Source organism: Seriola dumerili, unplaced genomic scaffold (genome assembly GCF_002260705.1).
Source record: "Seriola dumerili isolate Sdu_G_001 unplaced genomic scaffold, Sdu_1.0 BDQW01000621.1, whole genome shotgun sequence".
Lineage (NCBI taxonomy): Eukaryota > Metazoa > Chordata > Actinopteri > Carangiformes > Carangidae > Seriola > Seriola dumerili.
This window is the reverse complement of record NW_019174876.1, coordinates 369,261-484,803: the sequence shown is the minus strand read 5'-3', so window position 1 is coordinate 484,803 and position 115,543 is coordinate 369,261. Positions and strand designations below refer to the sequence as shown.

At 39.2% G+C, this 115,543-nt stretch overlaps 5 protein-coding genes and 1 non-coding gene across 12 annotated transcripts; 3 read left to right on the top strand and 3 right to left on the bottom strand.

Annotated features, from left to right (window-relative positions):
• The first annotated feature begins 5,079 nt into the window (after positions 1 to 5,079).
• Positions 5,080 to 59,223, top strand: LOC111236314 (myosin-10). Of its 3 annotated transcripts, XM_022765005.1 has the most exons (43): positions 5,080 to 5,427; positions 12,366 to 12,522; positions 23,355 to 23,382; positions 25,570 to 25,672; positions 26,139 to 26,168; positions 30,672 to 30,764; positions 31,446 to 31,509; positions 32,094 to 32,192; positions 32,518 to 32,661; positions 33,557 to 33,652; positions 34,614 to 34,732; positions 35,932 to 36,084; positions 36,269 to 36,442; positions 36,704 to 36,877; positions 38,246 to 38,360; positions 38,613 to 38,675; positions 40,454 to 40,647; positions 41,095 to 41,216; positions 41,321 to 41,390; positions 42,170 to 42,330; positions 43,096 to 43,204; positions 43,636 to 43,767; positions 43,872 to 44,078; positions 45,171 to 45,308; positions 45,475 to 45,598; positions 46,132 to 46,303; positions 48,984 to 49,196; positions 49,441 to 49,585; positions 49,840 to 50,046; positions 50,220 to 50,324; positions 50,673 to 50,825; positions 51,560 to 51,808; positions 51,898 to 52,110; positions 52,300 to 52,512; positions 52,722 to 52,883; positions 53,032 to 53,160; positions 53,318 to 53,406; positions 53,596 to 53,719; positions 54,008 to 54,097; positions 54,548 to 54,666; positions 54,882 to 54,990; positions 55,122 to 55,294; positions 56,044 to 59,223. In XM_022765005.1, exons 1-43 carry the CDS (start codon positions 5,083 to 5,085, stop codon positions 56,189 to 56,191), a joined length of 6,027 nt encoding a protein of 2,008 aa, XP_022620726.1. In that variant the 5' UTR covers positions 5,080 to 5,082; the 3' UTR covers positions 56,192 to 59,223. The 3 variants fall into 3 exon arrangements, with proteins under 3 accessions (XP_022620726.1, XP_022620724.1, XP_022620725.1); XM_022765003.1 differs by lacking the exon at positions 38,613 to 38,675 and having other exon boundaries at positions 5,083 to 5,427; XM_022765004.1 differs by lacking the exons at positions 26,139 to 26,168; positions 38,613 to 38,675 and having other exon boundaries at positions 5,083 to 5,427.
• A 386-nt stretch (positions 59,224 to 59,609) lies between these two features.
• LOC111236326 (ubinuclein-2-like) lies at positions 59,610 to 81,801 on the bottom strand. 3 transcript variants are annotated; one of them, XM_022765021.1, is made up of 17 exons: positions 80,757 to 81,801; positions 79,715 to 79,831; positions 78,930 to 79,031; positions 77,953 to 78,063; positions 76,521 to 76,624; positions 74,162 to 74,714; positions 72,969 to 73,039; positions 72,471 to 72,600; positions 70,839 to 70,945; positions 70,401 to 70,511; positions 69,590 to 69,733; positions 68,578 to 68,628; positions 68,400 to 68,442; positions 66,048 to 67,562; positions 65,758 to 65,965; positions 64,529 to 64,597; positions 59,610 to 62,406 (listed from the first exon to the last, which is right to left on the bottom strand). In XM_022765021.1, the coding sequence occupies exons 1-17, from the start codon at positions 81,057 to 81,059 to the stop codon at positions 62,360 to 62,362; spliced, it is 3,786 nt and encodes a 1,261-aa protein (XP_022620742.1). In that variant the 5' UTR covers positions 81,060 to 81,801; the 3' UTR covers positions 59,610 to 62,359. The 3 variants fall into 3 exon arrangements, with proteins under 3 accessions (XP_022620742.1, XP_022620743.1, XP_022620744.1); XM_022765022.1 differs by lacking the exon at positions 64,529 to 64,597; XM_022765023.1 differs by lacking the exon at positions 78,930 to 79,031.
• Positions 81,802 to 83,992: 2,191 nt separating this feature from the next.
• On the bottom strand, positions 83,993 to 93,707 carry ttc26 (tetratricopeptide repeat domain 26). Its single transcript, XM_022765018.1, has 18 exons — positions 93,446 to 93,707; positions 93,153 to 93,296; positions 92,166 to 92,258; positions 91,858 to 91,972; positions 91,084 to 91,133; positions 90,480 to 90,625; positions 89,532 to 89,703; positions 88,994 to 89,068; positions 88,787 to 88,889; positions 88,248 to 88,303; positions 87,735 to 87,788; positions 87,574 to 87,637; positions 87,401 to 87,489; positions 87,020 to 87,103; positions 86,865 to 86,934; positions 85,686 to 85,792; positions 84,578 to 84,711; positions 83,993 to 84,335 (listed from the first exon to the last, which is right to left on the bottom strand). The coding sequence occupies exons 1-18, from the start codon at positions 93,446 to 93,448 to the stop codon at positions 84,221 to 84,223; spliced, it is 1,674 nt and encodes a 557-aa protein (XP_022620739.1). The 5' UTR covers positions 93,449 to 93,707; the 3' UTR covers positions 83,993 to 84,220.
• A 513-nt stretch (positions 93,708 to 94,220) lies between these two features.
• On the top strand, positions 94,221 to 94,293 carry trnar-ccu. Its single transcript has one exon. It is a non-coding gene; the product is annotated as a tRNA-Arg (tRNA).
• Positions 94,294 to 95,820: 1,527 nt separating this feature from the next.
• Positions 95,821 to 100,666, bottom strand: LOC111236321 (CD209 antigen-like protein E). Of its 2 annotated transcripts, none has more exons than XM_022765015.1 (6): positions 100,517 to 100,666; positions 98,328 to 98,414; positions 97,812 to 98,087; positions 97,398 to 97,561; positions 97,192 to 97,298; positions 95,821 to 96,566 (listed from the first exon to the last, which is right to left on the bottom strand). In XM_022765015.1, the coding sequence occupies exons 1-6, from the start codon at positions 100,611 to 100,613 to the stop codon at positions 96,404 to 96,406; spliced, it is 894 nt and encodes a 297-aa protein (XP_022620736.1). In that variant the 5' UTR covers positions 100,614 to 100,666; the 3' UTR covers positions 95,821 to 96,403. The 2 variants fall into 2 exon arrangements, with proteins under 2 accessions (XP_022620736.1, XP_022620737.1); XM_022765016.1 differs by having other exon boundaries at positions 97,848 to 98,087.
• Positions 100,667 to 104,580: 3,914 nt separating this feature from the next.
• On the top strand, positions 104,581 to 107,969 carry LOC111236337 (CD209 antigen-like protein E). Of its 2 annotated transcripts, XM_022765038.1 has the most exons (6): positions 104,581 to 104,740; positions 105,591 to 105,680; positions 106,288 to 106,380; positions 106,638 to 106,780; positions 106,930 to 107,030; positions 107,132 to 107,969. In XM_022765038.1, exons 1-6 carry the CDS (start codon positions 104,650 to 104,652, stop codon positions 107,277 to 107,279), a joined length of 666 nt encoding a protein of 221 aa, XP_022620759.1. In that variant the 5' UTR covers positions 104,581 to 104,649; the 3' UTR covers positions 107,280 to 107,969. The 2 variants fall into 2 exon arrangements, with proteins under 2 accessions (XP_022620759.1, XP_022620760.1); XM_022765039.1 differs by lacking the exon at positions 105,591 to 105,680.
• Positions 107,970 to 115,543: the final 7,574 nt, after the last annotated feature.

The window sequence follows — 115,543 nt, the reverse complement described above, 5'->3', positions numbered from 1 at the left end:
TTGAAATGAGACTAACCCCCAACTCCATGGAGCATCCTTGAGATGAGCTACTAAATTCATCAACTCAAACTGCTGAATTGTCAAGGCACCAAGCAATGTCAACATGTCTTAATGATATTAAGCCATTTACTTTAAGACAACATTCCTGAAACTTTGCAGTGTTGCTTGCACTATCTTTATGATGACACATGCTAAATAATGCTAATTTTTTCAGTTCAAGCAATGCTGTTACAGTGTATTTGTGTATTTCTTTAAAATGGCTTGACGTATACATTTTTTGAACAGCTTTTGGCAAGCATGGTCTGTAGATGATTCACATTGAATTTCAGAGGAATCTAACAAAGACTCAGACAAGTTGGCAGTTTGGAAAGGTAGAAGAATTTTGTCAAATTTATGATTCAAATTGAAAGTAATATTTTGAGGAAAATTAGAAAATGTTACTATGAGTCACTGTGTAAAATTTGAACCTTTCCTTATAATCTGTCAATGAAAAATAAAAAGAATTTTTTTGTTATGGTCTATTTGTATGAAACTTGGGGATTGTCCACAGAATATCAATGTTTTCTTTTCTTGAAACTGAATGCAGTTGTGACAGAAATGCAAAAATGTTGAAAGCCAAGATTCCCTTTATTGTAGCTCTTCTAATGCGTTGGGCTCTAGGTTATGAGTGGAGATTGGATAGGCAAGATAATGCTAAGACAAGGTTTTAAAGTCACATTTTTTATATGCAAAAATATGTTGTAGGGAATGCACCCATTTTTGGAAAAATAACAGATGCCTGCATGAGATGAGTTAGTAAACACTGATAAACTAATGTTATGTCACATTAAACTTCTTTGGAAATTATTTGGATTTTAGTGTAGTTTTTTTTTAAGTTATTCTGACAACTACTGACTGAATAACTTATTGCTCTTTTTCAGCTATTCATTATGAATCTATTTTACATGAAGGCACATGGTGGGTAGTAGTAATGTCTGTCTTTATGCAACAGAGGGCACTATTTAAACACGGTAAGATGTGTTGCCAGTCTGAATGGAAAAACATATCCAGACATATTTAAGGTAACTGTGTTAGCAGGATAGGCTATATGTTAGATTCCCGGGTCTCAGCTGGTGACTAAGCATGACTGAGCTTTTGCAGCCGAAGCTCCCAGACAGTTGAATACTCTGTGCATTGAGATTATTGGCAGTGTCTTTTAAGTCCTTTTTTTATATGAAAGCTTCTTGTAAAATACATAACCTTTTGGTTTACCTTTCCATTCTTTCAATTCATATTCTTCTCTGTTTTTAACTCAAATTTTATCCACCTGTATCTGCTGATCTCAGGGTTTATTTTTACAATCTCATACTCCTGTTGTTCTTATTTGCATTTGCCTTTCTTTAAATTGCTTGCTTTGTCTTTTCCCTGTAAAAACTTAAGTCAAGTGCAATTCAAACACAATACAATGAAGCTTTATTTTCCCTGGGGTAAATTAAAGCTATATAGGCATAAAGGTATAAATAGGCCTAAATAAATGAATGAGTAATAAGACCTATTTGCATAAAGTGACATAACATGTACTTCAATAAAGTAAGGTGTGTAGTTTCAATTGTTCTAGGATTCATTATTTTCTATAATGTATGTGTCTATATGAAATTGATAGATACAAATATGTTTCCATTATAAATGCTGTCAAAAGAATCGGTGACAATTTGAAGATCCTACAGTATGTGCAGCCGCAGCAGCATCCACTGGCTGCAGGTGTCGGTATCTTGGGCGGCAGTCGTCAACTATCAAAGTTTTGGGATGGAAATTATTTTGGACCAATCGTGATGAGGCATGAGACTTTGCTATCCAATCACATTCTAGATCTGTTTTGTGGGCGTTACCCAAAAAAAAAAGAGTGTGCGGCGGTGCGGTGCATCCTCCTTGGCCGGCAGGAGTTCGGTTGAGAGGGTGCTGGATGGTGGGGGAGTACCACTGATGAGAGAGCCGAAAAGAAGGGACACATTTAGCACCATTATACTTATCCACTGGATACTGTTAAACACCTGGGCAGATTTTCTTCCTCTACTGTGTGTGGTGAGTTCAGCAGAAAAGCCAGGGCCGGTCATTTCGGTAGGGATGTGGCGGTTAGCAACAGTAACCGTTAACGTTAGCTAGCGGATTATTGTGCCGTGACTTTTCAATGATGGAGGACCGTCAGCTTTGCTAATGTTAGCCGGCGCCACAGAGCCACAGTGCGGTCTCTGTTAGTATGAAATAGTCATGAATTAATATTTGTGTCGCATGTATCCCTTTTAGAAGTTTAATCCTGAAAAGCTGCTCTGAAACGGTGTGGTCATTGTCCGCCTGCTTTTATCCCCACCCAGACGTCTGTGAGCCACCCACACCCATGATGGGATTTTGCTTGAGGAGGCTGCACGGTTCATCCCTAAAACTCCCATCTGCAGAGAAATTTGACCTTTTTTTTTTTTTTTTTTTTTTAGAGTTTCTTGTTCGCGTTATAATGGCATAAAGTAATAAAAACGTCAGTATAGACCCCCTCGGTTGTGCTTAGTTGGTTGCTCGGTGCTGGGTCCTTGCAGGCATCTTTTCAAGCGGGTTGGATGTGAAGCACAGCAAGCCAACTTTGAGCTAACGTTAGCAAGCTAATCTAGCCGATGCAGCTGTGTGGCCTGGTCGGGATTTATCAGTCCACGACAAGCAATTTTCACAGCTAATGTTGAAATATCCTACTTGGGGTATTATGTGCTACATAGTCCCAGTGGTCTAGAGCTATCCGAGGGATATAAGTAAGTGTTTTCCAGCTCAGAGTGAGGGGATGCAGTGACACGGCAGCCACACTGATCTCTCCCCCATCCCGTGACCTGACCCAGATTCATGTCTAACCAGCGGCTGATTTAAGCATGGGACTTGATTGTAGGTTAAATATCTCTGAGCGTTCATCAGCTGAAGTTGTCTCAGATTAATAAGAAGCAAGCTGGAGTGGTGCTCTCTGTTGTGCCTAACATTCAGACTTGTCCGTGCATCAGCTGTTGAGGGCATCAAGTGCCAAGTTTTACAAAGTTACCCTGTACTGTCTGCTGCTCTATGTGCTTTTATTATTTATTATGCTTTTAATTATGGGGTGATTATACCCTCTATTGTAAATGTAAAAGCACTGGCCAGTCTTGTTATACTGCATGTATAACAATTATCAATTAATCTGCTGATTGTTATTCATGATTAATAGATTAGTTGTTTGGTCAATAAGGTGTTGGGAATACTGGAAAATGCCAGTTGCTGTTTAATAAAAACCCAAGGTGATACCTTTAGATTAGAGCTGAATGTAGCATTTTTTTTTTATCTTCACATGTGGATTATTCTGTTAATTAATTGGTTGGACTGGAGAATATTAAAAAGTAAAAATCAGAATTTCCTAAAGCCCAAAGTGACATCTTCAAACTGCTTGTTATGCCCAACCAACATTTTAAAACCTGAAGATATTCAATATACTATCGAATAAGACAAAGAAAAGCAGCAAATCCTTACAACTGAGACACTGATACTGGAGAATTTTTGGGATTTAAATAATTAAACAGTCATTAAATAGTTGCTGATTAATATTCTGTCAGGCAATTATTGCTTCTTTTAAAAATCTTTTAAACTTTAATAATATTTCTTGGATGGCAGTTCCAAATTTCTTTATAATGGTAAGTAAATTGCTTTGGTATATGGATAAAAATTGTTGCGGCCTTATTTTGATTACACAACACAGTCAGGGTTTCTGAAGAGGCTGAAATGGCGAAGTTACTGTACATGTGGGTTGGTTATACACAGGGATGGAGGTGCAAAGGCTTGACACTCACACACCAGTCAGTGTGGGCCAAACAAAGCCATAAGCAAACGAAAGACAGCAAATGAACCCCACTACAAGACAGAATGCACATAATTCACACTAGATTTTTATTTTACTAACATTTCTCTCATTTGGTCAGAAAAAAATGCTTTTGGTACTCTCTCATGCTCACTCTGTCACTATTTATAAGAAATGATGATTGAGACATTGGTATTGTTCAATTTGATGTTCACTCGTTCCGGTGTTTTCAGATGACCCACATTTTTTTACTAGCAGTATTTATATGTTAGTCATCACAAGCCCCTGCTGAGTTATGACAGGCGAGCAGCAACCATCATGGATGACTGTAATAAACTGAGACACTTGTCATTCAGTCAGACATGCCGTGAAGTATGCTTGCTATTATACCTTAATATTTCCTCAATGAAACAATAATAATTGTCACTAAGGCAAGCTTTAGAAACAATGGCATTAGCATTGAGACCATAACTTCTTGTGGAAGAATTGCAGGTTTTTGATATATAACAGATTCCAGTCACTTAAGCTATGATCTGAATGCTTTCGCCAGCATTTTTCTTTCTATCAGTCATTAGAGCAACTGCAGATTCATTAAAGCAATTAACCACCAGCTTCAACATTCAGATGTATATGTTGTATCTTAGTCAAATCAGTGATCTTTCCTGAAATGGTCAAAATGTTAGTTATAGTGCTACCACCCAACATAAGAGATTTTGCTGTCCATTCCATTCAACATATTTGATCGTATTTGGCCATTGTGGTTGTCTCTGAGCAAGACTGCTTCATGGCCATATTGGAATTTTATATAACTTGCATCAGCTTTGATTTTTAAGGTATTTAATTGGCTGGATTTAATGATCCAGACTCTCTCTGGTATTTTAATCCATAAACAATTTCTCAGTTGATTTAACAGAAAATGTATTATGGTGATATATTGTGGTTTGAAATAACATATATTACATTTAGTTGTTATTTGTTGGTTCAGTGTCATACTCTCATGGTTTGGTGGATCACTTGATCACAAGAACAGAGCCATCATCAATGTTATTAGTAAAATGTTTTTCTACTTTAACAAGACTTTTGTACATTGGTGATCTCATCTGTGCCTTACAGTATGAACAATGCAACATTAGTCAGCTGTATGAATTTTAAATGTAGCATTTTTTTATTGGTCAGATGATCACTGTACTTTCTCTCCTCACTCCAGGTGGCCAAGTGTGTTCTGCTTCTGGTTTCCAACAGCAATGTCACAGAGGAGTGGGCAGGAGGACCCGGAGCGGTACCTCTTTGTGGACCGCGCTGTGGTCTATAACCCAGCCGCCCAGGCTGACTGGACTGCCAAGAGACTAGTATGGATCCCGTCAGAACGCCATGGCTTCGAAGCTGCCAGCGTGCGCGAGGAGCGTGGAGATGAGGTGGTGGTGGAGCTGGCAGAGAATGGGAAGAAGGCGGTGGTCAACAAGGATGACATCCAGAAGATGAACCCACCAAAATTCAGCAAAGTAGAGGATATGGCGGAACTCACCTGTCTGAATGAGGCATCTGTGCTTCACAACCTCAAAGACCGCTACTATTCTGGCCTCATCTACGTGAGTATTTATTAAGAAGTGCAGTCACATCTAAGAATTTGTTATCATCTTCTTTTACATTCTAGAAACTAACTTAAAGTCTAAAAAATTACAATTTGATAGTTTAATTCTAGTGATATATCACTTTGTCAGCCTAAGAGTTAATGAAAGCAATGCTATTGAATTGTTAATGTCATGCAGAGAAATTAAGTATTATTATTGCTATCACTAAAATTTTTACACTGCCCTAGTAATTGTTCAGAGCGCTGTGGTCAGCAACAATAACTTCCTCCCTAAAAATGAAAAAGGTCATTTTGGAAAATAGTGTGCAGTTTTTGTTATATGTAAGTGCATCCATCTTACTGGCTTTGATCATTAAGTGGAGTAACAACAAAGAGAAGCTTCCCACCTGCTTAGTTAGGAGTCCATATATTCAGCCTATTTGTCCCAGTGATGGTTATGGTGTGGTTATTGGCAAAACCAGCAGCAGAAAGATAACAAGCATTGTGCTGTGTTAGTGTTTCTTCTTTTTAATTTGTTTTTGTAAATACTATTGATAGTTTTTTAAGATTACTTGGTCCACTTGACAATATACCTAGCATGCTTATTAAACAAGTCTTGCCCATTGTAAAAACCAGAACCTCTACATATCATATCCATAGCATTTCACACTTGAGTCTTTGAAGAGGCTAAGAAACAAATTTCCTTCAACGTACAAGCCGTCATGTCCTACATAAGCTGCCGATTTCCCCTGTGATTATGCCCCACTTAGTGACATGCATTCCTGGAATAGCCCAGACACGGAGCTTGTGGGGCACTTGAGACCCAAGGAGGAGGCAGGGGCTGAGGGGTTCACACTTAAAGGCCCAGTTGCAAAGACAGAAATGAATTTGCTAAACCAGATTTTAAAATGATTAGAATGTCGACGCTGGGCATGAAATAATATCAGAAAAACTGGTTAGGGCTGGGATTGTCTGAAATCATTTTCATCTTATATGTACATCATTTTAAGATATCCTTCGGTTTAGGTCATTATTTATCAGCTGTTCCAGTTGTACTGGGTTTTAGTGGAAATGAGCTGCAGTTAAAAGTATTTTTCTGGTTTTCTGCATTGGCAAGTGAGACGGATGTTTGGAAGCATTGCGGATGAAGTCATGACATTTGAACGGTTAATGAAGACACTATGTATTCTTTGTGTTGATGAGGCATGAATACGTCAGTGTCATCATTTAGCAGATGGCCTGCCAAACCACCAGCATTATGGCATTATGTCCCTCAGTGGAATAATTAAAGGAAAGAATCTACTTGCAGGTATTCTTACTCTGCTTGGATTCAAATTGTCTGTCATCTTCAATTTATCCCAAGACCTATTTTATAGTGATGTGTTTGTACTTAATATTTTGCACATTTTACTTACCCTACATTACAGCATACTGTATATTTTAACTAAAGCCAGTATTTACTACATTTCCCCATGCTTTTAAGAGCTCTCAAAATGTCTTTAAAGTCACTTTCTTGAGTCTATAAAATTAAAAATTGTGATTTAAAATTTCCCAGAGCTCATAGTGACTTATTCAGAGAGCTTGTTTTGTGTGACTAACAGTCCAAACCTCTAAAATATATTGTAATGCACTTTTGTAGAAGGCAATGAAAACCAGCAGCTATTCACATATAAGAACCAGTGAATTTCTGGTATTTTTGCTTCAAATATGGTTTCCCGAATAATTATCAACATTGATTAGTCGATTGACAAAAACATAATTGAATCAATCAAAGGGCTAATTGTTTTTGGTCTAAATATGTAACATCGCAATCTATTAAGTGTACTCTCTTTTTTGTGTGAAATATCAGTGAAGATAAGTAACGTATAATAAAGTCCTTAAGTCTATAATAAAGACCTTTGAAAAGCACAAATGTGATAGAAATAAATAATTACAGCATTATCAAGGGAAAGAAACCACACTAAAACCTAATACTCTCTTTTGAATTTGCTTTGATTTTTTTTCTACTCCTCCACTATATTGTACTAAAATATGATGTTTAACCACGATATAATTGATTTTCACAATAATTTCACATCATGTAATCATTTTTCAACAAGACAAATAAACATTCACTAGCAAACAACACAATAGACCCAGAAATCCAATGTACTTTCAGAGTAGTTTGTTCTGTAGCTAAGGGGGCAATTGCTAACATAATAAAATCTGAAAGTGTTTGCCTCTAGCTTTTGTTGCAGCAAAATTAAGAAAAAGAAGTATTAATGACATCATAAGTTGATGTTTAGTTAATAAAAGGCTTACCCTGTTGACGTCAGCATGGTGGGGGATGTTAGCACCAGGCAAGGTGTAGCAGTGTGAGCTCTGCCATGTGGTGACTGTCTGCTGATGGCTCCCTGCCAAGAGACTGCTTGGTATGTTTGTATCTCCTGAGAGCAGAAGCTGTTTGCCACCATATTACAAGAATGATGATCTTTTCATGACCATGACCTTACAAGAATTTTCAAAGTTTTCAAATGTTTTTTTTAACATAAATGAAAGCTTATTGCTTTGTAGAGCTGTTGACAAAAGTTAGTAATCGGTTCCAAATTCTCACTCTGCAAGTGCTGTGAAAAAACTCTGGGTACAGTGTGACCTCTTCAGCCTTTTTCCAATATGAGCTACAACAATATTGTCATCAAGTTCACTTTTTATTCTTTCAATTCAAAATACAGCCCAAGTAAAAAGAACATCTTTGTATTTTTTTATATTTTCAGAGGGCTTTTAATGGAAAAGGAAGTGACCCCAGCCCCATCTCTTAGCTCTGGGAGGCTTGTGCTGAGTCACACTGTAACCCTTAACAGAGTTCTTTGTGTTCTCTGATAAGAAACAGCTGTCTGCTCAAATAACTGAAATATTTTTCACTTTTGCTGTCAAAAAACTGCTTATGCTTAATTAACAGCCAATCCATGCCGGCTTTCGAATGTTTTTGCTGTTCTCTTGGGTCAAAGACATGATTCTGTTCTGATCCAGTTTGCATGCTTTGTCAATTTTTGTGTTGTGTCCCCAAAGTCCCCAAGTGTGAAGCTAATGAACAAAGACTTTAAGAGATTTGAATAGCTTGCATGAAGATCTTTGCATTCCTGACTCTGCATGTTTTCCTGTCCTGATCTTGAGGATTGTGTGACCTTTTAAGTCAGAGCAACATAGCATAGCCCTGACATAACCTACTTTATGACTCCCACCCACACAGAAGGCAGTGGATGGAAATGTAATAATAACACTTCAAACTTGCATCATAACATAAAAGGAATAAAACTATTTATGGACTGGAGAAATTGGCAACTTCTTGAGCTCAAAAGTCATTGAAATTTTAATGGATATACAGCACAGACCCATATACAGCCCCATATCATGCCTGGCTTTGCTGATTATTGTGGTTGACAAAATATGGTTCAACCCAGTGGCTGAGGAGAAAGGAGGACTGGATATAGTAATGATGTCACTGTGATGTTTTATTGAATGCAGGCCACTATGTGTTCATCCTTTGTTACATTGTTGGTGCAGAGTGTACATCCTGAGGAGGATGAGTAGCAGCTCCAGGCTGAGAGCTTTGTGTGAATATCTGTATTGGCATGCTGTTTCTCTGTTCATTAAGCCTTCCTCTGACTGCACAACTGGTCTGTTTGTTCATAACTGAAACCTGATCAAGATCCTTTCTCTCTTGAATATATTTTATCAAGAAAATAACATCAGGCTTGTCCAAGATTTTTACTTTTTGTCCACATGATAATGTTTATGAGTCCGCTGAGGAGAAATACTTTATCTGGTTTCTTCACTGGTTCCTATTCACATGTAGAGCATGATGTTGCACAGTATCATCCGTAGAAATCATTATTCTTGGTAATTACATCTCCATCTCATCCAGCTTTGCCTTGATTGTGACTCTTTTGTCAGTTGGCTTGGCTTTCTCTATCTTGTGTAGAGGTAAAGACTCTGTTAAAACCCCAGCTGAGTGACTCACACATCCCAGTTTCTGTGCAACATCACACTCCCATGTGTATACACTAGTAGAACTATACTGTTTCATGGAGGCACTACAAGATGTTTTTCATTGAATTTCCTCACAGATTATTGGCATTTATTTATTGAAGTAAATTTTTGGGTTTTTTTTTTTGTTTTTTTTCATCATCCTTGTTACGCTTTCTCTATGTAGCATCTGATCCTCTCACCTGTTCGAATTTAAGTTAGCTCCCTCTCACAAGCAGCAAGAAGAACAGTAGTGTACTGTTGAGCAGCTTAAGATTTAGAGCAAATATAGAGTTGCTCTATATTTTCTGAGTTGCAAATGGTGAAAATATTATTGTTTTAGGCAAATGAATTTCATCATTTGCTTGGGAAGTCAGTAAAGATACTTACATGTTTTTTTAGGGTTTATAGACATTTAAAGCCCAGTTAGCCCAGTTATGTCAGAATGGAGGGCACTAATTCATGCAATAGCAGAGACCCCAGAAATTTTTCCCATTGAGAGGGGCCCTGTTGCTAAGCACTGCTTAGTTCACAGACATTTATTTGGACATTTCCGGAGAGCTGGGAAGCCTTTCAACTGTGTCAGAGTTCTCATCTGTTGACCATAGTTTATCTGGGTAGTGGGCTCAGGGCTGTGTTGACTAGCTCCAACTCATCTATGAGCTCAAAATAACCTGCGTTTAGTACTCAAAGATTCAGATGTAGATATTGTTGACTGACTAGATGTTCCTTTGTGCAAACTCTCTTTAAAAGAAGGAACACACCACAGCACACTGGCTGGCTGGTGTCTTGTTATGCCTGGTTGTTAAGGCGTTCAACCCCTTGCCCTCAAAACACCACTAATCCCCCAAATACCTTCTGGGGTCCACCATCAAGGACAGCCAGCAGAGTCATCCCTTACCTCACTGCATGTGGCCCATGCTGGGTCAGGGGCACTGATCTGTCTGCCTGGCGCTATGCCCACCATAGGGGGCCTTGGGTGGGGGTTATTATGGCAACAGCCCCACAGTACATCCTACAAACTGAAGTTGATGTTTACAGTCAATGCCAGTTAGCAAGGTGTAAGATTTAGTCTTAGTAATGTCAGTGCCGATCAGGAAAGGTGATCAGTGTCAGTGTCAGTTCACTGTCAGATACAACTGGTGATTCCAGAGTAACAGATGTCTACAGTATATGACCAGGTTGCAACACAGAGTTGTTTGTAAAGCATCTGTGCACATGGAAGAGATTGGGGAGGGGGGGTTTGATGGCCATCTGGTGATCTTGCCTCCACCTTCCACACATGGGCTACAGCCACACATCCACCACCAGTGACAGCCTTAAACTGTGTCAGTCTTATACATGCATTTCTGAAGGTTATACTTTTAACCCCCTTTTAGTAACTTTAGGCTCATTACTAGCAGTGTGTGGATTTAATTTAAATTTGTAAAGTTGTAGCATGAGCTTGATACTTATAAAATCCTACTTTGTTATGTGACTAACAAGGGGTGGGTGGTATACTGTCAAGTTCTGCCATGACATGGATTTTGCATTACTGTCATTACCATGATAAATACACATCTTTTAATTTATCACAAGACACGGTTTAGTTTTAGCACACACACAAGGGAGATCTACTTCCAACAACACCTGATGAACTATGTCACACCAACAGGTTACACACAGGCAATAGGCCCATTCAACTTAATGTGGCGCTGCTAACTTTTACTATGTTAGGGTTGCATACAGACATTAAGTGATAATATTCAATAATTACCAAGTCCAGCTTCAACATTACAGTAACTTCACAATGTTATTTTACGCTTCACAGTATCAAAGTGTAGATGCGGGGTGTTGTGAACCTCCAGCCAGGTGACAGTTGAGTTGTGTTTTTAGAGGTCTTTCTCTCACTCAGTCACACACAATCCCACAGCATGCTTTGGTCATGTCACCACTGTTCCAGTTCAACAACTCAGTTAGCTGGCCCTGGGCCCCCAGCAGCCCACTGGCTGCCACAGACAAAATAATTAAAAGAATGTGGTTTTGCAGCCTGGCCTAGCACAGAGATCAGAAAGGTGGAAAAAAGATTTAAGGATACAGTGAAAAGGAGTAGAGAGCAGATGGAAAGTTGGGACCACATCATGCACCAACAGAGTTTATGGATGAGAGAAAGTTTTTATTGGCAGGTGAATCAAGACTTTTGATCTCAGTCATTGATATGTGATTCAAAAAGTTTTAATCCAGCAGCGTCTTCTGTTTACTGTGTATCACCTAATCACTCCTTGCTCAAGGAGCAGCAGACATGTCAGGGATTAACCCTGTCCTTGGTTGTCTGTCTACATATCTGTCTGCATTATACAGCTGAGGGATGGATATTCTTTTGTGAATTAAAATCACCACCCCTTCAGTCTAATTTCTGATATCAGTCAAAGGATGTCTGGCAAAATTTGCACCAGTTAAATGTGAAGAACAAATGAGATAGGGAATTGCCACATACTGTATAAGGAGGATAAGTGAGTGGACTAAGAATCTTAAATACATACTGTTGGATAGTAAGCAGTGTGCCAGCAACCTGCAGTGATGTAACATTCTCTGCCATGATCCATGAATTTGTGCACTAATTGCACAACACAGTGTCTTTTGGGCAAACACGAGAACTATGAAGTTGGACAATAATATTTGGCTCTGGATGCACTGTGCTAACTACAACAACCATTGTGATAGCAGTAACTAATAAAAATTGTAAAATTGTATTTTAATCTCTCCTGGTAGCAATATCTGTGTCCAATAAAATTCACACTCAGCACTGTTCTCTCCAAATTCCTCATATGTCATTTCGTTCCTATGACAGTGCACTACAAGGATCTCAGAGTCCTTTTTGTGCTTATTCATTGTCTATTTAGTGCTCAACATAATCAATGCATATAAATGTAACAGTATAACAGTCAACCATGTTTTCTCTTCCTTTTATAGACATACTCTGGTCTCTTCTGTGTGGTCATAAATCCCTACAAAAACCTGCCCATCTACTCAGAGAACATCATTGAGATGTACAGGGGCAAAAAAAGGCATGAAATGCCCCCTCACATCTACGCCATCTCAGAGTCTGCATACAGATGCATGCTACAAGGTAAGTTTGAGTGGTGTTGTTAGATTATAGCCTGTTTTTAGGGTTAAGAAATAGTCATTACATTCATGAAGTATTAAGTGTTTTATGTGTGTGTAACAGTGTTACATGGAAATGTTAAAACTAATAAATGTCACAATCAACTTATTATCTCCTTGTGATTTAGGCTACATACTATTAAGAGCTGATTGTTTTGATCTTGGATTATCTGTGCTATGGTGCCTGCTTTTGTTGTGGTGTCATTGTTCATGCTGAACATTTATTTGGAAAGTATACAAACACTGAATGGTGTTTTACGTCCAACATATATTTTTACCAGTTGTTCTTTTTTGCTCTGCCGACACTCTGTTAAAATAGCTCCACAGCATTTTGGTGGTACTTTTCTGGCCTCATCAAGATTTTTAACAGGGGGCCAAAATATGTTGAAGTAAAGCTATTCATGATGCTAAAACATAAATTCACCTAAAAGCACTTGGTGAAGTATCTTGAGTGATAAATCCATGAAAGTAAAGATATAATTCACAGATATTTAACTTATTTCAAGCCTTCACACAGTCAAAGCATTAATTTTACATCAGTGTTACTTCCAAACACAACAGATATGACTAGTGTCATATTTGCGCTGAAATCTTTTGTAGATCTTTTTCAGTTATATATTTAGGTGGCATCTTTTGGAGTTCAAGTTAATGCATTAACAGCTTGACACTGTGGTCATGTGTGGCATCCAGTCTGCATCAGTTGTCACATTTATTCAGTTTTAATTCATTTAGGAACATAAAATCTTGGAGGGGAAGGCTGTCCATGGTGGATGATGTCTTCAAACATCCTTGCCTGTAGTTGGCAAGCTTCCAGGCTCTATGAGCAGTGACCGACTGGGATCAGACCAGCGAGAACAGAGAGGGTGACCCCATTGCACTCCACAATAGGTCCTTTGTGTGATTGTGAGGGCCGACCAGTGGGGGTGGTGACAAACTGGACAGTCCCATCAGTCCTTTAGGCTTTGCTTTTCCCATGTTGGTACACAGAAGGAAGTTTCAGTAGTGTCAACAAGTAGCTGGATGATACCTTGGTCCATTTTAAACTAAAAATACAGTCAAGACAATTACAAGGCATGCATTAAATACGAATTAAAATGCATAGCTTTCATATTTATATACTTTGTAAACTTTAGTCTAAAGATGCTCGTAGCAATGTTGATTGATGTTGTCGCTTTGCAGTTGATGATGTCGATGCCCAGGAGAATATTTTCAATACTAGCCTCGCTGTAGTTGTTGTTGAACTCTGCCAGCTTGTCATTTTGTCCAGCTAGTTTCTTGCTGTCACCTCCTTCTCTTTTCTTCACACCCTCTATTCTCAACACACTGCGTTTCCACATGGATGATCATTGATGGTCATGGGGGCAGGGCCGGACAACCTGTCAGTTAGTGATGTTTTCATTGCAACATATTTATGCATTTCCTAGTTTCTTTAATTTGAAGCAATGACCTCTGCCCTCAAGCCTCTTAGAATGCTACATGCATTTACTGTATGTCTCTGAGAACACAGGGCTGACCTCTCATTTTTAATGCAGTACTACTCCAACCCATTTCTGGTCCTATCAGAATTAACAGAGTTTCAGTTGAAAAAGAGGTTTGTAGGTTGGAGATTAGTGGTGGCCAGCTGTTGTTCAGCTGTGGCCCTGAGCATTTCAGTAACCTGGTTAACATAAGTACATAACCAGCTGTATAGATTAGCAATGGTGTTTTTTTTCTCCACTTGGCATTAAAGTCATCAGTAAGCTAAATACTTGGCCAGATTGTAAAAATGACCAGCAAATTAATTGAAAATTAAAATAATCATTAGTAGCAGCCCTAGTCAATTATAAACAAAGATTTTAAATTGATAACTACCACAGTGTAAACTGTCTGTCTGTCATCATCCCACATTACTATATTGCCCAACCCTAGTCCCTCTTATCTCTTTTGCAGTGTCAGTTGCCATCTGAATGAGAGATCATTTGAGGCAAATAAGTTATTGCCTCTAATGTAGGACCATTGGAGCTGTGCTGATGGCCGAATCATATTTACAGCTGAAGGGTGTCTAAATCTTGCAGGGGTCTGTTAATTACTGCAACATTGCTGTGAAGCCAGTCAGTGCTCAGTCAGGAGGTTAAATGAGGTGTTACCTAACAAAGACAGGGTGTGTAAGCAGACCTCTAGAACTTGCTGCACATCTGTCAGTGATTAGAGGTCCAGATACTTTACATAATTTCCCTCACTGCTCTGCTGATGTGAACTCACTGACGTACAAGAAGCTAATTTTATCATATCTGGAAATGTGTAGTAAGGAAATGCAGATGCGTGCTTGAATGAAAACATGTGTTAAATGAACCGGTCAACCTGTCAGCAGTTGTGATGGATCCCAAGAGTGGACATACATCAGTAGCACTGCAAGTGTCCATAGATGTAGTTGTGAAACAGGGGGACTTTGTTTCAGTGGAAATAGAGAAAGACCCCCTTCTCGAGTCTCTCCCTGGTGTTTAATCAGGGCATTAGGTCAAGTCCAGCTAGATCCATCTTGGCTTAGTGAAGTTTTTCCCATAGCACAGGTCTTTGATTTCTCTCCTTGCGGTGCATTTTATCAACAATGAAGAAAGTGCTCCTCACCTCATATGTCAGCACCATTAATGAAATTTAGATCATGAAAAATGTAAAGTATGTTCCATGAAGTTCTCGGTGAACTGTACAGTGTAACCTGTCCTGTCAGGAATGTGTGATAAAACAGGCTTGGGAATGTTTATAATGGTACAGTGTACACTCTTCACAGACACTGGCCCACCTGGCACTAATAAGGTCTATAGCAAACAGTAATGGCTTTGATGGCCTTTTGAACTGAGGCTTAATGCCGGGCTCTTTCAACCTCAAACCTCCTCCTTCACTTACAGGACATTTTTGCTTATCTTTTTTTTTTTAAACTTATTTAGTTTCAACAACGGTACATTATACATATTTTCACACAATTACTTTTCTTTCTCTACAATTCTTTTTCCTTTTACAACTGTACATAGCCTTTATACATATTAAATTTAAGTATTAAGCAAGAAAACAACACAAAGAAAAGAAAAGAAATATTAAAGAAAGGCATAAGTATCCACTCTGAAATACATATATACACATACAGTACATACATACATACAAACACACACACACACACACACACACACACACACACACACACACACACACACACACACACACACACACATACATATATACACACATACATATACATGCATACACATATTTACGCATATATAAAACAAACCCATCAATGAGAAAAAGAAACTCCAAGGTATAATAGCTTAGATAAAAAATACAGGTGGAATATTTACTCTTGAGAGAGACGGAATGTCATGTGTACATGTGGTGCATGCACATTTTTGCTTATCATTTGAAAAAAGCAATGCATTACCACGTTTCAAAAAGATACTGCAAGGAGCTGTGCATGAGGTACAGATTTACAGTCACTGAAGCTATTGTTCTTTTTCTTTCAAACAGTGCTCTTTTCTCCTAGAACAGATGTGGTTGTGGACAGTGAAACTGCTCAGTCAGTAACTAGCGGAGCACTCGTGTTTCCTTTGTAATAGATCAAAATAAAGCCAATAGATTTTATCCTAAATAGTACAAGCACAACTGGAACTATAACTATCACTGCTATTCTTTTAACTATCGCTTTAAAAATTCTTCTATCCCCTTTAAATCAAATTGGACAGGTGACTAAGACTACCAGAAGAAGACTGCAAAATACAGATGTATCTACTCTGTGCCCCTGAAATTGAGGAGCTCTGTGGAGACCTTGTGTGCATCAAGCTAATACTTGCTCATCTGACAAACAGAACCAAATGCGGTTTTACAGAAGCACTTACTGTATTATATGTTCCATTAAAAATAAGATCTGCCTAATGACATCAGTTTGATTTTCAAAGGATCAAAAATGGTAGATGTAACTTGTTGAGGGGTAGTTGTATCAAGTGAAATAGTGTTTTATGTCCACTTGTCTTGGCCATTCTTGGGGATTTTGAAGCTGAACTCAAGTTGACAGTTGAGCATTTGACATTTTGACATTTTGTAATGAAATGTCTCTTCAAAGAAAGCTCACCAAATTTGTAGTTGTTGTGGCTGCCAGTGCTTGTTGGTCCTCCATTCATTCATCTTAGAAATGCTCAGATGTGAATCCACAGTACAAATACTGCTTCAGTGTTGTCAACCAGTGTGAAATTTCTGGCAGACTTGGCTTATATGAGAGTTGAACATAAGTCTCAGATAGTTTTTCACATACAGACTTCACCTGGTGTCTGTTTTTTTATATCAGCTAGTGGAAGGAAGACAGCGTTTCAGACCAATATTTTATAATATAATATTATGCGCTTAAGTATATTTATTTCTGCTGTTTCTTCTTCTTTTTCCCTTTTATGTATATTAAATATAACCATCAGTATGTCTTATATTCCCTTTTCCACTCAGTGATTTCCTGTCCTCTTCCTCCACTCACTTTTCTTTGGCTGCCGCAATAGCTGTCTTCACTGATTCATTTTGCACCTGATATAGATATTAAGTGCAGACTGCCTAAATGATTTCCATCAGTTCAGTTTGCATGAATACCTTGGATTAAAAATCAAAATTCTGTTGTCGGTGTTACTCAAACACAGTTAATCTCCCTATCAGATTTCATTACTTTCTTTCTCAGAAATGCTCTCCATAAGAAACCAAACACTCTGGATCTACACAGCATTTGTTTCCATCTGTAAGCCCTCGGCTGAAGCATCAGCCTCAGTTATGGCCACACCAGAGCTCTTTGCCATCATAGTCTTAAAAGAAATGCTTTATAATGATTCATTACTTTGACTTTTATAACAATATTGACATATACCTCTGTGTCAAGGGATATTGTAACCCTTTTTGACCAATAGTGAATGGTTTTCTTAAATTTGGAAGGTCAATTAAGATGACAGACAAGTATTGGTTCATGCCACTAAAAACGTAACTACAGCCTTTTTTAAATAGGCTCTAAAGACCCTTTGGCTCTGTGTCATAAGTATAACTACTCTGAGGTGTTAAACTAATAAACAATCACAAACCCCTTCTGCATTATGAGATTACTTTTTTCAGTTCCAGAAAAGACATTGCAGACACCCAGAGTTCTTCAAAATCAGCAGTAATTCAGTTTCTGTTTTGTTGTTATAGTTTAGATTCATGGTAACTCCTCTGCTCTATCCAAGTATGCTTAGAAGCAAATCCAATAATTGCCACAGGGGATTCTTAACCACTACTTTATTTTAGTTGGAAAATAGGAAAATTAAATATATGGCAGTCCATGCATGGTCATCATGCAGCTTTTGAAGTGTTTTTATCTATCTCTGATATTGGTCACTGTAGCTTTGAGCCCGTGGTGTGTCATAGCTGAATAGACTGCACTGATTTGTAGATTTATAATTTAAAGATAGATTGCATTGAAAAATCATGGCAGTATCTGTTTGAAGGATGCAACATTAAATATCACTGGACTTGTGTAAAACTTTCATCGTCCTTTTTGCAGTTACATAAAGTTAAATTGGAGCTGTGAGGTTTCTGTGGATTTTGGGTTGTGGTTGAAAACTTAGTGATGATGAACTTTGACCTAAAGGTTGGTGGTGGCCAGCCAGGTTTATGGAAAACAATTGGCAGAGCTGTGCACTTTAATCTTAGAACTTTGTGTAACTGCATTAATTCAGAGTACAATACAGTCCATGGTGCTGAAGAGGAAATTAGGTCTTTGATATTCATTTTACAGTTGAGTGTATTTTCATTTCTGAAAAAACCTTTACAACTGTTGATTACTTAGGTAATGGCTTAATATGTACTCTCTGTACCTAAGCAAACGTCTTGAGTGACATTATAGCAGCCCTTTTATTCACAGGCAGCACAAAGACAAAGATGCATTTTCTTCTGAGATGGCATCATAGTGGTCATGGATTTGTCATTATTACCCTGAACATTCAGCTAATCTGTCCTTTTATTTACACCATGGTCCTTTTGTGGAGGTTTTTGTCGTGCTGTGATACTTTAGTAACAGCTAGATCAGCGTGCAGGACTGGTTTCTGAGGTGAGTGTTTGCACTTCATTCCCACTCCTAAATACAGGCATTAGCCATCAGTGATGGACACTGGCCCAAGCCCAGTGTGCCACAGCCTCACAATGAGCTCACTGTCGTGAGCTGAGATCAGCTCCCCCCCTTTCCCTCTCTCCTTCTCCTCTCTCCTTAAAGGGAGAAACGCCACATGCAGAGCTGCTGTGTTTATGTCAAAGCCACAAAACATCCTCAAATTTTTCACTCTCACCACTTTGTAAAACCATTGATGCAGACCTTTTCTATCTGAGGACTAATTTTATCGACAACTGTGTAGCCCATAGCAATTCTGAAATATCTTTTCAATCTGTGAATCTGAAACACTTGTCTTATTTCAACTTTTATACAATTTTACTATCGTGATCTGACAACTTTTTTGCCGTTCAAATGATTGAAATCAAGTATTAATGATGATATTCAAACTTCTCAGCTTTCACTTTAACTAATAATATTATACATCCTGGGGGAATCTTCACCGCCCTCAAACATAATGGAGTCATGTGAAGCTGGCAAGAGCATTACCAATCATGCGAAACCCACAAAACAGTCCTTATGACCATCAAGTAATGTTACGGAAATAACAGCCCCTGTTTGGGTAGTTCTCATCTGCACAGACCCATAGTGTTCTGCCAGTAATCAGCGCTTTACAGTCTGGAGAGGCTGTTAAGGGTGCAGCCATGCTGGTAAGTTGGTGAAAGGCATTGAACAGTCTCACAATGAGTGGATCATATCATTCCACTGTGTCTGCAGCCAGTCTGATAAAGAAGACACCAGCTTTCTGAGTGGTGTTGTGTTTGTGTGATTCAGATAGGGATGTGAATGTCAAGAGATGTGAAAGAGGTGGGGGCTAATGGGGGATTGCATGTGTGCTGTCATGTATGGAGCAGCAGTTGACGTCATGGCATGAGCTATCCTGAAGGATCGGAGCGGCTTAAGTGTGTGTGCTTACATGCATATGTGCGAGGTCAATCCCCCTTGTTACAATAATTAACTGCAGGAAGTGCCTGGTTGAAGTCAGGAAACCCAGGTTGTCCCTAATGAGCCATCCAGCTGTGTCCTCAGTCAGATAACCTTCCATCATTTTACCCCAAAGGAACGCAGTCAGCACTTCACTCCGGGGTTTCCCTTCACCTCTGGCAGCACAGTCCAGCCCAGGACATAACGCATGTGCCATGAGTTATGATAGTCATAGCATGGCACATGCCTTATGCGCTTCCCAACCTTTTTTGGCGTGTCACCCTTCACGATGAAGCAATGTGTCTCCACATCACAGGTTATGGTCTTCATTGCCAACGTGAAGTGTGAGCAGAGTGATTTTCTTTCTTTGATTGTGTTAATTTATAGATTTTAAGAGGCCTGAGGCATCAAAAGTATCCAGTATTTCACAACAACAGAAAAATGGACATTGTTTTGTTGAACAGATTCTCCCTTTAATCCTCTTGTGACTCCTTAAATTTATATTGTGACTCCCTGGGGGGTTTCCAACCAGCAGGTTGGGAACAGCTGGTTTAGAGTATATACATTTAAGTGTTCCTGCATGTTTTAAAGTAATCTGGAAGTCTGAATATGAAATGAGTGCTCTACTTCTTCCTTAGCGGTGACAAGTAGATCAGAGAGCCATCAGAATAACCATGCTGAACTAAATTTGTACAGTCATGGATTAGACCATTAGCATTCTGCAAGTGTGCTCTGCTGCTCCATTTGGTTAAAAGATCAGGCCTCTCTTCTAGCCACCTCAGCTACTGTGTTTTAGTCATGTATATCTTGCTAGCTTGTTGCTGAAATGGGAGCCACATTGAATCTTTTCTTCTCTAACAGTTTCTAAGGAAACAATAATTTCTTCTGAATAATCTAATTTTTATTCTGTTGTGCAGGTTGTGATGGCCCATCATTCTGAGATAGAGTAGGTTGCTTCAGAAACATGTCACAACAAATTATATTGTAATCAGTAAAAATGTAATAATTTTCCACCTACTTTAACACCTCAGATCCAAAGTTAATTCATTTGCAAGCTCACATTGCCTTCCAAACATTTGCCCCAGGCAATATTTGAATACATTTTAGAAGACTAAAAAGCCATCTTCGGATAAAAGGCTAGAATTGGCCAGTTCAGTGATGCAGCTATATTTAAATTCAGAGAAGATGTGAATTTCCCTGAGTTATTGATGTCTTGCCTCTCCCAAGTCGATCTACTAATGTACCATCTTGCCAATCACCAGCCACTGGTAACTCCCTCAATTATCTAACATGCAGACTTTGCAATACAGTTACAGTATTAATGGCCTCTGAGCTCAGCCCCCTTGATGAGCAGGCACTTGCTCATCAAATGGAGGTAAAGGAAATTATCTTAGCTGGAATGAAATGGGGATACAAGATGCAGTATTAATCTGAAACTGTCAAGCCTGTCATGTGTGTTTGTTTGCAGCACATTTTGATGAGCTACCTTCTGCCTCCAAACATGTTTACAGAGACAACCTGCAAGTATATTGTAGCCGTTTTATGTATTTGAGGATAAATCCATATGATTTTATTAGATCTTTTGGTAGTATCATTATAATTAAGCATTTAAGATGATACTGGGATTTCATGTAAACAGTTTTATTTCCATTCAAAGATTTAAGTATATTGTGAAATTGAAATGAGTCAATTTTAAATGTTGAAGTGAAATACAACTATTTACAAAGATGAATAATCTTGATAGATCTCAGTATTCACTTAATCATAAAATAACTGCTGTTTGTATTGAATAAATTGTACACAGTTGCAGTTCTCATTGCCTGAGACAGAGCCAGTGTCAGGGCCAACATTTTAGCTCTGAATGAACAGTGCAGCATCAGGTCAGTACATTGCAGAGAGTCTGATGAATTTTATCTAATCTTTGGACTTCTTGCTGCTCAACCAGCCATGTGACTGGACAGGGGGCCTGATCCCTGTACAGGGTGGGGCATGGATGGGAGGACAAAGAACTGTTTTCCCATGACATCAACACCACTATTTTCCCCTATAGGGCCTCTAGACGACTATGATATACCTCAATCTGAGCTCACAAGGCGCACCACTGGGATACCCCAGAGGTTTATGAAGACACATTAGATGTCATATTTTATTGCCACATGACCACAGTGCAAAGCAAATTGCCCTCAGCACAGCGCACATTAACATTTTCAGGATCACTATTTCTGTCATTACACTGTAAGTGGTTGATGTCATGTGCAGTTTAACTTGTGCACTTGTCATTTTACTAATCTAGCTCACATTTTTATAGATCTTCCATTATAATATTCTACACCCAGTATATCCCAAACAAATTAAAAAAGTACAGTTTAGGTTTCATTAACCTCATTCAAATCCAGACAGCACTTTAACTGAGATTTTCTACCCAGGATTGTCCATGTTGAATATCAAAGGACATTTGAATGTTCCTAATTTTGTAGATGGACACTGTTGGTCTAACTGTGTGTAATGGGACTGAATGCAAAGTTGATTCATATGGGCCCTGCCTTTTATAGTCAGTTTATTCAATAATGACTACAGAAATGAATAATCCATTAACTTCATTCAGATTCAGCAGTTATACTGTGGATTTAACTATAATTACAATACAAAGAGGAAAGAGGGATGGAGGACAGTGCATTAACGGGATTGCAGATGAGGAGCCTGTATTGTAAACCAAATAAACATAATGGTGTAGACATGTCAAATTTGTTCAGCCACTCTGTTATATAAGGGATGAAAATAAGACTTCAGTTGTTCCTATTAACAGAAGAAACGTTAGCTGAAGCCTGAAGGGGTCAGTACTGCTGCCTTTGTCATGTCTGTGCTGATTTGGTATGCGTCAGAACACATGCACGCTGTCAAACATTAAATTAATCGTGTTAACTTATGAAAATGAAATTACAGACTAAGTTACAGACAGACAGTTGAGAGTAGTCAAACAACTTATCCAATTAAATCTTTCAAAGCAGACCAAATAGTCACCCATTCTAGCCGTCATTCTGGATTTGCATTAGACATGGGCAAATATTGCTATGTTATAAAGGCACAAGTACAAATGTTGTATAGCATCAGTTTTTCTTACTATGCAGGCTATTCTATAATTATGTTTATATCTTGAAAAGTATTTATAAACTCAATTAGGGCACCCTGGTGGTGTGTGGGCATTTTCACTTTGTTCCATTTTTCTAAATTATGGAATCTGTATTTGAGTTTTATGAAATCAGGGATAACTGGCTAGAGACCAAGTCTCAAAATTATACTCACAGTCAGCACCTTCTGTTTACCCATATAAAGCTGACATTACAGTTGGCTTATCTCTCCTGTGCAGTGATTTGACTTCACAGTGTCGCTTTTCTGCATTTCTGACATTGCATCCCAGGAAATACCTGTGGTTAAATGCTGTGGTGCCTGAGCCTACTGAAAAATATATCCTCATAAAAATGATTTTGCTATTCTGATAAAAACGAGTCTCAGGCTGTGAAAGATGTGATAATTTAAAACATTTGATGGCAAGCTCACATGCACATACTAAGCCTGACTTTGACCTTCAAATCCACAACCCGCTGATAAGACTCTACTTTTGGCACTGTGTTTTTGTGATGGGGTTGTCACTCAAACCTTGTGACAACAGAGTAGACTGAATCAAAGACAGACTGCTGAGGTTTACTTTTTTTCTCCTCCTCTTGTCTCCACAGATCGAGAGGACCAATCTATTCTTTGCACGTGAGTATACAGACTTATTCCACTACTGCATGACTTTAAAATTAATAGCCCAGGTTCATGGTTCATTCAATATTCTCATTCTCATTCCACTCAATATTCTTGGAAATAGCATCACAGGGGGGAGTATATTCCCCTCTAGTTTTTTTTTTTTGTCTGAATTCAATGAAATTAAAAGTGACAATCATACATTCACCGGCTGGTCACTGCGCAATTGGGGACTTGATAGATATTTTAAACCACACTGGTAGTCACTGACCAGACTATCACTACTTGAACAAAAGGTGTGAAATATGGGGTCTGAGAAATGCCCGACATTTTTGCTACACAGGCCTCTGGCATATTTTCCATGACGTGTGTCTACAGATGACAGGAATGTCGCCAAAGAAAATGCCAGAGATGGTATCAAGACATAAGCCATGCAAAAGCCTTGTTCCCCATTCTGTGTGAATAGTTAAGTGTTCGTGTTATTTCGTTCCTTCAATATACAGTACATGCAATCAAAATAACTTGTAATGCACACCTTACAAATAATTCACTTTAATACAACACCACTACAAACAAAAGCTTAAAACATATTGTAGTGTGTTGTATTAAAAATAAAATCAATTTCGAACTTCAGGCAAATAGAGCTTAGATGTAAATCAAATTAATTTGAACAACCCATGATGTAACCTAATCCTAAACAATGTGTAAAGCTGACATTGTTCCCTTCATTTATATTTTCTTCACTGAGTGACAAGCTAACAGGCAATTTCACATTTGTTATTGCTGCAACTCGACAGTAAGGTATTTTCATTTTAGAAAATGGGCAAACAGCCTTACCATTATTGACGATTTTTCATCTTTGGTATCAAATCCAAAAATTGAAGAGAACAGCAATAACCTAGATTACTGAGGGCAACGGGGAAGTGATAGTGAAAGTACCTTTTATGAGCACCCACTGGAGGGTAAGACAATGACTGTCATTTACTTTGAATTTTGAGCTTGGAAGTTTATTTTTGACCATGAGATTCTTTTAAAATACCTAGTATTTAATTCTCTATTTTTACATTTTTGAATGAGCCCTAACATTCTCTCCAGAATTTAATTAACACGTCACAATTAGTAAAAATATAGAAATTAGGTAGGTTATTATTAACCAGTACATGGTTATTCTGTTGGATTGAATTGTGTGGCTGAAAAAAAAGATGATGCACTTTATCAAAGGCTTTTGCACTGAGATAGACAAACTGATTGCAAACTAGAATGGAAACACTAAATATGGAAATACTAACAAAATGTTATAGCCTCACAAGACATGATTAAGTCAGCACTCCCTGTTTAAATGGCCTGTCTTCTGAAATGGGGGAGCTGAGGAATGTAACACCCAGCAGTCCAAGGCCAACAACAGGGACATTGACGCAATCCCTCCATGATTACCCTCTGTGTACAGTAGCCAGTAAGACTGACAGCACTTGACACACTACTCTGCAATTGTTTACTCTCAGCCACATCACACTCACTCAATCTGAAAGCAAAACAATATTTTGTGCATATTTGGTGTATGCAAATTTGCACTTACTGTAAAACCGCTGGTATGCTCTAAATCTAAACTGCTCCCACAAAGTTTTTGTGTGGCTTGGAAGACTTGAAAAGATTTCTTTCGGCCACTGTATGAGAGACCAGTGAAAAGCAGGCTGAACATCCACACGCCCGCAACCACAGGTCTAAACTGAAACTTAAAAGATACATACATGCATCGTCAGATATGCACCAGTGTTGGTTTTGAGTTAATGTTTTTGAAAGACAGAATATTGCTGATCCAAGATCACCTAGTGGCTCATGTATAAATATAAAGGGTTTTTTATGTGAAAAAAGGTGGTAACTGGTTTGGTTTTACTTGACATTACATTATTCACAGCACTTTGAAGACATAAGATGAACACAAATATGGGACAAATTGTGTCTGATGCACGGATTACGATACAGTGCCACTACATTGCCATAGGGGCATACAGCCGCAATTGCAATCACAAATGTCAAATCCACCGAGTACCGAGAAGTACCAAGGCCTACTAGAATTTTGTTGGGAGGCGGAGGCGGCAGGAAATTTGATGGAGATGGCCGCCTCCCAATTCTCTATGCAGGAAAAACCCTAACTAATCTGAAGATGTCTGTTTTTTGGTGTGTGTTCTTTTTTTCTCGCAGAGGTGAGTCAGGAGCTGGCAAGACTGAAAACACAAAAAAGGTCATTCAGTACCTGGCACATGTTGCCTCCTCCCACAAAGGAAGAAAAGACCACAACATTCCTGTGAGTATTCTCCATATACTTTACTCTAATTTAGACTAGCTGTGCCTGCTTTAAGCCATAACCTAAACATCCCATAAAAATGTGTTGAAATACTAATGTTAATGGTGGATTTGTGTGAAAAATTAATTACTACTTATATGCCCTTTCATACATTGTGTGTGCCCCTACAACTCCTTACGACAAAGTTATTCTATTAACACTTACAGATAAAAATGTACATGTGCATCATCAGAACACTGCATGTGGAGTAACAGTCATTAGAAATAACTAATGAGCAGTTTGGCTGAGGTATTGTTGTGGGGTTCCCTGAGATCATAATAAGGTCATAAGTGACTGTAAGATGTTCTGATAATTACAAATAGTACAGGTAAAGATACCAATCCCTGTAGTAGGCAACATGGCTTTGTGCACCCGACCTGTGTGCACACAATCTAACCGTTTGCATTTGTTTATCTGTAACAAACAGCCAGAATCACCTAAACCAGTGAAACTGCAGGCAAGTCTTTATGCTTTTTTTATACACCATGTTCATGTGCATGCTCTCTAACATTTTCCTCTTAAATAAAAACCCATTTTTCTATAACTTGGGTCATAATATATCTGTTAAACATGAGCCTACTAAGGTCATTCAGAGGAGGTTTCATCAGTGATTCCAAGGATATTAGTGATTATACTTAACAGTTTAGTTAAAAAATCCTGAAAAAAAAAAAAAGAAACATATTTAGCATTTACTTTTATCTCTCTGACAGGCTCAAAATGCAGTTGTAAGTAAATTTTCTAATTGGCATGATTATTCAGACTCTATTGTGTTTTATGTAGATGTGCCATACTGTAAATAATCACATGCATGTTTTTATTTGCTGTAGTAGTCACATGTTAAGTCTTAGTGGTCATCTTGTGCTGTATGAAGCATAGTCATTTATGCTGCCAAAGATAGTTAAAATGCTAATTGTACCCAGTACAGTAAGTGTTATGTGATCTGTGTTTTGGACTGTTGAGATAGAGCTGCTGACCACACCTGTCTTGCTAAAGAGCGTCAGCTGATAGAATGTATATGAAACAAGGTTATGTTTTAAGTTTACCTACAGTACCGACGTGATTTTCTGTCCTGGCCACTAGGACCCAGAGCCCTGCAGGTAGTCTTTATAGCTATCTAACCGGTGATAGAATTATACCTGAGATACAGGGTGCCAACAATTAACTACATGTTAACCTAGAACACCAGCAGTAATCTGGGTCTTGAGGGCCAGGATTACAGACCACAGAGGTATTATAATTGCTATTTCCATTTACAGACTGCTGTAGGTTTTGTGCTTAGATTCTGCTGTAATGCATCATTTTAGAGATGTTCTGCATAAACTACAGGTTCACTTGTATCCATGACATTAATGCAATTTATTATTTTCCATAATAACAATTGAATCTCCCCATATCCTACAGAGTGGACCCCTGTTTTATGTGAGTAGTATGTAGTTTCTCACCTATCTCACCTCACTTACAATATCAAAGGGGTACTTTACCCACTCTGTTGCCACTTACTCCTTAACCTCAAAATAGCTGACTATTAACTCTTTACTATTTCCTGAAGTTGGGTTGTAGATGCTTTCCATCCACTTTAAGCCACCTGCTGTAGTTTTGCCTTAACTTTTGCATTGCATGATCTGAACTTTTGTCCTGACTAATTTGATAAGAGCTGTCTTTTTCAGATATTTAACGTTTATATTACAATGTGAGGACATCTCCTCTATTTTAGAAATAATCATTGCTTCAATCTTCCTTTAATAAACAAATGTGCATCGTGAAGCTGATAGATCCCATGTCATTGGCCTGTAAAATGAAGTTGTTAACTTTACATATACATGTATAGTAATTTCCATTCCGTTTCCCATGTATGAACCCCCTGTTGACATGTTATCACTAAGATTTACAGTTTAGTTTATGGTGTGCTCTAACAACATCAATATATGTCTAAATTAAACACAATTATCTGCTTTGATTATTATTTTTTGTCACTAATACTGTGATTGAGGTTTGAATTGCTGTCATTTTCTATAATGTAGTTAAGACATGTAAGTTCAAACATAATCATGAAATTCAAAAGTGGTGTTATATATATTGATAAAACTGCATAGCTGACCAGTTATAGTACAACTGCTCGTAAGTTTCCTCTGACATGATATTGGACTGACCCCAATTAACACTGTTGACAGGTGTGTACTGTAGCTGCCTAAGCTAACTTTAGCTTCACAGACTGACTGGATAAACAGCACGGAATACTTTTAAGGTGAAAAGCTTAAAACGATGATATGATGCACTCCCTTCCTTACTATAAAACTACCATGCTACCAGCTAGCTACCTCTCTGAAATTAATGTGAGATGATCATATAGATCATTTCTCTAGGAAATGACAGAGTCCAACCCCTCTTAAACCTCAAAATGTCATAGATGGTGTTCTTCCATCTTTGGCAGCTACTAAATAGTAAAAGCACTGGCATATAGAGAGGTTATTAACCAGACTACAGCCGAATTTCTTTTTTCCTTAACTACAGCTCAGTAGAATTGCAGACATCATTGTCATTATAGACAGTGAAATCAACAGCTACTTGCTTGAACTTTCACTTGCTAGAGCGTGTTAACACTAACAATGTAAGTCAAATATCTTGCGATTTAAAAAATAAACTTTAAAATTGTGATTTTAATACAAAAACAGTAAATGATTTAGCCAAACTGCTCGCCTAAGTGTACACTACACACCTAAAACATCTGGCCATAAAGGATTTTGTATATTAAATCATCAGCGCTTTTAATTTCACAATAACCCTCCTGTGAAAGAAGCTAGATAACAGTTACATTACAAAGCGTTTAGTCTATTTTAATGATAAATATGAATGGAGTGGTTCACTGGTTTTCATCTTGATCTAGTGGCCAATGCAGAACCTCTTGAACTTTCTTACATTAAGTTGGAATCAGCCTAAAAAGACTCTGGTGGCCTTGATGTGTTCTCCACATTAGCTTGTTTCTGTCCAGATTTAAACTCTTTGTGCAATTTCCCAAGAAATGCTCTAATTTTTCTTGCGGGTGAAAAGAGCCACTTGTAATGTCTCTCAGGCCTCATGACCTCTGGAGCAGATGTTGAGCAGTGAAAACACATCCACAATTGGCCTCTGCCTTAGAAGATTTAGTGTGACAGTTTTGACTGATCCTCTTTTGCTTCACTCCCCGTCTGTCCTAAAATACTGCTCTGGGGCCTGCCAAATGTACAAACTTGTAGCTACGACCTGTAAAAAGTTTTCTATAAAGGCGAAAAAATTGTTTGAAGGACAGGATTAGGATATTTTAGCTTCAAAAGCTTGGGGATATTTGTAGTGTTGACTGATAATTAGTCAGATTGCTTACATGTTAACACAGTTACTCAACAATTGGCCATTCCAAGTAGAGGAGCCAGCTCTGTTGGCTGTCAGATGTCTGACACTCTCATTTTGCAGTAGGAATGTGGGTCAAACTTCTAATGCTGCTAAATTGGACCCCCACTGGTGTTTGTAATCTGCTCTTTGTTTTTATGTGCTCACAGCAGACCACACAGATGAGTAGAGGTTGCCAATGAACAATTTTAACTACCAAGTTTCACTACAGGCCTGTGTTTATGTAAAAACAAAGGCTTTCGGTTTAAATCCTCTGGCCTCTGTGGACTTTGCCGCTGCTCTGAGACCTGGAAAAGAACCAGGTTTATCCAGTTCAGCCCTGCTTCATTCCAGCTGCTTAGAAACTCAATTAAAAGCAGCCCATCATGCTCTCCAGCCAAAGATCACATTACATGTCTCACATCACTAAGCGCAATGCTGATTCCTCAATTCCCTTTTGTGGAAAATGGCCTCCACAAACCCTTCAGTGTGTGCACCATTTTTGACGTAATGGGAAAATATTTCACGTAGCCACAAGAAAAAGAAGTGCAAAGAAATTATTTTTCTCTCAGTCATTTTGGTTTCTCTGGTCATGACAAAGCCCACAATGTGGCTTAGATGGAAACATAGCGGGCCACCTGTCCAAACATCTGTATAAGTCGTTTGTTTGTTTGTTTAGTCAGCCTCTCAATGAGTCCAGTCTGACAAAAAAAAAAAAAAAAGCCAAAGTGTTTCTGTTGTGTGTTGTGGACACATTCGTCCAAACATGATAGAGTGCCTGTCTGGCTTTTGTCCCAGCAAAAAGTTTCCCCAGATATTTTTCCTTTATCACTATAAAGCACAGTAACACATCATAGTGCTCCATCAGCCAGAGCAGGGCTCAGATAAGCATTGATTTTCTTTGCAGTCCTAACTTCTGCAAATGGAATTAACCAGGTTGTGGAAGGGTTGAGATGTAGCTTAACAGTAACTCTGTTTACATGATTAGTTTATATTTTATGTCCTTGAGCAAATACAGAAACATTTTCTGCTTTTTGATTCATATATGTTCAAATGAAGGGTTGCAAATATCTATTATTTTCTGTCAATTGTAAATAAGTAAAATAATGAAATTAAATGCCAAAGCGAAAAAAAAACCCAGATGAATTCTCAAATTGCTGGTTTTGTTGAAACAACGGTCCAAAACCCAAATATGTTTTACTTACAATGTCATAAAACAGAGAAAAGTAGTAAAATTTCACATTTTAAAAGCAATCGAATTTGGGGCATTTTTGCTTGATACATGAATTACGTGATTAGCTGTCTATCAAAATTTGTTGGCAATTTTTTTTGTACACTGATCAGATCAATTCAGAACTTTAAACTCATCTATAAACAAGGATTTAAAGTATCTCTATCAGCATACCCGAATTATGAAATCTATTTGTATTGGTTTTTCTGTATAAAATACATGACAATTCTTCAGATGTCTGCTGTCTTTGTCTGCATGTTTGTGGTTTTTCAGTTGTAAGTTGTTGAAAATCACAATTAATTTCTTGTCGTTTGTGTCTGTTGGTCTTAACTTTCATGTGATGACAAAGGCTGCTCTGTTTTACAGGGTGAATTGGAACGTCAGCTTTTACAAGCCAACCCCATCCTTGAATCTTTTGGGAATGCTAAGACAGTGAAAAATGACAACTCGTCACGATTTGTAAGTACAGAATAATCATATTCATGAAGTGGGGTTTCAAAATCTCTACTGCAGTGTTTGTGATCGTGTTTGTGATAGTCTCCTCCTGTGTCACCACCACCATGACTGAGCTTTATTTGGCACCTAGATCAAAGGATCAGATTTTTTTTTCTTTGAGAATAAGCAGAGGATGATTGAAAGTAATTTAATAATTCTACTTTTCCTGTAAGCAATTACACAGGCCATATAGTCAGACACAGGCGCCTGCTCGTCATTAATAATGCCTTTGATATACTGTAGCCTTTCAGATCGAAGGAAACTCCATTCAGCAGACTTCTTAATAGTGATGTAAGACAAGAGGGACATGAGTAAAGCCTTGGTTTAAGGTTTCCCGTGGCAAATTAATCTGTGAACTCAGAAGCAGACCTGCCATGTACTGCATGACTCATGACCTGTATTCAATAGATACTTACAGGAAAATGTACTTAGAGTGTTAAAAATAAGTAATCATAACAAACATTTTAATAATTTATACTGTATAAAATATAATTATCAGCCCTATAAATGATCTGTATCAGTGTTCATATTAATGGAAGAGAGGCCTCAGCGTGTATTAAATAAGAGTCATTGTTTTGGCAATTGATTTCTGTATATCTTGTCTTGTGCACTTCCTGAACATTTATCTTGTGTTAATCTCTGCAGGGGAAATTCATCCGGATCAACTTTGATGTCACCGGATACATTGTTGGAGCTAATATTGAAACCTGTATCCTGTTTTAAAACAATTTACCAGCACATTTCATTGTCATTGTAGGTAATATATTTATAAAGAGGCTAGGTACAGGTGTTTATTGAACACACACACAAAAATGAATACAATCCAATGCCATAGAAATTTGTTGCCAGTATTGAAGCAGTGGTTTATTTTTGAACGTATAAACCTCAACCGATTTTAAATGGTAAATGGCCTAGCACTTCTATAGCAATTTTATAGTCTTGCTGACCACTCAGCGCTTCACAATACTTGCCACATTCACCCATTAACTCACATTCATACATCACACTCATATGCACAGTCATACATTGATGGAACAGCTATCAGGGGCAATGTGGGTTCAGTATCTTGCCCAAGGATACTTCGACGTGAGGTGCGGAGGAGCCGGGGATCGAACCAGTGACTTTCTAATTAGTGGATGACCTGATAAGCCACAGCCGCCCAAAACGAAACAAGAAAAATTTTAACTATACAAGAAAATGTGTCATGTATAAAAGAAAATAGATTTTAGGTTTTGATTCTACATCAAACTGACTTAGCAAATAGAGTTTTTTTCCTTGACCAGTCTTTGCCAGACTTATTGGAGAAATCCAGAGCTATTCGTCAAGCCAAAGATGAGCGCACCTTCCACGTTTTCTACCAGCTGCTGGCTGGAGCTGGAGAGCACCTCAAATGTGAGTAGACTGATATACCCTATACAGTATTATATACCATTTCTTCTCCTCTGTCTGTCATAAGTCCAGACTGCAGATGATTTTGGCAGTGCTACTGTATGTCCAAGGCAAATATATAATTTATAACATTATACAGTACATATTGATTTTAAAATTAAAATTAGAGTGTTAGTCATCAAAATCTTCCACTCCCTCTTATTAGGGATCTTTCACAGTTTTTAATGTGATGAATAACTATGCAATTGTGTTATTTGGTGTGTCTCTACAGCACTGAAAAGTTATATCTTCAGCATGCAAAAGTTTTTACCATTTTTCCTGTCAATAGCGGACCTGCTTTTGGAAGGATTCAACAATTACCGTTTCCTATCCAACGGTAACATCCCAATCCCGGGACAGCAGGATAAAGACAACTTCCATGAGACGATGGAGGCCATGCACATCATGAGCTTTGCTCATGACGAGATTCTAGGTATACTTTCTGAAACACCAGCACAAAACATACAGAAACCTCAAGGCGGTTGCTTTCACTTATTCAAATTTTTTTTTGTACGTCCTGCCTGGGCTATACCCATGTGAGATCATTTAAACATGCATACAATCCGCTCACTTCAGTTCTGTAATGTCACATGTTTCCAAATGAACAGAATATGTGGGCAGTGTGTTGTTTCATTTGGTAAATTTTTGAAAATTGGTTGATTACCAGTACTACATACTGAACTGCAGAGGACTGTTGGCTTCCATCCACACTAGGGACAAGGTAGAAATTATAGTGCAACTATTGTCTCTTGGATGTGTAAACAAAGTTGTTGCCAACACATTGAAACTCTCACCTCCCCCTCTGATATTGCTCTGCTAGCTGCTACATCCCAGGTGCTAACAGATAAATGACAGATAGGGTGAGCTAGTCACCTCAAGTCACATACAGGACTGCAGGAACTAATGTGTGAATTTATCTAATCAATAAATTATGTGCAGGATGAGCCATCAGAAATATATTAACATTTAACAGCAAGGCGAAAGAGAGGGATTTTGATGTATTGAAAAAACAACTCACTAAGGATTTTTGACATATTTGGTGTATACCAAGAGAACAGAACAGTTAACATAGGGACACTGGATTAGAACTTGGAAAGTAAATTTTTTTTACAGGGTGTTACATTACTAACCCTTCCCCTAAAATGTAAGAAATTAGTTAGATTGATTAGATTGATAATTTCCAATGAAATAAACATTTAACCAAGGTTTTCTCTTAGTCCCTTGAAACTACCTCGTGTTTGTCAGTTTGACTGCTTAAACTGTCATGTGAGGCAAATGTGATGTCTTGCTATAGTAATTTTATTTTCTCTGGATTCTTATACTTGTAGCCATGTTGAAGGTCGTGTCCTCGGTGCTTCAGTTTGGTAACATTGTCTTCAAGAAGGAGAGGAATACTGACCAAGCTTCTATGCCTGATAATACTGGTAAATATAGCTCTCACACAAACACACGCACATACGCACACACATATACACACACACACACACACACACACTGCAATTCTTTTACATCTGCTTCACAACCCCGTAGCTTGGCGCTCACAGGTCAAGACACTCTCCTTCTCCTTTTCCTCTTCCCATATATACTTCAACTCCTCTCCTCCCCTTTTTCCTATCTCCCTCATACTGTGCACCTCATCCACTGAACAGAGGAACCAGTGATTTATGTCTGTTCTCTTCCCGAGCCTTGTCAACCTGCCATTAAGCCACATCATTATGAGGATTTACTTCTGAAGGAAATGGGGCACGGCCTTCCAGTTCCTCCACATGTGGCACTGCATATTTGGCTCTTAAAGGGGAGAGACGGGGAGTGAGGATGAACCTAATGCCAGTGATGCAGCTTGGCCAGATATTCCCAAATGTGACAAGCAGAACCCAGGACTAAAGCAGATGTTTTTTTTTTTTTAGTAGTTAGACTTGGCTGATCTAGACCGGATCCTGCTTTTTCTGCTTTTCCACAAGGTCCAGCCATGTAAAATATGACATTTTCCCGGTTACATTTCACATGAAAACTTAACATCTTGGAAAGATTTGTGGTAAATCTTTAATATTATTCAGCAATAAGCAAACACCAGTGTTTGACAGACACTTCACTTATTATACTTCTGTGTCTATGGCTTTTAAAGAAGTTTGTAAAAATTTGGGTTAAATGACGTAATTGTCTGACAATACTGTCAAAATAACACTGGGAAAGATCCTCATCTCTATTAAATTACTCTTGAAAAATAAACAATAGTTACCACATAACAGTCATTTCTGCTTTGTGTTTTATTTCTCGTGTCAACAAAATAATTAAGTTAGATGTACGGTTTCAAATCTGCTAATGTGGCCAAATTAAAATTAACGTTTCTTCCATTTGTGTGGTTTCTCCATCTCCGTTTCCTAGCTGCTCAGAAGCTATGTCACTTGCTGGGTATGAATGTAATGGAGTTTACCAGAGCTATCCTGTCACCAAGGATCAAAGTGGGAAGAGACTATGTCCAGAAAGCACAGACTAAAGAGCAGGTCAGTTGGATGTTTTTTTTTTGTTTTTTTTTTACTGACTAACATGATGTATTTCTTCTTTTGTTGTTAGCTGAGATCTTCAGTGAGACTAATAATGATCTATTGTATAGAAATGGAAGTTGGGCCTTTATAATACATTCAATAATTTTCATTATGGAATAGTATAGTTCTTAGTTGGTTATTTTTTGTGTTCAGACTTCAGGTAGTAAAAGTCTGTTTCATTTTCTGCATAGACAGTGTTTGGCAAACAGCACTTTGGATGGACATAAACTGATCTGAATCATCAATATAAAAAATCAAAACTGCAAAGTATCTGGTTCTATGATTTAATAGGCCTATATATATAAAAATACAAGGAAAGGAATCAACTATGACTCACAAGGTGAATTTTGGTAAGAAACATCCAATCACAGAGCTTAAGATTCAGTTATGTCTGCCACTAACAAGGAGTGGAAGCTAAAGATAATGTTATTTTGGGAAACCAGTAACACAATCTGCATGTTGAATTAATTCTGGGTCTGTTTTGGATGAATTCTGCAACTATGGCATTGTGTTTTCTTTCCAGCTGCAACAATAATGCCTTTTGAATCCTCTATGACTCAGTTTGACTTCTTCTCTATATGGTAGTGGCTGAGCTTTATGGGTACTATTACATTAAGAGCAATCCAACATCAAAGTGATGGAAAAAATGTGATTGTACAGAAACAAAGGTTAAATAATTACAAAGACACAGTGAAGATGTGCTGTTAAGCTTGCTTTGTTATTGTTATATATTGTACTGTGCACAAGACAATATTAGTGTACCTACTGTGAAACCACTCCAAAGCACATCACCTGTTAATGAATCATTCATTGGCACTTAAAGTGCAGTATTCTTGCAGATTTCTGATCATAATGGCTGAAGCTCAATGGATGCAGCTTTTGCCCCAACTGTTTGAGATATTAATGAAAGTATGACTCAGAAAAGATATGGAACATTAACAACATACAGACTTGCCAAGACATACAAGTCCATTTGTCAGATGTCATTGTGAGGATCTGGCAGCATGTCTGAATTATACTGACTTAAGGCCCCATATGCTTGGACTCAATCTCTACCTGTTAAGCGCGCACAGATTTATTTTCTTTCCTTCTCACACTTGTGTCATATCATTTCTCCCTTCCTATCTTCCTCTCCTGTCTTCTCTGCCTCAACCCAGGCTGACTTTGCTGTTGAGGCTCTGGCTAAAGCAACATATGAGCGTCTGTTCCGCTGGCTGGTCCATCGCATTAACAAAGCTCTGGACAGAACCAAACGCCAGGGGGCCTCCTTCATCGGCATCCTGGACATTGCTGGTTTTGAGATTTTCCAGGTTTGGTTTAAAATCTTTTTTTTTAATCTTTAAAGAAGACAGTATGTCCATTGGCTATAGGAAATTATAATGTTTGTTGTTGTTGTTGTCATAAGCTATCTACATTTGAGGTTTTGATTTCTTGTCATTCAAGAACATTTCCATTGAAAGCATTGTTCTTTTTTGTATTTCTCCCCTATTACAGTTGAACTCGTTTGAGCAGCTGTGTATCAACTACACCAATGAGAAGCTGCAGCAGCTCTTCAACCACACCATGTTCATCCTTGAGCAGGAGGAGTACCAGAGGGAGGGCATTGAGTGGAGCTTCATCGATTTTGGCCTGGACCTGCAGCCCTGCATCGATCTTATTGAGAGGCCGGTCTGTCTGAATCATTACCTAGTAACTGAATCAAAGAAATTATTTAAACTACACTATTTTAAAATATTCCTCCATAAACGCTACTTAGCCACAAGTTATTTCACTATGCTGACAAGCAATTTCGCAGCAAATAATACTCGTTACATTTGTTTTTCAACTCTCTCTTCTTAAAATGTAAAGGAAAAGCCATATCTGCATCTGGAAAAGTTATTGAATTCGAATTGTTTGAGTCTTTAGTTCTGTTGTGCGCTGTTCCTTCAGGCAAACCCTCCAGGAGTGTTAGCTCTGCTGGATGAAGAGTGCTGGTTCCCCAAGGCCACAGACAGGACCTTCGTAGACAAGCTGATCCAGGAGCAGGGTACACACACCAAGTTCCAGAAGCCCCGTCAGCTCAAAGATAAGGCCGACTTCTGCATCATCCACTATGCCGGCAGGGTACACTGGTTTAATCTCTTTAAAAATCATACTCAGCAGGTTTCTGTAACAGTTTAAGTGAAAATACACTGTTGTGTGTGCTCGCTTCTTTTCAAAGGGAAAAAAGATTGGGGCTTTCCTTGGAAATTACAGTTGAAAGATAAAGCTCTCATTTTATGGAGCTTGTTTGTAGGTCAGAGGAACGTAGGTCAGACTCTCTTCTAAAAACCACTGACCAAAAAAGGCATATAGAAAAAAGTAATTACACTGATAGTCATAGTTGTTACAACTGATAATATCAGGTATCACTGTTTCATTTGCTTTAGTTTGTCGTTAACAAGGAATGCCAACACATGCCCTACAGTTAAAACACTAATTCAGAACCTGGAAGGCTTGCACATACACATGGATACGAGATATCACTTGCCTGCTTTCTTTGTATTTAAGTTCTCTGTTGGACCAGCTTCTTTACTTCTGTCTGCATTCATATTTTCCAAGACATCTCTTTTCCTCCCTGATCTTCTCCTACAATAATCAAGTGAAAAATTTCTGCCTGTCAGGGCGCAGATAAAATAATGACACATGGTTCTCCTGTGGTGGGATTTCAGGGAAGTACTGAATCCTCGATTTATATGACATTGTATGGGAGTGGATTTGGACATTGTCAGTGGTGTTATGTAACAGAAGAACACAGAATTTGTCCCGCAGAGAGACCTGCTGAGTAGCACATCTGCTCAGCCTTATGTGGACTATGTCATCTTATATCACAGTCACAAATTTTTGAGCTCTAAGAGCATCGCTGTGGAGAAAAATCTGCAACACCACAAAGCTGTTGTAAACGTTGTCAACATTGATATGCACAAAAAAAAATTAAGTCATGTGTACAGTATGAATCACTAAAATAAGACAGACTTCCAGTTATATCCCAGCGAACTCTGGATTTTTAAACCTGTGACCTATTTCTGGACTAAGATTTCTTTAACGTTCTACCAGGTGATTTTGAATATTTTTGTATTTTGAGATAATGTTTTAAGCTTTCGCGGTTAGACCCAATAAATCGACTAATATTGGTTTATCAAAAGTATATTAGTATCGGCTATATGGCCCACATACTGTGTATGCCGATAAATAACACAAACTGCACAGAAATACTAAAGACATTTTGATCCTTGTCACAGTTCTTTAAAAGCAAATATAAAAAGGAACTTAAGTTTGTTTGTGTGATGTGTTAATGTAAAGGAAACAACACCAGCTGATATATTGTAATAAGGTTTTTCAGAATCTCAAATATCAATATCTTAGTGGCTTCAAAAATTCAGTATCAGTCAGACTATAGTTGTGGTATTTTTTTTATCCATATCACTGAGTTGTACCACTTGATTTTTATAGGTGGACTACAAAGCCGATGAGTGGCTAATGAAGAACATGGACCCTCTAAACGACAATGTGGCCACTCTTCTGCATCAGTCAACTGACAAATTTGTAGCCGAACTTTGGAAAGACGGTAAGTGGCTTCCTTTTAATCTCTAAACACTTTAAACAGCACTAGATACATCTGTGTACACTAGGCACATCCTATGAGATTCATTATGTATATACCTGTTTGCTTATTCAGTTAACAAACACATCGACACATCTCTCACTCAAGCCTACTAACAACAGCTGCCTGCCTTGTTGTCTCAGGCCTATACATTTATGGTTTCCAAGAATTAATATAACATCGCCTCCCCTCCCTGTCTCTTTCTCTGTGTTGTAGAGATTCAGACCATTCAAAGGGCTTCATTCTATGACAATGTCACTAGTCTGGATGAGCCAGCAGGTGAATGACTGGGTCGTGCTGTAGCAGACCTGGGCCAAAATAATAATAGCTGAAAATTGAACAGTGTTGGGTTTTGGAACCACGCTGCTCAAAGGCTTGGGAGGCTAAATATAAGCACTCCCTGAGCAGGTTCACTTCTTCAAAGTGTATTGGTATATTTTTGCCCAGATCTGGCTGTATGGTTCATGCTTCAGCCAATGCTGTGTCTGCTATAGCTAGAATGGCTCCCATTTGCTTCCAGGCTGCATGGCTCATGTCTGCCAAAAGCAGTAGTTCCTAATAAAAATCCACCTAAGTTCAAGTAGAATATAGTCAATAGCCCCCTTTAGTTGAACCAGTTTGCTTTAATTTGTGTCAGTATTTTTGTGGGCCGACATTGGTCTTGTGATCTTTATATGGTTGATAACGCTGACGCAAGCATTCAGGATCTAGTGCAGCTGTTTGGAGTCGTCATTGCTTATTTTTATTTTTGTCCCTCCTCTATGATGTGATACAACCAGGAGCAAATTAAGGATATGAAGCTTGACTGAAGGATATTTAATGATGTTAATTTCCCGCCTTCATCCTTCCTAGATACGATCACAGTAGCAGGGAAGTGAAACCAGATGTTGCTCTTGGTATTTGCTTTGGCTCTGAGCACAGACATCAGCGCAGAGAGTCCAGACTGCAGGCCGTGCATCACTTCAGATTTAAACTCTAGCAGTCTGTGACTCATAATACTTGTAACTTTAATTTCACTACTGGGATATTAATAAGTGACATAGTGTATATTTATTTTAGTGTTAAGTCGTAACTCATGTCCTGGGTCATTTTGCTGAGCTGTTTTGGAATAATTCTGCTGACAGTACTGCCAGATTATATAAAGATGTAATATTTATTGGATAATTCTGGTGATAATCTGTATTTTTCTTACTGTCAACAAATTCCATGAAAAGTCCAAAACCAACAATGAACTGATCCTATTAACAACTGTTGTCAGAGTTGCTAAAGCCTGATATATAGCTCAGTTGTTGTCCAGAAACAGTTAAAAACACGTCAGTTAGACAATGTTCCTTTCGCTGTAGTGAACATGGTCACTGCAGTCCCACATACCCCAACATACTTTGGTAAATACTCACTGTAGCACCAAATTCATGCCTGAAAGTCGTCTCCAAAAATACAAGTTTTCCTGTTTTAGTAATATTTTCTTTTTTTAACAAATGGAACTAAATACTCTTTTTTTAAGTATTTGCATCTTTCATATAAAGGTCTTGGGACTGAGAGCTTCAGATAGTGGAGGGAAACGGGAGAGGGACTAATACATTGTTGATTTTTGTCTTTTATTGGTATTTTTAATGGGATTATTTCCCAGCAGTATGTTGATGCAGGTTGTGTCATAAACAGTAAAATGTTAAAAACCTATCATATAGCTGCTACCAAGCATTGTCTCTCTTTCACTTGGAACAGGGAAGAGCTTTCAGTTCCAGTTCTTCTTTAGTATAAGTCATATTAAAAAAAAAATGTGCGTCCATCTAATGTACCACAACATATAGAGTCGTGTATGTAGGAATTGATATGCTATGTGATCTATCTCCATCTGCAGAAGCTAGTGGTAGTTCTAGACCTTGAATGTGTTAGACTGCTGCTGTTTGACAATAGTGTCATGTTTCTTTCATCCATCTGCACTTGGTCATGTAGCTACATTATGTCACTGTGCTGCTAGCGCTGTTCCTACAGTGAGACTCTGCTGCTCCGTGAAGTTTTCGTGCTCTAACCAGTTCTCCTCGTCTCCCCAACAGTTGACCGTATCGTAGGCCTGGACCAAGTGGCAGGAATGAACGAGACAGCCTTTGGTGCTACCTACAAAACGAAAAAGGGCATGTTTCGCACAGTGGGACAGCTCTACAAGGAGTCGCTCACGAAACTTATGGCCACACTGAGGAACACCAACCCCAACTTTGTCCGCTGCATTATCCCCAACCACGAAAAAAGAGTAAATACTTAAAACTTATTTGGGAGAAGCTGAGTATAAACCAGTGGAAAGTAATGGACCTGTATCTTTTTGAATTAGAGTATTAGACCAATATGTCTATGTAGCATATATAGTATTCAACACACCAACATACCGTACATTGGGGTCCAAAAGTCTGAGACCACTTTCCCAGTTAGTTATTTGTGTTTTTTCCAAGGAGACCCGGGAATGCTGCCCTGTAGACCAAACAAAAGAGAGAGAAAAAGTGAGAGAGAGCAAGAGACAGAGAGACTAGAAAATAAAAATCTATGACCTTTGCCGTGTACTCCATGTCCCTGAAGTACAATGCAGTGTCATTTTTAAACCCTCTGTAGAGTTTTTTTATTGAGCCGAAATTGTATGATAGAAATGTAGCCGTATACACATACTTGTTTCTGTTCTTAATTGTGTATTTGTTTCTTCCTTCAGGCTGGTAAATTAGAGCCTCACCTGGTTCTGGACCAGCTGAGGTGTAATGGAGTCCTGGAGGGGATTCGCATCTGCAGACAGGGTTTCCCCAACCGCATCGTCTTCCAGGAGTTCCGACAGAGGTAGCAAACAGCAAAGATGCTTTTTGAAGTCTGTAACTCCATTACACACAAAGGAAAGATTGGCTTCATTTTCAGTTTACATTTCTTTTCTATTTTGTTCACAGATATGAGATTTTGACACCTAACGCGATCCCCAAGGGATTTATGGATGGGAAACAAGCCTGTGAAAGAATGGTAGTGCTTTTTTCCTGTATTTTAGTTTCGAAACTGTTGCAGCTTTTGGATTTAAAGAGTCACACATAAGCATTAAACAGAATTATTTATTTGTGCAAGAGATGGCATGGGGTTTTTCCCAATCCAAATCTAGGATCTAAGAATAGGCGGTGTTCTATGTCGTACAGAATATCAAGCCCCTCGAGGCAAATGTTTGATTTGTGATCTTGGGCTCTATGAACACACTTGACTAGCTACTAAGCTACATCCATGAAATAATAATCCATAATGAAATGTTATAACTTCTGTTCCCTGAAGGAGAGGAATGAGGTACAACACATACACCATCACAGGTTGCCTGCCTTAAAGGAGTGAGTAGAGGTGTCTTCAGTCAGTCCACACTGGGGTGTGATATCCCATACTTTGTGTTGTACAGAGTGAATCTACTGAAAGGGAACAACTCATATTTCCTCAATCAGTGTGGAAAATGTACGTTTAATTGCAACTGCTGCCTAGCAACCACTGCCACAACTTTTCTTGTTGCCTGAAAATGACACTGGCTTGGTCAGTCAATCAACATTGGTTGATTTTAATGCCCCACCAAACAAAAAATATAAGCAAACATGAACATAGGCTGAAACAAAATGGTGATTTAGTCTAATATCAAGCTACAGCTGAGTAGCTTTGGTTGCAATTCCAAAATATTTGTCAGACTTGAAAAGAAACATTGTTAAAAGAAAATGTGACTGTAACCCTGACCACAGAGGTTATTTCTCAACAACTGTGTGTTCATTTTATAGATCCGAGCCCTGGAGCTGGACCCCAACTTGTTCCGTATTGGTCAGAGTAAGATCTTCTTCAGAACAGGTGTTCTGGCTCACCTGGAGGAGGAGAGAGACCTGAAGATCACTGACATCATCATCTACTTCCAGTCTGTGTGCCGTGGATACTTGGCACGCAAGTGAGTCTCAGATCTCTGTACTATTATTCAAACAAGATTTCCGAGGTACATACATATAACTATATTTGGATAGCCAAGATGCATTTAAGGACAGAAATCCAGTTGCTCAAACCAGCCTCAAAGGGGTCTGAGACACAAAGTATCCAGATGTTTGTCAAGTGAAACACATCTGTCATGCCAAATCACATATACTTGACACTTTTCCAGGTAGTTCCTATTTTGTTTGTACATGATGCTGCAAAAGGTTTCTGTCTTACTGAAATTCTGACTTTGTGGAGCTTTACAATGACTTTCAGCTCATTGTTTAGCTGTCTCGACCACAAATTTACTGTTGTGGGTCACTCTCACTGCTCTCGCACCAGGCAGCTGTTCTTAGTGAAAAACAAAAGACAGACACACAAAGTTAGCAACTAGCTGGTGAATGTAGTGGAACATTCAGCGGCTAAAGAGCCAGACACTGTATTTCACTCCAGAGTTGGTGGAGACCAAAACAGAGCTAATAAAGAGTGAGTACTGGACTTACACACATCAGGTAGCCAACTCCAAATGAATGGCAATGTTGCACTGTAGATGCCGGATGTGTGAATAAGTTACTATTTGCTGAATTTCACCATTTCAAATGACAATATGTCAGTGTTGTGTTCCCAAAGTGGCACAAAATATCACTGCAGACTTATAAAACACTGGTATGCTCAGACATTGATTTGTCCTCTGTTATATATTTATATTTATTTATTTATAGATTTTTTTTTTTTCTTTCCACAGGGCCTTTACTAAGAAGCAGCAGCAGCTGAGTGCGCTGAAGGTCCTCCAGAGGAACTGTGCTGCTTACTTGAAGCTACGACACTGGCAGTGGTGGAGGCTTTTCACCAAGGTGAGAGGGACCTCTTCCAACAAAAAAGTTCATATGTGCTATGCAGATGACACAGCTCTACATCTTATTAGTAATTGAATGTCTCAAAAATTTCCAAACAAACTACTAAAATCTCTCACACGTTCCTCATTAACAAGGAGTGCGGAGTTTGGGTCAGCGCCATCAGGGACAGTTTTGTTAATTTTAGAAAAACATGAATTAATTGGACTTCATGACTTTTTATTTGGTTAACAAAAATGTGGTATAGATGTCCATAAATACATTTGCTATACAAATAATCATAGGCCTAATTGTTCCTACTGGTTTTCCATCATTCTTTGAGTGGTATGACTGTGAAAACGGTATTTTAATGTATTCTATGTTGTATTAAAAAGGTAGAGGTTGATTTTTCTCTCTCTCTCTCTCTCTCTCTCTCTCTCTCTCTGTCTCAGGTGAAGCCTCTGTTGCAGGTCACCAGGCAGGAAGAGGAGCTGCAAGCCAAAGATGAGGAGCTGATAAAGGTGAAGGAGAGACAGCTTAAGGTGGAGAATGAACTAGTGGAGATGGAGAGGAAACACCAACAGGTAAACAGGTCGTCTGTGGTGGAAAAAAATAGTTTCAGTTTTTAGAAGGAAGGAAGGAAGGTAAGACAGCTAGTTGCATTTTTTAAACTGTTCCCTCTCTCCAGCTCATAGAGGAGAAGAATATTCTAGCAGAGCAACTCCACGCAGAGACGGAGCTGTTTGCCGACGCCGAGGAGATGAGAGTTCGTCTGCTTTCTAGGAAGCAAGAGTTAGAGGAGATCCTTCATGACCTGGAGTCTAGGGTGGAGGAAGAGGAGGAAAGGAACCAAAGCCTGCAGAATGAGAAGAAGAAGATGCAGTCACACATCCAGGTTTTTTATCTTTTATACACAAACCTCTCTCCTATTTTTGTCTTGAGGTCAGAATAAAGCTACCAGAGGTGCCAGTGTTAATTAGGTGTTAATGAGGTTTCAATAGTAATGTTTAGAGTGAGACCTCATTCTGCCCTGTCTCTATTTATTTGTACTGATCTTTTATTATGTAAAATGCTCTTTTGCCCTCTATTACAGCCAATTCAAAATTTCCTCTTTCCTAATGTTATTTTGATAAATATTTGAAGTTGTTTGATGGTTGAATTATTTCCATGTCGTACGTTTCTTTGGAAAACAACTACTACTTTGTTTTATAAACATTTATTTTCATGTTTATTTGTATGCGGCAGAATATATCAAAAATATCCAATTAACTTTTTTATTAGCCATACATTTTTTACTTTGGCTGTTGCTTAATTAGTCATAAATATTTAATTTGTAGATAGAGAAATAGAAAAATACTTTGAAGTGTTCAGGGGCTTTATAGAGTGTTATGTGTCAAACTTTCATCACTTTATAAACTGCATTGGATTGCAATGGATATTAATAGAGCCTGACCGACGTTGGATTTTTGGGGCCGATATTGATATTAGGGAGTAAAAAAATTCCAATATCGATATATCGGCCACTATACAGTATATATATATAGATAGATATATGTAAACACTTGTGGAAAAGATATGTAATGAAAGCAGGATATTTTACAGTTTAACAATAAACTTTATGGTCCAAAATGACATCAGTGCACTGAAACGGTAAATGTCACTGGGAATTAAATAACAACTCTAAAAATAAATAACTATAAATAAAAAACATAAGAACAAATATGTATATATATATATATTTAACTTGGATGAAAACAAAGGCTCAAATATACATAAAATGCTGCTGATATAACTTGACTTAACCCAAGCATTTCCATTGCATTATTGCTTCTTAATAAAAGTATTCATATCAGCGCATATCTGAAAATATATGCGCCAATACCAATATATCTGTGCTGTGATAGGCCAATATTGGCCTATAAAGTCGGCCAGCCGATAAATCGGTCGGGCTCTAGATATTAATATGTGTGTGTTTTCCTCTCAACAGGACCTGGAGGAGCAGCTCGATGAGGAGGAAGCTGCAAGACAGAAGCTGCAGCTGGATAAAGTGACAGCTGAGGCAAAGATCAAGAAGATGGAGGAGGACATTCTGCTGCTGGAGGACCAAAACTCCAAGTTCCTCAAGGTGAGAGGATTATATCTGGAAAGTTACAGTATCAAAAGAAAACATACAGTGACTTTTGTGGCAGCACAGCAATATTGCTTCCTTGCTAGTTAAGTCTTCATACCTTTTCACCTGCATATAGTGGTTGCTTGTCTTGTCTAACCGACACAGCGATTTTACCCAACAGGAGAAGAAGCTGCTGGAGGACAGGATCGGCGAGATGACCTCCCAGCTGACCGAGGAGGAGGAAAAGGCGAAGAACCTCAGCAAGGTCAAGAACAAGCAGGAGATGATGATGGCTGACCTGGAGGGTAAGGGACTTCCAGCAAGCTGCTGTTCCTGGCTTTTGTGTCCAAGAATAGAGAACATAGGGAAGAAGAAGACAGACACAATGTAGGCTGCAGAATAGATGGATGAGCACCATCACATCAGTTGAAAATGAATTTGATTAAATGAACTGCCCCCACAGCAAGAGGAAGAATAAAGGTTTTATGTTAAAGAACAACTTTCAACAAAGGTCAGATATAGGACATGCACTATGACTGTCTATGACCCTTAATTAGGTAAATTTATGGTTTACAGCTGTGCAAGGACTTAATGAGCTGTAAAGCAGTTAATCATATTACTTTTAGTTGTGTCAGGCTGTTAGCAATTAGGTGTCCTTTAGGTGTACCTTTTGGAGCCTCGTATGACCCCCCCTAACTCGTGACTTTGCCCATTCACCTCTTGAGATTAACTCTAGCCAGAAGTTTTATTTTTCAATCATTGTTGGCCTGGTTTTATTTACCGATCTGTTTATGACTCTCATGTATGATACATTTGATTGATTCATGCCTCACTTCAGAGCGTTTAAAAAAGGAGGAGAAAACCCGCCAGGAGCTGGAGAAGGCCAAACGCAAACTGGATGCTGAGACAACTGACCTGCAGGACCAGATCGTTGAGCTGCAGGTCCAGATAGAGGAGCTGAAGATCCAACTGACCAAGAAGGAAGAGGAACTGCAGGCTGTTCTGGCTAGGTCAGTCGGAGACATACTGTAGAAAAGCACAAAGTGTCAAAACGAAAAGGACTAAACCAGACACCTTCTGCAAAAGATAAAACACTGATAAATGAAATCCAAACATGAGCCCAAAGGCAGTGCATTGTAACAACAGATGAACAGGAGAGTCTCCAAATCAGCCTAATTTTTTGAGCTATAAGCCACAGCTTTGAAAACTTTGTATATTATAAAACACACAAAGAGCTGTTTTAATAAATACAACAGCTATTGACAGACTACAAAAATAATGACGGTAAACTAATTTCTAAATATGATAACATGATACAATTTCTGGAAAGGAAGCGGTGCTAAAAAAAGAAAGAGAATGAGGAGAATTAAATCAAGACTTGCTGTCAGGGAGATTTTTACAGTTTTTTTTAGTGTCGATCATATGACCCCAGCAAAAAACAGCCTTAGAGGAATTCCTGTTTAATAAAATTCTTCTTTTTGCCAACAATGAAACAAACGCTGTAATATCCTTTAACTTGCTGTTCAGTGGCTGCTTATTGACTGGAAGCCCAAAGATAGCTGTTCAAACATTTGGCCTCAAGCGTTTAAACAATAGCACATTTTCAGTACAAAAGTAAGCATCTGATGATAATAAGTCAGTTTCATATAATATTCAGATGTACAAAAGTATTTCATTTGAGCCTTGTGCTAAAGGATACAGTACACTGAAGTATATTTTTAAAACCATTACTTGGCAGATGTAGTCCTCTGAACTTGCATCTCACTAAACTGGTGTGGTAAAATATTACTGCTTGCGGTGTTGCTCATTTTCAGTGTGTAACGTACAGATTCACACACATCCTCTCACTAGTGCAGTACATCCAATTTCCATGACAACTGCACTCCACTGTGGCACAGCTAAGTCAATAGGAGGACCTAAAATAGACATTCAAACAAAGACAACACACAGACAAACACAGAGTCAACTATGAACTCCGACTTAAAGAAGCTAACGTCCTCTTCAACAGCTGCAACTAGTATGCCAGTCTCAGTCCTTCTCTACGTTCCTCTACTCACTGCTCCCAGCTGCAGTGTTTTCCATCAGCGATGCTGGATGAGTCCTTTCATCTTGGAGGCAGCCGTGTCTGATTACAGGCAAATTGATGTTGATTGATGCTCTCAGTCCTGGGCTTTGCACTAGTTTTTCCACAGGAAGTACTGAAGAGTCGGACTAAATCAGGCTGTCATGTCACAATGGAGGAGAAGCTATTAACAAGCCTGTTTTTTCTCATTAGGACATTTTTGTGTTGTGGCTGGAAAAGGCATGTGTCTTCCCACTCTGAACCCAGCATCAAAATATTTTCTTCATTTAGGTCACTCCTCCATTCATCCTGATTTTCCATACATTTGGAGCCATTTGTAATTATTTCCTTGATTTAGCCGTCATAAGATGCATACATGCTGTGTTGTTGCTTTGATGGTCAGCCCAGATCAATTTAATGTGGCTTCTCAGTAGTTTCCTCCTTTCACCCGGCCAATTGTCTAGACTACAGGGGTTGATGGTAAATGTCTGTCTGACTAATTTCACACACAGAACTCATCAGTTTAGTCACAGCTCGAGATAATTAAGCTTTCATTATACTTGATGTGCCTCATTTTGAATTCAGCAGCTATTCTGAGAGCAATTATATTATCTTTGTTTGGAAAGTTGGGAATTACTTTAATATGGGTATATGGGAGTCATTAGTGCCTTTCATCAAAATGGAGCATTGCGTTAATTATTTAACTGAATCATTATAATATTCAGTGTGTTTAATCAGTGAGTTTCTGCATAAGTGAGGAATGCAGCCAGCATGAATTACACTTAAGCTCACTACCATGTTGTTCTGACAGAAAAGACACACACACACACACACACACACACACACACACACACACACACACTTTTGTTTGGACAGCTTCAGTAGTGAACAGTTCACTACACTGCCACCCTGTGTGCACTGGTGGCCTCATTTCGGCTAAAAAAAAAAGAAGACATCACTGACTTGCCTTTCATGTAATGTACTTGTCATTACTGTAGACAGAGAATAAAAGTTTAAATTATTGCATGTGATAAATTTACAGCAGTGAAAAAAGTCCTCCATTGTTATAGTATCAGGTTTCTTTGGTAAATCTAAAAAATTAAACATTAAAACATCACTTAAATTAACTAAAGTTCTACTGTCAGATTGTCTGTCTGTCTTAGTCTTTTTATTTAAAGTGAAGTGTAAATGCGTAAGTGAATGAACTGAAAGACAATGTCAGCTGAAGTGTAAGCACTGGAAACAGTTGAGGTAAACTGTGTATGAACAGTGAAAGTTGTGGAACTAAAAAATAGCCGGTTTCGGTTTTTTGCTTAAAGGTGATGATCAGAGACTTGAAATGGTTTGAAGGGTCAGTGGAAGTGTATAAGAACGTACTTCATGTTCTTGTGCTTGTCCTGCTGATCAGAGGACCAGAAATATTCTAAAAGATTCAATTGTAAAAGTAAAATCTTAACAAAGGTAATGAGATCATTTAAGATATAATTTTTTCTTGAGAAATCTTGAGAAATTCAGATCCTCAGATGAAGTTCTAAGCTAATGGGGTGTTTTCATTGTTGTCATTACTAAGTTGAGTGATTATGGTCTACTCTGAAAAACCGATTTGTGTGCTGTGTGTTTCCAACCAGGAGTGACGAGGAGGTCGTCCAGAAGAACAACGCCCTGAAGCAGGTTCGGGAGCTGCAGGCACAGCTAGTTGAACTTCAGGAGGATCTGGAGTCAGAGAAGATATGTCGAAGCAAAGCAGAAAAACTCAAGAGGGACCTGAGTGAGGAGCTTGAGGCTTTGAAGACGGAGCTGGAAGACACGCTGGACACCACCGCCGCCCAGCAGGAACTCAGGTGCTTGTTTAAAGCTGGTTTATCGATGATGACAAAGGGGGAAAGAGGTGGGCTTACCAGACCTCTGTTGCCCAGTCCACATCTCTGTCTGTGACATGCTCATTACTGATTACTTCTCAGTGGACAGTTAATTGGGATTTTATAAAGACAATCGTGGCAATAAACCCTGTGTGTTTAGATCTTTTGTACTGGATCCTAGAAGGTGTCCTGTCCTCTAATCCTTTCTCTTGTGTCTGAACTCCAGGACCAAGCGAGAGCAAGAGGTGGCAGAGCTGAAGAAGGCCATAGATGAGGAGACCAAAAACCACGAGGCTCAGATCCAGGAAATGAGACAGAGGCACGCCACAGCACTGGAGGAACTCTCCGAGCAGCTGGACCAAGCCAAAAGGGTGAGTGGGTCGCACCTGGTTAAACTTGAAGGGCTTGTATTTGCCCACATACATCAGTCTTCATCAATTGCATAAGTACATACAAAATTTATCAGGAAATTAACCCACACTATCCCACCAATGACCACCAGTTTAGATACAATGCCTGTGTCAACTTCAGTATAGCAATTCTTGTCTTTATCCCAATCTAAACCCTGATCATTACACAGAAGCCTTAAAGGAAACCATGAAACCATTATGTTTATCCTGTGCAGTTCAAGGCCAACCTGGAGAAGAACAAGCAGAGTCTAGAGAGTGACAACAGAGAGTTGGCCTGTGAAGTGAAGAGTCTGCAGCAAGCAAAGACGGATTCAGAACACAAGAGGAAAAAACTGGAAACCCAGCTGCAGGAGTTTATGGCCAGGGGCACCGAGGTAGAGAGGGCCAAGGGAGAGCTGGCTGAACGTTCACACAAACTCCAGGTAAATACCACCACAGACAGTTAGAAGACACTAGAAGCTAGAAGTTCTTGAGCAATTTCGCTACAACTGTGGTTTTTGACTTTGACCATTTGCCACAATATTTGCCCAGTTTGATGGCATGCTTTGAATTAGTCTATTGTGCTTTCATCATAACACTATTTGTCTTTTGTTAGACGGAGCTGGACAATGTATCCACTCTGCTGGAGGAGGCGGAAAAGAAGGGCGTCAAACTGGCCAAGGAAGTTGACAACCTCAACGGCAAACTGCAAGACTCAGAGGTGTGAAAGACATCAACATCGGTGTTCCTGTCAAAACAAGTTTAAAGATAAAGCAAAAAGTAACATGACCTAGAAGAATTCAGCAAGTCACCATTCTCTCAAGTCTTAACTAATTAATGAACCTACCAAGCAGATTTCTCTGTCTGTGAAAAAATAGTTCTCTTATCTAATTTTTCAGAACTAGAAAAGATAACACAAGATAGCATGTGTGAAAATGCACCTTACATCACACTTCACTAATTAGCAGATAACAGGAATCTGTTACAGTAAGCATAATGGGTATAACACACAGGTCTCCCTGCCTTTCTTTTGTCTGATCATCATTTCTGTTTGTGGTCTGGTGTGTAGGAGTTGCGGCAGGAGGAGACGCGTCAGAAGCTGAACCTGAGCGGCCAAATCCGCCAGCTGGAGGTGGACAAGAACACCTTGATGGAGCAGCAGGAGGAGGAAGAGGAGGCACGACGCAACCTGGAGAAACAGCTGCAGTCAGTGCAAGCTCAGGTACAGTTATTCAGATCCACAAACATTAATTAGTCTCATAAACTTGCAGTTGCAGTCACTGGCTGGCATACACATACATAGATACATCTGCAGATCTGACACACAAAAAACATACATGTATGAGGCAGGAACACTCCTCCTATACCACTTATACTCATCTGAGCACTAAGAAAAGGGCCAGGCTCCAAGATAAAAGGATATTTCTTATTGAAGTCCTTATAATGTTAATCTGTGATGAACAAACCAAGTAAGATTTATGTTCATTTAAGGACTGTAATGAGCCTGAATTACGCCCCTCTTACACAGAACATGTCACAAATGTCAAAACAATGCAAAGAATTTGTCCGCAAAATTGTCGTGTATTTTCTTCTACTGAAAGACATATTCAAGACTGACTGCTAACTGGGTCTGAAACACCATTATCTGAGTGCAGTTTCTATGGACTGCTGTGACACATGAACAGTAAGGGGATTTATCAGGGTTGGTACTAAACGTTGCCACGTAGCTGTTGCCATGTGTGACGTTATCAATGTGTGATCGATGTTGGACCAAATAAAATGAAAGCAGAATATTTGCAGAGCAATATGTTGCCTTGTATTGTTACAGCAAGTGAAATATTTACATTCTGTTCCTACAACTCTAACACTCTATGCCAGAGGGGAAGCAAGATGATGACTTCAAAATATTGTATTATCTTTATGTATTCATTGATTTTGAAAATGTCCTTCCTGTAGCTGTATGACACAAAGAAAAAGCTGGAGGATGATGTGGGAGCGATGGAGGGCCTGGAGGAGGTGAAGAAGAAACTCCAGAAGGACATGGAGCTGACCAGCCAGCGTCTGGAGGAGAAGACCATGGCCATGGACAAGATGGAGAAGACCAAGAACCGACTGCAGCAGGAGCTGGACGACCTGATGGTGGACCTGGACCACCAGAGACAGATCGTCTCCAACCTGGAGAAGAAGCAGAAGAAGTTTGACCAGGTACACTGGATCACCCAAAATGTTTCAGAAATGATAGACACTGAGGGTTGTTAGTGTATTGAAGGCCATTGTTTCTCTGTCTGCACTAGATGCTGGCTGAGGAGAAGACCATCTCAGCTCGCTATGCTGAGGAGCGTGACCGTGCGGAGGCTGAGGCCAGAGAGAAGGAAACCAAGGCTCTGTCTATGGCCAGAGCTCTGGAGGAGGCCTTGGAGGCTAAAGAGGAACTGGAGCGGTTTAATAAGCAGCTCCGTGCTGAAATGGAGGACCTGATGAGCTCCAAGGATGATGTAGGGAAGAATGTAAGTGACCCTTGACCTCTTAAATGACACTGCCGATACAACTTTTACACCTTTTTTTTTTTTTAACATCCCAATAATTTTTCTTTATGGAAATCCCATGAGTGTTGTCTAAGGACTTTCCAGCTGTTTTCATCCAACTTGTTTTGCTGATACGTTACATTGTCTTGTTTCTCCTGACTCTGTGCACAGGTCCATGAACTGGAGAAATCCAAGCGTATGCTGGAGCAACAGGTGGAGGAGATGAGAACTCAGCTGGAAGAGCTGGAGGACGAGCTGCAGGCCACAGAAGATGCTAAACTGCGTCTTGAGGTCAACATGCAGGCCATGAAGGCCCAGTTTGACCGAGACGTGCAAGCCAGAGACGAACAGGGAGAGGAGAAGAAGAGGGCGCTGGTAAAACAGGTACACAGGGCACATGACTAAAGACCATAATGGAATGGCTCCAGATGTTTTATATTTGCTTTGAAATACAAAACTTTGACGTGAGAAATGAAGAAATTGACTAAACTGCTCGTGCAGTATTCACAGTTTAGCATTTGTTCATTTTAGAATGACAAGATCAGCTTTTAGTGCTGAAACCTGACTTGCTGTGTGTTGTTTTCTTCCTCCAGGTGCGTGAGATGGAAGCAGAATTGGAGGATGAGAGGAAACAGAGAACTCTGTCTGTCGCTGCCAAGAAGAAGCTGGAGATGGACCTGAACGAGCTGGAAGGACAGATCGAAGCTGCCAACAAAGGCAGGGACGAGGCTATCAAACAGCTCCGAAAACTACAGGTACACACCCCACAAACACACATCTGTTTCCTGCATAACACCTCATACAGAGTTTCTGATGCTAGAGCTTACATTTCACTAGTTCTGTGTGACTCATGTCATACCACAGAAATTTGACTTTGTCCACCTTGTTTCTGTTCTCCTGCAGGCTCAGATGAAGGACTATCAGAGGGAGCTGGAGGATGCCAGAGCCTCCAGGGATGAGATCTTCACCCAGTCCAAGGAGAACGAGAAGAAACTCAAGAGCCTCGAAGCTGAAATCTTACAGCTACAGGAGGTCGAGATCCTGATTTTTACTGTTATTTCAGTCCTTTAAGAGTTCTGAACTAGAGATTGGCTAATTGTATTTGATGTGTCCTGTCTTTTATACATGACAAGAAAATTGACATGCATGGAAAATATACCCTAATGTGAATATGTGTGTGTGTGGGTAGGACCATGCTGCATCAGAGAGAGCCCGTCGACATGCTGAGCAGGAGAGGGATGAGCTTGCTGATGAGATCTCCAACAGCGTCTCTGGAAAGTCAGTGTCACCTTGTTTGTACTGATGCTTAGAACAGTCTTTACATTGGCAGTTGACCAGTTGACACAGGTTTTGTACATCTTTTGATTATTTTGTGGAGGTTTTTCTGGACCTCAAAGAGAAAAGGTTGTTTGTTTCATGGCCTTATTATGAATTCAGCAAGAAATGTAATAGAAGTCTGTGTGTCAGGTCGTCACTGCTGGAGGAGAAGAGGAGGCTGGAGGCTCGTATTGCCCAGTTGGAGGAGGAGCTGGAGGAGGAGCAGGGTAACATGGAGATGCTCAACGACCGCTTCAGGAAGACCACCCTGCAGGTAGAGTGTCTGCACACGAGATAATAGTTATAATCATAACCATTGCGCTTTCATTAATGTGTTAATCAAGACAAAAAGATAAGAATGCACACAAGCAGATAGCACACATTCTTACTGGGTACTACTGTCGTCAGAGGTCAGTCAGTGCTATGCAGAAATGCTCATTCACTGACGGTTTTTCAGTAGCTTTAGCAATTTTTCTTAAACTGTTGTAATTCCCAGCACATTAGGTACATGAATTTGCACTTACACTGCATCAACATGTCCCTCTCTCTTTCTCTCTCTCAGGTCGAAAGCCTGAACACAGAGTTGTCTGGAGAGCGTAGCGCTGCACAGAAGAGTGAGAACGCTCGACAACAGATGGAACGACAGAATAAGGTCTTGTATAGTTTGTTAAATACATTAGCAGATGTGAGTATGTGCTTACGTACATACAGGGGTTAGATAAAACAACAGGAAGAGCTTGTTACCAGTCGCTTTTGTAAACAGCTCAGCTATCTGCATCAGTGAGCTTTGTCTTCACGTCTGCCAGGGCAGGTGGTCAGTGCTTGTTATAGCTTGTCATATCTTTCTGGACTGTTCGACATAACACATAAATTACTTTTTTAGTCCAGGCTAATATCTTGCCTGCTTTGACTTTCTAACTGTTATTTACTAACTTAGTTATTTTGATAAGCTTTATTGTGTCCTCTCCGTACATGAACACATCTAATGTTTGTTGTTCTCATCTATTGTGGAAGCACTTTAACATGCAGGGATTGCTTTAAATGAAAAGTACAAATAATATTTAAAGTTCATGATCCTAACAGTTGCATATCATAAATGCAGGATTTGAAAGCTAAGCTTGCAGAGCTGGAAGGGGCTGTCAAGTCAAAGTTTAAGGCGTCCATTGCTGCCCAAGAAGCCAAGATCCTGCAGCTGGAGGAGCAGCTGGAGCAGGAGGTCAAGTAAGTGTCCAACTCACCTGTTTTCACGACATGTCAGACGACATTTTACATCCATTGGAGTAAATATTTTAGGACAAGCAATGAAAAGTCATTGTTGAGCTTTTCTGTTCAGGTAGTGGGATACATATTTAAGGATCGATAAATCATTCTGACATAAATTTTGAGACATTAATGAAAGTATATGTTTGTTAAAGTCTTATTTTTTTTACTTCCAGGGAGAGAGCAGCAGCTAACAAAATCGTCCGTCGCACAGAGAAGAAGTTGAAGGAGGTGATGATGCAGGTGGAGGATGAGCGTCGCCATGCCGACCAGTACAAGGAGCAGGTATTGACTCATGACGAGCAAAGTGTCACACGTAGAAAGATTCACTTTTACTCTGGATGGTTATTCTGCCAACTGTCCACGACCTCTCACTGTCTCCCATCTGTGTCCCCACGTGTCCATCTTCCTGCCAGATGGAGAAAGCCAACTCTCGTATGAAGCAGCTGAAGCGTCAGTTGGAGGAGGCGGAGGAGGAAGCCACCAGGGCCAACGCCTCCCGCAGGAAGCTGCAGAGGGAGCTGGATGACGCCACCGAGGCCAGTGAGGGTCTCACCCGGGAGGTCAACTCCCTCAAGAACCGCCTCAGGTGCGAGGAGGACTCTGCTAACACCCTGTGGTAGAAATGTCCTCAGATTCCCTGTTCACTTCCACAAAAGAAATTCAAGAAAAATAAGATTAAACGAAACTGAACTACATGTGTGAATATGCAATGATACAACCACATCAGAGGTGTATGTGCACTGGACTCTAATTTATAAGTATTATGTCATGTCTGTCTTCAGCGTGTGTGCTTTTTGACCAGGCTAACATCTAACTTACACCATGTTCTCTGGTTAAGGAAATAGTTTGACATCATTGGAAATATGTTGATTTACTTTCTTGCCAAGAGTTCAAAGTGTTCTCTAATTTACAGGCATCTAATTTGTTTAATTTGTACACAAATATAAATGTAAAAACAACAAGTTGTGGTTTGAAGGGTTTTGACTGTGTTCAGCTGCTGATCACCAACAAATAGTTCTAGCACATAATTCAGAGTAAAATCACATCTTCTCGAGTTTACATTTCCAACAGATTCCAATCAGGTACAACTCCCTGATTGGATTCTGAAGTGGTGGCATGTGTTTGAACTTCAGACAGACCCAGCCTAGTTTCCACTTTTTATGCTAAGCTAAGCTAATCGCCCCCTGGCTCTAGTCCCATATTCAGCATATGTACAAGGGTGGTGTTGATCTTCTTATTTAATTCTCGGCAAGAAAGCACATAAGCACATTTCTATTCCTGTAAGCAGCACAGGTTTAAGTTGTTATCTCGTTTTGTTTTGTTTTGTTTGTACAGGCGTGGGGGTCCAGTCAGCAGCTTCTCCTCCAGCCGCTCAGGCCGCCGTAACCTCAACCTAGACGGTGCCTCCGTCGACCTGTCAGACGACGACGCCGACAGCCGCGCCGGCGACTTCAATGAGACACAAACCCCCAACGTGGAGTAATTACAGCTACACTTCGTCCTCGCTTTTCCCCTCTCCTCTCCTCACCTCACCTTGCCACTCCCCACCTCCCCTTCAACTCTTCCACCTATGACCTGGGCCCAGTTTTCCCCAAGTGATTCCACGGCGTCAGCATGGTCTTCATTAATTTCAAACCACTGACTGGACAGACGGTTGGAGCGATGAGCTGTTTTATGGTAAAGCTGGGCAGAGTGCCCTGGCAACGCGCCTCTGCTCTTTTTGTATCAGATACCACTGCAGGGAAAATCCACCGCCCTCCCCTGAAGAAAAGCCTCCAGACCTGGAGAGTCACAGGGGCAAACGGACAATTCTGCCTTACTCTGTTCTCCTCTGGCAAGCTGCTAGCCATGGCTCATCTGTCGGCCATGTATCATCTCAGCATCATAACGTAACAACAACCCCTCCCCCTCCCATCAGGCGCGAAGTTATCTGCTCAGCTTATTGAGAAAGTATGCATAGGTACAAAGTGCTTTTTATACATATGAATCTGTGTGTGTGCGTGATGTAGGCAGAGGCTGTGAGGTGTGCACACATCGAATATGTAACGTGTAAACGCACTCCATACTGGAAAATGCAGGACTACAAGAAAATGTATTTCACTCTGGTGTTGTTGTTGGTGTTCTGCTCACTAGTTGTGTAAAAGCCATCTGATGCGCGACACACTCCCTCCTTCCAGTGTTCAAATTGACGGTCCATTCAGAGGAAATACACAAAACCATGGTCACGCTGGCCTTTGGAATGCCGCGCCTGCTGCTTTTGTTGCATGAGTCTCCCTCTGATGTACAGACTACAACTCTACAGGAACGACTAACATCTCGGGACATGCAATACAACAAAATGGACTCTGAATTGAAAATGTATTACTGTGAAAAAAAAAAGGTATTTTATTTTCTCTGTTGCTTCATCTCAACATTTAGAATGTCTAGCTGAGGTTTTAACTGGGAATCTCATAAGGTTAACTGTTTTGTACTGTTGACCACTGGGAACACTATTTGGTTTGTAAGTATATTGTCCTCCAGTGTGGACCGACTTGAGCTGCGAATGATGCAGAGATGCTGGAAAATGCACAGGAAGATGTTTGAATTTTTAACTGGAAACCAACAGGAGACAAAAGCTCTTACTGGAAGCACTAAAGTGGCGCTCAGTCCACGTTTTCAATGTGACACTACTAAATGGTTACAGCTTAGGTTAAACATGTAGTTTGATTAGAAATGGAGACTTCATCTCAGTGTTTGTTTGTGCCTAGTCCCAGTTTGTGTTATTACATTTGAGTCACAGAGCTAAGTATCAGTTTTTCTGAATAATTAATACTTGGCGATCTTTTGAAACTTCAAAGATCGTTAACACTTAATACTGTTCTGAGTGTTTTTTTTTCTAAATCCTCAGATCCTCTAAACATTTTGATGAAAAATTATTCTGCCTGTTGCATGATAAAATCTTTACCTTTTAAGTCAGCATGGACAAGTTGTCCTTTAGCACCCAGAAAAACTATAAAATGTCAATATCTGCAATTCTATGACAACGGTTTTTAACTGTTTTCCCAAGTGGTGACTATTTCCTAATTCAAACAAAGATGGTAGCTGGAAATCACATTTGTCTTCGCTCAGTTTGTGCGTCATGAAACAAAATGAAAAGTAATGTTAAGTTACATTTCTCTGTATTAATGTCACATTTGCTATGCTATTTGTTTGTTTTTTTTTGTTTTTTTTTTGAAAATATAAAAAAAAGTTATAACTTTCTTGTAATGTACAAAACGAGCTTGGACATACGTCATTTCTGGGTACCTGCATAGGAAATTGGGAAACAGGTTAAAAAAGTTTTGACTGAAGAATCTCATGGCCCATTAGCACTGTAGCTGTAGCTGACTTTTATTGTGCAACAGACAACAGAAAGAGTTTATGTGGGTCAAAAGATACCCAGACATTTACTTTTAAGAAACTTGTAGCTCTGTGACACATTTGTAATGGTGAAACATAATGATGAACAAACTAGGGCTGGTTTGTGCCATGATTTTGTGAGTTGAAGCCTGACTCTTCACACTACCGACAGACCAGTGACAGGTTGTCTGAAAACAAACTTTTTAATTCTTTCCTTGCAATTTTAGCCCAAGTACCTTTAATAGCATCTTTTCGTGAGGTGAAGACAGGCTCAGCCTGAAATACAGCAGCAAACTCAACAGTTGAACCACTACAGTGAAAAAACATGTCAGGATACTCATATCCATCTACCAACTCTACCAACTTCATTTAGTCTTTATTTTGGATATGCTGATTAGGATGGTTGTCTATGGCAGACCACTTTGCCCTTCTCCTCAAATGTTAACACTTAACAGTATGTTTCTTTAAAAGTGCCTTAGACACTAAATAAGAACATAAGTGGGCAAAGATTTCATTACAGATGTGAAACAAAACCCTCATAAGATCAAACAGGTACATCAAGAAGATATTCAGCGCTTAATCTTCTCTTTCTTTTGTATCGTTGCTGTGCTTCATATCATATCCACTGTGTACCTCTATGTTCATAATAACCTCATAGCTAGTGTTTGGGTCAAAATCAGTATTATAGTATTATTATTAACTACATGAGAAGCAGAGCCCTCAGCAGCTGCATGTCCCAAAATTATTTTTGAACTAAGATTTTTTTCCCCTGTAACCACTCACAGGTGAGTACTCAAGTTATTTTGGGAAATGATGCACTGCACAGTATTTCATTTGGTTGGAAGCTTTAACATCCATAAGTAGTTAACTCATTTTTTTTCTTCTATTATTATCCAGCTGGCTGTTGACAACCAGGCATTCAACTGCAAATACTCCCATCTTATTATTTCTTGTATACCTGTATTTCTAGATGGTAATTTTTTTTCTGTTTTGTTTTTGTAAAAGGAAAATAAAGCATATTCATTGTAGCTGTGATGCTGTTTTGGTTTGTTTTTGGGAGCTGAATACTGGTGTTTGGTCTCGTTTTATTTTATTTATTATTTATTTTACTTTTCCCAGTATTATGGCATACTACACTATGACGTTTTTTAAAACATTTTTATGACATACCACACAATTATGTTTTTTGATATTTTTATGCCTTACTGTGACTTTTTTTTTTTTTTTTTAGTAGCAGTATATAACTTTCTAGCTTGTTTAATACACTTAACCTCCTTACATTTATTTTAGTTTGTTGAGTTAGTTAAAAAAGCAAGAAACTGTAAAACCTTAAGGATTTTAACACTTACGTTCACATGCACCTGCACTGCACTGGGGTCCCTTATGTCCTGGAGAAAAGGAAATAAGTGTGAGCAAGGGTGTGTAAGTTTGCCATCAAAGTACAGTTAAAACACCAGTGCTTTGTAAAATATCAGACACAGCACTCAAAGATGGAGGAAGAAACAAGTCAAGAAGAGTCATCATGAAAACCACCTGTTTTGTTTAATTTCATAATTGACACACAAAAATAATCTACAAAAGACCAAATTATAGTAACCAGTTAACCACGAAATGTCATTTTTATCCTCCCCCCACCCCCAAAGAAAGCACAATTTATAAGATGTCACCCACTGCTCCAGTCACATGACTTCACAATGACACTCATGGGTTTACAGTTTTAGGGAAGATGTCAGATCAATCACACACACTGACCAGCAACACCCCATCTAAAAAAAGGACTACAGGAGCAATCTTTGGCGTCGTTCTTGGTGCTGCCGGTCAGTCAGACACACATGGAGGAGGGCGGGGAAGTAGTCGGGGGGAGGACAGCGAGACTCAGGAAGAACGATTTTGTTAACGGAGGTATTCAGCAGAGGGAAGGTATCTCTATCACGGGGTTCAGACTGACAGCGAAGGGAATTTTTTGCGTCCAGGCTCACCAGAAACACCAGTTCTTGTTGTTATTTCTCTCCAGTGTCCCTTTTCTTTTCTTTAGCCTTAAACTGCCCTCAACATTAAATTTGCTACTTTTGTTGCGTTTTTGTAGCAGTTCATTACCAAGTAATAACCAGATACAAACAAAAAGTGTGTAGCTCCTATAAAGTTAGTGGCATCGTCAACGTCACACATTTGCTGACGTCTCAAACTATAAAGGCTTAACAGTTTTTCTCACTTGGCAATATGAATTTTGATACTGTTGAACTTTCCCACTTGGTGAAAACAAACATTACAGACATATCAACAAACTATTGGCGAATGGCTACAAATACAATCCAATATTAACACTAATACAATCAATTCAGCTAATTTTATAGTCGCTGTACCCTGTCTGTATTAGTTTTTACTTGGTAACAACTGAGAGAAAACAAAACAAGCCAATTTATGTGGTGTGAATACAAGGCTAGCATTGGGGCTAATGCCATGTTAATGGCATGTCAGAGTTATTGCTGTTTACAAGTCAGAAACTTGTAATTACAATGTCAACCTCCAAGTCATAATAACTTATATTTTTCTGAAAGCTCCAATATATCCGACTTGGCACTTACTACTATGGAAAAACCTGAAACCGAACAGGTGTGGTTGCCTAACATCATCCAGACTGCTCAGTGTAATTAAGCCACATTAAATGGATATGTGGCTACATTGTCAATGCACAGTCATTTTAACTCCCACACAACCACTTCTGTACTGATAAAGCGGTCTTGAGTTGTTAGCTTGCAAGTCATTGACATGGGAATCTTGGAATAATGCGTGAACACTTCCAACTTTTTGTTTCCTTTTTCTGTTCTTCCCATTCTGTTAACATTGCGTGAAAGCGGTACTGCCTTGTGAATGTGGCATGAGCAAAACTTATTTGCTTAAGCGGAAACATTTTCAACTCACACAGACACCATCTTCGTGCCAATTTGTGCCTTGTACCTAATCACATCTTTGCAACAAACTTGTTTGCAAACTCTCCGCTTCTCAAATCCCCTTCACGTTCGGTCTGAACACACACCAGAAATGAAGGAGTCTCAAGTGACATAATAACATCTACAAACATTCACAACTCCAGAAATGCACTGACCAGTTGAGTAGAGGTTGAAAGCCAAGCGACAACTTGCACTTTTGCATTGAGCGTTTTACAGTCCTGCATAGATCTTTTTCATACTTTTTCAATACAAACTAAGGCGTTGTGTTATATTAAGTTGGTTTGAGTCAATAAGCAGAGAAAGTAAATAAAAAATCTTAACTCACAAAAAAACAAACAAAAAAAAAAAAAAACAATTCAAGTAGGCTACTTCTTGACGTTTCCCCCCTCTCTCACAGGCAGCTCCTCTCTCCAGAAGAGGAGCCCGAAACTTTTTCAATTCAAGTCTTTTTTCCAGAAAAGGTCCAGTGTGATTAAACAGCACCAAAAACACACTGAGCAAGAGAGGGGCATCAAACTTACACTCGCTCATTATTGTTAAAAGGGGATACACGTCCTTACTCATTCATACAGAATAATCTGGAAAGAAATTAACAGTATATTGTGTTTTTTATGTACATACACACATTCAAATCAACCTCAGCACTCTCTCTCTCTCTCTCTCTCACACACATACACTCACTCACACACACACTCACCATAACATGTTGTTGTCCCTGTGTAAATTACAAATAATTTATTAATATTAATTTAAGCTACTACTTAACAGTCATTTGTGGGAGCAGAGGTGACCAACAATAAAATTTCTACGGACACAACGATTCCCACATCTGAGACAAAAGACAGAAAAATAAAAATTCATTACTCAGTCTGTTTTTCTTTTTTCTTTTTGTACTGCAAGAACAAGAGTCCTGTTATTCCACATAAGCTTAAATACAAATTATATTACGTAGCATACTACTACTCTCATCTGTACCACCGCCACCACCTCGCTCACACTCATTCCACAGTGATCAAGGTCGGTCATATGTAAACATGTTGACAAAAATAAAAATAAGCTGAACAAAAATAAGTGTTCTCATCATTCACTCCGTCTTGTTCTCATACCCGGTTCATTAGAAAATACAGTTAAATTAATTTATCATTGCCATTTGTAGCGAGGATAAACCGATTCTCCTTTAGGTCCGTTTTAAAAGAGGCAGTGGAGCCCCGCCCTCTCATACCACACCAACATCAATCAAAGTGAAGAATCCTATTGGTGGATGTGTCCAGGAGGCTGTGATGTCACCCCACTGGTGTCCGTCTCTCTTGCGCTGTTATTGGTCAGTGGGATTTCCTCTTCATGTCTCCACCCTGGCTTTGGTTCGCATCTGAGTGGAGAGGAGGCAGATTGTTAACAACCCCGACACCAGGCTGATAAGAAACGGTCTCTTGTGTCAGAGATCCAACAACCTGAAGCACCAACTGAACCTGAATTTATACTTGTCGAGCTCACACACTACACCACCTCATATTGCTCCAAAACATTAATAGCCAAAAATGTAATAATCAATTAATCATTAAAGTCATTTATCCAGCAAAACCTTTTTATTTTTGAAATGCTCATTGCTGTTTGTCAAATGGTGGGATTTCTTTTTTCCTAAATTGAAATTGACATTAAAAATTAGTATTTTCGGTTTTAGACTCTTGGTTTGTTGTGACCTATTTTTTATGCAGCCAAAATCAAGTCAAGTAATGAGTTGAAAATAATCTAAAATGAATTAATGATTAAGATGATTGTTAGTTGCAGCCCCAATATACGCAACACATTCTCTTACAGTACATGTAATTTTATATTGTGATATTGACATTTCATGATATAGTAAATTAACAGTTAAGATCAAATAATTGAATGGGAATGTCTGGTTTTAGATTTTGGCTAATATAGTTTATAAAATGCCTGTTGATTATTTCATTCTTTTCATTACAGTGATGCAAATATCCTGCAAGTGCAGGGTTTCCATAAAGTAATGCTTCAACACTGTTTAATACAAGCAAATATTTTAGAACAGATACTTCAGAGTGAGCGCAATGTCTGACTGTTGACAAATCACCATTGTCATCACATCACATATTGTACCAGTGTTGAAGTCGGCTGAAGAAAAAATTGCAGCACAGAAATGTCAAAGGTTTAGTTGAGGTAATTAGAAACAATGACTGTTACTCAGACTGTCCACCAGAGTGCACTGAGTTTATCTTTCAGCTGTCAAGCATCCTGTTCAGAGCACATCTGTCACAGCTCTTCAATAACCAGATTTAAGGGATTTATGATAGAAGATACAACTACAACACACACTGCTTTTTAGGTGCAGTCTTTGTCTTTGCAAATAGTAATTACCATGTCGAAGGCACATTTCATGAGATTAAAAAACCTACAGGGCAACAGAGGAACAAGTGCACTGAACTGGCAACAGACTGTCGTACAACTTAAGATAGCCGACAAGTCTGTGGGGTAACCTGGCCATTATTTGCTGGTGCAGGTATTAGATAAGGGATTAATGTTTGGTCAGGGTTTGGTCAAAGAACTAATTTTGGTCTTATATAAACAGAAGATGGAAATATTAAGGTTTGTTGCAGACAATGTTCTATTGTTTGAGATGCATTTATTAAAGTGAGAGGTGTAGCTGAAAGAGGACACAGCTTCAGTGTGAAACTAAGTTCATTATAATATTCAGCTTGAGGTTCATCACATGTTGAACTGGTGCAACAGGCTGCAGGAGATGTTTTACAGGCTTTACTGCTGCTGATGATAAGGCAGCAACTTGGAAGCTATTTCACACAGGATGATCTGTGTTTGAGTTTCTGTCTCCTGATTGAGATATGCAGATGTTTCTTCGACCTGAATGATCCAGGTGAGACTGGACTGTTAGCTTCAAGTCTCTGTTTACAGCTAGAAATACAACCAAATTCAGCTACAGGTGAAGCTAAATACGTGACAGATGCAAAGCAGCTGCACAGGTTCTACAACATAAGTACATTTGTTCAATATAGAGGATCAGACTTTTTGATTTACAGAATTTCAAACCACATCCCCAAGACATCAGATAGTGTTACCAGAGCAAATGTTTTTTTTTTTTTCATTTTTCATAAGTAAGACAGTCAAAACACACACTGCAGTTTCACGTGTTAATCAGACTGCTGCTCTCAAATCAAAGAAGCATCTGTACAACACAGGATAAAACAGAATCCTCACTGTGTGTTTCCGCAAACTACTGCAAAGACAATATATCTCTGAATAACATCAGCAGCTTTACAACATGCGGCTAACTGTGCTAACAGCTACAGAGGACTACAGCTACAGAGGCATGCCAAACACCAAATATACTGAAGCAAGCAGAAAGATACACAACAAACAAGCAGAGGACGACAGGTCGACTTGACTCAGACAGATGGAGAGAGAGAGGGGGAGGGAGGATGAAGAGGAGGAGAAGGAGAAGGAGGAATGCAGATTACCTGAGAAAGCAAGCTGCAAGTGAGGAGGTAGGGCAGCCTGCGACCCTGACTGGAGACTCTTATACAGATCTGAGGAGAGATGGAGGAGAGGATGGACAGGTGAGAGAAGGAGGCAACAACAACAATGAGGGGGAGTATGGAAAAGAAGACACAAAGAGGAGGGGGGAACATGTTAAAATGGAAGACTGGCAACAAGAGAGAGGGGAGGATCAAAGTGAAGTGGCAGTGAGGCATACAAGTATAAAAGGTTGAGATGACAGAGACTGACACAAAAGATGGAGAGAACAAAGGGGGGAGGCGGTGGTTTATATAAAAAGAAAAAAAAGGCGAGAGGGTCACAGCGTGAGATGTGGAGCACAGCAGGCACAGTGGAGATACTGCAGGTATACTTCAGTACACACACACACACACACACACACACACACACACACACACACACACACACACACACACACACACCCTCTCACACAGCACCACAACACACACACACACACACACACTATTGTCTCCCAGGAGTGAATCTTCACGAAGGGCTGAATGATGTGAGGAAATGACCCTTTATAGGTAAACTTAGCTGGTTGACTTGCTCTGCTACAGCTGACTACATTTGCCGTCTTCCATTATCTTAATATTGTGTTCACTGACTGCTTCTTCATTTTCAGTAAACTTTTTACAGCTTGTTTAGACTTAAGTGATGTAAATTAATATTCACTGGCAAATACAATTAGTCATTCAGCCCTAGCTTTACAAAATCTTTTAGAAACGTTGACCTAAATACCAAGGAGAAAATGTTTTTAAAAAAAAAAAACTGTAATAGGTCAAACGAAATAAGATATATATGTATATTAGTCACACACACATATATTTATGTTGCTATTTTCAGTCAATACCATATACACCACCCTGTTGCCATAAATACTACTCACTAGTGCAGCCATGTGTATTAATCCTCTACTGAAAATAGTCCCCAACAAATGCAATATTTGCTCGTGTTTGAGTAATGTTTGTTAAAACCTACACTGATACAGAAACTCACCAACCCTATTTTTCAAAAACTGATAAACCAAGAAAAAAAATTATCATTGTTATTGCATGTGTTTTGCAAAAGGTCCTATCACTGGTGCTTCCCCATGATTTTTTCCCTTGGGGCCTTCAAAAAGAAACCCTCTTCTCTGTTTAATCAGTGTTAGGTGACAAACCGCGCTTTAACAGTTTGTGTGCCTGCTCACCAATTAGGTCGCTCTGTGCTAGGGGGTATCCTGAGTTGGAGCTGGGGGCTGAGCCCATGCCAGCGGCCCCTGGGGCTCCAGGAGGGCTGAAATTGAGCAAGTGGGGGAACTGGAAGGGTAGTGAGACGGGCACCAGGCCTCCCAACATCCCGAAACCCAGGGGCAGAGCAGAGGGGCTGCCCAGGAGGGGAGAGCCTGCTGTTGATACCTGCAGAAACAGCATGCAGTCAGAGTTTGTGTATTTTATTAATTCATTCGTTCATTCTCATACTCTTGTCCACAACACTAACCTGTGAGAGGTGTGACGTTGTGGAGGACGTGGCCAGAGTTCCTGAAGGCGCCCAACCGTTTCCTGCCTTTGAGCCCTGGTTGGACCCACCCACCACCCTCTGCCTCTGCCCGTGATTGGCTGAGACTGAAGGTGAAGAAGACGAGGGAGATTTGTCTGGGTGACTGCAGACAGCTGATACCACTCCCTTGTTGTTGGAGTTGTTGATGCTACTGTTGCTTGTGGTGGACTGAGGTTTCTGGCCTCCAGTGAAGATGCAACTGCCCTGCGTCTGCTTCACCTGCCCACCGCCCGATACACTGAAGGGGGGCCTGAAGGTTTTGGGGGTTTTGGGGGAGTACTGGTGTTGTTGCTGTTGGCTGGGGATCATCTGATGGGAGAGCGGGTGTGAAGGTGAGGAGGAAGGAGAGGGAGAGGAGGAGGGAGGCGGGGTGGGTGCAGGAGGCCGAGGGGTGAGCTTGATGATGGGAGAGGAATTGCTGCTGTGGGAGGACTTGGTGAGGGTGGCCTGCATGGGCGTGATGAAGTTGGCCTGGTGGTGGTGGTGTGTGTGGGATTTACCTTGTGAGGAGTGTGAGGTGTGGGAGGTGGGGGATGGCGAGGACGCCACCGGGGAGGGAGGGCAGAAGGACTGCAGACCGGGGTGGGAGGTAGAGTTGGAGCGGGACTGGGGGGAAGGCGAGGAAGAAGGTGTGATGCTCACAGCGCTGCCATTGCTGCTGATGCCGCTGGCTTTGGCACTGCTCTTGGCTAGTCCTTGAGGGGCTCCCATAGTTCCCAGTATCCCCGCTGGGCCAACAAAGCCCTTCTGATGGGGGGGCAGCAGAGGGGAAGCCGTGGGAGGTGGTCGTTGCTTTGGAGGCGATGGGGAGGGGTGTGGATGCATCTTGCTACTCCCGCCCATTACCGGGCTTGGCCTATGATTGGATGATGCCATGGTAATGTGTCTCTGATTCTGGGTTTGGCCCACAGTACCAGATCCTTTGATCGAGCCATAGGGGCCATTTGCAGTTCTGGAGGCCAACGACAAGCCTGCTGCCTGCACACGAGCCATGGAAGAGACAGCCGGAGACGAGGAAGAGGAGGTAGAAGAGGAGGTTGGTAGCGTTGTTATTGTTGTTGGCAAGTTCCCAGCAGCTGCCAGCGGAACAGTCTCCACCTTAGACAGGGAATGATGCTGCGTTGTGGAAGTGACAGAGGCAGAGAGCTGAGACGCTGAGGGATAGTGAGGGGTGACGGGAGGAGGAGAGGAAGTGGGGATTTGCAGGGGCGGGGGCGACAAGGGGCTGTCTGAGGGCCCAAGACCCTTGGACGCATTGCTGAGGAGGGCCAGAGCGTGGGAGATGGAGTCCAGAGAGGGTGCAGTCAGATCTTCATCCAGAGAATCCGACAGACAGATGGGCTCCGATGGCGAGGAGGAGGGGGGCTGGCGGTTGGCGGTCACAGCAGATGTGGAGGTGGGCAGAGATGGTGTGGAGATCATGGTGAGAGGTGGTTTGTGGATCCACGGACCCTCCTAAAGAACAGGAAACTCTTGTTGAGTGTCAACAACACAAAGTATCAGTTTATTCTCAAATTTAGCCCAGTGGCAGAGACAGTGGGGCTTTTATTTCTAATTTCTCCTGTCCATCAGTTAATGCAACTCAGTATCATGTTACATATTATAATTTTGAAGAGCACTCATATCATCAGTACAACAAGAGTCAGGTCAGACACTCCTCTTTCCCTTTTTAACTTCTTCCCTGAACTTATCATAAATTTAACGCAACACTTCCTCTGGAATTTTCAGATTAAGAGTCTTGCAGCCTTCACTATACAGGTAGGCTTATATGTTTAAAACAAACATCAAGTGTTGAATGTTGTTGCCAGTTGCATAACATCAAGTACGGGAAAGAAGAAACAACTGGAATTAATCTGAACATGAAGAGAAGAGAAATGGGGAGCAGCAGAACGGAGAGTGTGACATCACTCTGCTCTTCTACTGAGGAAATAGGTGGAAATGTGCTTAATACTAAGTTTATCATGTGAGCTGTTGAAGTAGGCTACAGGTAATTTTTTTTTTACCTGGACTATTTGTTTGTGCGTGCCACAGCTATTTATTGAGACTCTTATTTGGATACTGGCTTGGCTTTTACATGATAGAGAATAATAAAATGGGAGCTTTGAGTTATAAAATACCGTAGCTCCATTTCAGTTTTGTTAGTCAAATGATTGCTCAATAGAAATTCTGTATATGATACTAGCAGCCAAGACGTGTTGAGAGGAAGCAATACAATCTCATCACTTTCATGATCACTACACTGTGGGACATTTTTTAGATAACATACAATATTGTAGTTTGAGTTTCACTCACCTTGGCTTTGGCCTTGGGCCCAGGCACCATTCTCCTTTTGACTCTACCAGAAAAATACCAGAAAATATTCAGCCTTTTCTATTTACATTTTGCATTCAAGCTCAGTCTCAGAGAAATCCCTGAGTAGTTAGTATTACTGAGGACACACAAGCTGTTTTAGATAAAAGTAAGTACTTACAGATTTCCAGTGAGGTGACTGTGAACGGCCAGACTCTCCTTGAACAGAATCCTGAGCAGAAGATACACACAGCGATAAGAGACACACAGTGTTAACATCAGAGCACCAGAATAGCTGGATAAATGTCGAGTTTAATTTCTCAAGTAATTGCGCAGGCTCAATTTTTCAATTACAGCCAACGCATGACTCCTGATTTGAGATATAAAGTAGGGAAAAACATGAGAGACACGTGAAAAAGACCAAACTGACTGTGTGTGTGTTTACCTGCAGCAGAGAAACTAGTTGTCCCATAGAAAAAAAAAAAGCATAGTACAGAAACTTCAAACTCTGGGTCATTTTATTTTTCCAAGTGGAGAGTAGGAATCCTAGTTTCTACTTTATAAATAACAACCACTCATGATAACAACCAGCTACATGTCTCCAGCCTGCAGAGAAGTTGGGAGTGTTAGACTGACCAGAAAACAATCGTGTTTTATGACTTTGTGTTGCAAGGCTTACATGTGATATTTCCATTTTACCAGCTTTTAAACTATGTCTATTAACATCTTACTAAGATCAATGCTATTGTTTGTTAACATTTTACTTTATCTACTGATATGTCTAATTCCTCTGCATTTGTGTAAGATGTGATAGATAACAGTACTGCTCATCTATGTTCTGTGGCTCGGCACTACTTTGCATGGATACATGTATTGAGCAGTGGATGTGATCATTGTACTATCGCAACAATCTTTTGCTTCCTCCTGTTGCTCTGTATGATTTGCACACTGTCTTAGGTATGAACATAACACTTGATGATTATGTGTCTTTGTAATCTACAGGTTTAACAAACTTGGAAAATGAAACCTACTCACTGAAAAGAAACTAGTGAGATCAGTAGAGCTATTTAGAATGTGCATGCAACAACAGACTAAACTGATGCCTCCTCTCAAAAGTGTAGCCGCATGCACGCGCACACACATACACACATGCACACACACATGCACACACACAGACACACACACACACAAACCTGGCCTGCATCCAGCCCTTGGGCCATAGTGGTTTGACCTCATTCTCTAAGAAGGCCTTGAGGTAGTCCTCCACAGACAGAGAGCACTGCTTCTCCATGTCGTAGCAGCTCAGCTTCACTCGCACCAAGCTGCACAGCAGGTTCCTGCACAAACACAAATGTCCAATTCAACACAAATCATTAGATATTAAAATCTAAATTAGGCTGCAGACAGACAAGATTGTCATTTTTCAGGTAGTCAGGGCTGAGAACGACTGTGTAAAAAAACCTTTGTTAGAAATGTGAAATGATGATTGAAAAGCAGCAGCGAGTCTAAAGGTTTTTGTCATTTCAATAGGACACAAATTCTTTATTCATCATTTCCACTTTCATGCACACATAAAATTCAGAGCTTCCCTCAGTAACACTGAGGATCTTGTTTGGTGAAATTCAGACACTAAAAATTGTACAATAAATAAATTGGTCAAAACCACAAAGCCAATTTTATGCATGATAGAGTAAAGTGCTGTTGAAAACTTCAAACCTATGAACCTACCAGCTGAGCTATATTAATGATTCAATTCCATTTTTCCCATCTTTCATTTTCAAAAATTTTGAGGTCTTATTTTTCTCCATCCTAGCAACTGTGAGGAATCTTTAAGGCATGTGTAAACTCTGTTTACTAGATTAGACATCAACAGTGGAGAGCAACAGGAAAGACAAAAGGGACAGCATTTGAAAAAACACCTCAGGGTACAGCGTCAATCCTAGAGCACCTCAAACACACTGCAGCTAGACCAGCTATTCCAACAAGACAGTCCCGGATCATTACCTGAGCTTGTCATCCCAGACAAACTTCTTTCGCGGGCCCATCACCCTTTTCCCAGGTTTCTCCTCATCCTCCTCCTCTGACCCGTTCTTATCGCCCTCCTCTGACTGCTGCCTGCAGGTCACAGGTGCAGTCAGAAATACATTAACATACATGCATACTTTCACAAACCAACAGCTTCAATAAACTTTACTGGATAACGTTAACAATAATTACTATCAGGGGAAATACTGATGTCGCAAAATAAAAACATCTGCTGAAATTCTAATTAAAGAAGTAAATGCAATGCTGTCTTCGGTAGACAAAGAAGTAAACATGACTCCAACTGTAATTTTTTTGATGGGTTTTTTCAAATGGTAAAAAAGATAGATAACGTTTTAGTGTAATTTCACTTTAGCTTCTTACTCAGCTGTTTTCTGACACAAAAAAGGAGTTACTTACTTTGCAACCTTGGCCATGCAGTCCATGTTATATCTTGCTATCTGCTCTGGCATCACACTGCACACAGCTAGCTTCAGCTTCAACAGTGGCGTCCTTAGTCGGTCGTCCTGAGAGAGAGAGAGAGAGAGAGAGAGAGAGAGAGAGAGAGAGAGAGAGAGAAGGGTGGGTGTATTAATGACAGAGGGAGACAGAGATGGAGGGTGAACAACAAGAATGAGAGGTAGAGAAACCAAAAGAGTTGAAGGTAGGAAATTGAAGTCAGAGTGAGGAGAGTGGGAAAAGGTGGAGGCAGAGCAACAGGGAGAGAAAAGGAAAACAACAACAAGATAAACAACAACAAGAAAAAGAAAAAGAGAAGGGTAGTGAGTGGAAGAGTCAAAGGGATAGAAAGTGGGGGAGTATGTTGATATATTTTGTCAACAATGCTACTTTAATGGTCCATGACAAAAGACATTTGGAAGCCTGTTTTCAGTGGCAGTCCTTGTTGCACTCGTCTGCCTACACAGAGATCCTTGTGTATTAACAACTGAGGCAGTAAGGATGGCTGGGGATTAAAAGCTTTATGAAAAGGCAAAAAAATAATGTGAAGAAACTACAGGATAACATTTGGGGTTAGACAGCAGGAGCTTAACAAAGCAGCTCAAGTACAAATCAGAAAACAGAGTTTGAATCAAACACTTGGATATTTTGCTGCTTCCCCAATGTGCTTGTTATGTAAAATCTCCAAATAGCCAATATTTTGTGGTCACTGATGAGTGAATTTGTTGCCAAATGAGCCACAGGGGGTCATAAAAATTACTGGTATGATGCAATAAAAAATAAAAACACCCAAAATCAGGAAGTGCTTGGAAGAGAGGAAAAAAACAAAAAATCAAGTCAGATCACTGTAAAGATGTAGAGACAACTGCGAGAGATGTGTGAATGCTTGCAGCTAAAACATGAAGATTCAAAGTTTAAACTTGGTAATCTTGGATCATTTTTGCACTTCTGCCCTACACTGAATGTGGACTTGCATTTTTCCCTGCAAAGTTTCACTTCTGACTGCAATTGTAATAATACAGAGACAAATTATGAAAGTCAAGCCTTCCAGCAGCCAAGTGCACAACCACGTCATGCAGCATGGCCAGGTGTGCAAAGGTTTGCAGGATTTGAACTTCTGTCTCACCCTCCTTTATTATTTTTCACCCAACTACCTCTGTTACTTTTTGTCTGCACAAACAAGTGTAAAATGATGAATGCCTTCGAGGAGACTGGCCAAAAATGAGTGCCGTTATCTCCATTAGCGCATATCGCGTCTCACCCATCTATGACCGCAGGCTTTTCACCCCAACTTCAAATGTGGTCGTACCCAACAACACTTTTGCCTCGGACCCATCATATGAACCAGTCATTGGTAGGATCCTTAACCCAGAAGTTCAGTTATTGTCGTTATCGCAACTTCACATGGTTACAGAGTGCTTTCAGCAGAGAACTGGCAGGTTAGGTTTGTGCACATGCCTTCCTGAATCTGACTGTTAGTGACCACAGAGCAATCAAAAAGACTGCAGCAGGAAAGATTTTATTTGATTCATATTCTGGATCAATGTAATGCGAGGGGATTTCTCACTTCCTCCTCAGATAAGCCTCACTCACCTGGATGTTGAGGCTGAGCTTCTTCAGGCGTTTGAGGAGGGCCTCTTTGTTGCATGGCACAAATGCCTCCATGTGCGAGTAGATGTCTGAACGCGCCTCAGGAGGCTGCTCCTGGACCTGCAACTCAATACTGAGAGGAGGAAGAGGAGGGAGAAAAAGTCAACATTGTGGGATACAGTAAGGGACTGACAAATAAAGGGGAGGGAAGTAGTGAGGAAGATAAAGATGGTGGGACAGAGAGAGAGAATAAAAGAGAACAGAAAAATACTTGGCAGCGGCAGAGGAATGAGGGGGATGAGCATAAAGTTGGAGAAACAAGAATGGAAATGAGAAGCATGTCATTAACACAGACAATGAGAAACAGAGAGAAAACACTTAAAGATGGCAGGAGAGGTGACGAGGGAAATCTGCTGAAAATAAGTGAGAAAGACTGAAAAGAAGGAGGAGGAGAGTGAGCTGGGATTTGGCTGACGGTGATTTAAAAGCTGTCCTACTCACTCCAGGAGAATGTTATTCATGTCCAGGGTGAAAAATTTCTTCCTGCCCTCCTGATCAAACTGCCGCGAGGCCTGTGGGAGAAAAGGTTGAGTCAGCAAACGGCACTGTTCCATACAGTACAAATACATATAGATATATCTGATGCTGAGCCTCTGAGGACTTCACTGACAGACACAAATACTTCTTCTCTACCTGCCTGATACTGACCTTACTCACCTTGCTCTAATTTTAACTATGCACCTCAAAGGGTGCTTTGACACCTAACCTGTCTGGCTCGGTTAAAAAATTGCATTTGTCCATTCAGTGCAGTTCATTTGGGCTTGTGTGAAAGTTCTGAATTAAACCAGGACTCAACGACAGACTAAAACAACCGGACTGAGACCAGCTGAACAGGAGAGCCGCACCCCATTTAGAGGAATCTTTGGTGTGAAGCCACAGGATTTTGTGATAGTTAATATGTGATTTTCCCTGATTAATCTGAAAGTGTAATGTGTTGTGCTTTTTTCACCCCACTATCCCCACTAGTGAGTTGAAGGTAGTGGCCAGAGAGTAGCTGTCTCCCTGTGATATGAGGGTACAAAATGCCTCTTTTCACATCATTACTTATGACAAATGAGGGTCAATATGAAGATGAATCAGACCAGATCTAAAAGACAACATCAGCCCAAATAAACCAAACAATGGGTCAAGCAGAGTGATACTGACTTTAAAGAAAAAAATTCATTACTGTTGATTCTCCCAAGCTTCCCCCACATTATCTTTGGAAGCAGCAAAAAAATTCCACCATTTCTTTATTTATTCCTCCCTCCTCCTCACTCTTCTCCTCTTCACCTCTGTATCCTTCACTTGCATCATCCTTTTCAATTGCCTCGCTGCCTTTTTTCATTTTTACCAACATCTAGAAAAAGATTTCTCTGCAACAGATTGACTCTGTGGCTCCGAGATAGAAGAGCAACAAGAAAATAAGAACTTCTTCAAAAGTAGTGATGCCAACCCTGCTGTTATAGTTACATAAAAACCCTCAGGGTTCAGTTTGGAGCCAATACTTTAGAGGACAATATTCTCGTTGGACTGAACAATAACAATAAACATTCTGTGCCACTTCCTCAGCTGATTGACATTTGTGTTTAACTTCAGTAAAGAGGCTTCACTGGTAATTGCAGCCACCCACAGGCAGGCTACAGTTGACTCACCGCCCGCAGGTCCTCGATGCGTTTAATAAGAGGAGCAGGCAGTCCATCAGGCAGCGGGGGTGGAGAAAACAGTCCGCTGGAAGACCCAAGGCCTCGCCCTTGGCCCCCTCCTCCTGCTGCTTTATGAGTCGGAACACCGACTCCCAGGATGCCGTTCTCTCTGGCCGTCGCCATGGCGTGCTGCTGGTCAGTGTCCAACAAGCTGAAGTCCAGGTCACCTAGGAGATCCTGCAGCTCCTTCTCGTTGGCTGAGCCCAGCAGTGACATCACAGCGGCGTCCGAGGTGAGGTCTGCCAGTGAGACGTCGTTGCTGGCTGCGTTGCCCGGCGGGTGGGCGGAGTTAGAGGCTAACAGGTGGTTTGTAGAGTTGGCAGAGTTGGGCTTATTAGCCACACCTACTGCCAGGCCGGGTTGAGACACGTTGGGGTTTCTTTTCCTCATTTCCTCCTTCTCCCGGGTGAAGCGGCGGAGCATGGCTGCCAGGTACAGCGAGTCCTTCATCAGCTTCTTCCTCTTCTTCTTCTCTGGCCGATGGAGGTTGAGCGTCGTCACTCTGATGGGAGTAAATCACAGCAATGCCTTGTTTTTAGCAAATTGTTACATACGTGTTTTGGCATTTTGATTCACTTCATTCATGCAGGCCGAGCTCAGTTTTTTTTTTTCTTATCCAGGTTTTGTTCATGTTCAGGATATGACCTTTACATGGAACATGAAAAGCACAGTTATCACTCTCCCTGTAGACATGGTTCTAACAGTATCTGATATCATTTCTGATCATCTGTGTGCAGTTGTGTCCTGATTCCTCAACGTCTCAGCCACTATGTTCTGCTCCAACAGAGAACAATTAGACTCACACAGAAGCTCAGAACAGACGCTGCAGCAGCATTTGTTTTGATTATTAATGTTTTTCACCTTTATCAAAATAACATGTCGACCAAGTTGTTATTTCGGTAAATAACCATTTCTAACTTGTCACACAGCTCACTGTGAGCTTCTGTCCAAGTCAGTCAAAATTAAACAGGTCACACAGCTTATCTCCACTACACCATGCTTTATTCACTCAGCGGTTTCGGCTATCTTGCCTTCTTCAGGGTGATGACCCTTTGGTGAATAACGCATGGTGTACTGGAGGAAGAGAAGTTCAACGTGTTTTAATTTTCAGGTTCACAACAACTTACACAGCTGCGTTGATCTCAGTGGCTTGTTGCCACTTTTCTATTGCAATTTTGCATTAATGAAGCCGGCAAGCTATGTAGGAAGACGTCCTACATGTCCACGTTCTTGATCCCACGCTTTAAACTCTAATTAGTCAACTGTTTCTCCAGCTGCTGGAAAAAGCTGTAAATGGGCAAATCTGAGATGTAGGCAGCTATTCTGAGGTTTGAAACCAGGCTACTCTACTTCTTTTCGTAATTTTTTAACAAATCCACCAGCTGGTCTTCAAAATCCTGCCGAGGGAACTAAGACAATTCATTTACATTGAAGAAAGACAGAAAAAAGAGCAGATGGAGGTGAAAGTGCAAGATGAAGAATAAATTAAACACATGCCACAAATACAGTAAGTGACATTTTCACACAACTGAGGCATCGACACACGCTGACAAAGACGACTCAGAAACATTAGGGGAGCGTGGAACTATGGGGATTCTGAAGGATTAACCTGCAGTCTGCTCTGAAAGATCCGACACACACACACAACCATATATAACATCATCCGTTTCATAATGGCACAATAGCAATAGCTGGAGCTATTTTTGGAAGTTGTTTTCAGAATGGTGGCATGTTGGAGTATTCGGCCTATCTGAGTGTGGATAATGGAGCGTTTTCTAGAAGGTGGCTCTGGCTTGTCACAGCAGCAAAGAGCAAGTCACAGTCAGCATCCCCGCCTCATGATAGATGTATGAGAGGGTGTGCACAAAAGCAGAGGAGTATAATGTCTCACGAGGGGGTGGATTATTAGCAGGTAGAGTGGACAGATGCGTCATCACATATTCACAATGGCCCACAAATCCATGGGTGTCCAAAAGGTCAACTTTTAAAGCCATTTACATAACAGTGTCTGTGTGTTTTTGACATTTTGAAGTGACATTTTTTTTCAGTAGCTTGGATTAATGGTAATGAATCATGAATCATTACATGGGAGATTTTTCTTAAAGGTCTATTTTACAGGTGCGTGGAAAGTGATGGCCTTATGACAAGAACTTACTGAGTGACATGGCGGGAGTTATAGCATCCTCAGCTACTCATGAGCCATGCATTACACTTTTTAATTAAGATTAACCCAAAAATCTCTTGCATACGTTAGTATAACTTCACCAACTGACAAAAGACAACAATACTATACTGCCATGATTCTCACCCTTGTTTAGGTACTCTGTTCTTCTTCGGGTTCTTCTCTTCCACATTGTTCACTTCTTTCTTTTTCCTCTTCTTAATCACCTGCCCCCTCTCGTCATTCGGCTTCTGAAACAAGACCACATACACTTTTTAAGTCAAATCAGCAGATGACGAGAGTGCACAATGCCAAAGGATCAATTCTGTCTGTGGTGTGTGTGTGTGTGTGTGTGTGTGTGTGTGTGTGTGTGTGTGTGTGTGTTTTGTTAGAGTGTGCACCAGTCCCTTCAGGGTTCACTCTTGATGTGGTGAAAGATAATGTCTGCATCATATCTCACTAAAACCTATGAAAATCAAGCTCTTGTTGGGGACATTCATATGTCTCATCAGGATTGATGTGATCCAACGTGTGGTTTGGCCCTGAACCCCACACTTCTCCAAGTTAGAAATAAAACCATAAAATTCATAACTTCTATGATACATTACAATTTCCTGGACCAGCAATTGTCCACAATGTCCAAGGTGTCGTTTTGCTTCACTGAACTTGGCACAGGGAGATCAGGATTTTTTTTATAAGACAGGTAGAGCATTGAAAACACAAGACTAAGAGTCCAGATATTCTAGCTATGAGGTTATACTTGGACACTGCAGTGTTTTGAGCTAAATGCTACAGCAGTATTATAACATGCTCTCAATGACAATGCTAACCCGTCAAGCATGTTGGCATTGTTATTTAAGCAGGTTTAGTATTTATCATGCTCACTAATCTAAGTTTAGCATGTTAGCATGCAAACAATTGTTAATTAGCTAAGGCAGGAAAAGTCAGGGGATCACCACAGTCGATATGATTCATCCTCTGGGGACCATGAATGTCTGTATGAAATTTTATGTCAATCCATTCATCAGTTGTTGAGACATTTCGGTCTGGACCAAAGTGGTGGCCTAACTGACAATGACACCCCTAGAGCCACCTTGCTAACGTGGCTAAATATAAATAGGACTTTTAAACATAAATGAAAAATAACTTGGCTGTTTGGCTTAGAGTGAATGGTGAGTTTAATGGTCATGATCCACACTCTGTTGCCAGTTTATTAGGTACACCAAGCTAAATCTGATGCAGTCTAATACAACCATCCTTCAATAAATCCTCCTTCATGAAGATTAAAATGTTAAGTTTGTGTTGAGACCGTTTTAGAGGTGTTGATTTAACTTTATGGTTAGTTTGGAGGCTGCAGTTTGTGGTGCCGCTGAAATAGCATTGCATTTCACTGAACGGCGTTTCTATTACTTTGACCAACCTAATTATATCAGTGAGGGTAGGCTAAATGTGTATAGTTAGACAAAGTGTTAGACTACACGTCATTCTTATTTTTTGTAGCAGTGTGTGATTTTATGGACCCTGTCAAGTAAACTAAACAAAATTAAAAACCGTATGAATAAAAACAAGGTAGACTCACCTTGCCCTCCTCTCCCTCGGAGTCAGAAGCTGCTCTGAACTGCAGTGTGCCAGTGTTGATGTAAAATCCCCCCAGCTTTGTGGTTAGAGAGGCAGGCACCAGCTCATCATACTGAGAAAAATAACAACAGAAGACAGACTGTGGTATAAGATCACTGGAAACTTAAAAACAATAAATCCTCTTACAAAGCAAAAAGCCAACATCATCTCCATATTTCAAAACATTTTGAGTAACTGATAATGTTTTTGTTAACATTTCACAAAGTAGCCTGTGCTCTTCTGTTGGTCAGTGAAAATGGACGACTTGTGCGCCAAAATAAATAAATCACTAAAAAAAAAAAAAAATCACAGTCCCTCAGGCCACAGATGAAAACATTTTTCCATCATAGAGCATATCAAAACAGAAAAAAGGGTCAAACAGGCGCTGCCGATATGCGAGTGCAGAGAGGACAGCTATCAAAACAAAACAACAAATATCGTATAATGGCAGAGAATCCATACAAAGAGCATAATTCTAGCTATTACAGTCAGACAGAGAGTGATATGCTCTGAATACTGAGTGGCAAACACTGTCAAACAAAAACAATGACATATCCCCGTGCGGACACAAGGAGCACGTACGTATTCATGAGTCATGAGGACGATTTTAGACTGTAGTCTCAGGTTGGTTGTAATAAGGGACACGTGTCTATCTTTAGAAATGCCTTTGAATGTACTGTATTGAAACATCAAGCCAGGAAATAAATATTTAATCACAGACAAGTAATGTCTACCTCAACACAATGAGACGAGAGAACAGCAGTTCAGGAATGTAAGCAAATAAATCAGTAAATAATAAAAGTGGAAAAGAGAACAAGAAAAGAAGGTTATTATAAAGACCAAAGAGAGACATCTGACTAAACTAAAGCGACAAACTGGAAAAAAACAGACACATAAGTGAAAAATCACCTCATTATTAATAAAGTGAAGGATACTCACAGCTTCTGAGTTGTCAATAAAGGGGTCTGTCTCATCATACCCAAACCCTATATCAATCAAATCTTGCATTCTGTCTTTCTTCTTCTTCTTCCCTGTATTACCCTTTAAAAAAAAAAAAAAAAAAAAAAAAAAAAAAAAAAATCAAACCCAAATATTGTGTTTTTGAGTCACATGAAAATTCCTTTCCTGTTTCCTTTACATTAAACTTAAAACGGCTTGAGAAAGGTGTTATCACTTTCTCCAGGTGACTGTTGTATGCGAGTGATCTGGTCCTCTTAAGTATACAAACAAACAACTTTTTTTATATATTGGTCAATATTAGCCAGATGTATTGTTATGTTTATGGTATACATTAATGGAAAAAATGAATCAGACAATATTTGTTACCGGATAGTTCAAATTCACAAAAAAAATAAAAACCTACTAACCAATGACTATAAGACGTTACTCAAACAAACACTGACAGTAATTTTAACTAATATGTCAGCCGATAGCTGAGCTTAATGCAGACACTGGACTACTGAAATGCCAAAGATATGTGAAGTGATTTAGAAACTGTCAGCATTACATGATTTCCCTCCCAGAGAACACTAACAAGTTCATTTTTCAACTGTTAAATGTCCCACATTGTTTATGTTATGCGTTTATCAGCCAATATAAGATTATAAGACTTTTTACATCCTAAAATATTTATATTGGTATATCCAGTATCAGTCAGGTGATAATTTTAACATGGTCAGATGAGTACACCTTCAAAATGCAGCAATAAAATAAAAATAACTCACATATTTATTTTCAAACTTTTTTGCCAGGGCCTCAACCTGGAGCCGCTCTCTCTCCTCATCATCGAAGGGGTTGCTGGGATTGGGGGCTGAAGTCAGACTTGGAGGTTTATTCTTTGCCTGGAACAAATATTGAAAATTGACTATTAAAGATCATGAACAGGAATCAACAGATACAGGGTTAGACAGTTTCAGTGCACCCCACACTGAAACACTACCAGCTTCCATGTGCTATCTTGTCGCTGACCCTGTGCTCAAATTGCCAAGAAAAGAAAAGCCCAGTCATAAAATATGAACACATCATCACAATATTGCCATGAAACTTAAAATAACTGAATCCAAAAACCAGAAAATATTCCAAACATGGTGCAGGCATGACGGTCTTTTGCATTCAAATAAGAAATATTTAATTATTCTGTGGTTTGCAAACTTTTTTCAAATTTTCCACTTATGAAAAACAACATTATAGTCCTAACTGCCCAGGATCAAAATGAGGCGAGCCTCTCTTTGATCCCTCGGCTCTGACATTTGCCTTGCTCTCATGCTACATCCTGGTACTTCCATCAGCAATGCTCTCTCATCTATCTATCACCCGCAGCCAGAGGGCCAAACTGCATGTGGCATTCCCAAGTGCTGAAATGGCTGTGTGACTGAGCTGTTGCTGGGCAAGTCTGAGTGAACAGGACACAGGTAGCAGCACTAGATAAGCTTGATCTCGACATGTGCAAAAAAAAAAAAAAAAAAAAAAAAAAAAAAAAGAGGAGGTTCCTCGTTAAAAGGCTACAATCTGTTAGAGCGCAGCTGAAGTTGGAAAGCACAGAGTCGACGGGCTGGATGAGTGGCAAAAAAACTGCCGCTGTCTTTTGTGTTGAGTCGCACTAATGGTCAGTTTCAACCACGCTAGTCCACGAAGGACAAGGTGCACTCTCCCCCCCTCCTTTACTTAGCAATGACAAGTCCACACAAACACTTCCAAGAGCATTAAAATTAACTCCAGCTCCAGTCTCACCGGCCTGGTAATGTTAGTTAAACTGGGAGATCCTACCTGGAGGTTTTGAATGAGTTCGCCGTAATTAAACTCGGCGGAGGAGCGGTCGTCGGGCTCGGACAGAGGCAGGTTGAGCCGCACCGTCGCCCTCTTCTCGGCTCCTGCCTTGTCCCTGTCGCCGGTTTTACCGAGACGACCGTTGCTGGCAGCACCTCCTGCCCCGGTCGCTGCCTCGACCTCCCCGGCTCTAACGAAGCTGAAGTCGGCCTCATCCTCCAGCCGGCGTTTCCTAGACTCCGCGGCTGCTCCAGCTGCGAAGGCCGAGAGGGTGACAAATTGCACTTTTCTCGGTTCGGCCATTTGGATGAGCTGCCTGCCTGAACCTCGCTCCGGACAGACAGCGACAGCGAGGAGAAGAGCTACTTCGCGAAACTACTCCAAATTGGTGGATTGAAGAAGGTTTCGCGAAGCTCCGACGGCTGCTCGGTGCCTAGACGGATGTCAAGGCCTCCTCCGCACCATACGAATTGAACTCCAGGGGATGCGACGGTCGGGGAAAAGTTGTTTTTTCGGCAGCTACTTGCATCCTCAATCTGCTATGGGACCGAGACATTCACAGGAGCCATCTTGGGTTTCGGGAGTAAATAAAATATCAGAAGAGAGGGGTCGCTGCGCCTGCGCATACGCACGAAACGGAACCATCGTGACACGAGGGGGGGATCACCATGGCCAATCAGTGCGTGCCCCGATCCTAAACCCGCCTCTGTCACAACAGGCGATAATAACAACACTATTAGTACTATTATGACCTTTATAAAGTGTGCGAGTGCCGGGTGCCTCCACACACCGACTAACAGCTTCATCTCAGCCGACAGCTTTCACCTGGTGCCCCTCTCTGTCTGAAAATGCTGAACTCTGCATTTTTCTACAATGGCACCCGCTCACACTCCAACATCAAATCCTAAACGGAAGCCAGGTGACTGGCCTTGTCACCCCAACACAGCTGATTAACTTACACTGATCACCACTTGGCGATATATTGTTTTCCCCACCAGATATATAACAATAGTCTGCTTTGAATAATAATAATTGGTGTCTAATGTGGTTTTTCCATTAAAAAGAAAGTTCAAATGCATGGTTAAAGATTCTTAAAATGATATGTGCACCTTTCAAAATCCATACTCTATGAATATGTAAGTATTTATTATTTTTCAAAAGTTTAACAACTGGATAAAGGCCCTCTCCCTCTGTATGTGACCTGGTTTCCACATCACACTTGTGTAAATTGCACTGGACCAGTGGCTCGTTCTTTATACATGGATATAACCAAGTTCCAGATTATAATGTTGATAATTTGACATGAATCTGGATTTTTTTGGTTCTTCAAAGCTGGTTTAAAATTCATTTTGTACCCTTGTCAGAGCAACAAGCCCAAACTTTTAAATGTGCAGTTTATTGCCAGTTTGTTGGGGTTTGTAGGGTGAATCCCATATATAAACAAATTTTCATGTACAAATAGTTCACTTTCTTGGAGATATAATTAATGTTGATATAATTATGATTTTAGGTAAGAATATGCAGGTTATTGAGGAACCATAGGATCTGTTGATGTCATAATTTAATTTTCTATACTTAAACATTGTAAAATATAAAACAAAGGTTTGTTCTCTGAAAAAGTCCAGATTTTGAGATGCTGGGACCAAAGAAACATAGACTCGATTGAAAATGGAGCCAGAACATACAGCATTTTATTTGACATTAAAATGCCAAAACATTGCTAGAAAGTATTCATGAGATTAAAGCTGCCTATTAAGAGATTTACATGAGGTTTTGTTTTCGTAGCAGACTTATATCACTTAGAAATCTTTTGCATTTTTGTCAGGGAGAACGTCACAATCATGCACCAGCGTTATTGATAGTGTGACCACATTCATTGGTAATAGCTAAAGGTTAATGACGAATGTGTGGAAACAGTGTGGAGCACAATGTGAAACAAAGGACATCTGTAACAATGCAGGAACACTCCTGAAAGGAGACTTGTGTCCATGAATCTGTTGCCCCAGTGCATGCTGGGAATATCAGCACTCAGCCAGTCATATGAATGCTGATCATGGTTTCAACTCTTCAGTCATTTTACCTTTATTTCAAAATTAGAGTGCACTGTTACTCCAGTTAACGTCATCCAATAATTAAGAAATAAATCATCAAACTGCATTCAAAGAACCAAACTAGCTGGATGAGAAATAACATTGTTATTTAGCCTGACAACAACATGTTAGCTTGAGTTAGCCAAACCACATTTGAAGAACAGGGCAAAGGATTTGCTTCCAGACGGATTGTGATGTGGCAAATCGTGCTGGCAGGTACACACCTTGAACTCAGATTTAAAGTGAGCTCAGACAAAATCTTCACCTCTAGCAGATGAAGGTGAAAACATAAAAACAATCCGCCACTGTCAAACTCTGCTCATGCATCATTCAGCACAGTGAGGGTCAAACATCCAAGAGAAGTAACGATGACTAAAATACATTTTGACTTGAAGTGTAACAGAGATGCTCCTGATGCTGCTAATTACAAGACATGGTGTGAATACATTTACATTTGACAGAGATCCTTGTATTTTCTGTTCTGTGAAGGATGGATGGGTTGATTAACCAGTTACAAAGCCCCAAAGCAAAAGTTTGATGTTGACTGTTCCAATGCCCCACCTATAATACCCTCTGTGCAGTGTAGCAAGTCCTGCACATTTCCCCAGTTTTACACATTAAGGACCAGCTTGATCATCAAGGTGAACAACTCAGCTTGAAAAAACAGTTCTATAATCTATTCTGTGTTCACCTCTGAAGGAGCTTTATCAAATCTAAGGAAATGACCCTGATCATGTCATCAGGGTCAGGTTGGACTTGAGAATTCAAATGTTTGACAGAAAATCTGTAATACAGAGAGAGGGCATAAAGTTTGGAAGATTTAAACTGACATTTGAGTTGCATTGTGGGAATTGTAGGATCTAGCGTTTTGAAGCCTGACTTACCGTATACTAGGGATAAAAATAATAATAATCTCATTTTGTTTTTCTTATACCTGTTTCTTTTCCTTTTTCCTCTTCCTCTACAGTACATATCTTTTATACATTAAGTGTTTTTTTCTTTGTTGTTCTGCAAATTGTTCATGCATTTTTGTATTACTTAATAAAAGCTGAAAATAAAATGTGTAAGGTCAGTTACTAAAATGAAATTCACACAAATGAATCACTGACAACACAAGAGTAATTTACAAAACACTTCACATTTTAATACAAATATATAAGTACATAGATAATTGCAATTCAAACCTTGTATTTTTAATACAAAACACAACTTTATATGAAAGATAATAGCTCAATATTTCTTCATGTGGCATAGATATCATTCATTCAAGTCACTGAAAATGACCAAATGCACTGTAACAGCTGCTGATTTCTGCATAATGTAGCTACTCTTGATGTAGGCCTACAGTGAGGTGAAGTTCAGTGCTGAGGGTTGTCATGAGAGGAGGACTCTGTTGTCTTTGGCCCACTTCCTCAGAGCTCGGATGATGTATTCAACCTGGGGGTTTCCTGAATTTCGCAGCAAGGGCACCACCTCTTTAAGTGTCTCCCTAGAACACAAACAGGATATGTGAGGGAACAAGATTAGATCAAGAATGCACCATCTCTCATGTTTCTTTTATTTAGACATCACACCCACTCAAACAGACCACAAATATTTGATGTGCAAGTCCAGATTTTACCAATTTTACAGGGTAATGACAGGGATTATGAAGAAAAATGTTTTTAAATGTAGAAAAGAGAAAATCAGCACCCAAACTACTGCACAGGAAAAAAAAAGAGACAAACATACTTGGACTCCTTGTTTGCCAGTATGAGCTGGAAGATGCCGACACATGCCCCTCGCTTGCCCTCCCAGTAGTTGGATTCTGGGTCCAGCTTCTCCAGTGCATCAAAGGCTTTGGCTGCATAGTAGAACTGGCCCATCTGAAACAGCAGGTTGTAGTCGTGACCCACGGCAACATATTGACTTTCTGGGCACAGATTAAACCACCTCTTTACCAAATGAGCAGTCTGTTTCCACAGAAAGATCTTATCCAGAGCACTACATGTCTGCTCACACTTTGCTCACTGCATTTCAAAAATATGGTGAGCAAACTGAGAGCCTTTTGAAGGACAGACAGCACCTCTAACAACATGACCGCAGCCAAGTTAAACTATAATCAATAACACAGCCAAAATTGGTATGAAATAAGACTATCATAAAAACAGGCAGGTAGAAAATGAAATGTGCAATGCCTCCATTTAAGGTGGATTTTTGGGAAAAGCTATATACATTTGACATATGTGAATTCAGAAAATGGTTATGCTTTGGAATTGTGTCACACAGGACTGAATGCTCCGACCTTTAGCAATAAATTATGGTATTTTAACCAAGAAACAGCCAGATGAAGACAATGGTGCAATGGTACCTAAACAGAGCTCAAATTGTATATTATATATGTGTATGTATGTACTATTGTCTGACATTTCATGGACCAAACAATTAAGTGATAAATCCGAAAATCATCTGCAGATTAATAGACAATGGACATAATGATTAGTTGCAGCCCTACTAACAAATACAAAAGTTGTGCCAATCAAAATTTCCCAGTGATCTGTCTTCAAATTGCTTCTTTTGTCAGACCAAATGTCCAAAAGCCAAAGTTAGTCAATACGCAATAATATAAAATATCGAAACTCACATTTGAGAAGCTGGAACCAGCCAATGGTTACAATCTTTGCTTGATATGTAATTTAAACAATTATCTGATCATCATAATAGTTTGTGATTCATTGTCCGCCAATCGACAACTGTTAAATTGACTAATCGTTTCAGCACTAATGTGGTAAACTAAATGGTAAATGGTAAGTGGTAAGCGAAGGCAATATGAGAGGCAGAAGACAGAGGATGATGTTACCTTGTAGCAGTCGTTGGCAATGAGCTGCAGCAGACTGAAGGAGTCAGAGGAAGTGCCCATCTTCAGATAGAGCTCCCAGGCAAGCTGACCCTTCTGGTTCATGATGTCTGACAGGAACAAGACGAGAGTTCAATAATCCATCATTCACAGCCAGTTTCAGCAACTTTTATAGACTCAAATTTGGAAAATATTAAATGCCTTTGGGCAGGTTTTATTGATCTGGATTAAGCCAAGAAAGGGAGAAAAATCTTTTCATGGAGATTTCCATTTCTTAGAGGTGCTGAGTGTAACACTAGCCGAGTGCAATAGTAACCCTAAATTCTTTACAGGCCTAAAGCTACAAATCTGGCAGTGATGTTTGATTCAGATCTCAGCCTCAGTGAACACGTATAAAGGGTTGAAGGTGCTCTCCATGCTTTTATGCCAACAGCTGTAGACTACTGTAACTTTTTTCATAACTACCTAAAAAGACCTTACCTTAATGCAGCTCGTGCCAAATGCAGCAGCGAGTCTGCCAGTGAAAACTAAGGGACTGGATCACATTGCGCCTGTTTTGGAGGTTTTTCACTCGTTATAATATATGCAAAATGTCAACTCCCAGCCTTCTTACTGAACAAACACCTCACGAGCAGTCTGGTATTCTCATGCTGGTGGCCTGTGGTATTTACCTGTAGGGTTAGGGTTAGGGACTTTGCGTTATTATTTTTACAGTATCAATCATCTCAACACTTAATCGTTTTACTCCCTTTGTGCTGAAGCTTAGCTGAGATCTGTTGACAGTTGAACAAGTAAAGGTACCTTGACTATGCTCTGAGTTCTCAAATCTTTTTTCATACCTATCACTTTCTGACTGAAATTGGATTTAACTGGACTTTGTTAATCATTTTATAATTAGTGAACTTCAATTATTTCTACTGCAATTTACTGTTGTTTTATTTTGTTTTTGTGACTTATATTTCTTTAAAATCTTTATGTTCACGTTTATATGAGGAATGCCTTGGAATTAATAATGTATATATATGTTCACATTTTGTCACACTTTTAAAACTTGTTTTCAATTCCCTTGAAGTTTAAATGTATGTAAATCTCTTGTATGTATCATGCTACATGAATGAAATTTCCTTGCAGAAAGATTTTTGTTATCAAATATACTACCATCACTATAACTACTATACATACAGCATCGTGCCAGCCAGCTGAGGTAAACATAGTCATTCTTGATCTTCTCACTCTGAATGAGCAGAAAAACCTGAAAGAAACATTAAAGTTAGTGCAATACAATGATCAGTAAATTCAGTCAGATGAATCTGTTGATGTTTGCTGAAGTAAGGTACCTCTTCTGCTTCCTTGTAGTTGCCAAGAGCTGCTTTAGCCTGAGCATAGTTGAAGTTGAACGTGTCATCATTATAGAAGTAACCCTGCAGAGAGAAAAGAACAGTTATGCCCACATAAAAAAAAGGACGAGTGCCCACGTGTCCAGAAATAAAGAGCATATCAGCTTTTTGTTGGTAGTACAAATCATGGGGAGAAACACACAAACACACACCTGCATCTGTAAAGCACCACTTGTCATCTGAAGTGACACTTCTCACCCAGTGTGTGGGAGTCTTTTTTTCAGCTCCATCTTACAGACTGATACCACAGTAAAGTAACAACACAGAAGTCTTCAATGGAATATGCCATATAATGTGTGCCTTGTACTGAACATCACTAACCTTGACTGAGTTTAGATATATGAGAACATCTTCGAACTGCCTCAAGAGGAAGAAGCAGGAGGCCATGCACTGTCTGCCAGGAATAGTGTCTGAAAGGACAAAAAATGTTATACACACGCTCGCACAGTGTTTCTTTAAAAGGATCATATTGATCAAACTTCTATTCAACGTACCACATTCACTAGCTGAGCCTCCGACCAGCTGAAAGAACTGCTGTGCGATTTTCAAGTGATCCCTCTGAAAAGATAAAAAGATAATGTCTCACACTCACTGTTATCTCATTTATTTCTCATTTATTTGCATGTAACTCTTCAAGTTAAACAGAAACACTCACTGATCCAATTTCTTGTCCCAATGCGGCATTTACCACTCCTTTCAAAATATACTCCTGAGGAAACAGTAAATGATCAGAGTGAATCATTTGATCTGCAGTTTTTTCAAACAACATCAAAATCCATTTCAACAAGTTAAAAAATGAATAACAGAGATACAAAAGCCAAACAATCCATCAGTTTCAGGTGACATGAAGATGTTTTTCAAGGTACAAAAAAATTCCGAAGAAAGAAAAAGCTCTTCAGGAACTCTTACGTGGAACAAGAAGAAGAGATTTATTAACAGGCTTTGTTTAATCTGGTGTTACTGTAGTTTTAATTGTACATTTTTATTAAAAAAAGAGCAAAACCTATAAACCGTACAGCAAAATAGTCAATATGAGCCCTGGTTTTAGTTAAACACAGCCACTATATTATCTTTTATGTTAAAGTGAAACTGAGCAGATCTCACTGAGGCCAAGTAGTTACAATACAGAGAACAAATGAAACATCACATTGAAACTCAATATCGTCACCTGAGGTGTGGTGGGCATCAAATCTTGGATGAGGTTGTAAGCTTCTTGGACATCATCTGGAAATATGAAAATGAGAATGTGAATCCTTGAACTCGGGCAAGTTTCCAATAAATTAAAACAACTATACATCAACATAAAAACAAGAATGCTGAAATTACAATGCTGAAATGTTGCATGCTAAAGACCGGATAAGGAAAAATATAATTATCTTCTATATTTTCAACTTTTTTCGTTCAACACAGCATGGACACATAAGAGTGGGATTTCATTGTGTTGTATACTATTGTGTTATTTTCAGCTTACTTAAAACTGATAAAATAATACCATACATTATAATAAAAATATGTTCTTTTATTACATTTGGGTATTCATAACTTCTCCTGGATGAATAGGTGATTGCATTTGTAAATAAAGGTCTAAAGATACTATATCATCAGTTTTTCTCTTATCATTTTATAATAAAACGTGTGATGCATTTAAATAGAAATATTTTTCTTGTTTTGCTTGTTCCGGAAAACTGCCATGCCACACCTACACACCTTGTCTGAGATAGTAGATGACCAGGTTGAGTCTGGCCTCGGGGATCACATCGATCAGAGGAGGCAGCACCTGCAATGCCCCCTCCCCACCACGAAACACCACCTGCAGAACACAAGGGAGAGATTCAGAGTGTGAAAATCGGCATGTAAGTCACTAGTGTATGCACACACCTACACACTCACAGACAGAGCTTGTGAAGAGCTTACCAGGTTGTGTCGGATAAGCTCCTTAGCAAACTCAAAGGAGCAGGAGGAAATGTCGATTAGGTTCTTCAACTCAGCCTGAGAGGGAGAGAATGCACACATTAAGTAAAAACTACCACTGGTTACTGTCCACAAAGAAATGAAAAGGATAAGCAGCTACTGACTCAACTGTAATGGAACATGCAAATAAAAATAAATAAATAAAATAATAAAATCAGCCAATAAACAAAGATTTACTGTACCAGCACAGATACTATACATTAACCTCACTAAATACAGATGTGATTATATTTTTTGTTGAAATTTTTAGCGTTCACCTATTGGTGTTCGCATTGAAAATAAAGTAAGCAATTTCATTGATAAATTAATGTAAATGGTGACTTGTTATGTTTGCCTTCTAAATAGTTCCAGTACCAGTTCTTACGCAGTTATCTTTGCTACAGACTAAACACGAAACATAAAAATCTGTGTATGGAAATGTGAAAACATGTCAATATGAAGAACCACCAGCTAGGGTATGCAGCAGTCAGACACTGTTTACCTCTGCTGCCTTGCCATTGTAGAGCCTGAAGTGGTTGCAGGCCTTAAGGTTAAGGGCAATAGTGGAGTCAGGGATGCTCTGCAGGTACACGGCCAGCACCTCCTGGGACACATCATAGTAGTCCAGCTTGTAGTAACACAGAGCCACGTATACTTTGAGGGCCAGGAAATCTCTGAGAAAACAAGATGTAAAATTATATCACTACTTATTATATATTATTTCTTGTAGTTGATGGATACAAGACGTTATTCGTGTCACTTTACTGCTGTGAGTATTTTCTACATATTTTTATTTCATCAATATTCTTAACAAAATGAGTAACTTGGTTATATTTATAGCTGTTTAGAAAAGGAAATTTTGCTTATCTAAGAAGACATCACCAATTTAATCACTATTTTCATTGTCACTATGATGTTATTAAATTATTACTAGATAAGTGAATAAAGAATTCATTCCAATTTATGATCAGACAAAAGTGAAGATTTTATGGCATGTCCGCGTGGCACTAGTGGACTAGAAAGTATTATAATAAGAACAGCAACATGTATGTGGTGTCCGCAACTGTCCCTGTGCATGTCAGCAAGGGAATATAATTGAAGCTTAAAGCTGTCACATTTGCTGTCAATCTAGTAAAAGAAAACTTGCATGCGCCTTGGCCACAGATGCCACAAAAACAAAAGCGGCACAGGAAATGTTGCCAAATCAAAGTCTTTCGATTTTTTACCCTCACTACTACAGATACAGTATATCAGTGTTAGAAGCTAGCTCAGCAGGTCTGCATCACTGATGCTTGAATTATCTTTATGGTTCCACAAGGCGTGAAGCCCATGAAGTCTAATACTCAAGCATTAACCACCAACACCTGCCAAGGTGGTGCTAGGAAGGTACATGTGTCCAGCAGATCTGTGAAACTAATTTAAGAGAGTAAGAGGCAGGGAAAGCACAGACCTGTTCTGTAAAAGAAGCCGTTTATAGATGTCTATAGCTTCCTGGTAGTGCGACCGCATATAGTGAATGGATGCCAGGCTCAGCTGATCCTCTGTCACATCTTCCAGGTTCTGGTGGAAACCCATCAGCTTCTTCTCATCGTTGAACTGAGACATGACATGAAGAAAAGAGGAAAACTTCAAACAGGGATCTGATTAGGGTGACTGGGTTGAGACTGGAGGGACAGAAGGAAGACATAAATTACACCTTAGATCAAACAGGTGAAAAACTGTGGAAATTCATATATATCTGAAGAGATGAAACAACAAGGTAGAATTATTAGACCTATGTTGAGATGACATTTAAAGTGATATGCACAGAAATAAGGTAAGGAGCAAATAAGATCTATTACACAAACGCTGGAAACACAATTTTTTTTCCTCATTACTGAGCCCAGGTAAAACAAGATGAAAGTACTGCACAGACCTCTAAGTTTATCTCATATTATCACAGATATAAATGTGTATATAACACTGCAGGGTTTCTCAGGAGTGACTTTAGTGATTGAGTGATGGCAGTGAGGACAAGTAAACACATAATAGTAAAATATGATTCATTTTTCAACCTTGTGAGCCAAGTGGAAAAGGAGCCGGTTTTGGAGTGGAGACATTGGTGCTAAGAGAACAAGAGATACCAAATTTAGTTAGCCAGCAAAGCACACGACAATAGAGGCACAATTCATTAACATCATAACCTTACTCTCATTAGTGAAATAACCGATTAAACAGCATTGTAAGTTGATCCAGCATACAAAATTACACAAGGACTGGAGAGTGGTTTAGTGGACCTAAAGTTGTACAGCAAACCCATAGAAATAAATTACTAGACCACTTAAATAACAAATGGTGCACAAGAGGACTACCTTTTGTCAGATTTACACCAAAGTTTGTACAGGAAAACTAGTGGAAATTCTGGGTGTCCATAGTAAACTTGGAGACATTTGGATGACATTTTGCTGACTTTTATTTACTTTTTATTAGAGACTAATGAAAAGACTACATCGCAACAATATATGTCACTATTTTTCATAATTGTGCATCCTATAGTTTATTAACATTTGAATGATGATGAATGAGAGGCAAACAAAATTTTGCCTTAAGTTAAATGGTGAACTTAGTGTGTACAAATGTACTGTATATATGCAATTGATTGGTGGTCAGACTCCAATGTATTTTATTTAAACTAATTTGATCCCACAGGTTCCCAAAAAACTGAAAGTAGTTCACAGTTCACATAAAAAGCTTAATAGTGCCACAGATTACTTATGAGCGAGAAAATGTTTTTCCCCGAATAGCGTCGTACAAAATGTAGGTTAAAGTAAAGTGGCTGAAATGCCTACCCTTAGACGCAGCCTCCTCTGCCTCTTTATAGAGCCCCAGAAAAAACAGGGCACAGGCCAGATAGACCCACACCTCAGCAGGACAATCAGGGTTCATTGTCAGAGACTTGTATTCCTGTCAGGGCATGATAAGCAAATATTACAAATTTGTTCAGCCCTTATAAAAACTGTCAGTCACATCCTTATCCATTTATTAGACCGGCTTAGAATTTACATACTGCATTTAGGGCTTTTTATATAAAATTCTGTGTACCTAGCTACACACACTCATTGAGACACACACATACACAGAAATACACAAAAAATACCTCCATAGCTCTCTTGTAATCACCCAAGTGAAAGGCGCAATAACCAATCCAGAGGTCTGCATGCTCCTCTTTCTCTCCAATACTCCTCTGAAACTGGAGATGACACAGCAACACGTCAGCAGCAGCACTTCATTAATACAGAGTTGTCTGTTGCATAGATGTGGAAGATATTCTATTTCCGAAACTTTTATTCCAGGGCTATACAGGGTAATCTGCAGGAGGAATTGCACTAAAAAAAAAACTTAGCAAGTTAGCCAAGCAGTCCCATCTCAGCTCACCAAACTACTGAAAAAGAGCCATCACATATGGATATAATTTACTGAAGGATATGGTTGCTTCATCCTTGAAGTTTGAAAAAACAAAATCATGCAGGTAAAAGACAGTAACTAACATACCACTTACATTATTGTTTTTAAGAGTGGGAACTCATAACTTCTCTTACATTATATTTGTAGAATTTGCTGTGAGTGTGACCACTTCACAGCAATAATAAAGTAGTTTATCTCTCCTTAGTGTAATGTGCCCAGTCTGACCTCATCTGCTACTCCATACATCCTCCATGCTGCCCTGTCTATTGCTCTTACATCCTACCCCTACCTCACCCATGCCACCTTGAATTTGGAGCGATATGAAGAACTGATGATACACTGGACTTAACTGATTGAATTAATTTCTCTGAATCAATTTTTCTTTGAAATCAACACCCTTTTCATAGGTTATTCAGCAATTACTAATAAATTATAATCTTGTATTACTTCTATTACCTGTAAATAATAATAATAATTGTAATGTGACACTGCAAGTTCTCCAGGTGTCAGTCACCTGCAGAACACCACACACAGAGGTTCTTGTGATACATGAATGCATCTCAGCACAGGACCTCTGACCCGTCCTTTTTAGTGAGCGGTGGCCCTTTAATCGGTTTAATACACAATTAGAAACCCTTGATCTGGTTTGAGCTGGTTTTGTGTGTGCATGTGTGTGTACCTCCAACAGTGTCAGGGCCCCAAGGTAGTCTCTCTGTTGCAGGTATTCCTCCAAGCGGGGAACTCTAGTTTTGTTTTTCTTCTTCTTCTCACTGATGCTCACCGGTGTCTTTCCTCCCACTGCTGGTTTCACGCGAGAGAGGATCTGCCAAGGTACAAAAACAAAATTTAATTTTCTCAGGTGATCACATAACTTTCCGTGGACTTGTGGTGGGTTTTAGTGAGCCAACGAGACTGCTATAGTATCAATACGGTCCTGGCATGAAATTTAAGTGTGCAGAAACATTAACTCACCATGCCGACGAGTCTTGAAGAGATGACTCTTACCTAGCTGAGACTTGTTTATCACTAACAAAGCTAACGTTGGGTTTTCCTTTCTATAACAACACAAATTGTTAACGTTAGCGGTTACGTCCTCTACCTAACGTTAGGTTTTAGCCTCCTAGTTTCATCTTTCATTGAAAGTGGCCAGATATCGTAAATGATGAAATTAACACGTTCTCCTCGTAAGGATTGTTGCTAAGTAAGCTCTTGGTTCGTTTTAGCTAGCTCTGGCTAATAGCGTCAAGCCACCGACAGCATAGATTATGTTTTCCTCTGTTTTATTTTCAAATTAAAGGCACAAGCAAAGCACTTGATCATATAGCGAGACAGTTAAACTCATTCTCAGGGCGAAGTGCTAACATAAGCGGCATTATGGCCCCGTTTGAGCGGGTTGTATGCTAAGTTTGGGATGACTGTCGAAGGAAAAGTTCAAAGATTGCAACGGTTTTAGAATATTGTTTTCGAGTGACATTTATTTTGAAGTAAAAGAGGTGAACAGGAAGTATTGGCTCTTCTGTGTTACACTCAAATTTAACTTGACTCAGTGGTTTGTTCCCTGTTGCCTAGCAACTGAACAGCGCAAAACGGCTGCAACTCTCATGCGAAATATATTTCTTTTACTCACATTTCTTATACCGCAATTACACATGTAAACTAGATGTATTCCCCTTCATGGAAATACCAACCATTTCGCAGGTTATATTGTATTATAAATAGGCCAAAATTCTCCCGCGATACCGATGACGCCCCAGTGGCCTAATGGATAAGGCACTGGCCTCCTAAGCCAGGGATTGTGGGTTCGAGTCCCATCTGGGGTGAAAGATTTTTTCAGTAAAAATAACAAAATTTCAACGAGGCTTCTAATATCTTTATATAGTGTGTACTAAGTACATTCTGGGCTGCAGACATTTCATATTACCAAATACTGCTGTCTTACCATTATGAACTATTCATTCATATAGAAATGTTTTTTCCAAGGCAGAAACAATAACAGTTCTTTCATTCAACAACAAATAAAAACAGGCCCTGTTTACTGTGTATGTATATCCCATCAATGTGCAACACAAAGCATACATTTATGTGTATGAGTCTGTTTTTGCTGAATGAGTATCAATATAATTTTCCTGTGACTCTGATAGCAGTGGGAAAAAATATATCTAAATAAAATAAAATACACTAACAAAAGTGTTTCCATCACATCTGTAATTGTTGGCTCTTTGTTGAACAATGCTGAAAAAAACTGGCACATGGTTGATCCTAACTGCTGACCCCTGATCCATGCTATGTACCTAAAAAAAAATAACATTAAACAATCATTAAATTAATAAAATTCACTTTTGTGCATATTCACTGAAGATCAACTAAATTAAACATTTTAATGAATAGCCAATTTTATTGATTTCTCAGCTCATAGTGCTATGCATTTCTCATGTGTTTTGATGGACATGACATGACAACTTGTCAAATGTGGAAATATCCATACTAAAAACTACATGCAATTAATAAAAAGGAGACCATGTAATCTCTTCACATTGGCCTTCAATCACATGTAGAAATATAGAGCGTTTCCTAGTTTAATTTGTAGTTTAATGATGTAATGTGATAGAACAAAATGTTATGGTTGCATAATCATTAATACACTTATATTACAATCTCGAATGTTTTCTAATGTACTGCTCTCAGTTGATTTTATTCAGTTTACAGTCATGCTCACACACTGGATCTGCTGATAATATTGGCTCTAGCCATTGTTGCATGCTTTGTAACTAACCTTAGTATTCCTGACAAGACAGTTACCTGTTTTTGCTCTGTGCAGTTCTTTCATTGTACAGACATGTTATAGAGACGGCAAATTAATATTCTATGCCAATTACATTAAATCGCAGTAGTTAAACTTGAAAGGATTATGCCTACATAAAAACAACCAAGAGGACAAAAATACTGTCTATTCAGTGCAGAAAGCAGAACGTAAATAGGAAAGAATAAAATTACACATCCACTTTGACATTCTTCCTCATTCACAGGCATATAGCAGTGCTTAGAGCAAAAATACTACTGTCAAAATATCTAAATATAGCTGTTGAGTTATGTCATATATAAATATAGCTGATGAGCAATGTCATCCGTGACCATGGGGGAACGACTGACTGTCACTGCCATCCCTTGAGCAACCCTGTCCCCTGTTGGAGGATCACCAGGTCAGCAAGCTGCATATACATATACATTATATGTGTATGTATGTGTGTGTGTGTGTATATATATATATATATATATATATACATATATATGTATATACACACATACATACATACATATATTATATGTGTGTGTGTGTGTGTGTGGGTGTGTGTGTGTGCAGCTGACAAAATATTACATACACATATTACACATAACATAATATAGAATATATACATAACATATTAACCTCCCCAGAGAAATACACTACAAGCAATAACTTTAAAGCACATGCATGAAATACGACAACCAATGTTTATATTAGTCTGCACTATTGATTCTTGATTGATATTCTATTTCTATGAATTTATATACTATGCTAACTATCACTAACAAAGCCAAATGGAGGTTCCCACTCAGTTACTATAATCATTTACCAGAAAATACATTATATACATACAGCATAATGTGTACCACACAGTACCTCCAAGTTACACAAAGGTGTATATAATATACTGCAGTATCCAAACACATCACCAAGTTGCACAAAGTAGCTGAAAGTTTGTTCACATTTATTAAATTCATTGTGTTTTATTCTCAAATCAGATTTGCTTATTTTATTTCCCCATGTTTCAGTTTTGTAGATGCTATGGTGTATCATTGCTTAAAATCAGCTTTATTTCAGAGGGTTTTTTTTAAACGTGAACTTCAAAAGCACATTATTTTACATGAACAGACACGTATGTTCTTCAGCTAACAGTGTGAACTGGTACTCTGATCTTTCTCACACAACCAGCGCCGCTTTTGTCCACAGGGGGCATCATTCCAGTTGGCCTTCAATGGGTTGAAGTGATACATCTCCACACAGTCCTCTCTGTTGGGACCACCGTCACCCGGCTGACCATCCTGCCAAAATCTAAAGGACGATACAGTGATGGAGGTCAGAGAGATGTTTGATTACTGGACTGACAGCAGTTTGTCCAACTAACAGTGCGAAGCCCAGGGGTCGTTACAAAGATAAACTATGTTGTTTAGAGGGTAATGTACATTTCCACAGCACAAATTTCTGCACAGATATTTGTGAAGTGAAAGTGTATTCATATTATTATTAAATGAAAACAGTATCTGTTAAAAAAAAAGAAAACTCAGAGCAGCAGATACTTATTGTTATTGTACTGACTGAGTTAGTGCTGTGAAAATGTACATAGTGCTGAATTTCTACTAACTGGAGGCAATTACATCTCCTCCAGTGTTATTACAAACTTGTATACAGCTTATATTTGAGAATTTATATTATGTATGTATTTCTTTCCAAATATTGAAAAAGTGAAAAGCTATGGTGTGTTGGCACTTTTTCAAAATGCCAGGACTGACATAGTAATGATACTAGATACTAACAGTGTTAATTCAAGCATAAGATTTGCAGCCTGGTCATTTTTCATGAGCCAAGCACTGCTACAGGTGAACCTGCCCAAATTAAAAAGTATTCATCTGTGCGCTGCTGATATCAGAAAGACTGAGGAGTATGCTCAAGGCCTTACGATTTAGTCAGTGCAGATCCATCCACCCATTTAAAGATCCCATTGATGTTATACAGACCAATCCAGAACAAAAGATCAGCATCCCCATCCAGACGGTACAACGCAGCCTGTTGAGATTAAGATAATAGAGAATGTAACTGTTCTTCACCATCAAGAATATCCTACGCACACATAGAGACACAAACACGGATGTACTGTAACAGTACCTGTTCCTGTTCACTGTCGATCACCACCAGGTCAGCTCCATTTCTCTGACAGTATTTTCTGCTTTCCCCCCATGTCTTCTGCTCATTGGAGAGGAAGTAACATTTGGAGTTGATCTCCCTCCAGTCTGCAGGACACTTTTGAGAGGACGCACCGTCACCCTGCCCTGGAAGAAAAAATAAACAAACGATATATGACACATATATATTAGATTCTGATGTATTTGGATGGGAAGCTTGAAGTACAAAAATAACTCAGACAATGATAAATGACTTGACAAATCTATACAAACATAAATGTAAACATAACTAATGATTTCTAATATCGGTCCTAATATAGCTACAACATTGAGTGCATAGGTTATTTTCTAAGAAAAAAATAATAATTAAAATGAAATAAGAAGAAAAGAAGAAGACCAGAAGTTAAGATCCGCAGACTTGATTTTTTCAGACCATTCAGCATCATTTTCAGTCTGTCCCTCTCCTCCTCCAACTTCTTTATCTTGTTGTTGAGTTCATTGTTTCTGTTTTCGAGCATGTCTTTGTCTCTGGTCAAGGCATTGAATCTTTCTTGTAGTCTGTTGCAATGATAACCAGGCCTCTTTCCCTCACAATTCATTTCCACCGCCTTCTTTTGGTCAGTAAAATGAGTTGTGTTGCAGTCCAAGGGAGATGATTCCTTGCTCGAGTACACTGGTAGAAAAGAAACAGAAATTTGTTCAATTGAAATTCATTTTTTAAATAAAATCTTAATAAATCAAAATGCTTTTCAGGTTTTCTTTGACTGCTAAGTTTTACAGCAACATGTCAAATTACCACAGAGAGTTATATTTGCAAAATGGGAAGCTGTCTTTGCAACTGTCTTAGCAAATCTCAAATTACACAATGCCATGTTTTGAAATACATTTTCAAAAACAAAGAGACCATACTCACGAGCAAGGCGTAAAGAAATATTGAGAATGGCTTGTATGATACACAGCACCCCAAAGCTGAGGAAAAGCAGGTGAGCGAGTCTTCTTTCTGCAAGATCAACACACAGACACACAAGAACAAAAAAAGTCTATAACCACAATAGCAGCCATGATGTATTGTTGATGTATCAAACATGGAGATACAGGCTTTTGCTCTTACACTAAGCAACCATTAACATGTTAGTATCCTAATGTTGCTTTAAGGATGATTACATTTTATGGTTTCCATCAGTTAAAACAGTGGTTCTCAAACTGTTTCTGAGAAAAGTTCACACCACCTCGCCTAACAATTTTTACCAATCATAAAAAACTAAGCAGCAAATAAAAAAGGATCCAAGTTCAATTTTAGCAAAATAAATGTCAGCACAATAGTATCAGCAAACTCTTATTTGTTTATTTTTCCTTGAAATAAATCATATTCATTCAAGTTAGTTTCATTCCATATTTTTCTCCTGGTCATAAACGCCCTCCCTGCACTAGTTACAGTAGTTACAATAGTTACAATAGTTACAACGACATTGTACTCGCCAAATTAATGTCAGAGATCTAAACATGTTACATATTGACAACAAATTCCACTGGTGAAAGAAACATGAGCGACATTAGTCCAAATGTTTCCACCAATTTTTAAACATAAAGAAATCCATGATTTTGATCAATGTATTTTAACCGAATGAAGGATTTTATTCACTGGAAATCACATGTTAACGGCAGCTTGGCTCCCAGCCCCCTCGAGACCGCCTGTATCCACCGAACAGCGTCAGAGAAACAATCATTTTTAACATGAGTGTTTGTACCAGTTTTAATCTCCAGGGCTCTTTGTTTTGTGGAAGAGGACACTCTGTCTTTTGTTACTGCTTAGACTGAGAGACCCCTAGTGGCAGAACATCATTTAATCTGAGGCCAGTGTTACACTGGCTTCCACACAATGGATGTAGCACCCCGTGCCCCCCCCCCCTTTAGAAATACCCCTGCCATATAGAGCAGGCAAACACAGATGCGGGGTGCATCAGTCCCTCCTGCAGCAAACCACCCCCACAACATGATGCGGCCACCCCTGTGTTTCACTGTTGGGATGTATTCTTTGGCTTGCAAGCCTCACCTTTTTTTCCCCAAACATATGTTGGTCATTATTGCCAAACAGTTTCATTTTTGTTTCATCAAACCGCAGGACATTTCTCCAGAAAGTAAGATCTCTGTTCCCTTGTGCAGTTGCAAACTGTAGTCTAGATATTTTTGTACCTGATTCCTCCAGCATCTTCACAAGGTTCATTGCTCTTTGCAATTTTCACAACGAATGGCATACTGCGTACTGTTGTTTGTACAGATGAACATGGAACCTTCAGGACTTTGGAATATTCTCCTAAAGATGAACCAAACTTGTGGAGGTCCACATTTTTTTCTGACATCTTGGCTGACTTCTCTTGATTTTTTTCATGATGTCAATCAAAGAGGCACTTGACTTTAAAGGTAGGCCTTAAAATACTTTGACAGGTAGGTACACCCCCAATTAACTCAGATTATTAAGCTTTTAAAGCCCTGACATCATTTGCTGTAATTTTTGCAAGCAGTTTCAAGGCACAGTGAACCTGGTGCATGTAAACTTCTGACCCACTGGAATTGGGATATAGTAAATTAAAAGCAAAACAATCTGTCTGTAAACAATTGTTGAAAAACATGACTTATGTCATGCACAAAATGGATGCTCTTACCGACTTTCCAAAACTATGGTTTGATAACATGAAATCTGTGGAGTGGTTAAAAATTAGTTTTCGAAAGACCTCAACCTGTATCTTAAGTGTATCTTCACTTCTGACTCTGTAACCATGACCACTGTGTTGCCATGAGTGGGTATTATACAGTACATGCATTGTAAGTGAATGTTTTTTGTTTTTTTCTTTTAGTTATTTTTTGGTCAGTTTGCCTTTATTACAGTGACAGTGAGCGAGAGACAGAGAGAGACAGGAAAGCTGGGGGGAGAGAGAGAGAGAGAGAGAGAGGGAGGACAGATATGTTTATTTAAAGATGTTTCCTCATTATTTTGACATGCTACTACAACACTAAAAAAAACTTGATAATCATGTGCAACTTCTACATTGACCAGTGTTGTATAATATAGTGTTGTTATAATAAGATGATGTGTGTTATTACCTGTTTGATTTGTATCCCTGCTCCTTTCCTGTCCATGTCTTGGTTGCTCATTTATGTAATCCAGCATCTCCATTTGCTGTATAGTCCCAGTTGCCATTGTGGATGGTGAGACGTCTAGTCGGCAGATTCTGTGTTCCTTCTTTTGGTGTGTGTTCTTCAGGAGTGACCTAATACACAGCTGACAGTTTCAGAAGAGACCAAAAAAAAGCGGAAGGAAAAATAATGTAGCAATGAAACATTGGACTTGTGCTAACATGTTTTACCTGAATAACAGAATTTCTTAGTTGTGGAGTTGATAACCTTTAATATATACAATTTCTCCACCTTCCTTTTACCTTTGAAGTCATACTACAACATATAGTATAGTTTCTCAACATTGCCTCAAAAGTTATCTTTAAGCATCTATGCAAAAAAAGTAATAAAAAGGTCAATATAAATGTCCTTGTTGGTGACAAAATATTTAAAAATCTAAATAAAAACAGGCATGAACTAAAGATCAGACAAAGGTTTTGAAAACAAATTGTTTAATGGTGCGTTATGTGGAACATGTGTGTATGCGTAACATTCCTGACAACACTTCCACAATCGTAAATCAACAAATAAATTATGTGAATTATCCTAATAATCACAATACACAGGCAAACTGGACAACTTAGTAGCAATGCTACACCTCAAAAAGCGCGGCCCAGATAATTAGACTCACAACTACAAAATCTGACTCATTGTGAAAACATTCACAAGCTTGATTTCCACTCCAACAACATAATAACCCTTAATCACCTGTTTCCATATCAGTACTTTTGTCTGTTCCACCAGTCTTTATACTTGTCCATGAAAGGAAGATGCGCAATTTCACTTCACTTGTGTTGAAATATGTGATTGTGTGTGTGCCACAACATTAAACCTGACCATTACACATCACTGCTACTAATTTATGGGGGAAAAAAATGCATAAAAGCCGTGTTATAGTGGCATAAGAAGTGCAGCAGATGTTGTGTAGCACTGGAAAAACTTTAATGGGGATGTTGAAGAAGCAGATATGGGCAAGAGTCCATGTAAAAAAGGTTGATTTACTGATGAAAATAAAACTGAAACAGAGACAATAGCCTCACAGCAAGCTGCCACCTACTCTGTCTCCCAGAAAATGACACTCTACACTCATTCTCCCACATCTTAACAATTCCCAGCCCCTCGCTGCTAACAGGACTTAATGGTATAAACCTGTTTTTACTGTTAAGCAGCTGATCCATAAAATCACAGGCAGAACCACAGCAGAAGAAAATACATCAAACACACCACAGTAGAGCTGACCCCAATAGATCATGACCCTGTGGAACAGAGATAAAACTACACAAATTAAACAATGTTGTTTGTAAAAACCTGACTGATGATTTTTACTGAAACATTCAACTGAATTTACTAATTTAACACACAGAGAACACTATTAATGAAGGGGCACAAGGCCCAGCCAAAAGGTAGCAAAGAAAATGTTTCACACATAGTCACATGGCGTATGTGTGAAAGGTTGAACACAGTGTCTTTATGTGTGACGTGTGTACATCACATGAGTGGGAAATAGTGTAAGAATGGGTTTCCTGTGTGCATCCTGTATTTAGCACCAATGACTTCAAATAAGCACTTCTTATTGCTGTTGATCAAATATGCACAATGTTCAGGAGGAAGTTTGGACCATTCTTCTATTTATAGACAGTTTGTTTTTATTTATTGTCGTTATTAGTCAAAATAGCGCTTGCTCATACTTGTATCTTGGATGAAGATCTGACCATATTTCAGGACAAATTAGTGCATAAAATAAAAGGGTTCACTTCTATTTTCTTGGCACTGTAAAATGTGGTTGCATTGTCCTGTATGTGATTTTCTTGTGGTTATACATGCTTTAAATCGATTATGATTTCACTTCCATTCCCAGACCACGCTGTGTTAGCCTGACGTCTAACTTCCTCTTCTTCTTCTCTCCCAACTTTCAAGCGTTGGTCATAATTTCTGACCATGGAAGGAGATAAAAGCAGGGGATGTAAACCACTTGTTGAAGACATAATAGACCTGGTAAATGATTTATCTGACATGAGCTGCGTAACTGATTACTATCATCTGTGATTACCAGTTGTAAAAGTCAATGCCATTTTGCTTGTTTACTGCTGTATGGTCTACTTCTGCTTTGTATTAAGAAAATGATTAGTTCACAGCTTTGGCAGTGGAGGAGTGACTGTAATGTTGGAAGTTTTGATTTCTCAATACAACCTCAACCGGTGATGACATTTTGTTGTGCAACATGTCATTATGCCTCTGGCGCCGGTGACGGCCAGAGCCATAATAGGCTTAATAGCCGGCGTATTGTTCTTGGGTTGTCCGTCTGTCTGTCCCATTCTCCTGGACACGATATCTCAGTAACACCTTGAAGGAACTTCTTCAAATTTGGACTCAAGGATGAACTAGATTTTTGGTGGTCAAAGGTCACGGTGACCTCACAAAATGCAGTTATGGCCTTATGAATGCAATATGTCTGTAATGCCTTGAGCGAATTTCTTCAAATCTGGTAAAAATGTTCACTTGGACTCAAAGACAAACTGATTAGATTTTGGTGGTCAAAGGTCAAAGGCCATGGTGACCTCAGAAAACACTTTGTAGCCATTACTGATGACTTCACACGGCAATTATGATAAAATTTCACACAAATGGTTAATATTTAATATGACTCTGGAGGAACCGGGATGTAGCCTGAAACTAGTCTGAGTGGCAGAGGCATACAAACTGCGAGGCGGTAATTCTAATTGTGATTCTATGGATTCTATTGTCACATGGCTGTATGACAAAATAAAACAAATCATTTTATCTATATGGCTCGCAAAGGCTCAGATGTCACATTTATATAAGCAATATTATTTTATACTTCACGGTTCAATATTTTCAGGCAGATTTTAAATTTTAGAGAAGAATATTGAGTAAAAATGTCTCTTATAATGGCACTTTCCATTTCATGGTTAATGTTTAAGTACTTATAATATAATTATAAAATGTAATTACTTACAGACTGATGGGCCATTAGAGAGTAATGCAGTAAAGTTTCCAGGTCTAATCATTGTGTAATATTAAGATAGAGGATGAGAGGACTTGTATGTGAAGATGAGAGTTCGGTTCATCTCCAGTTGTTCATTCATCATTCAAAACTGTACAAGGAATTCATTGTTTTCAAAGGGGAAAGGGTAAGAGAACATCTCACTCCAGGTGAGGATTAAACTCTATAGTAATTTTTTGTCTATCAAAAAATAACTTCATATCAATAACATTCTGATGAACCCCTGATGTAAAACAAAGGAATTATGAGGCCTCTTTGAAGTTTTAAGATTTTCCACTTTGCAGGTGTAGTGTATTATCCACTTCATTTCCTTATGTTACAACATTATAAATTGTTGCATGTTCTTCTTCTATGCGTGTCTCATCCTAAAGTCTAAAAAGGGTGTCAACCAAAACTTTGTCAAAGGTTTCCTTGAACCATCCATTATAAGTTGAGGTTAAGGAATGTGCATTTAGGGCAAAACTGTTTATACTGTTTATACATCAGGTTTCTGTTAAATACAGTATGAGAGACTCAGGATGTGGGGGTCCTTGCTTGGCCCAACAGGTTAAAGGCCAAAGACCACAGTCCAGATGTGGTCAATCTCTGGGTGAAGGCTCCCTATTGAAAGAAGGGTAAATCCCAAAGGAGGGTTGAGCCGATAAATAGAGGGGTTTTGGAGACGTTAGAGGAGAGATCTCACATTGGCAGAGATGCTCCGGGATTCGGCATTTTTTGACACTGTTTCTTTCTTGTAAATAAACTTCTTTTTGATTGCAAGTAAAGACGTGTCAGCGGTGATCACATCTTCACATCAGCACCTCAAGATACCACACAGGAAGCAGAGGCAAGTTCAAATTGAGGCAGCGATAAAAAGAAAAAGAAAAAATTAAAGAAAAATGAGGAAGAAGGTGTGATAATCTTCAGCAAATTCAAAAATATAAAAGAAGAAGTGATCATAAGTATCATTCTTAGACAACACATTGTTCATCACTATTCCCCCGACTCTAGTCAGTGGGGTAGTGAGCATTTTCCATAAAGAGCATCTGATATTACTATGGAATATATAAATTATCAAGTGGCCAGAAGTGTTGCCTCAAAGAGGCACACTGGGGAAGACAGCGCAGCAGTGACTCCTGTTATGTCAGGTAAGACAGAAATCCTACAGCTCAATGAATATTCTCGGTTTTAACCATAAATTCAGTTTTGGACAAAATGTAACTTTTTAGAAAAAGTTTTAAAAAATTAGAAAAGCTATAAGGAAGAATCAGTCCCTCAGTATTTTCTGCCACTTATATGAAAATGTATAAAAATGCCTTTAGCTTACATACATCCTCAAATTTAATGGAGCTTGAATGCAACTTTACAACAAGGAGTTTGGCTCATTTATCTGAATAACTGAATGCCTTGGTAAGTAGGTAAGTAGGTAAGTAGGTGGGTGGTTGGGTGGGTAGCTCTAACCAAAAGGTAAAGCACATCATACAGCTGCAACTTATAGGCCAAAAAGGTAATAGTGGTCAACTTAAAATACTTCATATTTACAGTTTCCTGTTCAGTAGAGAGACGCATGTATACAGTAAATAGAAAGTTACAGCTGCTTTAAGACAGTGTCACTCTTAGAGTCAGAGTCAGAGAGGTACTGTTATAAATTCAGCTGGCAGACTTTGACAGCTTCAGGCACCTCAGGACCAATCTGAACCGTCAGTGCAGCCTAACATCCTAGAGCAACAGCTGGATATATACGTGTATATGTTGAGCCCTTCTGGTCATCACAGCGACAGGACAAGGGAAAAGTTCACAAAATATTTATGAAAACGTATTCATCCACACCCTGGAGTTTTGGTGAATTTTGGTGAATTAAAACCAGAATAGATCTTTACACATCAGTCCATGTCCTTGAGCATGTGTCAGGTTTTACCCAGCAAACTAATTCAGATTACTCTGTAAACAGGCAGCTGGGCATCAAATGATCATTGTGTGTGTGATTTCTGCACTCAGGAAGAAAACTGTACACACTGGTTGGTGTGAGCTTTGGACTCCTGTGCGTCCTCCAAGCTGCTCTCAACATTTCCCTGCGTTATGCTCTCTGTGAGTCGTTTGAAACTGTGTGTCTACTTTTGCCCAGTGTTTTCCCAGACCAGAAAGTTGAACAATTGTAAATACAAGATGCCACTTTATCTGTATATTTTCTCAGTAGGTTTTTGTCTTCATATACATTTACGTGTAGATAGTTTGATTAATGATAATATACCAATGCCTCTTTAAAAGTCAGTTACATTTTTTATCCAGTTTAGTAGTAGTATTGCTGTTTCCAGTACCTGTTTATTATTGCATGAGACTTTGTGGGTGACCAACATCAGATAGAGACAAGTTTGGGGAAGTTCAGAATAAGGCCAAATAGCAGAACAAGAAAACAGATGTGTCCCATCCTTTTCTTTAAGTAAGAGGGATGGGACCTTCCAATTATTTCATACTTTATATTTGAGCTTGAATGAAAAATGAAATCCAAGTCACAATTTTCAGAATGTAAACATGCGTATAGTCTATAGTGTAGCCTACATTAAATCACACATACAGGTTTGGTTCTCTGGTTTGTTCCCCAACCTCCTCCTGTCCACATGTGAAAGTGTCCATTTCTCCCAATGTGTGAAACATTGTCGGCAAAATGTAATGTGAGGTGTTTTTGCTCTTTCAGACACCTCTGATAATAAACCATCAGGTATTGAGGCCAGCTGCAAAAACCTGACCGAAGAGCTTGATTACCTGAAGAGAAAACTGATAAACTTTGGTAAGTATGAGGATGACTCATACCAGTCTGATGTTATGATCCACTGCACACTTTGATCAGCTTTAATGCATGGGCAAAACATTATGTCTAAAGGTGCTAAAATGATTGATTATAAATTAGACATTTTATTAAATATTTACAATTACTCACTGGAAAAACTTAAAATTATTCTGATGGCAGGCTCCAAAATATTTTGACTGTCTATATTTTATTGTTAATGTCTGAGATATTGAAGGTCTTCCTCCCCAACATAACAGATCACAATTCTCAACAAGGATGGGTGTATTTCTATCCCAGTTTCTATTACATTTCTTCTACGAAGAAATCCTGGCACGACAGTAGAGATGACTGTCTGCAGAGAGGGGCAGACCTGGTGATTATCAACAGCAAAGAAGAACAGGTGTGTGTTTTATTTGTGGATCTATATATTGGAGATTAACAAAGACGATATTAAGAAAAAGAGTGAAAAATATAATATATAGCGTAGGATGCATAGAAATCGGTTTCATTTCTGTTGCTTACAGATTATTGTTTTTCCCTCTAAACAAGGACTTTACAAGAAAATTTCATAAGATCACGTGGATTGGACTGAGTGACAGAGAGACTGAAGGAATATGGAAGTGGGTGGACGGCACTCCGATAACCAAAAGGTTCACACCTTTACTCCTTTACGTGTTGTAGCATGTTGCTGTCCATCAAAAGCTTATTGTGTTGTGTCCTTTGTTAACAGATTTGTTTTTTTGTGTTTCAGCTACTGGGCCAACGGGGAGCCCAACAGTTATGAAGGCAAAAATGAAGACTGTGTAGAAATTAGGTTCCCTAATGAGGAAAATAGCTGGAATGACATACCATGTGAAGGTCAAAACTTCTGGATCTGTGAAAAGACAATGGCTCTGTGAATCAGCATGTAAAACCAAAACTGAAATTCTCTTCATGTTCAATCTGAATCTGTTCAAATTCACATTTCACACACAATATATTCTATTTAACAATCCTGTGTCTCTGAAGTTGAGTTGGATCAGTTGGATTTTGAAGAGGGCCGATGTAATGATGCAATGGCTTAATTACACAGCATGTATACTTTAGGTTATGGAGCTGGCCACTGGCTGTATTAGACTGATGAATTACTCTGGCTTATTTGTTTGTTCAGTGTTACTGAAAAGTGACATATTAACCTAAACTGGACCAATGTCTTAATGGGGATACTGAGCTAAATGTTGTGAAAAATAACAGAGAATAGAGCTGGCAGTGACATTTTTTGACAGATACTGAAGAGTAATTAATTTACATATTATCATCTACATATTCTTACTGTCCATGTCTAATGATGAAACCATTTTCTTTAAATGTGAGTGAGATGGTTGCTTGTCAAAATGCCAGGGGTATAGAGGTGAAATACTGTACTTATCATTGGATGGCTTTAATTGCTGCCATCACCTCTGCCACAACAAATGGCTTGTCAGGTTCTGCAACTTGTACTGAATAAACTTATTATCTATCTAACAAGGTATCATGGAATACTTCAGATGTGTAAAGGTACTGTATGTCTACAAGAATATTGGGGCACTTTTTTATTCAAATAAAAATGCACAGACAGCTCTAACTGAGTTTTACTTCAGATGGTTTCCTGTTGATTAAGGTGCAGGTTAGTAGCTAGATATTTGGTTGAGTAAGTGTGAAATTCAAGTGATTGTGTAACATAGGTCTAACCGAAAAGGAAAGCACCATCATACAGCTGCAACTTATAGGAAAAATGGTAGTAGTGGTAAAATACTTCTTGCCACTGTCCTCAGTTTCCTGTTAGGTAGAGAGTCACATACATGCGGTAAATAAAAAGCTACAGCTTCTTTTAAGACAGCATCACTCTTTGAGTGAGAGTGATACTGTTATGAGTTCAGAGGCACACTCTGCAGATTTTGACAGTGCCAGGCAGTTCAGGACCAAACAGAACCGTCAGTGCAGCTGAACATCATGGATCAACAGTTGGATATCTATGTCAATGTTGAGAGACCGTCCAGTGATCACAGCAACAGGTCAAGGGAGATGAATAGTTCAAAAAATATCTATGAAAACGTGTTCATCCACACCCAGGAGCCAAACAGGACTGGACCTGCCCTCTCAGGTAATGAAGACAAGCAAAGAAGTGAATGTGTTCACTACAGCCTTACACACAGGAACACACAAACTTAATAGATGTTTTTTCAGATTATTATTATTATTTTTTTTTTTTCATTATTTTTTCAAAACTCTTCACACATTTGGTTCTCTGAATCGACATGCAGCTCAGCACAACAGTTAATCTAACATCCAAAATGCACAAATGTAACCAAAACGCTTCATACACATTTCAGGATCAACTCTTTTTCCAGAACACCGAAATATTTTTCTTCTAACAATAAATCTTTGGCACTCAGAAACGTAGACTGTAATAAAAAGCTCAGAACACAATGACCAGCATTCACTGTGTCCATGTGGGACGTCTGATCATATATATCATCAAGGAATGAAAATAGGTTATTATCTTTTATTTATTTATTTTTGTTTCTTTTCATATGTAGATGTAAGTTTTGGTGGTGATTGAGTCTGAGTGAGAAAAAGTCATGAATTTTGAAAGATATGGTAACTGAATACATTTTGTGTGAACCAAAAGTAGTCCATGGTTTAGACCACAATGGCTTCTGTTGTGCTAAATTTACGAAGTTCTAAAGAAAAAAAGTGAACTCAATATTGAGCAATGCACATTAGCAAATGTAAAAAAAATCCAACAACTATAATTTTAGCTTAAGAGCCCCAGAGTGCCTGACAAAATTACATATAAATCTACACAAATTAATATGAGTTTTTGTTGACTCACAAACGTGTTTCATACTGGATGGTGGAATTTCAACGGGTGACTTTTGCTCTGAACATCACATTTATTATTTATTAAAATCATAAACCTCTGTACTTGTGGTAACACTTTCCGAGCACCCCTTTGACACTGCCCTGGCTTTTAGTTTCAGTTCACAGCTCAGTTCACTGCCTGTAATGTGTTGTATTATGGGAAGCAGCAATACAAAGGCTGTCTTGACTTCATTTGATTTGACATTAATAAACACAATAAAAATTAAACACAATACAGACGAATGACAAACACTACATTTTATCTTGCAGGTGCTGATAGTGTAAAGAGGAGTTCCTGCCGAACAGCTGCAGTGTTTCTGGGTCTGCTGTGTCTTCTCCTTCTGGCCGGATTCATAGCTCTGGTTTTTCTATGTGAGTGCTCTATTAGCAAGCTACCAAAGCCCCAATAAGATAATACAGGTTGACATTGTTTCTTTATCTGTGTGTTCATGTGCCAAACGCAGACACCAAATGCAACTCTGGGAGGAAAATGGAGATGGTCCAGTTACAGACCATGTACAACAACCTGACTGAGAAAACAGTTGGAGACCAGTCTTAACAACATTAATAGACATTTAAAAAAAAAAAAAGCAGCTGAAGTCCAGTTACAGTGATGTGGCTGGAAAGAAAGAGCAGCTACATAGAGATTTCAGTCCTTGACAAAAGACAGAAATGAAGCTCCAAGGTAGTAGTTTTTTTATTCACAACTGCTCTCAACAAATGAAAATGATCACAGCATTGAACGGAAGAGGTCAAAGGTCATCAACCAACCAGGAGCCAGTGGACAGCTGGAAAAAGGTCAAGGAGGACAATCACATCTGGCACTAAACACCATCTTTGAACAGAGACAGAGGATATTCATTTCCCACCAATATACAACATAATGTTATCATGTGACCAGAAATAGGTCAGGTGTTGATAAAAAACCATCTCCATGACAACTGAGGGAATCCATCTGCTGAGGGAGGCCACAAGATGTGGTTGAAAGCTCCGGAGACTGATGATGGTAGTTGGACTTTGTGTTGAGAGTATTGTGGTTAAAAAGCAAAAACAGTTACTTTAAGTGAATTGGAGACTCACTCTGGATCAGAAGAGCTTGAGATCATGTGATGTGATGAGATGAAGTATAAAGAGCGACAAAGTCCACATGAGGAAGAGGTCGGCGTGGATAGATGGGGAGACAAAACACAGGACTTTGACCTGGGAGACCAGCGTTTGGTTCCTGTTTCAAACCAATACTCAAATAGAGCAGTTCTAGACCTTCTCTTTACAATATCATTTACAGAGACCCAACAATTCCCACCAAGAGCAAGCGCTAGGCGGCAGTGGCAAGGAAAAAATCCCTTTTAAGAGGCAGAAACCTCGAGCAGAACCAGACTCTGGGTGAGCAGCCATCTGCCTCGACTGGATGGGTTAATACTATGTAGACCTGTAGTTAAATAAGAAAAATCAATTCAATGCACAATCAAAATATTTGCCAGAAAAATATTTTCCTGAAATGATTCAGCCCCACAGGAAAAAGAGAAAGATGCCAATAGGCCTTTTTCACAGCTGACATTTCAGCTTGTGATAGCAGGTAAAGCACAAGTGTTACAAACAACATTAACAATGGCTCTGTTGTATAAAGTGTCCCAGTTAGACATGACAGTGTGACAATGTGGTATCAACAATTGTCTGAAACTGAGACAGCTAATTATTATTTACACCTGAACTTTTCCTTCTGCCACATGTCAAAACGTCCCTGGTGAAAAGGGCCATGCAAGTACAGCCTATAAACATTCACACAGTCTAAATCTAAATGTCCAGCATGTGGCACAGGAGCACAGCTTTAACTAAATGATTACCAGCCTAGTGTTACAGGAGACACTCCAACAGTAACAATGGTCTAATCTCCTGCAATGAAAATTAGACGGTGTGAAAAAAAATTACAAAAACTATGTGTCCAGGTCACAGGCAATATATGGAGAAGTCAACAGACTGCCTACAATATTTTGTTGATTTTATTTCGAATTTTGTCCCCACTAAATAACTGTAGGTGTGAATTTATGATTTGATTGATTGATGATTTATTTTTTTAAGAAGAGGACCGTTTGTCATTTTTCCGTCTTGAGAGGCCTTGGCTTTTTTTGTAACATAAACAGTAACAAAGATGGAGAGTGGGGAAGTGGGTTATGCTGCAGTGAATTTGTCAGTTTGTAAGTCAAATGTATAATAAAGGTTTGGAGAATTCACAAATTAGCCATTAACCCATTTGCACTCAAATTTTTCTCAAAGGATTCCCAGAGTTTGTTCTTACAAAATGTCATTAATTTATTTTTTACCAATAACTGTTATAGCTGATGATACTGAAATATTTAGCAGCATGCTTATAAAATCTTGCAATAATGTACTTTCACTGTTTGTATATTTAATACAACTTTTATTGTTATGTCACATCCAAGCTGTGTGCATTTTGTCTCTGGATCATTGATTTGTTTAACAGATCTGTCAGTTTCTGTCTTCATTGTCCTCCTTTCCCTCTTCTCACCAAGTATCTTATATCTAATTTCAGGTTCCATATGTTCCGATTTCTTTTTATTTATGGTGCATATGTTGTTACCCACACACTTACTGTGTATAAAGTAGGACCTAGGTCTGATACAGAAAAGAGAGAGAGAGAGAGAGAGAATGACATTCACAATGGATGACATGCATATTCATGAAGCTTCAGCAGCAGCTAAATCAGTCACAGTTTGTACTCTTAAACTGACTTCACCTAACAACATGAATTATAAAAGGACACCAAGCTTAGGGCTGTAGACTGAAAATTACACTTCATATTCATACCGGACAACTCCAAGCATAAAACATTTCTTTGTTGCTTTTTAATATATGTACACATTTCTAATACATAGCTTAGACAGTTTAATAAGCAAAGCTACTTTAAAGTGTATTCAGCAGCATCTTTAGCTCCACAGAAAGCTCTTAACGGCCACATGTTTTACTGAGTGCTGCTTTAATTAAATGTGTATGAAAATTTAAGATTGTTCGTAGAAACACTTTTAGAAAACCCTCCTAACTTGGGAAACATGGGCCCCGTTAACTTGCCTTTGACTGTTTGTCTCAAATCCCGCATCTTTCATGTGAATGTGTTCATAGCTGAATTGATTGAGTTCTGGTTGAAATAATAACCAGCTTTATGATGTCAGCTGGATCAGAGACAATGCTTAAGCACTGAATCTCCACACCCACATGAAGATCCGGGGTTTATATCATCAGAGACACTTATTATCTCAGTTAACAAAGAGCCTCCCACACAAACATACCCTCATAGAAAATGCTATTTTGTTAAAATTGCAAATACAATACAGAGGTCAAAATTAATAAATTATTTTTCATGATTCATGTTTTATAATTTTTTTAAATTTCTCTGACATTGGTCAATTGAGGAAGTACTTTTTCTGTATCACATTTTTTCTGGGCTCAGAAAGTGATTAGCTACTGTACACCTTTGTTAAGATCTCTTTGAATTTCTAATAACTGTGGTTGTGATGCCGGGTTAGGGTTGTTTAGGATCAAAAGGAAAAAAGGACAAAAGCAGGAAATATTATTGAAAGCTCTGTAGCTTTGTAGCTCAGTTGGCTTTTTGAGCTACAAGAGGAGATGAGACTCTTTCTTTTGGGAAAAAAATTAAGCCCTCCGCTTCTCCAATTAAAGATGGATTACCCTCCTAGCCTTCTCAGTGTGTCACTGTCAGGGCTCATCTCAGTGGAGTCCACATGCAGTTTATTTCCCTGAAAATCAGACAATGTCTGGTACTGAACTGATTGATGCGACAGCTGATTGGTCTCTGACGCCACAGGCTGAGGTTTGTGAAGAGTCTATTGACTGAATTCTGGATGTTAGTGTCATGTGAATACTGTGGACTGCGTGTGTGACTCTCAAAATTTACATCAGTCGATCTTTTTTTTTTTTTTTTTTTTAAATTGCTGCCTATGGCATTATGTACTCCTGAACTTATAATAAGCTGCATGTCCAAGGCAAAAACTCAAGCAACATCATCAGCTCCTGCTCCACAATCTTCAGAAACCAGGCTCAAATGTATTAAACATAAAACAAATTTCTCTAGAATTTTGAATGCAGGTTTGGAGACACTGCAGGTCTATAGCTTTGAAGTGTTCAAGCTACATTGTGAAATTATATTGGAAAGAACTAACAGTAAAATTAGGTTAAAATGGCTCAACAGAACAGGGAAAATTAAGTTTGCTGAAGATACTTCAGGTATTTAAAGATGGGAACTTGTCAACAAAAAGTGGTAGTGGAGTACTTCACAGTCCAGATTTGGCAGTAGAGGAAGAGGAAGTGATTGTGTGGGAAATAAACATTTGTTCATTTTGGTTTGTTAGCAAGTGGTTAAGAGAAAAAGGGGCCTCTTGCCTCCTTAACTTTATGGCTATTCAAGATAATCTATATAGTCAAGATCGGGGCACAATATTCCTACAACTGCTGCAGAGAGGCTACGTGTCAGTTAAAGATAAACACAGGTCATTTTAGGAGTTTAACTCACACAAGTTGATTCAATTATAAATACCACACATAGCCACAAGTGTACCTGAATAAATGCTCAGTGTCCACGAAGTCACCACTTAAAAGAAATTACAATGGATGGTTAATGGTTTCACTGTAGGACAGATGAGGTACAGATGCTTTGATAGCAAGTAAGACTGTTAGCCTACAATATAGTAGAACTAACTAAATCCATGGTAATAGATGTCTCTGTTACAAGTAGGGATCAGTTTGGGAAAGGGCATTTGTGACATGATTACTTTGGTGCAACGAACATGCAAAGGCGCAGTTCAAACTGAGCTCAATTTCATAGCAGAGTTGTTCATACTCTTCTCTTCTTTGGTTCTCCGTTACAGTCAAGTTTCAAAACCAAGCAACAAAATTCGATCAAGAGGAACTTCTTGAAACTTGTTTAGAAAACAGATGTGGCAACATCAGATAATAATAATCATGTCACATGTGTCAAACATATTCATCAGCCACAACGTTAAAAATAGGTGACTGAGGGCGTCGTGTGGCGTAGTGGTCTAAGCAGGCGCCTCATGTGTAGAGGCTACAGTCCTCACTGCAGTCGGCCCCGGCTCGAATCCCGCATCGGACGGCCCTTTACTGCATGTCATTCCCCCTCTCTCTGCCTCCCCATTTCCTGTCTCTCTACTGTACTATCGAATAAAGGCATAAAAGCCCAAAAAAATATACTTAAATAAAAAATAGGTGACTGGTTTTAATATTGTGGCGGATCAATGTAAATCTAAAAATCTAGTAATTCTTATACATCAATAATACGATTTTATTACGTATTTTCTAGGTTAAATTATTTTACATGGCTTCATGGCCTTTATGTCCCAGCCAAATCACTTTTTAGTGTCCCCCAGAAACACTTCCATAGTGTTGTGAGTATTTCCAGCACGTGTCGTCAAATTGACGTTTTCTGAATATGTTTGTGCTTTGTCTCTTTGCATATGGTATGAAAAGACTTAAAAACATCTCACTAAAAGAGGAAATTATGTAAAAAGGAAGGTGACAGTAAAAAAATATCAAAAGGAAGAAACAGTAAGTATCAAAGATATAAAAATGCTGGGTAACTGAAGGAGGAGTGTAACATCTTACTTGTTGACACTGTGCAGATAAAACTCTACAGTTATTTTACGGTTTTGAATCGAGTCAAACTGATCTGGTTTTGATCATGTAGGGCAGGGGTATTCAATTAAAATTCAAAGAGGTCCAGTTACAAAAATGTCCTCCCAGCAAAGGTCCGAATCTTATATTGTCACTCGAAATAGTGCACCCTGATTTAAATAAAAAACAACATATGTACTTTTCTATGTCATTTATTGTCAAATTTCAAGTGTTATATACTTTAAACATACTGATAAGTCTGAACTTGTATGGCACTTGAATGGAAAACATTACTGTAGTTGTCTTTACTACATTTCAAGTAACTGAATTTCTTCTTCTTCTTCTAAACAAAAGACCTTTGAGCTGCCCACCCCCTATTTTAACCATGTATTAACTAGTGGCATTAAACCCAACAGGTCCTCACACATCTCTTTCTTCTCTTTGTGAAGAAATCTCACATTCACCAAAAGCTGGACATTATCTGTTACATCTGTGGACTCATCAATGGCTAAGGATATGCATACTGCGTTTTGAACAGCCGCATCAGGCTGTGCCAGTACATCCTCTGCTAATAGTTCGGATTTTCTGGTTGTTGTTGAAGCTGACAATGGGATTT

Bases quoted from the DNA above. Each gene is read 5' to 3' on its own strand.
- LOC111236314 (XM_022765005.1), top strand. From the start codon at position 5,083: ATGTCACAGAGGAGTGGGCAGGAGGACCCGGAGCGGTACCTCTTTGTG. The intron at 50,826-51,559 runs GTACAGTTATTC...TCCTTCCTGTAG, and splicing joins TGCAGTCAGTGCAAGCTCAG to CTGTATGACACAAAGAAAAA. The intron at 54,991-55,121 runs GTATTGACTCAT...TCTTCCTGCCAG, and splicing joins CCGACCAGTACAAGGAGCAG to ATGGAGAAAGCCAACTCTCG.
- LOC111236326 (XM_022765021.1), bottom strand. From the start codon at position 81,059: ATGGCCGAACCGAGAAAAGTGCAATTTGTCACCCTCTCGGCCTTCGCA. The intron at 69,734-70,400 runs GTAATGATCCGG...GTGTTTGTGCAG, and splicing joins GTCTGGGATGACAAGCTCAG to GAACCTGCTGTGCAGCTTGG. The intron at 68,443-68,577 runs GTAAGTACTTAC...TTTTTCTGGTAG, and splicing joins AGTCACCTCACTGGAAATCT to AGTCAAAAGGAGAATGGTGC.
- ttc26 (XM_022765018.1), bottom strand. The intron at 91,134-91,857 runs GTAGGCATTTCA...TTGTTCTCTTAG, and splicing joins AGAGGAGGCTGCGTCTAAGG to CACCAATGTCTCCACTCCAA. The intron at 84,712-85,685 runs GTAACATCATCC...CTGCTGTTTCAG, and splicing joins TTGCCAACGACTGCTACAAG to ATGGGCCAGTTCTACTATGC.
- LOC111236321 (XM_022765015.1), bottom strand. From the start codon at position 100,613: ATGGCAACTGGGACTATACAGCAAATGGAGATGCTGGATTACATAAAT. The intron at 97,299-97,397 runs GTACTGTTACAG...TAATCTCAACAG, and splicing joins TCGACAGTGAACAGGAACAG to GCTGCGTTGTACCGTCTGGA. The intron at 96,567-97,191 runs GTAAGGCCTTGA...ATCGTCCTTTAG, and splicing joins GGATCTGCACTGACTAAATC to ATTTTGGCAGGATGGTCAGC.
- LOC111236337 (XM_022765038.1), top strand. From the start codon at position 104,650: ATGGAATATATAAATTATCAAGTGGCCAGAAGTGTTGCCTCAAAGAGG. The intron at 105,681-106,287 runs GTGAGTCGTTTG...TTGCTCTTTCAG, and splicing joins TTCCCTGCGTTATGCTCTCT to ACACCTCTGATAATAAACCA. The intron at 106,781-106,929 runs GTGTGTGTTTTA...CCTCTAAACAAG, and splicing joins TCAACAGCAAAGAAGAACAG to GACTTTACAAGAAAATTTCA.